Source organism: Pseudochaenichthys georgianus, chromosome 17 (genome assembly GCF_902827115.2).
Source record: "Pseudochaenichthys georgianus chromosome 17, fPseGeo1.2, whole genome shotgun sequence".
NCBI lineage: Eukaryota > Metazoa > Chordata > Actinopteri > Perciformes > Channichthyidae > Pseudochaenichthys > Pseudochaenichthys georgianus.
This window is the reverse complement of record NC_047519.1, coordinates 20935182-21046093: the sequence shown is the minus strand read 5'-3', so window position 1 is coordinate 21046093 and position 110912 is coordinate 20935182. Positions and strand designations below refer to the sequence as shown.

Below are 110912 nucleotides of genomic sequence, written 5' to 3'. Positions count from 1 at the left end.
AGTGGAATAGAAGTAAAATATTAACCTCTCAATTGTATTGGGTAGAAGTGCCAAGTGTAAAAAATAAAGTAAAGCACAAGTCTATCAAAATGGTAATTAAGTACAATACTTGAGTAAATGTACTTGTTTACTTTACACCGTGTGCAAAATATTACGTATAGGTTTTAAAAAACGCGCATATATTAAGGATTAGCCATGTTAGCAACACATTAACTACAGATAATAAAAGTGTAACACGTTTGTAACTGTTACAAATCGATGTGTTACATGTTCAGTTGTATCCACTGTCTGATGTTTTCCGAGTAAAATGGATTGAAGTCATCACGCACATGCGCAGTAGCAAACCGGAAGTTCTTTAGGGCTCTTAAAGCGGCACGGAGGACACATTTCAGCAGAAATGATCGCTAAAGTGATCGGTACAAAATATGTGTCCATTGCCAAAACATGGTAAGATGATTTGTTTTACATCGTTACAATAGTAGTGCTAAAACCCGGAAAGAAGTCAGACTTACGTCAACATAATCTTGATCGTGTCCTCAGCAAACATTAGCTGTTAGCTTAGCCGAGGTCATCCTGTGGGGACGTGCTGCTGAATACTTCTCATTTAAACTAAGAATAAAGATGACAAAAATAACAATTATGAAGTTACAAACAAAGTGAGCTTCTTTGTCCTCATTGAATGTTTTCGCATAGCAATCTCCCGATTTCTATACCTTTTGTTTAGCTTGTTTATATAAGTTAACCATAACACTAGTCAGCTGATCTCACGTGAAGATTAGCTTTAATATTGATTAATAATTCATTACATTTATTTAGCGTTTTTCCGAATTCTCAAAGCGCTTTACATAACATATAATTATTACATATATTCGACATGTAACTATGAATACTTTGGACGATACCCACAGGAGCAAATTATTCAGATTTGACAAAAATGATTAGTGATACAAATAATTTGTCCATTAATTAATCAAATAAATGTCTTTACATTTTAAATGTGGTCTGATTTGGTGTCTAATTGCTACAACCACATAGATTTGTACATACGTTTTGTACCTGGTAACTACTGTGTCTGTAAGGTATGAGTCATCTGAGAGACACCTATTTTTAAAAAAAAAAAAAAAAAAGATTTATTATCAATTTAATCATATTCTAATAATACATCCGTATTTATAAATGGGTAAAAAGGCAAGTCACTCATAACATTTCAATCAGTGAAGCTTTAACCGGAAAATCTGTTTATCTTTTGCCTTTCGGGAATAATGTTGTTTATTTGTGACATGACTTACGCCAACACTTCTTTATTAACTTATCATTCGGTGCCTAATATTTTTTCCTTTGGTGTATGTGTTCAGAATTCATATTTCTAGTCACAAAATAAAACAAACCTTTACAATTTTCATCATTTGTATATCCACTCTGAATGGGAGAAACGTGTAAGTCTTGACAATGTTCTGTTCTCCACAGGATCCCCACTCTGGCCGTATGGGGTTCAGTGGGAGGCGTAGCTCTGGTCCACTTCACAGACTGGAGAATGATTCTGGATTATGTTCCCTACATTAGCGGCAAATTCAATAATGACAAGTAGTGGATATCAGGTTTGTTCAGTAAATGGCAAAGAGGTGACTGCAAACATAAGAGAGAAGGTGTAACAGCATGTGTTGCAAACGGAGAGCAGTAGATGCACTATCATTATTTCTGTTCCTACTGTATCTTTTAAAGCCATAAACAAGGAACTTCTATTCTGTGGTGCTTAGTTTACACCTTTACATCTAAATTGGCCTTAAAATGATCCCTTATACTGTTCACACTCACATTTCTTATTCTGTGTCATTGTCTTGATTAAAACTGGTCTCTAGCTATTTCTATTTATTTAGACATTAAAAATTGGTTTAAAATGTGGCAAACACTGGAAAGGTGCATACTGTTAAAGACCCTAATTATTCTAATAAAGTTGTGAGTGTAGGCTATGCACCTTTTGCTGTTGTCCACATTGACATTGTTAAGAAAGTTACAATTTCCCAAGTAAACTAATTATCCAAAACCATTTGGTCAAACAGCACATAATATCATAAAATAAACAAAATATAAAGTTGTTTTTTCTTTATAGTGTGATTCACATTTCTAAACATCTTAATCCAAGTATTCGAAACTGCACTAGTAGTAACTCTGTAATACTCTCTGCGACCAAATACCTCAACTGGCATGGTCAACTTGCCAAGACCACTACTTTCTTCTCCACAGCAGGCAGCTGTCATGACTAAGGAAATGATAAACGGAGTGTAATTCTGAAACAATATGCCAGGTAGTTTAGGGTGTCAGGAGACCAGTATCCAGGACAGTGGCCTGTTTTAAAACCATATGTACTAGCCTCTAATAAGACTAGAACACCTCTGAAACATCAGATAGGATCTGCAGCTTAGTTATTTTGCTAGGAATTCTCCAAAATGAATAGTTTAATAAATACAAAATGTCTGTGAAGAGTGTTGACTGTTAAGTGAGATTTGCATTGTGCTTTTAATGAATAAACAACAACAACAAAGTGTGTAATCTGTAAACAAAACAAACATATTTTGAAGTGTCACTTGTTACAACTTTTTCTACTGAACTTGCTGTCTTTCCTTCAAGCTTGATTTCTCTGTCACAGCAAAACCACGTTTCTACTTCTCAGACAAAAAAAATTTCTTTTCCTTTTTTCGACAGGTTGGTGTCGGTGTTACACAGAGACTTGAATGCTTCAGCTTGGCGTCGTGTGTCCTGCAGGCCACTGGAGGGTGTCATCTTCACCCTGCAGCTCATTGAACTGTTCACCATCAACATCCATGGAAATGCACTGGACTTGTCATTTCAATGGTCGTCAACCAACAAAAAACATGTATAGAAGAAATATGAGAACACCGATGACAAATGGACTTTTTTTTTCCCACTTCATTTGGGGGTCAGGTATTCATTTTATTCATCAGTCTTCTGTGCGTCAAACCTGATTCTTAATTGAAAAACTCTGTTATTGTTTTGAAGTAAAGTATATGAGATGTATCCTATATTGTGGTTGTGTATTATTATGATGAACAGGTCCCTGTACATCCATGCACGTTGAGCCACTGGTGGGAACTGCCGTGATTATTGCAGAGTGGTCGAACTTGTGTAAATATATTTCTTTCACGGGGTGACGGGTGTGCTAAACAACACACTTAACAAATGTACTCTATATCATGTCTAAAGCACACAGTCATTTTCATGTAATTTAGTTAATGTTAGTCGCATAAGGCTGACTTAATCTTTCCAAGTATCGCTTTGACTCAAGGTTATGTGGTCAATTGGACGTATGTACATTGGAGTTTCATGGGGGATTTAGCAAAATAGCTAGCATTCCACAGAAATGTGTTCAATGAAAAAATACAATATAAATTATTTTGCATCCTAAAGGTCTTCGGATTATTCAGGAAGCTAAAAGTATTAGGTATTTTGCTTACCAGTAAAAAAAGATTCAGAGAAAAATAGATGTAATGATGGTGCCTGGTTAAAAACAAAGAAATAAACAAAGGAAATTAGATAAAATTCATAACAAATCCAATTTCAATTTGAGGCTCTAGTTTTCAGTTTTTCTTGGCAATTAGTATTACAACTAATTTCTTGAATATGTTTGCTTCATCCAATTGTTTTAAAATTTAGTAACATAAGGTCTATCTGTCAATACATTTCATTAAAGATTCAAGAACAATTTCATCGATGCAAAATATTTAGTCAAATGTACCTTATTTAGAGTCCACCTTTTGAGTTTGTATTTGTGTGAGGTTGCACGAAGGGTTCCCAAAGTTCCCCCATTTGTTCATGTTTTATTTTATAAGGGGTCTTTTCTCTGCACCATTATTTAAAAAAAATATATCATCGATGCATTCTGTAATATAACTGAGGAGAAAAAAAGCCTTAAACGTATTAGCCCTCTGTGTGTCCCTCTGAAATGCCTCCACGTTTTTATTTACACTTCGTGGTTTAAAGAAACGTTTGAGAAAGTGTCGTGCTTTATTAATAAAATACACAGTAACCTCCATAGACTCTTATCTGCTCTAGCACACTGCATCGGTAACTTGGCGCATCACTTTCGCACTATATCACCGCGGATGTGGCGGGTGTCTTCCGCTCATTGTGTTAGAAGGCTGGCGGAGTGATCTGCAGTTGCGAAGGTCCTGACGGGAGACAGACAGCAAAGGGAATCGACAACAAACCGTGCCGTGAAAAATTATGACTGCAACAACAAACAGATAGCTGGCTTCTTATCTTTCCTGAGCCAGAATCACAGACAAGCAAACCAAGAAAGCCAAGACCATGGAAAGGAAAGGGTAAGACTTTTTAATATTCTGCCCTATGAGTTGGTAAAATAAAAGTTTCTCTGCAGGAAATGCACGCATGCATACATGCGTTTTGCAGTTCAGAACAACTCTTACAAAATGGTCATGTCTGTGTTGTATACGCGTTGTTTAATACTCTTACCGCACGCTTTAGATCGTTTTGAGTTTGATAGGTTTGTAAACGTCCACTTGTGAACAATGGAATTTTAATTGATGCGGTAGTTGCTCGTACGTTAACATTAGTAGCGCAGCTAGCTTGATTAGCTAGCTGAGTTTCATTGTTTACACACGCTTGACTTGCGGCGCGTTGGGCCCCTGCTCAGCGTCTCCAGGATGCCTTCTCAAAGTCTTCACTTTCCCTTTTTAAACTAGGAGATAAGGGATATGCTGTTTCGTAGATAATGTAGCTCTTACATTGGCTTACAAGTCCTTTAAATTAGTTGCTATATTATTCTCAACAAAGTGGTTTTGCTTGAAAAGCCAGCCAGTCTAATGTATTACAAATACAGAGTTGATGGTTTACTGATAAAACCTGAAGCTCCACTTAAAACGATCTTCCAAACTGTAGCTTATTACTCCACCTGTGGGCGTGTTCAGATGGGCTGCATTGATAACCATGTAGGAACCCCTGTTATTTTGCGACAAATTACAGCTTGTGATCATTTAAAGGTAGTGCCATCAATGCCTGTAAAGAGATCATTCATTCATTTAGAATAAACCGTATGATGGTGTCCAGCTGTGGTGGAAAGCAGTCATCCTTTACTTTAGTAACGGTACTATTACCACACAAAAAACTCTGCTATGTTAAAGCTTACTTAAGTTATAGAGTATGTAAGTGTTATCATTATAATAAACCTAAAATATCATAAGTAATATCGTCCCTGTCAATGTATCACAATTTTGCTGTAGATGTTTAGTGTTGTGCTCATTTTAACTACCACTGCTTAGAAAGAACGTTTTATCTTTTAGTTCAATGGAAACATTCAAATAAAAAATAACCTGAACACAAAGGGTATAAAGAATCGATTTTGAGAAGTAAATAAAGCTGTCCGATAAATGATGTAAATAAAAATTCTAGTATTTGAGATAAGTAATAACTGCTTTAATGCCTTAGTTATTGAGAAGGGACATTAGGTGATGTTGACTTTTCTTCTTTTCTTCTAGTATACCTGTTAAGCGCATTCTCAACAAACCCCAGATAGTCCGTAGTCTGGGCAACCACCTTCACACGGATGTGAACGCCGGCCACTCCCGAGCTGGATGGTCGCTCCTGACCAAAGTGCACCGCAGCAGGCACAAGCATCTGTACGACAACAATCATCACATCAGGGTGAGTCTGCATTCCCCCCCCCCCACTAATGAGACCTACATCCCAGTGCCAGTTGAAAGGACATTTCCCCTGAAACTTCATGGTGATCTCTGGACACTTAAATTAGTATACAGGGCCTGTAAAACATATTCACCTCCCTTGTAGGTTATCGTTTTACATCATTGAACCAAATGGGTTTTAATTATATTTTCTGACCATGACCAGCAGAGCAAGAGTCTTCATTGTGAAGCAATCAGTGGAGGCACATTAGGTAGTGATTACAGCCTTGAGTGTATAGCAAAAAGGTTTGTGTCAGCTCTGTATGTCTTGACACTGCAGTTTTCCTTTAGTTATTCAGCCACACATTTTGGATTGACTTAGAACCTCAAGGACTCATCCAAAGTGTTTTATAACCCTCATCACAGAGTTACTTCTGTTTTAACAGTGGCTAACCGGGCTACATTTGAAAATGTTCCCTTTTAAACAATTTGTTCATCATAATAATCACGGGAGTTCATTGTCATGTTTACATTGTTCGCCTTGTTCTGTAATGATACAACAATAACGCATTCATACAACTGCGTAGATGCAGTTACCTCTCAGAAAGGTCATACTAAGAACGGTTGTATTTTACTATCATCAAAGCTGGTTATAAGTCATGTTGTTGTCTCTCTTAAAGTCCAAGCCTGATTTAAACACAACACTACCAGTTCGACAGACGGCATCCATCTTCAAACAACCGGTGACCAAGGTAACAAATCATCCCAACAACAAGGTGAAGGCGGACCCGCAGAAGTCTGTGGACCAACCGAAACAAGTAAGTCCAATGACAAAACAAACACAATATAGCATAAAACGTTCTTTAGAGTCTCACCATTAAAACAATAACAAGTTAAATCAAGTGAAAACATACATTTTCAAATGTCCCAACAATTAAAGTGGTGTACTTATTTGTCTTCATTTGGATTCTATTGCTAATGTGTGCTTTTCTTCTCTATATTTAATAAGTTAACTCACACTGTATTATTGCCTGCTATGCCACTTTTGCTGTTACGCTGTACATTTCCCAACTGAGGGACCAATAAAGCGATTCTGATTCTGATCTCTCTTGCTGCAAGTAGTTGTAATGTTTTGCATAGCTGACAAATACTAGCGTATATAACACTTGGTGTTCTTTAATGTCGCTTTCTGGCTTTGTGCACATAAAACTTCTGCTTTGCTTCAATCTCCAGCTATTCTGGGAGAGGAAGTTGAGCGGGTTGAATGCATTCGATATCGCAGAGGAGCTGGTGAAAACGATGGATCTTCCCAAAGGCTTACAGGGTGAGATAACTAAGGCAAATATGACCTTGTGTGGTTACAAACTGGGGTTCTTCTAGAAGCTTGACTTGTGCTTCCCTTTTGTCTTCTACCTAGCGGTTGGTCCTGTGAGCTCAGATAAAACTCTGCTGTCTTCCATCGCCAGTGCTCTGCACACCAGCCCTTCCCCTGTCACCGGACAGCTCACCGCCGCTGTGGAGAAAAACCCTGGAGTCTGGCTCAACACATCACAACCTCTCTGCAAAGCCTTCGTAGTGACCGACGATGACATCAGGTGAGATGGTCGCACAACAACACAGCTGTAGGGGTTACTTCATTTCACATATACGTTGGAATGAAACAATCTGTGTCTCAAGTATGCTGTAGAGGTGCTTGTAGAGGTATTGTGGGTCATGGCACAGTAAGGTAGGGCGACTTGTAGGGGCTGTAGTTAGTTTTGGGTAATTATCGGTAAGTAAGTTACTGATATAGTAAATAGTTATTGGTGTTATGTAAATATGTGTCCTCTGCTTGACGAAAAGCACCAAGCTTAAAATGTGTTTGTGAGGAGGAAGTTACTGCAACTCAATCCAACTCAAGGCTTCTATAGTGTTTTTAAAACTATTAATAGTCTCAGTTTTTTTGATTGTTCACCTACATAGCATGTGTGACAAATTACACAAAAAATAAATATACACTATACATTGCTCTTAGTAGTTGAGTTAAAGGTGGGGTAGGTAATTTTGTAGAAACCGGCTCGAGTGCGCTAGAATTTGAAAATACACAACCGGAAAAAATCTGCCACTTCCTTACAGAGCCCCTCCTCCAACACACACGAACGCGCACATGACCAATGAGGGCACGAGATAAGTTTGTGCCCAGATGGAAGGCTGACAGGCAGGTAGGCCATCCAATCCGTTTAGCCGGCCTGGCTAAAAGGATTGGTCGTGCTTTTTACAGTACTACGGCTTCCACAGATGACATTTTTTTATGTATTTATTGTCAAAGCATTTAATATATTCATTGCTATCGGGATGTTAAGAGCATTCCATGGAATATAACAAAAAGTGTTTCTGAAATAAATTACATACCCCACCTTTAAGACTAATTGTTATTGGTCTAAATTTGCACTGTGCAGTACTTTGGTGATACATATCATACAGCAATGACAAACATATTAAATTGCTATATATTTTCCCTCACTTAATAATAATAATAATAATAACTTAAATGTATATAGCGCCTTTCAGGGAACCCAAGGTCGCTTTACAGAAAAACAGTTTGTGGAACTAATTCATCATCATCATCTTCGCCATGAAATGGCTGTTTTCATAGTTTCCTTGTCTTGGTCTATGTCTCTCAGGAAGCAGGAGGACCTGGTGCAGAGTGTGAGGCGGCGGCTGGAGGAAGCCCTCACAGCTGACATGTTGGCTCATATAGAGGACATCACTGCAGAAGCAGCAGCAGCTAACAAAGCAGAAGAGAAGGTGGAGAAGGTGAACAAGGAGGAATTATAGCCAAGGTACACAGAACTGCAGGACCTGATCTATTGGTGCCTATAACTTTAATGTTGCTCCATCCATTAGCCTCTGTTTTTGATTGTCTTCAGTTGGTATGAACTGCAGTACATGTAACAAGTCTCTTTCTCATCTCTCCCATAGGCTTGTTTGACATGAAGTTGCTGGTAAACTCCTTTTTTATTTTCAAATATTTGGCTCCATGAAGATTTTTTTAACTCAATTTCAAGTGAAATATACCCTAAATGCAGACATTCTGCAGATTTTGTTTACCTAAACAAAGATTGTTATTTTTGTTTTTATTTTTGTTGTGTTACGGTGTACTTCTGAAAGGGTCCTTTGGGTTTTTTGTTCATTTTTACCTCTAATAATGTTTGGGAACTGTCTATAGACTCTATACTGTTTATTGTTTTCAGGAAACAGTGACATCACCATTTCACCATTGATACTACATTGAGTCAAAGGATGTTACTGTTCCCATAAGAGTACTTCTAAGGCAGTTTCACAGCAGTTGTGGATGCTGCTCTACACAATGCAGTGTTACATTTAGTTAACAGCTGTTCAAGCTCCAAGTTAAAAACACAAACCTGATGTATGTGACTGTGTTTGCGTGTGTGTTGAATGTATAAGCTCATGTTGACAACTTAAGTTTTTTTTTTTTTTTTTTAAATATGTTGCTCTTTTATATTTTAATCTGGCACTGTAGGTAGTGTGTTTTATGTTCAGAAGCATAGTAAGGTTGCAGTATGTTTACATGCGCACAGCACTCTTGTGGCTGTGGGTTATTAAAATGTAGTTTGTTTGATTCAAGGTTTTACAGTTCAAAAGCAGTGTTATTTCTTACAATAATGAGAGTTGACATGGTTTTAAGTTCAAGCCATGGTATTGTGTTGACAAAAGAATAATCAGTACTGTTTCATCAGCTACATTTGAGCTTTAACAGGAAAAAGATGTACCCTTAGATAATACAAAAACAAGTACAACACTGACGTACCTCAACACAATATGTACTGTACCTCAATACAAGATTCATTATTTGTCTCTGTCTAATAAATGCAGCTCTTTAAAAACTGGTGTTGATTGTCTTTTATTGGTCATTATCCTCCTTAGATATAGGAGGTTATGGTAGTTGGACAGGTTTTTAAGATAGTATTCTTATTCCTCTTCAAATAAAGGGTTCACATTGTTCATGTCCATCATAAAACAATACTAACATACATATATGTATATGGATGTTATAAGTGGGATGAAACCTTGTTTCCAAATCCACAGTCTGTGTTGTGCCAAAGCTAATGAGTTGGTCAAAACAGTGTCCCTAAAAACAATAAGGGGCAAAACAATTGATTCAGGAGGGGATTTCTACCCAGCCATTATGGACAATTTCATTTATCAATTCAATTCAATAGCTTTATTAGCATGACCATATTGACATACAGTATTGCCAAAGCTCTGTATAGTTGCAACATATACACACAAATAAACAGTTATAAACAAACTGCTAAGAACATTTTTTTTTTACAAGGAATACAGATTCAAATAATAATAATATGATATAAGATATATAAGATGTGAGACCTGGTGTATCTTCTCATTCCGTTTCCCTCAAACTGTGGCAGGCAGAGACAAACTGTCCTGCAACAATGCAGCTCTTTATATTCCCCGAGAAGTATTTTTAAATATTTGAGGAAGCTTATGATTGAGTTTTGGGAAGAATTGTTTCCGTATAGGTACAAAAGTTGGGCATTGTGTGAGGAAGTGCTGCTCTGTCTCCACTGCAGTTCCTCCACATTGTTGGCATGATCGCTCCTCTTTTGGCAGCCATGTTTTCTTGTACCTGCCTGTTTCTATGCCTGCCAGGCTGTGAGCACTCAGTCTACTTTGTCAACATCTTCCTGTGTTTAACATCAGTCACTGTGGTCAGGTAGGCTGCCACAGTGTACTGTCTTTTTAGGGCCAGATAGCATTGCATTTTACTTTGTGTTTGGGATTTAGTGTTCCAATAAGTGAGGTAGTTTTTTGTGTGTTTTGTTATAATTTGGTTGACTCTAATAGTTGTGGGCTCAGACTGGTCCTGAGGCAGAACACCGTTTGAGCCCGTTTGTGAACAGAGTGTCAGGACCAGCTGAGAGAGGGGACTCTTTTCCTTGTGCATCTCTTGATGCTGCAGGGCTTTGTGGTGGTAGGAGTGGGGGTCAGTTTCTTTTAGATGTAGCCAATATTTAATTGATCGTTTCTGGATTTGTATTAATAATGGAAATGTGCCTAATTCCGCTCTGCAGGTGTTGTTAGTTGTTCTCCTGTGTTTTCAAAACTCATTGTGAGAATTTTCTATTGGATGATTTTCCCATTTGTCAAATGTTTGGTTTGTTTGTGGGCCCCACACTTCGCTGTCAGTTTCCATGTGAGCTTTGTTTTAAGATTTACTTGGAAAAAAACATTCCTTTGTCTTCAGTCCGATGTTCCCATCTTTTGTATGATTTATTAGATTTCTCCTGACTTAATATTTGAATGTATTACTATTGGTTCTTTGTGTTACATGTTATGTAGTTATGCCTCTATTTCTTAAATTATGTATACCTGAATTGAGAAATTCTAACCCATCCCCCTTTGGCTGGAAGCAATGTGGGTCAACTCCTGTTGTTTTTATGTGCTATAGAAATACACTAACTAAACTGTTGTATATTTATTTCAATTCATAGTAAAAAAAAGGGTGTGCGTTGAAAATGTAACTACTAGAAAGAACATATAAATGCAGACACGCACACACTGCATGAGCATCTTGAAAGGCTGTTGTTGGAAAACCCAAAACACCTCATTGGTTAGATGATGAACACACCCAACCACGGCTACATTAGAAAAAAAACAGCAATGCGTTCACAGTGGGTGATGCAAAAACGTGTAATAAAATTGGTAAATCAAATATCTCCCTGCAGACTGTCTCAGACACTGACAGCAGCGGTGGCTTGCTGTTGATGCTGCATGTGGCCTTTGAACCCATTGTTGTGTCTCGGGTGACGTCAGTGCCGTGTGCGGGAGACGGAGCGGCGTGCGCCTGGCGAGACAAAGGCGGCGGACCGGGGTCAGGCAGCAGCAGAGAGCCGAGAACCACTGTTTTTATTCTCACCAAAAAGACAACAACTATCCTTGGATTTCAGCTGCGTTCCCCTGCTGAAAAGCAGAATGAAGACACAGTGACACTCCCAGGAATACGCTCTGACTCCAGAAAGAGAACAAAAACAACAACAGTGCCCTCTTTTCGATTTTAAACGTTTTTCTCCTACGCCCCCCATTTAGCGTGCTAGCTAAGCTAACCCTGTTAGCTCCCTAGCGCTGCACAGAGCTGGTCTCCTCCTCCTCCTGGCTGCTTCTCATCTTTTCCCTCAAAACCTGGACGACAAGCGAAGACAGGATCTCATCGACCAAGGCAAGATAAAGTAAGTTCGTGTGTTTTTCGCACTTGTCTAATTTTTGTAATCAATCTTTGAGAATGGGCACAAGTTGGACTGTCAGAGCAGAGCTAGCAGCTAGCCGAGCTGCTCCCAAACAAAGGGGTCGACAACGTGACTGAGTGCCGACTGTGTGGAGCTAGCCAGTTAGCCTGGCTCTTGGGGCTAACAACAGATAATATTAATCTTTTATCTTTCATTTTGTATTCAATCAGTACATTTAAGAGTGTGTGTCGTTGGTGCCACACATGTTGTTTGTGCAAGGGAATACTTTGTTCACTTGTGTTCAGGCGGACATGCTTTATCCCGACAAAACAACCTGGATGGTTTCAGTTGTCAGACAAGAAGCAACAACAGACAAAGCAAGGCGCCCAAATCAACACTGCTCCTGCATGCTACTCTTTATATGATCGGCAGCTCCACGGTGCTCCACTCCTGTCTGGATTTGGTGTGTTTAATGATAAACAGACACTTGACTTGTGTTGCTTTTTATTATTTTTTTTCTACAGAAGAGAGTGAGTTCACTCCCAACAAACAGGCATCGGTGATCTGATGTGAGATCCACGGAGACAATATGCCTAGCCCTTTATTCCACCCCGAGATTATGGACCACGACGTGGTGATCAGCAGCCAGCACAACGGGGTCGGTCTTCCCCGGGAGACAGACCAGGAGTCCCGGGACGAGGACCACCAAGAGGCATTCCGCTTCGCCCTGGACCAGCTGTCACTCATGGCCATGGAGAAGGTGGACTGTGTGGGCGGCGGACTGGTCGACCCTCTGGATGGGACCCAGGGTCCGGGCTCTGACGGCTGTAACGGTGTGGGTTACGTGGATCTCCAGATGATGGAGCATCCCAACGGGTCCCGGGATTCGCCGTCGTCCTGCTCTCCATCCCCGGAGTACTACGGCACGGGCGGGTACCACATGGCCGGCTCCCACTCAATGCTCCACGGGGAACAAAGCTCCGTCCTCTGCAGCAGGAAAAGAAGTGTCAACATGACTGAATGTGTGCCTGTCCCCAGCTCCGAGCATGTGGCCGAAATAGTGGGAAGACAAGGTAAGAGCATGAGTGGTTTTGGTGTTTTTTTTTGAGGGGTTATTTGGGGTTTGTTTGTGTACAGCTCGGCCAGGCCAGCCTGGTGGCTCTTTGTTTGGGTGGCAGTCTGGAGAGAGGAGGGTCTCTGAACTTTTACTGCCTCAGCTTGATGCTCTGGTCGGTCCGCACTCACTATGTTGGTCTTTAATGTCAACATAATGCGGCTACTCCCTTAAAGAAGCCATACATCATGTATTGATATTCAATTTCTAACAGTAATAAGACAATGCCTTGACATAGAGTGAGTGAGGGAGATGAGTAGGAGGGAGGGGGAGGGGTGGAGAGGGTCAGACAAAGCGGCAGATTGTCGGGAGTCTGGACATGTCTAGCAGCATGCACCAAACAAAGGAAATATGCCGAAATGTGCAGATTTTATACATCACATGTTAAATGGGCATGTTTAAACACTGGGCTCACCTTTTAACTCATGTAGGTGTTTATAGTAAATTATTAGTGTCTCTGCTGCTGATCTTAAGCTGAAACGCGGCAGCAGCAGGCTCACAAACACGGGACTGGGCGGTGTTACGCCCTGCACCCAGCTCTGTCTGCCGAGGCTGCTGTTCGCTCCTGAGCCGTTTCCCTTTACACATATCATTTTTATTTTTTATTTTTTATCAATATATATCATTAATTTTAAATTGGCAATTGTTGTAGGTTTGGTTCGCCCGTTGCAGACGCGGCAGCGTTGAGGCATTGTTCTCTTTGTTTGAAAAAGCCATGCTTTCTGCTTCCCACAATGACATCACACTCCGGGCATACTATTGGTCGCCGAGAATGAAGCGTCCATATTTAAAGAAACAGAGCATGAGTTGACACCAGCAGTGCACCAGCTATTGACTTGGTGTTTGGGCAGACAGGCTCTTCATTCATATATTGCTTATGTATAATGCGTTTGCTACCACGTATACGTTTTTATGCATTTGAAAATGGCGCATTCATTAAAACCCTTAAACCGGAGTGCTATGATTAATGAATGTAATTGAGGAATAAGTACACACATGCTGATGCAACTGAGCATACTCCCCTTATTCAAATATGTATTTGAGACGTTTTCAATGTTGTTTGTGTGTAACAAAGCTGATGCTTAATTATGCACACTTACCATAGTTTTAACATATGCAATAGACCTGCAAAAAAAACCTACCTTTTTATTAGAGATAATGATCGGTTTTGTAGAAAGGTTTGTGAGGGACATGGATTTGACTATATGAGAGATTTGGAGGCTGCCGTTTGTGGTTCAATTGTACTCAAATGACTTTCATGAGGCCTGGTAAATACTCAAACACCACAAACTATCCCTATATAGTCAAATCACCACCATATTTCAACCTTCACTTTAGTCACACATAATTTATAAATACGTGTTTGAATGTGTTTAATAATGGTGTTAATGTACTTCTGCATCTTTCAGGTTGCAAGATTAAGGCCTTGCGTGCCAAGACAAATACCTACATAAAGACTCCAGTCAGGGGCGAGGAGCCAGTATTCATCGTGACGGGACGAAGGGAGGATGTGGAAATGGCTAAACGTGAAATTGTCTCTGCGGCTGAGCATTTCTCTATGATCCGGGCATCCCGCTGCAAAGCCGGAGGGCCCGGGGCAGGAGGAGGAGGAGGAACCAGCACTGGCACTGGAACTGGCACGGGCACTGGCACCAGCTCTCTTCCTGGACCTCCACACTTACCTGGACAGACCACCATACAGGTAGAGAACCCCCCATGGCTTAGCTCTTATTGTGTTTATGTGTGACTCTAGATGTATGATAACTAATGTGTGTTAAAATAAACTACAAATCACCTACATAGTAACATTGAAATATTTCCCTTCCAGGTGAGGGTGCCCTACAGAGTAGTTGGTTTAGTTGTTGGACCAAAGGGAGCGACTATCAAGCGCATCCAGCAGCAGACTCACACCTATATCGTGACCCCCAGTCGAGAGAAAGACCCCGTGTTCGAGGTCACCGGCATGCCGGAGAACGTGGACCGGGCGAGAGAGGAGATCGAGACCCACATCACCCTGAGAACTGGAACCTTTGTAGACCTGCAGGGGGACAACGACTTCCACTCCAACGGCACTGATGTCAGTCTTGAAGGCCTGGGCGCCCTGAGCGCGGGGCTGGCCTCTACTCTGTGGTCCAGGGCTTCTGGCCACCACTCTGCAGCCCCTCCACCTCCAGGCTCCCCACCTCCTCCTATTCCCATGTCCATGCACCAGTCCTCCGGCCGGAAGGTGTCCTCCTCGGCAGCCTATCACACGCACAACGGCGGGATGAACTCAGAGAACTTCAGCAACACTCGCAAGGCCAATGAGTCAGGCAGCCCCACCAGCCCCTTTAGCACAGGCTCCAGCAGTGCGGGAGGAGGATTCACTTTCGGGGGAGACTCCACCCCAGGGTTGCCCTCCTCCGATGAACTGGGCTTCGAGTTCAGCGCCGCCAACATCTGGGCTCCTTTCGTTAACGGTGGAGCAGGCAATAAGACGCCCGGCTCCGCCCAGCAGCAGCCTCTACGTCGCAACAGCAGCGGCCTCAGCGGTGGCGCCATCACCCCACGATTGTCTCCAACTCTCCCTCAGGACACGGGCGTGGGCCCCATGGATCACCCCCTAGCCCGCCGTGCACAGAGCGACCCCCTCAGCACTCTCTCCTGGCTGCAGTCTGGCAACGCAGGCAGCGGCTCCTTCTCCGGAGCGTCCAGCTCCAGCTCCGCCGGCTCGTCCACCGGTTATTCCTCCTGCTCGGCCTCCTCCCTGCCCGGCGGCTCCCCCACTGACTCCGAGGGAGGCAGCGGCGGGGGTCTCAGCTCTGGCATGCTGTGTCGTCTGAAAGGCCCCGGGGTCGCAGGTCTGGTCGGCGTCGGCCCCGGGATCAACAGGGACTGCTTTGTGTGTTTTGAGAGCGAGGTGACAGCAGCCCTGGTGCCGTGTGGCCACAACCTGTTCTGCATGGAGTGCGCCGGGCAGATCTGCCAGTCAGCCGAGCCGGAGTGCCCCGTCTGCCACACCCCCACCACACAGTGCATCCGCATCTTCTCCTAATGCTCCGGCAGAGTGGCGGGGCGGAGGGTGAAATACGAGGGAGGCGGGAAAAAGACTGGAGTGGGGCACCAGCTGTGGCAGACGGAAGGATTCACACTAATAACTTTCACACACACATGATGGACCATAATAAACGCATAATAGAGATGATGATACTATACGGATGTTGATTTATTGCTGATAACTGTCAAAAATAATAATAATAACAATAATAATAATAATAATAACTGAAGTTGATTGAAACTGGTCTGCAGACAGTTGTTGCCTCAGACGGTCTCAGTGATGAACTTATGGAAGGAAACTAGTGTCTTATCTCTCTTCAGGCCTTCATTTTGACCCGGCGCTGCCGGTCTGTCTCGACATTTCTTCATTCTGGCTTCTTCAGATCTCTGCCTGCTTTTCTCTCACAGCCTTTCCTTTTGACACTTTTGTACTTAACAGATATTTTTCGATGAAGCTGTCAATAAGGCCTGCACTTTTCTACTCCTTATTTTAATGTTTCTTGACAGGAGGCAAACCGTTCCAAACCGACGACCCCCCCCCCCCCCCCGCCCTTTCACCTTCTCCTCTTGCTCTCACTCATGCTGTTGCCTGTAGCTGTTGCCTGTAACATTGAGAGGCGGGGTTGCTATTTTTTGTAAGTTTGGAACTTTTTTAAAGATCCGCGATGTGATCAGGCCCCTATCGGCACACCCTAGGGCCATTTTAGGAAGACCTCCTGTTTCTCGTTGCCACTCAAATTTAGCCATCTTTAATGCCAAATGAATGCTATTAAATAGAACTCTTAATTTCTGATCAAATTTAATAACCTGTTGGATGAATTTGCATTTCAAATGTGGCTGCTGATTTGATTCACATGTATAGAGTGGTGCAGTGACGAGTCCTAAAGTGAGTTAGCATTTTACCACTACCGGTTCCCTCGTCTCAGTCAATGGGATTCTGGAGAATAGCTTGGAATTGAGCTTACTTCCGGGTGAAGTCATCCCTGCACCACTCGATTACCCATTCATAAGTGAGAAACGTACCATTTGTGATACAGTAGGAATGTGTCTGAGGTCAGTTTTTTTGTACGTTTGGGCTGCCTGACAATCCCTTTACATCTCTCTATTGTGTATGTGTGAATATCGCTCACTCATGCTGTTCTCACATCTGCATCATCATGTGTCGCCATGTGAAGGTCTGGTGTCTGTCCTGCTGCCCCTCCTTCACTCCCACAGTCTTAAAGGAAGGATTCACTCTGATCCATCCATCCCATCATGTCTGTTACACTCAGATCAGTCGCTTAGCCTTTTCTATTCTATTCTATTTTTTGACTCTTGACTGTCAAGTGTGTGGCTCGCAGACATATTTTGGACTCTAGGATGAGATAGGGCTTCTCTGATGTCACACGTAAATGTTTTGTGCTGTAAGGATATGGAGAAGGCTGCTCCTCCCACACTAAATAATAACAAGTGGCTCAATTGAACCTTTTTTCATGCACTGTAACTCCCAGTCCCTCTTAGTAGGAAAGAAAAACAGCTCTTACTGTTTTAGTTTTGGTCTTCCACCCCACTCTCACAGCAAAGCTGTATGGCACTCTCAGATGACGCACTGTCATTCCCATATAGCGCTGTACTTCTGGCCAAATGTGGTGCACTAAGTGGTTAGTCGTTTAAGGTTGGTCCCGTGTTTTCATAGCATTACTGATAAGGCAGTTGCGTCCTGTTTTGTGTTAGTGGTTTTTAAAGAATTCAGTCTGAGTTTGCAGTAACTGCCTCCTATAGTGTTAATACTGTATGTATGATTTTGGACGATGTAGTTGGTACGCGGTTGCCGTTATTGGCCCTTTTTGAACATACACGGAATCAGCTCATAGAATGAGACAAGCCATGCCGACAGAATTAAATCGACACACCTAATTCTCAAGGGCTTCCTCTGACCGCACAGACACATGATCACGCTTTCAGGCTCACATGCAGAAGGTAGAACTTATCCTTTATGGCAGCTAGTAGCTAGGTCATCCAGGGCTTCCAGACACTTTGTGTTCAAATCCCAGCAGCTGCAGAATGTTTTTGCTGTTGTATTTTAAACTATATTTTCTAACTGTCCCTACACAGCCATCCCATTCAGATCCGGTCAGTAGGGCATTGCAGCCACAGTGTGTCGTCCTCTCTGGACGTAGTCACAGATCAGGACGGGTCGTAGGGTTTTAATGTCAGGAAAAAGGGTAACTCTACTGAGTACAAAAAAAATGTAGAAAATGGGCAGTTTCTGCTGTGCTTTGGTGCTCCAGCCAGTATGTTAACTTATTTGCTGCCTGACTGTTCGTTTGCTACTTAGGTGACGAGGGCAGCAGCTGCACAGAGGAATCTAATAAGCCGCTGTCCTGGTTGAGCGCAGCAGTGCACTCACTCATGTGTCCATACGTGTACGTGAAATCTGCCCAGGAGCTGCACCAGGAGTCTTTGTGAAGACTCTCCCATGGTGCTTTGGGGCAACTCCCTATTGATACGCAGCTTTGAACAAACCCAGTTGGCAGCGGGAGGCCTCTTAGTGTTCAGACTTCTGCGGCGCTGCACTGTAAACCTGACTACCCTGTTCTCGCTCCTGTGAGAACGCTTCCCTGTCAGGCTCTGATGTCAAATGTCACATTTTGTTTCTTAATCGTGTGCACTCAGAACAGATGCCGGGCCCTGAACGCATCTGAAAGAACTGATCAGCTGTGTGAGTCTGATGAGGCCGATCTTAGAGCCCTTCTTTAAACTGTCCACGTTGGCGTGTTAAAGGAAATAAACGTGTTGTATTTACCAGATGGTTCTGATGCACATCCTGGTGTTGCAATGGGGGTGTTTCTGGCCAATGAGAAATTGTTAGGGTTTAGTGTACAGTAGTTTTAATTGTTAAAAAGGTACAAAGTTTTTCAGATTGACTGCTGATTTTTTTTTTGCCAAACTTATCCCCTCCCCCATTTCCTTCCTAAAGGTTTGAAAACAGGGTTTCCTGAGGTATGCTAGCCAGTGACCTCTGACCTTTTTTTGTGATGAGAGGGGGGGATGCAAAGAGAGCCAGGCCAGTAAGGGGTGACAGACACCCCTCAAGCCGCCGCTCTCCTATTTTTTGCTTTAATTCTCTTTTGTATGCAGAACCAAAATGTAAAACGTTGGCAAACTAGGTTTCAGGCCTGACCTGTGTGTATATTCCCTGAATACAATCATTGGGCTCTTGTTTTCAAAAGCAAAATGAATTAATTGAAGATAAATGTAGTTTCTAAAGAACATGTATCATTATTTGTAAGTTAACCATCTGCATGTCTTCAAGCCACCTGGCATTAGCTAATCATTTTTAAGATAAAAAAAAAACTTTTTACACATTTTTATTTTTTACAATTTATTTGCTTACCTAAAGATCCCAGACAATAATGTGACCCTTTTTATTACTTCAAATTTATTTTTATTTTCCATTTTTTTATTTTCCTTATTTCCTGTGTACTACATAATAGGCAATTTATAACAAAATGAGAAAATTATTGAAGAAATTTTAAAATTGAAATATATTTTATTTGAAAGTTTATGGACCTTTTAACCGTGAGCCGGAAAAATTGTATAATCGTATAATTTGAGCTGACTTGACGGTTATGAGAAATGTATCAAGAGTTTTATTTTTTATGCTTCTTTAATAAAGTCTTGTTTTGGTTTCATTTTTTTTACTGTAAAATAAGAACTTGTGTCTGGTGTCTTTTTTTTTTTTTTCAAGTGGAAATGTGCATCACACTGGAGCGTCTTGGCCACAAGGGGGCAGTAAAAACACACCCCCATAAATAATGGTCTGAGAGAAATCTGCAGTTCAGGCTGTCTGTAAATCTGAGTCTCGACCTTCAGATCAAGATATAATATCAGGGTGAGCCTGAATCTTACACTAACATCGGGTGGAAATCTTCCAACAATAAATTCAACAGCAATATGGTGGGATTTGGACCATTTTTGGACAATATGAAGGAAATAGACAATTATTTCTGTCATGTTTTAGCCCAATTATTTAATCAACCACCCAGATTACCCACTCAAACCTTCCCTCAGCAGATACTCCATTCACCGGGGATGGGTTTAAATCCCAGCCAGTAAACTCATTAACATACTGTGTACAAAACATAAGTGAAATCTGTTTTGTACACTAATGACACCATGTTACGAAAAACTGTCCCTACCTATATTTAGTATTGATGATACTCAACTTTCCTTTTAAGAAAGCAGAGAAGGAGCTCTTCTCAGTTTCACAGACTGTTGGCAGTCTACGGCTGGTTAACTCTCACATTCAGACACACCTGTTTTTATTGGATTTACTATTTTAAATAAACATTTTAAGAAAATCATGCTATTTTTCCTCTCTCTTCCTGCTCTAAAACTTAGATTGTATTAAGAGCTTCCTCATCATGTGACAGTAAATTCAAAACAATGCCTAATGGTTTACTTGATAGGTAGGACATGCCTTTATTAGATTTTTAGTGCTTTTGTATTTATTTGCCTAAAAAATGTATGATTCAGCTCTTTCATCTAAAAAAAGACATGTGCTGGTTATGATGTCATCAAATGCTCTAAACTTTTTAATTTAAATGTGGCTGGTTTTCCCATTGTCCTGTTCACTGGCAAGCTCCTTGCTGAAGGTAATAAAAAGCAGATGTATAGATTGTGACACAAATGTCCTTTTATTAGGAAGCAGATCACAATCAGGTTGCATTCCAGTTCCTCCTCGTCCTCATTAAAGAACAATCAGTAATGATAAGAAACAAATTAGAAACATCCTTTAGTAGAAAATTCTCTCATGCGAGTTCTGTGTTCACACATATTGGTTACGGATGACGTATTCACAAGCCTTTTGGAAAAACAAAAAAACATTGATGAATTATCATTACATAGCTTTGAAAAAAGGGAAAATAATTCACATCAGAGACGCGTGCTGGCACGATAAAGTTTCCCATCATGCAATGGATTCTATATTCACAGGGTGGGCGTCATTGGTCTCCACAGAGTTGTGTCGGCGTGCATGCATGCATGTGTGTCATCTTACATGTGCCCTTTTGTGCTTGAGCAGAGATTGGTGTTTAGATGTGTGTGTAGTCAGTGCACGAGTGTGTGTGCAGTGTTCATACATACATGGAGCAGGCAACCAACGAGCCCCAAACTGGATAATGGCTCATGTTATTTTTCATACTTTTCTAACGTGAAATGTAGAGTTTAGTCTTGAGCCTTGGGATTACTTAATCAACTCATTAAAAACAATGTAACTGCACTGCGTGTTAAATGGGACGGAAAGCTTATTTCAAAAGCCGATTCTCCTAAAAATACCAATTTATTTAAGTGGAATTTGAACGCCTAATTTGAAGGCATGAGTTGCTGTCCCAGTGCTATTCGTGGTTTTGGATTGAAATGTCCCTCAGATCATAGAAAGAAGGCTTAGCTGAGGATAAGTGACATTCAGAAGCTTTGTTTTTGGTAGAAATAAACAGTATTCAGTAAAGACAACATGTGACAGGCCAGCACTGACCTCATTAAGTAGGTCATCAGAACCTCTGAGTGTTGCTCACCTTTATGCAGTTAAAGGGAACAGATTTATTGATGCACATGACAAGACTGAAACCAACACAACATAGATGCTTGGCGGTGACTCCGATGGCTTCGTTCTTTGAAAAAATACATGAGCTCTGGTTCGTGCAAATTTGGTCCTAAAGGCAAATAGGAATTCAAGGACAAAACACGTTCCCTTATTTAAAAAGTGACAAATATCTTACACACTTCCACCGGGAATGGGAATTTTATGATTCCCTGAATAAAGGTAGATAGAATAAAGAAGAATCATACGTTTTCCATTCCTTGGATCTGGATATTGCAGTTGGTGCTCCTGTATTTATACTGACAGCGCATACATTAAGGGTGTCTATACAATATATTGCTCACAATCTCAGAGCCCATTTACCCCCCCCCCCACACACACACACACACAAACGATAACAAAAGAAACAGGGGGTTTGCTCTTCGTAAAAAGAACATAGGAACAAACCACTATTGCCTTAAAGAGATGAGTTTGGTGTGCAGGTGATCGGGAGCCGTGTCCTTCAGCATCGCGTCCTCTGGGCTTCTCCTCAGTGTCCTTCATGAAAGACAATCGCAGAGAGTGGTATTGTTTATGTAGACGGGTGGGCACGTGGGGAAGCCTCCTGCTCTTTTTATCAACTGAATCTTTGAAAGGATGCGTAAAGTGACCCCCCGTCCGCTGATCATCCTGTAGCCCTTTTTGGAGTAAATGTGCACTCTAGGGGTGTGGATGTGTTCGACCCTGGGGTATTGCTCCGTTTATCATGATGTGAAGAAAGATTTTTTTGTATATATAAACTTTGTGGCCACAACCTTCATCTCTACACATCATCATAAGTTTCTCCATGATCATGACGGTTAGTTGGGTTATAAAACCTTATGACTAGGGATATATATGTATGCACCATGCTCACACAGGTAAGATATTGTAGGCACCCATCTTTTATGTTGGGGGGGGATACAGCAACGTGAATCACAGTGTTCCTGGGTTCAACATGCAGGACATTACAGGACAGACTAGAAGTGACGTTGCCCCCCTGGATGCTGATCTAAGGTCAGTGTTTTCTCTCTAGTTTTCATTTTGGAGCAAAAGGGTGCCGATCTTAGATCTGTGCCTGACCTCCGACCTACACAACACATCACACCGTGGGAAAATTACGGGGGGGGGGGGGGGGGAGACTGACAGACTTGAAGAACGACACACAGTCAGGCAGGCAAGCGGACGGACAAACAGAGCTAGACAAGAACCGCTCTCTGAAGACAAAGAGAAGCAAAAGTGCAAAGTGGTCGTCCTCGATCTATCAACAAGGTTCAGTCGTGGCTCTGCGTTGCATTATATCACATCTAAATGTACAGCGTATAAAAGGTGTGATGCGTTCTGGGAGAGATTGAGTGACAAGTGCTTTCTAATGTGAGCCTAAACTGAAGTGGAAAAATGTATTATGAATAATTATAAACATATTCCTCCATGTTTTGCATTGATAACATTGCAATGTAAATGTTGCATAATGTATGCAGATATATGTACAATAGAGCATGTGTGCGCTTGTGAATTGCACATGGTTGTCTATCTATGCAGGTGTGACTTCTATATGTGTGCATAATGCTATGTCTCTGGGTTGTTGTGCACACGCATGTCTTTGCTCCCCCCCCCTCAGCTGCGACCCTCCTCCGCTGAGCGCTGGTCCGACTTGAGCTTGACGAACTCCTTGGCCACCTCGTCGTTGTTGCGCTGAGAGAGGATGCGCAGCACGGTGAGGCCCGTCTCGTCCATGTGGACGCGGCGGCCCAGCGGCATCCAGAGCGTCACGCTGCCCTTGCTGGCGATGTCCTTCAGCTGCACCACGGACATGCCCACCGTGCGGTCCTCTCGGGCGAAGCAGTAGTCCTTCACACACACCTGCAGCTCGTAGCTCTCCGGACCCACCTCCGTGCCCAACGCGCTGAAACAACACACAGTCATATCCTTGTTTTACTACACGACCGTCTGCATTTTACTAACACTCAAGAATTAACAAACTCTTCCGGGTCATACGAGTCAACCAAAATAGCACACACCCTGTAGTTTTAATAACCTGCTACATTTGGAACCCAACTGATGTCCTTATCATACACTTTGACCCAACCCTGCACTAAGGCAAAACAAACGTACCCTAATCTATAAATGGAAGAATGGTAGACCCAGGAGAGAGAATCTAAAGGTCAAACATGACTCTGAGGGTGTGATGTTTAGTGGTGTGTCTAAATATGTGTACACGTAAGCACATAGGAGAATCTAAGTAGATACATGTGTATACGCAGGTGTGTGTGTGTGTCTGCTATTATACAAAAAAACTAAGAAAAAACTAAAAACAAAATTAAAAAAAGTTATGGAGTACATTGCCTGAGACTATTAACTCATAAATGATACACATGTTGTTTTTATCTCGTCTTCACTGTATTCTTTATTTTGTCTATTTATAGTAAGAGGGTTAAGTTAATATGCTCTGTTGCATTTTTACTAAGTTATTTAGAGGAACCTGATGGATGTTAAATGGACACAGAAGTTGCTTTTTTCCCACTACTTACTGCAGTGCCGTATAGTATATAGTATACAGTATATATAATTCATAGAGCAGACGGGATGATACTCACTACTGAAAGCTCTCAATGAACTTGGGGGACCAGGCGTTGTTTTTGGACTTGGTGGCAAACTTCCTCTTCTTGTCGCTGAGGTGAGGGCCGATGATGTAGACCTCCACGAAGGGCCTGAAGCCCTGAGCCTTCCACTTCAGGTCGTTGGCAGCCACCACTGGAGGGACAGACAGGGGTTAAGGTAAAGAAGCAATGTAGGAGAATACAAGGACATTTGCACAGCGATGCAGTCTTTGTTTCTACCTTTGATGCCGATCTTGTGCTCTCCATTCGGCTGGGGTAAAATGTCCACGCACATGATGACCTCACCCACAGCATCCACTCCAGATGCTGTAAAGACATGCTCAGTGATTACTCTTATTTATATAATGACTTCGTGTGCCATATATTCCACAATAACCAGTGTGTCTGCAGTCTAACATGTAGCACAGCTGATACTGTAGTTATGACTCGAGGAATTGGGATGCGTCAGCAGAATGTGAACTAAATATAACACACAACACACACACACATCACACACACACACACACACCACACACACACACACACACACACACACACACATCACACACCACACCAACACACACACACATCACCACACACACACACACACACACACACACACACACACACACACAACACACACACCATACACACACACACACACACACACACACACACACACACACACACACACACACACACACACACACACACACACACACACTATCATTACTTTGTCTTTTAAAGGCAGCTCTTGTGCCAGTTCGACCGCTAAGCAAATGGCAAACTGTAACGCAGTAATGGTAATTTGTCTTATTCACAGGGAAAGAAAAAGATAAATAAGCACCACCAAAAGCTAAAGTCCTTTTCATCAGCTGACAGTCTCTGCCCAACACGGTCTTCTGTTCACTGCGTCTTAACTTCAAACCATCACCAGCTCACCTGATTTGGTCAATATCGTGCTGTGTGCATTCTTCATATATAACATGCTCCATCTCCCACAGACAGTTCTTAATGCCTTTTCTCAATCAGCTGATAAATAGGAGTTCAACCTGGAAAGTAAAACCCAGACATAGCGTGCCGAGGGGCTAACGCTGCTCCGGTTATCTTTGCCCTCTGACAGTTTGCCCCCTCAGATGTCTGAGCTGCTGCAGGTTACCGTGGGGACAAACAGCTGTGACGTCACACTGCTGGTCAACACTTACGTTTCTCTGGTGGTGTGTCTTCATTTGCCGTGCACCTGAGCCCTTTCCCTCCGTGGACTGAGAGGAGGCAGAGGGAATAAAGCATTAGAGGATGAAAATGCTCATAAGTACAACATGTGGGAAAGCATTCTTTATATACAATACAATACAATACAACTTTATTTATAAAGCACTTTAAACCTCCAGACCAAAGTGCTGTACAGGCAAATAAAACCAGCTCAGCTCACACACCATAAAACAAGTACAAGTAAAAACAAAAAACAATTAAAAAACAATTTAAATGCAAAAAAGCAACACTCTAAAAGAATGTTGAAACGCCAAATGTTAAAACGCTAGGAGAAGAGGTGGGTTTTAAGAAGCGATTTAAAAGCAGGCAGTGTGGAGGCCCTGTCTGATTCCAGGGCAGAGCGTTCCACAGTTTGGGAGCCGCGACAGAGAAGCAGCGGTCCCCTCTGAGCTTTGACCTGGTTTTAGGCACCTTCAGGAGCAGTTTGGTCCGCTGACCTGAGAGGGCGGCTCGGCGTGTAATGCTGTAGCAGTCTCAGCAAGTTTTATGGTGGGGTCATGCCATTTAGGGATTTAAAAGTGAAATAAAAGATTTTAAAATGGAATCCTAAAATATAAATTGGCAGCCAGTGGAGAGAAGCTAAAACAGGGGAAATGTGGTCAACTTCCGTGTGCCAGTTAGGAGCCTTGCTGCAGCATTTGCACCCGCTGCAGTCGTGCGAGCGAGGACCCACTGACCCCCATGTAGAGAGAGTTACAGTAGTCCAGCCGGGTGGTGACAAAGGCATGGACTACTGTCTCAAACTGCTGTCTGGGAGAGAAAAGGTTTTACTTTGGCTAGCTGCCTCAGGTGATAAAAGCTCGTTTTTACCACCGACTTAATCTGACTCTCAAGTTGAGTTCACGGTCCATTTAATACCAAGGTTCGTAACGGTGGGCTTGGTGTACTGATGCAAGGAACCCAGGTCTACAGAAGTGGTGTCAGTGGTGCTACCAAAAACCATTACTTCTGTTTTTCCTTCATTTAGTTTAAGGAAATTGCACGCCATCCAGGCCTTTATGTCCTCTAGGCACTTTAGCAGTGGGCTAATTAGGTAACCCTCCTTCTTTGTTAGAGGGACGTAAATCTGGCTATCGTCAGCATAGCAGTGGAATGCGATGCCGTGCTTTCTAAAAATGGACCCAAGAGGGAGCAAATAGAGGGAGAATAGCAGGGGGCCTAATACTGAGCCCTGTGGGACCCCATACAGGAGTGGAGCAGAGGATGACTCAGAGTCACCAAGGCTGACAGAGAAGGTTCTGTCCTTCAAATATGACCTGAACCATTCCAGGGCTTTTCCCTCAATGCCCACCCACTTCTCCAAGCGGGAGATCAGGATGTCATGGTCGACTGTATCGAAAGCAGCAGTCAGGTCAATAAGCAGGAGCACAACGCAGTCCCCAGAGTCAGTAGATACGAGGATGTCATTAAAGACTCTTAAAAGCGCTGTTTCAGTGCTGTGCATAGTTTTAAAACCGGATTGGAAAACCTCCAGTATGTTGTTCTCTTCCAGAAAAAAGATCCAGGATCCAGGATCTTTGACATAAAAGGCATTTTGGAAATGGGCCTAAAATTAGCCAGAACTGTGGGATCCAGACTGGGTTTTTTAATACGAGGTTGCACTACTGCATGCTTCAGGTTTTCGGGGACCTTCCCTGAGAGCAGGCTGCTGTTTAAAACTGCCAGCACAGATGGTCCAACAGTGGGGAAGACCTCTTTAAAAAGTCAAGGCGCGACAGGGTCATTTGGAGAACCAGAGGGCTTTAACTTGGAGACAATCTCCTGTACAAAAGACAGAGCTACATGCTCAAACTGATTAAAGACAGCAGAACACGGTGCAGGAACTGATAAAATATATATATACTGCAAATGAAAGTGTTGTGCTGAGCAAGACATTTAAAGTATTTATTATTCCTGTTTTCTGATAATCATGATTTCAATAGTGTGTAGTGTGCGTTGGTGTTGCTACTGTAATTCACTAAAGCAATGAGCAAAACATTTTCTTCCAACACTGTAGGCAAGTTATTCTATTAAACTCACAGTCCAGTTTTGATTCCATAAGCCGTAGTAAGTAAGGAAAAGAAGTGGAGATCTTTGAGTCACCAAAGAATTTGTGTAAAACGCTTCTTTGTGACAGTGTGTGTGTGTGTGTGTGTGTGTGTGTGTGTGTGTGTGTGTGTGTGTGTGTGTGGTGTGTGTGTGTGTGTGTGTGTGTGTGTGTGTGTGTGTGTTGTTTCTACTTGAGGTCGTACCCTGAGCGCTCTGCGAGAGGACAAACTTCCTGATGAGCTTGTCTGTTGCCTGGGTGTACAGAGACAAGGCGTAGCGCAGAGACTGCAGGTCTGGACTCTTCTCCAAGAACGTCTTCTTCAGGCCCACACCACCAGCGTGGAAGTATTGCTGTAACAGATGAGACAACACACGCGTGTTGTAGAGAGCCAGAAAGACACACAGAGGCTAAAACTCAGAGTTTCAGACCTGGAGCTACGGAGACAAGGTGGTGTAAAGCAGGTTTGGCAACTCAAACACCTCTTAGCTAAATGATGTTGAAAATAACATTGTCTTATTTCTTATTTTATTTATTTATATTAATATACGGCACATGTCCCATTAGGTCAGATAAACGTGTTAAAGAATGACTAAAGTAAAAAAAAGGACCAGTACGTAGGATTAAGAAGATTTGTTTTAGCAGAAATTAAATTACATTGTTTGTATTAGTGTATGATCACCTTAAACTCAGAATCATTTGTTTCGATAAGCTGAGACTGAGCTCTTTATCTCTACAAAGGGTTCTCTTCTTTACGCCCACCATTTTTCTACAGTAGCCAATAACAAATAAACCCTCCACGGGCTCTCGAGAGGGCCTGTTATGACTTTATACGAGGGGATAAGTCAAGTGAGGACGTGCCATTTCCCCCAAGCAACCAGTGGAGTCCGCCCCCTGCGGGATACAATAAGAATGCAGGTTTAAGGGACCCAAGCACTGGCTTGTGAGGGTCGAGGCTGAGCATTCATTTGGTGACCTTACCGCGAGATGCCACTAATTCCAACACACTGGACATTTAAAGCTTTCAGTTGAACCCCATTGTTTGGTTTAAGAGCATCCCTTTTTTCATTCTCTTGAACACAGGTCAACTGCAGGTCTCCCTTGAAAAAGAGATCATTGATCTCAATGGGATTTTACCTGGATAAATAAAGGTTTAGAATTTAATTGAACACAGAATATGACATACTCTGTTATTTTAGTATTTCTTCATGTTAAGCAAACACAAAATGTTGTTTAAAATAAGAATCCAGCACCAACTCCTTGGCTGCTGTGTTTGTGGGACACAGCGTACTCTACCTTAATAGTGTCCAGAGCCAGCTCGATCACTGCACACTGTTTAGGACTGAGAGCTTTGGCCTCCTCTCGTCCCATGTGCTCCTGCAGGACAGATCAAACAGGGCTCAGTCTTTTGCTTGACTAAAATGTAGTAGATATTCTTAGTACATTTGCTTTGTTTGCAGCGTTCTGTTTTCATCACCTTGAGTTTGGAAAGCTGACCCAGCTCCTTAGCAGCGTTGAAGATCATCTGAGTGCCCTGTGGTTGAGAGACGGACAGACAGGTGAGTGAAGAAACCTAAAAGGTGGTGTTTTAGAGATGTGCAGTTGAGTGAGCGGTGAGTTCAAGAGGTTTAGTGAGGACAGACAGCTGCAGAAACAAGAGTTTGAAGAGTGAGGTGGAATAGGGTCAAACTACAAAGTTAACTAATCTATCTATATTTTCAATAAACATTCAGAATAAAAAAAAAACGTCATCTTGAAAGACAATGTAGGTTTTAGTGCCATGGTGTGGAATCAGACAATATCGTAGAGACTCATGGGGTCGTTATGCCTCTGGTGATGTGTGCTGCCATTTCAATTCAGGTTTGATGCACTGCTATCCGCAGAGAAGGAGCACTTAAGACTGCGGAGGGTGGTGTTAAGACTCCTGCTAAAACACAGTGTTTCTTCATGCTAACAGAGGGCAACATACACATACTTACAACGACCTAAGAAAGGAAGGAAGGGAGAAAGAATGGTGTTAATGGCAGGAGCGATGGGTACATTAAAATGGAACAAAGCAATGAAAAGCATGGAAATCCAGAAGAAGAAAAAGGTGAAAAAAGAAGAGTGGATGTCTTACACACCGTCGTGTCAGTGAGAGTTGGAAGCACAATTGTTTTTTCCATTGTGTTCATCACCAGCTTCCAAAGCTCCTTCAGCACTCTCTTCAGGACGGTCTTCTCGCAGATCTTAGCGAACAGCGACAGGCTGAAACACAGAAACACAATCTCTCAGCTGCCAGACATGAGGGCAGAGCTGACACACACATTTCCATTCGTTTTTGGAGTGTGTGTGTGTATGTTGAGGCCATGGAAACATTCACATAGTTACAGACAATAGCTCACTTGCGAGACTTGTTTAAAAAGAAAATAGTTTCAGTATCTAAAACACTTTTTTTCAGTTGCTGAGTTGGAGAAAATCATTTTATCTTCTTCAAATCCTTTGATCATTTATCAAAAGATTGAATGCTGTCTTTGTAACAAAATGGCATTCAATACATTCTTGTAACCATTCAAGAACTGGGTTTTAAAAGGTTTAAGTCATTATCTCCATGGAAATGTGATATTATTTGAAGAATCCTTTATTAACTGAGACACATTCAGCTCAATTCTTCAGCCGTATTGATTTTTAATGTCCAGCCGCACTTACTTGATGTCCAGGAAGTCCATGATGGGCTGCAGGACGTTGTCGGCATCCTGAACCACGCTGCCATTGGCCGGGACCGTCTGACCTTTGACCTGGGCGAGGATATCTCCCATCTGCCTGACGTTGTCCTCGATCTGGGGCTGGAAACTGCATCACCAAACAACAACAACAACAACAACAACAACAACAACAACATGTAAACAGACTGTGAAATCAGCAGGAGAAAGTGGCCCAGCATCTCTCAGTTGGGATCACACACACACCTGACAGCAAAGATGCGGCTGAGGTCGTCCATGACGCTGTTCAGTTTGTTCTGCAGCTCCTTGAGGAAGTCACTAGCTTCTAAATTGAGCTGGAAAAAGACAAATGGGAGGATTACAAGAGCCATATCATAGAAACACAATCCCAACAATAAGAGCGTGTATGGAAACTCACATCTTTGCCCCCCATGGCCTCAAACATCTTCTCCAACTGAACTCTGAGCTGCTGGATGTTATTGATGATGATACACGGCTGAGGGGAGAAAGAGAACAGTCATTACGATCACATTTCACTCTCCCTTCCTCTGTCTGCTCCCCGCGTTTTATTGTAATCAATCAGGGTTAGTCCTCCTAACTTTTTTTATCGCCTTGGTGATGCAGAGCAGGAGATATCAGTAAGTACTCCTCCTGGGGGATCCTCGTCCCTCTGGGAGAGCTGCCCACTTTCCCCGAGGTTACACCACATTCAGCGAGTTACTCAACTCTAATTCACTTGGAAACACTGCAACCTGGGAATGGCTCTAACACTGAAGAGCAGTTTACGGTGCTAAAACCATCCTGACCACATACACCAATGCGCTCTATTGATGGAGCTTAAATCAGTCACAGGCAGCTATTTATTCCACTCTCACAAATATCCATCTGTTACTGTGTTGTGCCAAACTTTCTACACACCGTCATCGAATTAAAGAAAATATAAAGATTTTAGTTAGGAGATCCATTTAAAAAACGTACATATGCTATTAAAATGTGCAAATCTGCATACATTTCTGACGTATAAATCTGATTATAGGAGCATTTAGGATTATATATATTTTGTATCCCTCTATAAATCAGAAAATAGTGTTAAAGCCACATGAAATTCATTGTTGCCATGTTCCTAGGAATCAAACCATATGAATCTGGCTACGATTGCCTGCAGAATATAGACAGGAATCAAATGTGCTAAATAAGGATAAGTATGAGAAAAACAAGCCTTTTAAAGCCCTTTAAAATTCAAACCAATTTAACATACACTTCATATTTTTGACTAATAGATATCACCATGAAACTTCCCCAGTTCATTTATAACAATAAGAGTATTGCATTACACGTCTTCTGAAATGTTATGTTTAATTGAGCACATGAGACATGATCTAATTCCAACTTCTTTTAGGTTGACAAAAAGCCCCACATGTCAACATTTAACATTGCATGAACTGTGTTTCTTGCCTGTACACCTTGCCTTACAACATCTCTAACACCTACCACTTTCTCCTTTTTGACATGATTGTGAAAGTCCTTTTCGATGATGTCAGCATAAGACAGCAGGACATTGCCAATGGTCTAAGAAAAGGACACAACATAATGGCATGAGGGCAAACTTACAGTGAAGAAAATACTCAGACATTCTGTGAGAGTGTGAACAGGTGAAAGTCACCTTGGCGAATCTCTTCATGTAGTTGCCAACAATCTGAGGGTCGGGACACTCCAGCTTGCGAATGATTTCAAAACTCTGATTGAGCTGAGAGAACACGTCCACCACCGAGCAGGAGAACAAAGCGTGCTCCGATGTGACCTGGAACTGCAGAGGGGGGGGGGGGGGGGGGTTAGGAGCTGTTATGTGGTGCTGATGCTGCAAGTGATCTGAGCACGTCTAACACTGGAGGTAAGGGGGTTGAATTCCCCTGAGGGACACCCGCGGGAGAGGATCAGACAATGAAGCTGACCCCCGTGATCAAAAGATTTGTGAGGTGATTTTCTCTGAAAGCAATGGAGGTGATCACAGGGTTATGATGAGGAGCAGGGCCCTCATTAACAGGCGGCCATTAGTGAATAGTGTTATGGTATGTGAAGTGGCTGGGGGACCGCTGTTTTTCCGCTGACACAGGAATGCAGAAGCTGCCTCTGGCGACAGTAATTGGACCCAAAGGAGTGCTGACATATGAGCTGAGAGAATCTTCAGCTGCTCGCATCGACCTTCTTGCTGTGTGGATATGTAGAGGCAATGAGACCCAGTGTGGAGCATCTGCATTTCTCCGCAGTAAAGTTTTTTTTTTCCATTTGCCTTTGGTATCGAGTCATTATTGATTGCCTTGAGGCCTTCAAGCCGCTCTTCTCAGCCTTGAATGTGCTGAGTCGGGAGAGATGGTGCAGTCTGCCTGAATTTTCGTGAGAAATGCATGAATACATTTTTTGGGGGGATGCTGCAGGTAGGAGGGTCAAGTTTAGGCTCCAATACCGTATTTTCTTACCGTCTCAGCAGAATTTCATTGTTGAATTTAAGTCAAACATTAGTTTCGCATGACGAGGTGTTTCTTTCCTCTAAAAAAAATCTCTTTTCACTTCATTTTTTGGGTGGGCGGCAGTAGCTTGGCTAAGGAAGTGAATCACTCTAACATCCCTCAATCTGCATGTCAATTGGTCGTGTGTGTGTGTGTGTGTGTATGTGTGTGTGTGTGTGTGTGTGTGATTGAGAGTGTGAGTAAAAAATAACATGTAGATTCCTCTTTCTCTGCACACTTTGATGTAAATAGCCAATATTGTTAGTTAAAGGAAAAGTTAAGACATAGGAAAGATGATCACTATGTAAGTAAGATTGATATCGCTTTCCTTCTGGTTAGTCAGATGCTGAAGCAAGCTTCATACTGTACAGATGCGTGAGTGGTATCAATCTTAGCTCTTTGAGATGAATAAAAGTGTTTCCAAAAATGTAACAGTAGCCTTTAACTAGGGATTAGGTTAGAAAACCTTAAACAGGGCATTCAAACTAACTAAAGATTTAACAATAAGGCGTTGTTGGGTGTGGTCTTGTATCTAGAGGTTGTGTTTTAAAGCACTCGCAAAATTACTAGAAACCAACTATTTATTTCTTTTGTGACAACCCCTGTTAATTGCTTATTCTAGTATGTTAGCATTTTAAATATGAAGGATGCGGATGAAAGCATTTACCCCGTCTTTTTTGTCCCTCTCCAGAGCTCCATGCAGGAAATCTCTTGACACTTCTTCGTTCTCGTCCAACCACATGACGACAAACGGTTCAAACCAGCTGCAGAGGAAGGAACGAGCAGAGGCAGCATGAGTGTCTGTGCCACGGTGTGAAAGGCAGGGTGTGGATGCTGTTTATAAGACACTTACGCTGGATACTCAGGTACGTGCTTCTGGAAAGTGTGCAGCTCTTTGCAGTACTCATTGTAGAGCCATTTCACCTTGAAGTGCAAGTTCATATAATCTGCGCTTTTACACAGGCGGTTCTTCTCATGCTCTGAGTATCAAAGAGAAAGAAAGAATTAGTCCCACGTCACCACTGTTTCTCCATATAAAGTTTATGTACTACAAACACAAACAAATGACCGTTGACCCCCCACGACAACACACACAAACACCTACCCTCCATGGCGTATTTCATATCTTGTGCAAACATATTCCACATGACCTCGGCGCTGATCTTGCCCACGTTCAGTTCCTGGGGAAACCTGTGAGGGGCAGTACTCATGCTTAAATCACCCCTCTGTATCCAGCAATGCTACTCTATTATTTAACAAGAGAACCCAGTTTTATTATGTAACTCCATTAGTGTTTCATCTGTATTTTTTATTTTAGACACTTTTATCCTCACTGACCCTCAAACCAGCCTTGAGTTTATTTAAATTCATAGAAGTATTAGATCCAAATCCAAACTAGCCCCACCCAATAAAGTGTTTGTTCTACAGGAATGACTACTCTGATGACACAGCCTTTGCCGTAAGTGCGAATTGTAAGTGCAAATATGCCTATGATTAAGTCATTGTTGATACAGTTAGAGGCTCGGTTTTTAAACATTTTGACATTCTAAGCCAGGGGTGTCCAAACTACGGCCCGGGGGCCAAATGCAGCCCGCGGACCAACTTGAATCGGCCCTCAGCAAATCAAAAAGCATAATGACTTAAGTATAATAAACGTCTGCTTGTCTTATATTGTGCTTCTTAAATATATGTTCAAATACATTACACAGTATTCATGTGTTAATAAGCCCAATTTTCTAATGAATTCAGTCCATTAAAGTTAAAAACATTTTCTAACAAATCTAAGTTGATCAGAGAAAAGCCCAACAACTTATTTTCATAACAACCTTGAAATAAACCCTTCATATTTCCTCTTTTTACAACCAATCTGAGGCTTCTGCTTTAAGGGATGAGCTGCTAACACAATGAATGAAACCCTATGGAGAGCTGTCATGGAGGCAGTTTTTTTCTAACAGCATTTTCAAGTACCAAGAATAATTTACCTACATTGGATTGATTTTTCCAACTTATAACTGAACTTATGAGGCAGTATACCTCACCTCTAGTGAGGGGCCCAGCCCTTCGTATATTTTTCTGTATGTGGCCCTCGGTGAAAAAAGTTTGGACACCCCTGTTCTAAGCTATAGTAAGTACAAGGCAGCTTTTTTGACTGATTGGCTTGTTTTCTCTTCCCTCCTCTTATTCTATTACTAAATGAATCCCCTACAGCTGCTCAAAAAGTCTTGATCTTTTTCTAAACGTGCTGTTAAAAGCATGCAAAATGTGACTAATAAGGCCGATGATATGAGACTCACTGATTAAGGCAATGAGTGTAGGAGTTTTTGTCCTCCTCTATGATGGAGACGATGAGGGTGATGAGTTTGGACCAGAAGTCCAGATTTTTGGTGCTGGGACCCTGCTCATCTGGAGGGACTGCCTTCGACTGGAGACAGAGAAGAGATTATGGATTCATAGCGTAACAAAGGCATCCATCAAGAATTTCTTGCAGTGAGAAAACACTTGGTGGTATCACTCGCCAGCACACATACACAGTATCTCTGCTTCATACACACAGACTTACAGGGTCCGTCTGATATTCCCTGTTGTAAAGGTCGTGGCAGTTGTTGAAGATGTACTCATAGGTGGAGTTGAGACAGGCTTTCACGCAGTCCTTCACCACCTGGCTCGCTCTGGGTGGACTCTGCAATTCCTGGACCTGAACACAAATGTTACACATATGGTTGAATACACACACTGATCTGAAAAAGTCAAACTAAAATGATTTAACAGCCTGACAAAGCCAAGCTGACACACCCCGTCACATGATAATAGCTTCACTTTGGAAATGTTAAGATGAGTCTCAGTTGAAGGCTCAGGGCACTTTTCAGAAAGTACTGGAAAAGTGTTCCATGTTTGTTTTTTTGAGTTTAGTGCTAATGTGAAAGGAAATAAATAATCCATCTTTCAGTCATCCTTACCTTCATCCTGAAGAATGTGATGCTGGTCAACAGATCCACTGTAGACTTGAGGTCTTGTAGTCTTTCAGGACTGCTGGCAGGGAAGTTATTCTAAAAGCACATTCAACATTATAATTATAAACATGTTCACTTAAGGATTCCCTTTCTTCAGGTAGTAAAATGAAGGGAATACATATTAGATTAGGAGTGGCCACACAAGAGCATAGACAATCTCATAGATGTGCACACAGAAACAGCATAAACAGGCAGGGATCGTAGCATCAAGAAATGAAGATACAATGTGTTTTGTATTTGTCATGAGAGAAAGAAGCAGTCAGTACCCGGTACATGGAGAGGTCGATCCTCAGGGAGTTGTGCAGCTGATCCAGCAGTTTGACAAACCTCTCCTTCTAAACAGGACAGACAAAAAAACAGAACAGACTCAGAATCCACGCCACTGCTGAAACTTGATCACTTGTTACCATTTAACTAAACAAACCCGAGGCCAAAACTGACGAGGCTCAGCTGATTGGACGTTCGGATAAGTAGGCAGCGTCACGTTAAACAGACTTTCATCTACAGCCCAGGGGGACCAAGAGGTACTCATTTGTTTTTTTAGGGACAGCAGTTCTACATTACATGACTTTGTAGTCGTTTTATTTTCTCTGCCATACAATTGTTTTTTTAAATGTAAGAATTTACTTTGTACATTTTGAGTGGTAAAGTGTGCATTCATGAGCAATAAGACATATTTCAGGGGGAGAATACAGAGTTAAAAGAATACAAATGATTGAAGATATTCATTCATAAAATAAATAAAATAAATAAAATAAATAAAATAAATAAAATAAAACTAAATAAATAAAATAAAACTAAATAAATAAAATAAAACTAAATAAATAAAACTAAATGTACAAAGTAATACCTTCACAAAACATGGCCATGAGTTCCTTTCATTTCACTTTCAAAACTCATGACTCAAAATCAACATTTCCTTTAAATCATTTGGGAAAATGGATAGGGCAGTTTGCCTTTTTGAAACTCTGCCATGAAAAGTCTTATCACTCATCATTTCCAAAATGTGCCCCAGGGATCGGCTTCCCCGAAACCTACACTGTTTCCAACATTTGGCATCTCCGCCAGCAAAGTGTATTTTCTTATTTGATGTAATAAAGAAACAAATACAAATACTTTCATCCAAACTCTTTCCACACATGAGTTTGTGCCTCTTTGACACATTCAGAAAATCCTCATTTAATTTCTAAAGTTGACCTTCTCTGTCTGAGCTCCTCCTTAAAGGTAATTGTTTCTTTAGTTATAGCTAGTATAGTGACATTTATGAAGAAGGGACTCACGCCAAAGTTTGATGCAGCAAATCTGTCCGAGGCGGAAACATTGTTGGAGGACTGGGTGGTGTGGGCGTAGTAAGCGTTGATGTTGGCAAGCAGAGTGCTCATCACTGCTGGCACTCCGGGACACATGTACTTGGAGGACAAGCAGGCGAAGTGGCTGTGGGGGGGGGGGGGGAAGTGGCAAAAAGGAAACGCTCTTTATAATCATGTATTGGAAACAAGTATAACCTATATGTATGCATTATGAAACTATATACAAATAAGTGAATAAACCAATTCTTCAGAATAAGGATTTGATCTTATGTAATTTGTAGGTTCAGATTCAGAGTAATGTTTGAGGCACGTACGTCATGGCCTGGTAGATGGACTCTACTCCGTATCTCATGGCAAACTCGTCCACGATCTCCTGCGCCGTCTCCTCAAAATACACCTTCCACGCATCGTCCCCTTTGGCGTCAGGGATCTTTACCACGCCGCCATTCTGCTCCTCCGTGGTGTACTGGAACAGATGCTGAACAAAGACAAGGGACAGGACATTTAAAAAACAAATGCACATTGTAAAAAAACAATACATCTGAAAGACAGAGAGAGAGACAGTTTTGGTATGTGTCTAAACGTTTTGTAAACTTGAACTGTCTGTCTTTACTTGTGTGGGGAGTGTTGATGATTTGCTCCCTAGTGGGAATTTAATATTGTTATTGTGTTATGTTTTTTTGGTGTTTCTTTTGCGTCTGGTACAATAAATACAAAATAACATCTAATCAGTCTGAAAAAAAGGTGAGGCTAATGCCGTTTTCCAGTTCTTCATTAAAGTCAGGGTTGTAACTCATCTCATTCTATCCTATAGTGGTGTAGATTGATCAATAATTCCTGACAATTACTAATGAAGTCAACTGTAAGGATAAACCTCATGTTGACAATATTTTATTCATATAAAAAAATCCCAATTCCCCTGGGTATTACAGCAGAAACATACATTCACAAAGTGATTAGTTGTGTTAATCTGGAAGGCAGAATTATTTGACTGTAACTCATTAACTCTAAAGGTTGCTGCTGCATAATTAATGCAAATAACCAGAACTCCTTTAGGAGACTGACCTCGTGAAGACAGGTGTACTGGACGTGGTAAGGGGACACCGTCTCCTCTCCTTTGATCTCCACACTTATGTGCATCCGGATGGCTCCTGACACGGCAGACTTATCCGTTCTCTTGTCTGTCAAATCAAAGTAAGACATACATGCTTCCTTAGTTGGCTGAACTCTGTTCCATCTACAAGAGACAAGCACTTCAATTATCTGCTCCTTGTTCTGTTATCTACGCTCCACTTGCTGCTCCTCTCATCTGTCTCTAATTCCCGGCAGTCTTTTCTCTTATCTTTCTCGAAAACTCACCTAGGTTGTACCAAACGTCCATCTCCCCGCTCAGAGTCCGCACTTCAATGATGGTTTGGCCCAGGAAGTCATCGCTCTCACGTTTGAACCTCTGTTTTACACGAGACTTGATGTCGTCATCCTCGTCCCACACACGAACCTTGATGCGGTCCGACGAGTTGTGGCATTCACTGGATGAGGCAGAATTTGTAGGGGCAAAAAGGAGGAAGTCAACAATGGCAATAAAAACATGGACAAAAAAAGTCTCTTACACAATACATTTGCTAAGATAAAACCTTGAATAAGAGCATGGCGCATTTTATGCTATTATCATAATACCTCAAATGAAATGTCAGCATTTGACTGTACTCACAAGTGGAAGTTTTCTTCCCAGACGGGGTTGAGGTTTCCGTAGATGGTCTTGGTTCTAATCTTGGTCTTCCCCACTTGAACAGTGACATAAGGATCACTGGAGCCGGTTTTGTCTTTAGCCTGCAGGCCCTGAGCACATGCCACTGGGGAAAAGACATCAAAACCATTCAACAAAAACCTATACAGTTGTCCGACTCAACATTTTTTATATATCATTGTTTTCAAAAGAAAACAACAACAACGTCACATGAAATCAATACCACAAGCAGCATGTTTTATCGCTATATCCCAAAATCGCACATTTTCCTGAATGCCCTGTATGTGTGTATGTAATGTAGCATACAGTATGACACCCTTAACTCACCCGTGATGCTGATCTTCGCTGACCATTTGGACGTCCCATCAAGCACGCTCTGCTTGATTTGTTTCATCTGTGCGCCGTGTGTTGTTTTGTCGAGGGCGAACACTTCCAGGATGAGCTCGAAGATCTCTGGTTTGTTCCTCTCTCTGATCTTCATGCGGTCCTTCAGGACCATGATGATGTTCTGGGTTCGGTCCTCCGCCCCGTGTTTGGAGCTCTTTTCTGCAGCTCCTGATGGGACAGAGGAATAAAGAGAAGGATGTAAGAACGTGTAAAATATTTTCAAGGCAATAAGGCCCATAGGCTACCAGCTTAACTCCTGTTATGCTCTAACTCAGTGCTTCTCAAAGTGTGGTCTGCGGACCACTGGTGGTCCGTGAGCGCCCCCTAGTGGTCTGTGAGTATATTGGTAAAATTTCACATTTTATATAAATTAATTAATTAAAGTTTTCCGCACTCTCGCGGGAATATCTCCGCAATGGAACGAGCTTAAGTTTCACTTTCGATTGCATGATATAGCCCAGATAAACACCTTCATCACACATGTTGCCACTTGTTTGTACCATTTTCAGGCGATTTGTAAAAAACGATGTGTTTTTGGATATTTGTGGAGTTAGGTGGTCCGCGAGTGTTTTTGTATTGGTTAAGTGGTCCTTGGTATGAAAAAGTTTGAGAAACACTGCTCTAACTAACCGATCTACTTAAAGCTGAGTGGCAAGTTAAGGCACTCGATTTTGAGATTCTTTGACATTTCTTGGCCAGGGATCAAACCCAAACCTTCCAATACTATGGTGGAAACCTTATCCACTCAACCACTGATCTGGTCAGGAAATAGTAGAAAGTCAGCGAGTGGAGGACCAACAGATGTTGTTGGCTCCAAGATCTTAAGAGACTCTTTGGAGACAGCAGAGTGATAAATTATGCATTGCATAGATTGACTCCAAAATCAGTATGGGAATTGGATAAGTCACGCCGTGTGGAGCCTGAATTACAAAAAGCAGTATGGATGCAAAGGCTATGGGTAGAAGGGAGAGAGAGGCAGGGGTATGACAGCACATTACTCAGGAGACAAATTAGAAAGGAAGAGGAAGTAAAAATGTGAGAGCGGATAGAGGACGAGAATAATGCGATGTCAATCAGGCAGAAGGATACAGAGGAGGAGCTAAAATTTGTTTGGGATTTGTGTGGATGGCTGAGTATACTGAAGTAAAACATTTGCATATGTTAAAAAGTGTGTGGTGGTGCATGTGTGCAAAGATGCTTCAGTCCTTACTCTGCAGACAGTCAGCGTTGAGCAGATCCTGGCACTTATCGTGGCATTTGACGCCGCACTCGGAGCAGCGCATGCCTTGTCGCGCTATGCCCCAGAGCAGCCCCTCGCATTCGTAGCAGTAGGTGGGGGTGGTGGCGGTCCACACCTCGAAGTTATGTGGCGTAGTGGAGGAGATGGGGTAGATCAGAGCCTGCAGAGTCTTTTTATAAACATGACTTTTCTGCAAAGGGCACAGAGGAGAGAAATGTGATAACCAGCAGCAATTAAAGTAAAAAAAACAAAACATGATGAACAGAATCGTTATGAAGATGGAGGAGGAAACCCACCAGCTCTTCATTGCCGAGGGTGGTGGAGGCCATGGCGGAGGTGATTCCTGCCTTACGAGAGTTCTGCACGAGAGACTGGAAACAAGAGGGCAAACAGAACAGTTTAAATGAACTGTAAACCTAAGATTTATAATGTATTAAGTGATTTATATATGTATTTTAAACAATCACTCACCATTGCCTGATGAATCTGGTCAGTGATGAAAAAGTGTAAAAGAAACAGAATATTTTAGAAACGTAATAAGACAAACGCTACAAGCAAATATGATGCATTGTGTGTGTTTGTGTGGTCCACCCTAACATAGATAGCAGAACAGTGTAACTACATGTACACATTGCTGTAGTTACAATAACCACCACATATATGCAAAGAAGTGAAATCCTTTTTGACGTAAGACGGGAAAAGGTACTATAGCTATAAACCTACTATAAAACAAAAGAGATAGAAATAGAGGTGTTGGTTTTAGAGGAACTGAGATTCAACTGAGGACCAATAATGTCTCCAAAAGTGATTCCAAGTCAACCTGCAATACCGGTGTGTATTATTGCTTGTTAGTGTGTGTGTCTATGACTGTGTCTCACCAGATCTCTGACAAGAGGAACGGCTTTCCTCTTGCGAAGGTCAGGCATGCTGTCAATACTGTAGAGTGCGCCTCCCATTCTGTATAAGAAATAGATGAACAATTATACATTTATATAAATATGTTCAGTAATATTTACAGTAGATAAAACAACTAAATTAAATCACGTTTTGTTACTATGAGGCAGATGTAATTATCCCTATGATTGTTTCTATTGCTCCTCCATTCAACGACTTGACTGGAGAGTTTAATTACGCAGACTGCTTCGTATCAAATAGTGGGAATGACACTCACTCACACACACACACGGTTTTAATCGCTGGGTTTCCATTTGGCTAACTTAGCACTTCTTTATTATGCAGCCTCAGTTCCACTCTGAGGTCTGCCTCATCTACAAATGACCTGCCAGCTAAGTCAGGGCAGCCCACTGCCGCTCAATACTCACTGGCCAAATGCCATGAGCGGAAGGAGGGTGTGGATCAGAATGAAATAGAAGGGAGGATTCCCGGACCAAAGGACGACATTTTAATCTAATGGGGCGGTTGGTGGCAGGTTTCCACAATGATCAGAGCATAACTTTAATTGAGTTTAATTCATTCATTCGTTTAGCCAGGCTGGAGAGGATGTGGGGAACAATTGGCAACGTACACACACACATTCTTTACATGTCTATAACATTATTCAAACCCTTTTGGAAAGAGGATGAGGAAAGTACTTTTTTGATCATAACTAGGCTACACATTTTAAAATATATTTTTGGTATTAGTTTACTTGGAAAGATAATATTATTAATAATTTGCAGGTGATGGCCATGAAGCGGAAGACAATGTTGTGGAAACCATCAAATACATTGACCCTGAAGGACACATACATAAGCTAAATAAGAATTACCCCAAAGATAGACTTTACATTAAATCAATAAAGCCAAAGATTGGCGATAAGACATTCAAACCCCAATACTGCTTCTCCTACACACTATACCTCTCCCTTTCTTTCTTTTTTGTTGGATTGTTTGTTTGTTCTAGCTGGTTTGGGTTGTGTGTCTTCTATTTCAATATTTTATTAATTTAACTTGTATAACAGTAAAACAATATGCATTAAACCCTGAAGTAATCAAATATCTGGAAGATCATGGAAATAACTTTGCAATAAAGTATTTTCTAAAAAGCGAGACACAGATGGACTGATTGACTTATATGTGATTTGTAATCTGTTTCATGTTAGAGAAAAAAGAAGTGGCAGCAGACACTCACCCGCCTTTACCAAACCACAGCGAGCTGGGGGTCTCTCCTCTGGCCTGAGGGAGTCAAAGCAGGAATGTCAGATGAAGAAAAAAGCAACCATAAAGTGACCCCTGCAGCAGTTTCTAGCATTCATATACTGTATGAATGTAGCTGCATCAATAGATTTCTGATTATGGAATTTTATATCAGACTATTCAAAATACCATCTTGTCTGTGTCTTTGCATCAGAGGTCGAAAGTGTCAGTAAAAACTAGTACAAAGAATCTGTGAGAGGCCTTCAACAATGTGTACCCTTAGGAAAAGATGCTGAAAAAAGACATGTGAGCCAAGGAGAGCATAGATGCAAACTAAAAAGAGTTATTAAATAAATGTCACCATATTGACATCATGAGATAATAAACAAGTTTTGTAACTATTCAAAAAGCTTTGCCTGAATAGAAATATCAAATTGTTGTGAAAATGAATGAGCATAGTGAAAGTGCATGTTCACAGTGAGGAGTTCAACAAGACATCTGTTCCACGCATTTCCTTCTTTCTCTCAAGCATCCAACCAGGTTGTACCTACCCGTCAGCATGCTCCAATGATGGCCGAGCAAAGTGCATGCGAGTGTCACTATGGCAATGACATGAAACTGGAAAGAAAACAAAGCGGGTTCGGCACAAACAAACTGAATAAAAGGCAAACAAAAGAAAGCCAAATGTACAAAAACGTGACGTGACACACATCAACATAAACATCAAAGCAAGTGATTAATTATCTGCACAACTGAATTCAAAGGTAATGAATAGCAACAGAATAAGTGAATAAAATATGCAAGTGAAAACTGATCAAGCAAAACTTAATGGGTAGCCTACAATTAAATCAAGCAGGTTTGTCAAGGAGTGATTTGGTGTCGTACCCAAACAAAAAAGGTTTGTGGTCTGTGAAGCTGTCGGTATTTTAATTTGAAGAAAACCAAAGGAAGCAAATCATAGAATATGAAAGACGATAAGTCTGCTTTGACAAAACACTGTCAAAATAGAACTGAGGGACTTACAGACCCTGTCTTTGCACATAAATAATGCACTGCACATTTATATTTCAAAGACCTGGTAGACACTTTTAAGCCCCGCCACACGAGGACGATAACGATAACGGACCGCAATCGTTATCAAAAAGGTCTTCCATCCACACGCAACAGGCACCAGAAACGTGTCCGTTCACACGAGACCGCTCGAAAGCGCTGGAGACGCTGTAGTACATATGCCAGGCCTGTAAGTGGCGCTGTACTCCTACCACAAAAGCAGCGAAGAAGACTTCCCGCGCATGGTTTCCATGGTTGCCCTTCTGTTTATTCTCCGCTGTGGACGCTCTCGCTCTTTTTCTCCCTCCCCGAGGCAAGCGTTTGCTCCTGCTGTAAATCTCTCCGGTTTGCCACCAGCAGATGACAAACACCCATCTCTCCGCCTCTTCCAAGGGACGAGGGGACCGTGCAGCAGAGTTTCAGTTCGATTTTTTTTCCGCCGGTCAACATGTCCGTTAAAGTTTAAATCTATATATATATATAATAAATATAAGAATACAAAACGGAGCCTCTCTCCCCCTCTTCTGAGAGCCCAGCAGCTGATCTCTGAGCAGGAGAGGTGGGCAGAGGCGGGGCTATTGCGCGTTATCAGGACATGATCGTATAGGCGTAAACACGGAGCCGTTTGCCCCCCCCAGAGCGTTTCATTTGCAGATCTACCCTCCTAGGGACCCATTATCGTTATCGTTTTCTGCGTTCCCATGTCGGCCTCGTGTGGCCGAACCGTCTATCTGATAGAGAACTGTAGCAGATACAACCGTTATCGTCCTCGTGTGGCCCGGGCTTTAGAGTCTTTTGAACTTGGGAATATCTTTTAGATTACAGGGTGGAGCTCTATCAGGCCTGCAGCTCTGGGACGGCTTGTTGTGAAGGACTGGTATTTTGAAGTGAGGGGGGGGGGGGGGGGGGGTGACCTTACCTCCCGGACCTGCTCTAAGACTTTGTTATAAATCCTTAGCCAGTTCTGTTTGGCTCTGACGGCTGGATCCACCAGCTCTTTGGGCTCCTCTATCACTGGAGGACTGAAACATAAAAACAGTTTTTATTTTTAGCAAATGTCCTCAGCCGATACATTTAGACAGATTCATAATAAATGTGTTGTTTTTCTGTTTTGATGCGTAGTTCATTGATCCCTCTCCAACTTCCCTCCTACCTCTCCGGGAGTATCTCTTCTTCCTCTTCTGACGTTGGTGGCCTGCTCTCTTCAAACTCCTCCTCTATCTCCTCTTTAGGGAGGGTCTCCTCTGGCTTAGCAGGGGGCGTCCTGGCCTCTTTGTCAAACATCATCTCCTCCTCTGGCCATGGCTCTTCCTCAAGCTGGAGGTCCTGGTCCTCAGGGGCGGCTGACTGTGTGGCGGCAGGACCGTTGAGATGAGATTGAGGCTGCCCAGAGAACGGGGTCTGTTGGGAGGAAGGGCCCGTGGTAGACGTGGGGGGCTGTGAGTTAGTCCCGGTGGCCGGGTGGGATGGAGGCACGACGCTGGCCGCCTGGTGTTGTTGAGACACTGCTGGGGCTGGAGGGTGGGTCTGGGCAGGCTGAGCGGTGGGAACAGAAGAAAGGAAAGTGGAGGCCAGGCCTGTGACTGCAGCTGTGAGAGGATTGGCCATGGAGAAGAAGGAAGTGGCAGAGGGGGCCGGCTGCGGCTGTGTTGGGGGCTGTCTAGGCGGTTGTGTTGGTTGGCCAGAGGGGGGCTGTTTAGGCGGTTGTGTTGGTTGGCCAGAGGGGGGCTGTTTAGGCGGTTGTGTTGGTTGGACAGAGGGGGGCTGTGCTGACGGGGCCATACCAGGAGGATGAGACTGGTTGGATGTCTGGTTGGGGAGTTGAGTAGTGGGCTGCTGTTGGTGTAAGGACGGCTGTTTCTCCAGAGGAGGCCTGGAGCCGGGTACATCCAGAGTTTGGGGCGCTGTTGAAGTTGGGGTGGGGGTAAAGGGAGCCTCCATGTCCTCACTGAGGATCCCATCCAAGATGTACATATCCTCATCATCGTAGATCACCTCCTCATCCTCGTAGAGCCCCTCCTCTTCTCCCTCATACAGTCCTCCGTCGTCCTCCTCGTACAGAGCCGCCTCCTCTCCTCCGTCTTTGCTGTAGCCGCCTTCATCGCTGTACGCTCCCTGCGTCTCGTCGGGGTCCCAGTCTGGAGAGCCTTTACTGTAGCTGACCGAGGAGTGGCAGGAGTGGTAAGAGTCGTTCTCGTCATAAGGGTCCCTCTCTCTGTACTCAACGCCATAGTCCTCCTCGCTCAGCTGACTGCTGCACCGACTCAGCTCTGCAGACGATGCATAGCTCCCTGAGGGACTGCAGAGGAGAAGACAAAACAGGAACAGTTAAGACGCAACATTGCAACATGCCCTGGGGAGACTGATTATTAAAAACAGGGATAAAACCTAAACATAGAGACTTATTGCAGAGGAGGAAGAAGTACTTAGATCTTGCTCTTAAGTAAAAGTAAAACTACCAGAGTGTAGGAATACTCCGTTACAAGTTAAAAACCAGCTTTCAAAATGTGACTCAAGTAAAAGTGCAAGTATTAGCATCAAAATTACCAAAAGAAAAAGTACTCATTGTGCAGATTTCAGAACAATATACAGTGGGGCAAAAAAGTATGGCTGATTTTTGTTTTTATTCCAATTCTATTTCAATGTAAATACTGCTATACAGTGGGGCAAAAAAGTATTTAGTCAGCCACCAATTGTGCAAGTTCTCCCACTTAAAAAGATGAGAGAGGCCTGTAATTTTCATCCTAGGTATACCTCAACTATGAGAGACAGAATGAGAAAAAAAAAATCCAGAAAATCACATTGTCTAGATTTTTAAATAATTTATTTGCAAATTATGGTGGAAAATAAGTATTTGGTCAATAACAAAAGTTAATCTCAATACTTTGTTATATACCCTTTGTTGGCAATGACAGAGGTCAAACGTTTTCTGTAAGTCTTCACAAGGTTTTCACACACTGTTGCTGGTATTTTGGCCCATTCCTCCATGCAGATCTACTCTAGAGCAGTGATGTTTTGGGGCTGTCGCTGGGCAACACGGACTTTCAACTCCCTCCAAAGATTTTCTATGGGGTTGAGATCTGGAGACTGGCTAGGCCACTCCAGGACCTTGAAATGCTTCTTACGAAGCCACTCCTTCGTTGCCCGGGCAGTGTGTTTGGGATCATTGTCATGCTGAAAGACCCAGCCACGTTTCATCTTCAATGCCCTTACTGATGGAAGGAGGTTGTCACTCAAAATCTCACGATACATGGCCCCATTCATTCTTTCCTTTACACAGATCAGTCGTCCTGGTTCCTTTGCAGAAAAACAGCACCAAAGCATGATGTTTCCACCCCCATGTTTCACAGTAGGTATGATTTTCTTTGGATATAACTCAGCATTCTTTCTCCTCCAAACACGTCTAGTTGAGTTTTTACCAAAAAGTTCTATTTTGGTTTCATCTGACCGTATGACATTCTCCCAATCCTCTTCTGGATCATCTAAATGCTCTCTAGTAAACTTCAGACGGGCCTGGACATGTAGGGGGACACGTCTGGCACTGCAGGATTTGAGTCCCTGGCGTTACTGATGGTAGCCTTTGACTGATAGTGTGTTTAACAAACTTAAACTAGCTTTATTAAATGTCAGGTCTTTGGCAGGAAAAACATTTTTAATCAATGATTTTATCACTGAGCACAATCTCGATTTTATGTTTTTAACAGAAACTTGGATTGAACAAAATAACAGTGCAGCTGTTCTTATCGAATCAACCCCTCCCAACTTTAGTTTTATGAGTCAGGAAAGAATGCATAAGAAAGGGGGTGGAGTTGCTATTCTGTTCAATGATTCCCTTCAATGCAGGAAGACATCGTATGGAAACTTTGATTCTTTTGAATATGTGGCCCTTCAGCTGAAATGCTCCTCTCGAGCTCTGTTCCTAAATATCTATAGACCACCCAAATACTGTGCAGGCTTTTTTGATGACTTTACTGAACTGCTGTCTATAGTGTGTATTGACTTTGACCGTCTAGTCATTGTTGGTGATTTTAACATCCATGTTGACAACCCCCAGGACAGAGGGGCGAAATAACTGTTTTGTGTTCTTGATAGCTATGGACTGACTCAGCATGTGACGGAGCCCACGCACAATAAGGGGCACACTCTGGACTTAATTATCTCAAAGGGTCTGAATATCTCTAAGGTTGTGGTGACTGATGTTGCACTCTCTGATCATTCCTGTGTTTTCTTTGAGAGCTCTATTTCTGTTCACAAAAATGTTCAAAAAGAGGTAACCACAAAGCGATATTTAACTGAAAATACTAGGAAAATGTTTATTCAGAATCTTTCTTCCACACTTGCCCCAGCTAACATCTCAGTAAATGAGCTAGTAGATCATTTTAATTCAAAAATTAAAAATGTTATAGATGCCATTGCTCCAACTAAGGTAAAGGAAGTGACTGGGAAGAAAATATCTCCCTGGAGAAAGGCCATGACCGTGAAAACAGAAAAAAGAGAATGTCGAAAAGCTGAACGCAGGTGGCGAAAAACAAATCTTCAGGTTCACTTTGAAATCTATAAAGAGAGACTTGGCCTTTATAATTTGGAATTGAAAAACGCACGACAATCGTTCTTCTCTGACATCATTACCAAAAACAAAAACAACGCCCGTGCCTTGTTTGCTACCGTCGACAGACTAACTAACCCCCCAGTGTCAGTAGCCTCTGAATTTCTATCCACCAGGGCGTGCAATGATTTTGCCTCCTTTTTCACTGACAAATTTCAGAAAATCAGACAAGCAGTCAGTGCCTCTGCATCAGGAACAGCAAATGTGTTGTCTCTGTGTCCACTTAACATCAATTCAAACACCATGACACAATTCCATCAGATTAATGATAAAAACCTAGAGGACATTATACAACTTCTGAAATCCTCCTCCTGCTGCCTTGATATTAGGATTTTTCAAAGATGTTTTGCCTTGCATGGCCTCAGATCTACTTCATATAGTAAACAAATCTCTTCACTCAGGTATTTTTCCACAGGCCCTGAAAACTGCAGTCATTAAACCGCTCTTAAAAAAGAATAATCTAGATGCTTCAGTAATAAACAATTACAGGCCTATATCAAACCTGCCATTTCTAGGTAAAATCATTGAAAAAGTTGTTTTTCAACAGTTGAGTAATTTTTTGCATTTAAATAACTGTTTCGATGTGTTCCAGTCAGGCTTTCGTCCAAATCACAGCACTGAGACTGCTCTTGTAAAGGTCTTTAATGACATCCACTTAAACACAGACAGTGGCAGAACTTCAGTGTTAGTATTATTAGATCTCAGTGCTGCGTTTGACACTGTTGACCACAGCATATTACTAGACCGACTGGAAAACTGGATGGGACTTTCGGAAACAGTTCTAAATTGGTTTGAATCCTACCTAAAGGACAGAAACAACTTTGTTTCTATAGGTAAATACTAGGGCTGTGAAGTTAACGCGTTAATAACGCGTTAACGCAAAAATGAACGCCACTAATTATTTTAACGCGATTAACGCATGTGTATTTTTTGTCCTCGACCGCCCCGTAGTTTCAGAGCGCATCAAGTTTAAAATACCATCTACAAGCTGATGCTGACAGCCCCGCTCCTGCCGTCCGCTTGTGGCCGACCACACTTCCACGCTCACCGGCAGGCACCGGCAGGCCATCGGGTGGACCGGGAGGGTGTGTGTATGTGTGGCGCGAGAGAGACCTTACGTGTATTGTTGTTGTTGTTAGCATCTGGTGCTAGCTAGCTGCGCTAACGGATATAAGGAGCTGTTTAAATGAAAACAGAGGAGCAACATTTCGCCGAGCACTTCATTTTATGCAGGTAGCCAGACAGTGCGACATTCATTGTACGAAAAGTCAGCACACTCAGCACGGATAGTGCGCGCAACATGATTGCAGCGTCCAGGCAGCTCCCGTTCGAGCATACCTTGAGTTGCACATAGCTCCAATGATCACACACACACACACACACACACACACACACACACACACACACACACACACACACACACACACACACACACACACACACACACACACACACACACACACACACACACACACACACACACACACACACACACACACACACACACACACACACACACACACACACACACACACACACACACACACACACACACACACACACACACACACACACACACACACACACACACACACACACACACACACACACACACACACACACACACACACACACACACAGAGGTTGTTGTGTTTAATATTCATGAGAATTGTTGTCATTGTTCAAATGATAATAAACATTTGCATAAAGCATATTTGTCCACTCATATGTTGATAAGAGTATTAAAAACTTGAAAAATATTCCTCTAAGGTACATTTAGAACAGATAAATAATGTGCGATTAATTTGCGATTAATCGCGATTAACTATGGACAATCATGCGATTAATCGCGATTAAATATTTTAATCGACTGACAGCCCTAGTAAATACACATCTGAGTTGACAAATATGACATGTGGGGTTCCTCAAGGCTCCATCTTGGGGCCTCTTCTCTTTAACGTCTACATGCTACCACTGGCTCAGATAATGAAAAACAACAAAATAAGTTACCATAGCTATGCAGATGACACACAAATGTACGTAACAATTTCACCAGGAGACTATGCTCCAATTCAAACAGTAAGTAAGTGCATTGAACAAATTAATGACTGGATGTGTCAGAACTTTCTCCAATTAAACAACGATAAAACTGAGGTAATGGTTATTGGAGCCAAGTCAGAACGTATAACAGTTAGCGCTGAGCTTCAGTCTGCAATGTTCAAAACAACAGATAAAGCCAGAAATCTAGGTGTAGTCATGGACTCTGACCTGAGTTTCAACAGTCACATTAAAACAGTTACTAAATCAGGCTACTATCACCTAAAGAATATATCTAGGATTAAAAGACTAATGTCACAGCAGGATTTGGAAAAACTTGTCCATGCTTTTATCTTCAGTAGACTCGACTACTGCAATGGTGTCTTCACAGGTCTCACTAAAAAATCTATTAGGAAGCTGCAGCTGATTCAGAACGCCGCTGCTCGAGTCCTCACTAACACTAAGAAAGTGGATCACATCACTCCTGTTCTGAAGTCTTTACACTGGCTTCCTGTGTGTCAAAGAATAGATTTCAAAATACTGCTGCTGGTTTAGAAAGCACTGAATGGTTTAGGCCCAAAATACATTTCTGACCTCCTGCTAAATTATGAACCATCCAGATCTCTCAGGCCTTCAGGGACTGGTCAGCTTTCTGTCCCCAGAGTCAGAACTAAACATGGTAAAGCAGCGTTCAGTTATTATGCTCCAAATATCTGGAACAAACTCCCAGAAACCTGCAGGTCCGCTGCAACTCTGACTACTTTTAAATCCAGGCTGAAGACTTTTCTTTTTGTTGCTGCTTTTAATTGAACTATTCATATCTTAGACTGCACTGTAACTTTTATCCTTGTACTTTTTCTTTTAATGTTTAATTGAACTATTCATATCTTAGACTGCACTGTAACTAGCCAATTTCTTAATGTCTTTCATTTTTTGTAAAGCACTTTGAATTGCCTTGTGTTGAAAAGTGCTGCCTTGCCTTGCCTTGCCTTGCCTTGCCTTGCCTTGCCTTGCCTTGCCTTGCCTTGCCTTGCCTTGCCTTGCCTTGCCTTGCCTTGCCTTGCCTTGCCTTGCCTTGCCTTGCCTTGCCTTGCCTTGCCTTGCCTTGCCTTGCCTTGCCTTGCCTTGCCTTGCCTTGCCTTGCCTTGCCTTGCCTTGCCTTGCCTTGCCTTGCCTTGCCTTGCCTTGCCTTGCCTTGCCTTGCCTTGCCTTGCCTTGCCTTGCCTTGCCTTGCCTTGCCTTGCCTTGCCTTGCCTTGCCTTGCCTTGCCTTGCCTTGCCTTGCCTTGCCTTGCCTTGCCTTGCCTTGCCTTGCCTTGCCTTGCCTTGCCTTGGTTACTTTGGTCCCAGCTCTCTGCAGGTCATTGACTAGGTCCCCCCGTGTGGTTCTGGGATTTTTGCTCACTGTTCTTGTGATCATTTTGACCCCACGGGGTGAGATCTTGCGTGGAGCCCCAGATCGAGGGAGATTATCAGTGGTCTGGTATGTCTTCCATTTTCTAATAATTGCTCCCACAGTTGATTTCTTCACACCAAGCTGCTTACCTATTGCAGATTCAGTCTTCCCAGCCTGGTGCAGGTCTACAATTTTGTTTCTGGTGTCCTTTGACAGCTCTTTGGTCTTGGCCATAGTGGAGTTTGGAGTGACTGTTTGTGACTGTTTGAGGTTGTGGACGTGTCTTTTATACTGATAACAAGTTCAACCAGGTGCCATTAATACAGTTAACAAGTGGAGGACAGAGGAGGCTCTTAAAGAAGAAGTTACAGGTCTGTGAGAGCCAGAAATCTTGTTTGTTTGTAGGTGACCAAATACTTATTTTACCGAGGAATTTACCAATTAATTCATTAAAAATCCTACAATGTGATTTCCTGGATTCTTTCCCCCCATTCTGTCTCTCATAGTTGAAGTGTACCTAGGATGAAAATTACAGGCCTCTCTCGTCTTTTTAAGTGGGAGAACTTGCACAATTGGTGGCTGACTAAATACTTTTTTGCCCCACTGTATCATATGTTTTGATTATAATTATGTATGCATCAAAGTGTTTATCAAAAGGTGCAGCTAGTTTGAATTTGTCTGCATGCTGCAGGGTAGCTTGTGATTTACTCTAGGTGTAACTAAAGTATTATTTAAGTGTTGTTTATATTTCACATCTTTAATCTAAATCTGCCAAGTAACTAAAGGTTAGTTGGGTAAAAGTAAACTATTTACAACTGAATTGTAAAAGTACAAAGTAGCAAAAAAAGTAAATATTTAAGTACAAGTACCTAAAAATGTAACTTAAAGGTGGGGTAGGTAAGTTTGAGAAAGCGGCTCGAGATACACTTTTTGTTATATTCCATGGAATGCTCTTAACATCCTGATAGCAATGAATATCTGAAGTGCTTTGACAAAAAATCCATAAAAAAATGTCATCTGTGGAAGCCGTAGTACTGTAAAAAGCATGAACAATCATTTTAGCCGGCCCGGCTAAAGTAACTGGATGGCCTACCTGCCTGTCAGCCTTCCATCTGTGCACAAACTTATCTCGTGCCCTCATTGGTCATGTGCGCGTTCGTGTGTGTTGGAGGAGGGGCTCTGTAAGGAAGTAGCAGATTTCTTTCGGCTGTGTATTTTCAAATTCTAGCGCACTCGAGCTGGTTTCTCCAAAATTACCTACCCCACCTTTAAGTACTGTACTTGAGCAAATGTACTTAGTTACATAACATCACTGTATACATAAACACATAAAAGCACACTCACTGGCCTGTACACTTTGTACTCTACTGGACAGCCTTACTAAAAAACCTTTTCTACATGTCTTGTTATGGCCATGAATAATGCCAATGGTTAATCAATGAAAAGTACTGGCGATACAAGAGTAACAGACAAGCAGCGAGAATTAGAGCAGAACTCAAAGAGAGGCCTCCAGAAAGCTGACAAAGGAAAAAGAACAGGCATCCAGAAATACAACAAACTGGGGGAAAGTATTTATACTCCTTGATAAATAGGGCTATTAAAACAGCATAGAGGCCAGATAGGAAGTAGGATGAATGGGGAGGGGGGGGGAGATAGTGAAGACAGGAAGGGAGTGGTGAGCATCGAGAGGAATAGAGGGAGAGAGCGCAGGGAGTGAGTGTAGAGAGCCGAGAGGAAAGAGATGAATGGGCGGGGGTGTGTGGAGGCTGCCCTGTCCAATACACTCACACAAGCGTCTAATCTTATATGCAGTATTGACCATTAGATTGCCAGTTGAATAATTCATGAAGCAAGAGGTGAAGGGGCACATACTTTCATGCCAAGTCTTTGAGAAGCATGTCAATATGAGCTGAGAAATGACACAGTATTGCAGACAACTCTGAAGTAGCGCTTTGTCTGTATAACCCAATGAAGGACTGACACACACACAGCGCACGGCAGAATGTCATTGACTATGATCATTCACTCCAAGGCCTTTCTCGTGGAGGGTATTTTGACTCGTCACATTGGGAAAAGCACAGGTGTAAATAATAAAATAAATGATGGTTGATTTAGTTTCAGGGTCCTGATACTGTGACATGGTTTACTGGGAGACTTCAATACAACGGAGCCATTGTTTATCATAAGTAACACGGTTTTACGTCCAATACTACCTCATAAGTGTGCTGTGAAAAAGGCGTATTACTTCACCACAAAGTATTTTTTAAAGTAATAACTGTATTGTTAAGTTAATTCAACGAGCAGAAAATGAATACACATTTATAAATGAATGAACGACAACAAGGTCCATCTTGGAAATAAGTCCTTCTACCCTCTTGTTTTCTTTTAAATGTTCATTTAGATTGGTGTTACAACGTTTTAAGTTTCCTCTTAAGATTATCAAATAAAATGAAAAGGAAGTAAATACGGCAAATTGGTAAATGCTAAAAGAAGCACAAGAAGAAAAGGGTCATAAAGGGCAGCAAATTAAATCGATAATGTTCATTATACAATAAAATCTGTCTAAAATAAGATTGAATTAGCCTCTATAAGCTACTCATTGTACAATACCAAGTGAGTTTAAAATTCTTACAGGTTATATTATATTTAGTTTATTAAAGTAAATTCTGTTATTACTTTTTTTCTATAAGTTACACAGTCTCCCTTTAAGCTATTTCATAAGCAAAAATGCTTCTCACCACATTTGTTTTAAATCATTTAAAACTGAATAAGAAATGGATGGATGAATCAAACAAGCAATCTGAAGTCACCTTGCCTCTTAATAGTTTACAACAAATTATTTATCAATTAATGAATCAACATGAATTGACAGTGCAGCACACACCTGACAGTCCTCTGGTGCGGGTACTCGAGGTCCTGGCCGTTGCCAGAGCGCGGGTACGAGAGGCTTCTGGTGCTGCTGTGCTGTTGGCTGATGGGATACTGGTGGACGGAGGCGTTGGGCTGCGATGTGCTGTAGTAGGGGGGGGGGATGCTGTTACTGGTCTCACTGCGATAGTCGCTGTCCCTGTCATCCACAGCGCTGTCTGGGTCTTCATCTGCACAGACGCACATCAAAAGAAAAAGCTGCATCAGTCCTTTTGATGGTGTCATCATAGATTTCAGAAATAGGAGAAGATAAAAGCAAGAGCATGAGAAAAAAACAACTTAAAAAGGGATGATCCCGATTGAAACAATTCTCTGTACTATGGTTATTACAGATAATATAGAGATGAGATGTGAGCATACTGAACCCCTTTTAGACCCATATAGGTCATTCAGAGTGCATCCATACATAAAGCACATGATGAATATCATTATGGGCTTTCTTCTCATTCTCCTCATCATAACTGCACATAAATCCACTCCTGCTCACCATCAGGACATGCTGTATTTCTGTGATGTCCACAGATCAGAGATGAACATCCCAGAGGGAAGTGATGAGAGACTTTAGCAGAGCTGAATCAGTCAAGAACGAAGCCAGCATCTATTAATCATTCATCATTATCCATCGCCGTCTCACGCTCTGATGAAGGTGGCTCCTGCGACGCTTACACCTTCATGGTCATCTGTTTGACACTAATTAAAGTCATCGAACTTTGTTTCTCACTTCAACCGTGTCCCCATGTTTCTCTCTCTTTCCCTCTCACTCACTTCATCAGCTCACCAGCTATCATTAAGCTCTTTCCCTTTTCCTCTGTGTGGAAAGAGAGGAGATGAGTCTCTGCACTTGTGTGGGTGAGATTGACAGACGCTTATATAAAAGCATCCGCTAATCACAGCATTACAGAAAAAGGACAGAAAGGAAGAGAGGTGGGGAGAGTTGTTTCTTCCAAGTACTCTATGTTTCCTATAAGCATTATGCACGGTTCAATGTTCATTATTGTGGCTCTGCACGGCAGCACATTAAATAGAAATATTAAACAAGATAAATTACCCTGAGTAATCCACAGACCGTTCATCAGAAATACTTTATAAAAAATATATAGATATGAAAGATGGATGTTAATAGGAAATATGTCATTTTCTAGAGCAACAAGACATCGTTCTTGAGAAGAGATTTTGCTATTTCATTTTCGAAGTGGCATTTTTTTTAAGAGCACCACAAACGAAATGTAACTTAGTTGTATTGTTTGAGGGGATGGTGGCAGATATCACAGAGCAGGATAAACAAAAACTATCTGCATGACCAGATACCACAAAAAGGTAAGAGAGAAAAACAATGTTTTGTTTTTGGGCATTTGCATAAACTCGCTCTTCTTCTGACATTCTTCACCCAAAAAAACAAATTGAAGCTTTAAGTGTTACACTCCCTGTTTCAAAGCTTTTGTGATGGTAAGAGAACCAAATGTATACAACATGTGATTCTCCAGATACATATGGACTCCAGTGTATGCACAGTATTTGTATATTGTATGTACACTTACTTTGTTGCTCTCCCCACAGGCTCCAGTTACCTGCAATAAAACAGGAGTGTTTTTAGTATTGATTATGAACTGCACTGGTGCCCAAACATAAACATGCATTCACGTAATTAAGGTTCCCAGATGGTGCTGGTGGATGGAAAGAGAGCGCGGAGGAAGTGCTGCAGCTCTGCAGACTTAACCAGAGGAAGCTCAGCAGCCTCCTGGAGAAGCACCTCCGGACATCTGAAACCCCTATCGATTCTTTACAGTGCAGCCATCCTATCACCCTCCGACACACACAACAACTCATGTGGGGGTTACACACATTATACACATACTGAGCTTAAGCAATCTAATTACATCTCAACAGCTTATCACATCATTCTCTTGCTCAGCATAAACAGATGGTTAATATATAGGGTGAACTGTCACTTACAGCACTGGGTTCCTGGTGCACGAAGAGGCCGCTCCTGCTCCTCCTGGTAAGAAAACTGGAGTCAGACAGATTGAAAACTTGACATAGATTAGCTGGTAAACTAATAGGGAGATGCTGTATTCAGGAAGTGGAGAAATGTATGTGTAATATGGTTGTTTTGCCAATAAATCATCTGGGCATGTTGGTGAGTTGTGAGGATATTCTAGGGTGCTAAATCAAATGGGGCGACTGCTTACATCTTGGTCCCTCATGGCATTGATCTGCTCCAGTTTTTTTGTCCAGTATCGTGCCTCATCCTCAGGGATATCTGGAAACAACACAGCAGGCAAACTCAGTTGACAAACACAGCTTTAATTGAGCTCTACCTACATCAGCCGTTAACATAGATATTCATTTCCCCTGGAAAAACTTCTGTCGTCGTTATAAACTCTGGAGATAAAGGGAGCTAAAACAACCCCAATATTATGTGACCCAGATATTTGGCCTGTTAAGATCAGTGACTTTGAAAATGGGCCTGTTCACTCCCAGCTTCAAAGCCAATCCGCTATAAATAGATCAGCTCCACAAATGGAGGAGTCAGGTGAACAATATCGACTGGAGGAAGAGGAAACAGTGAGAAAATGACACCTAATCAATGTAAAGAGGAGCACAGCTTGATCACTGAGAAGTAAAGGACACAAACGCTCTCCTCGACTCACAGACAGTCTTGAATACATATCACTGGAAGCAGGTCAGTTGAATTAATCATTCAGGGATTATTGGTGTTCATAAATTACAGTTTGCTGTGAAAATACACCGACAGACATCATTTATTCAAGTCGGCTTCTCATTCTCTCAAGGACTGCTGATTTCCTATATTTCTATATTTCCATCTTCTCCCCATATTGACAGTTTCTCACTTGTATGTGAATATTGATTTCTCACCGAGAGGCAGCTCAAAGCGTGTGTCGAGCAGCACCAGGTGGAGAGTGGGCTCTTTGGTGCCGGAGATCTCATTATCAGTCATGATGACCTGAGAGTCCAGCGTGAGCCACTCCCCCAGGCCCTCCTGCGTACAGAAAGACATTTTGAGGCCGACACACAAACAACATGCTGTATAAATGGATGATCGTGATTAAAAACATGTCGGAGCAGTCCCCCGAGTACAGAGAGTTCAAATACAGTATTTCTCAAGTGGTGCTGGTGGCAAACCTCATTGGACTGCCGGATGCTCCGGAGGGGGATCCACACAGTGCCCACCATGGTGTCCCAGATCAGCCCTTTGTTCCACACCTCTACCGTCAGACCCAGGTCCAAGCGGTTTATTTCGCTGGATAGGAAGAGGAAGACAAACAGGGGGGGTTCGTCAAAAGTCCGAAGAAAAATGTACGACAATTCATTTGAAGACTTCTGTGGAAAGTTGGTACATTTACTCAACTGCTAGTAAATGTTTGATTTATTTCTACTTCACTTTCCTTTTTCCATTTGATGCTACTTAAAAGTTAAAAGTCACCACTACATTTCTGAAGGATTATTACAATTTTAACTCCACTTACAAAATATTATTAGTTCAAATGTTCAGGACACGCATGGATCAGCAGTTTAATAATTCAATGCACATTTCTGGACGGTAAATGTACATAGGCAAATATCTCTAAACATAGAGAGATACAACGTTTAATAATTAAGAGTTATATTGACAATACATATGAATTAATAAAGACTTGCAATATAAAAATAATATATATAATAAAACATTGATTGTATTAATATTAGTTTCTTTTTGACAAGTTGTTATTAGTATTAACTAGAAAAATGCAAAAGAGACAAAGAAACTCTTCTTAATAAAAATAATAAAACAAACAAAAGACCATATTTACATTTTACATAGAGTACCTTATGAAAAGCATCTACAAATAAACTGTAAAGAAATTGTTAAAAACTACACCATTCGTCTTTTGAGGTAAAATTATCCAATATTTACACAAAGAGCAAATACATAATAATATAAAATGAAACATGTTATAAATCTAAATATTCACATGGTGATTTTGCATTACCAGTTTTCACTTCGATACTTGAACCATATTTAGCTGACTACACATTATAACCTATTTGCTAAACACACAGGTAGTCATACACACTGAAGATGCACATGAATTACTTGTGGGCTTTACTGTGACACATATAAGACAGCTCTGTGCGGGAGCAAGCCTGAGCAAGCCTGAGCGAATCCAACATAAAACATTTACAAGACAGCAGGAAGCAGCAAAAGAAGAGAGAAAGAGAGCGGGGGATGAATTAAGAGAGGAGAGGAGAAGAGTGTGATGAAGGCAGTGGAGGAGGTGATTGTATCGCATGCCTGCAGGGAGCGAGTGGGAACTTTAATTAAGAAATAGGGGTACTGGATTTCCCGTCTGGGTGGTGACTCCTTTTGGGAACGTGCCTGTTTGATGCAGGGACTGAGGGGGCGCAGTCACTTAAAGGCCGTTTGAAGAAGGCGACGAGGCTTTCTCTGCAGCCCAAACATTACATAACACAGCTTCACTGATGCAACCCCGGAACAACGATCAACGCCTCCAAACATCATACAAAACGCACAGGACTCCGCAGTCAGCCTGCCTGCTGCATCCCACATGCTAAAGGATCCTCACCATTTACCACCCTGAGAGCACTGTAAAGACATCATCTCTGCATGCAATATGTACTGAAACAAAGCTCATGCAAACTAGTGGGACAAACTAGTGGGAAGAGCTGCTATTGAGCAATAATAGGAGGAGATTGGAAGAGTTAAAAGTAAGGTTGAGATGTAAAGAGGAAGAGGAAGAGAAGGAGGAGGGGCTGAGTAGATGAAGATCAAGGAATGATGTTTAAAGAATTGACAGAGGAGAGGAAGGTGGGGCTGGGAGGAAGCCAAGGTTTGGAATAAGGATGAGAAGGGCAAGTGTCGAGGGATAGCGGATGAAAAAAAAAAAGAGGATGAGGCAGTTGTTTGAGGTGCGGATGTGGAGAGGAAGACCTACGTCGAGCAATGTAGAGATGAAGGGCACTTGGAGGAAGGAGGAGAGAAAGAAGAGGAGGGCGTACAGGTTGATAGAAGGCAAGATAAAAAAGAAAAGCTCTCAAGCAGGAGAAGTGACGGAGACGATGAAGGGAGAAGGGAGAGGACGGAGAAACAGAATCTGAAGAAGACGAGGGACTCACAACATGAAGTCTTGCTCCCAGCTGGGCAGGTTGCCCCTGACAGCAATGGTTGTGCTCTTCACATTTTGTACTTTTAGAGTCACATAAGTGTTGAACTTCTCTGTAAAAGGAGAGAGGGGGGAGATTAGAAGATAATAATGTAGATATTAGAGAGTATATTAATCTACATAGGAACTGACTGCATCCTTTGCATTGATGGCTGCAGCATGTAATGCGTCCTCAGTCTGCTTAAAGATTTATGTGACATAACAGCCTCCCTTTTTCTATTTCCAGCATCCCTGGTCTTACCTTGGGGTCCGTCCAGCTTGGCTTTCTTCACTGTGGACACACAGAGAGGGACAGTGTCACACACAGGAACGCCATCTGCTTTCACTTCTGAACGCTCATGCATGATCTCTACTGGCTTTCACCCAGAGAACCGTGTGGAGGCCCGAGATCCAATAAAAAACACAGTTCTACTACATTGAACTTACTGTAAAAAAATGAATGCTGTAATATTAGTATGTTGAAGAACTTTTATACATTTGGTACACAATTTACAATCTGTAATAATAGTAGTCTGGGCTCATTTGCACCCTTTATGTTTATTTATGTATTTGTATACTATTTTGTATGTTCTTTCCCACTATGATCATGTATGTCATTAAGTATGGTATTCCTGTCATGCTATGTTTTGTCTTTATTATTTCTTGTTGGCTGTTCTGTTTGTCTTCTCTGTTGAAACAGAGAAGCAGGATTTCCACCCCAAAGAAGTCGTACTATTGCTTACACTTACACGGAAATAATGAAGCTAAAACATGTTTTAAGGTCAAATATAGGATTCATATTTTAAAGTTATACATACTTTCAATTAGGAAGAGCTGTTAAGATACAAGTGAGTCACTAAGTTGTATGCAATGTACATATTTACTTGGCAGTCACATTAGTGTTTATACCCAGTGCTCTGCATTCTTTGTTGTTGCCATAAGGTCTGACATGTTGGCACTGAGTGTGGGGGAAATACATAGAAACACAGCGCGTGGGGGACTTTCCCACAGAACTTCATCAGTGTGGGAAAGAGAAACATAGCATACAGCACAGATTACAAAGGATTACCAAAACATGTATATCTACATCACTAATATGATCTGATTAGAAGAGATTTAAATAGAATACGATTGTTTGAGACTGAACACACATGCCTGTTCAAATGGGAATGTCTCATAAGCATTCAAATCCAGCTTTATCCAACCCGGTGTGTCAGAGGGTTTTCACAGTACATTTAAAGCCCAGGCTTTCTCTCTGCAGCACTTTTTTACCAGCTTTGACGTAACTCACACATACATTATTAATACTCTACCCACCGCACTCCACCGCGCACACACACATGCTCCAGATCCCCATACCTCACTGCAGGTGTGTACGAAGGTTCACATTAAGACAAAATGCAAACGCAAGCTCAATGCTTCCTGTAAACAAACCAACACTTTTTATCGGCCCTTAAAAAAGCAGTGTGATCACCACTTGATGTCTTAGTTCACAATATTCTCCACAGACCGTTCACACTAGAACAGGTTGTCATAGTAACCACCAGGAAATGAAAAGTTGATGGAAAATTGCCCTGAGTCAGCAAGGCACTTTTCTAGTTTCCATTCCTCAATACTTTCACTTTGTGTATTTTTTAACACACACACACACACACACACACACACACACACACACACACACACACACACACACACACACACACACACACACACACACACACACACACACACACACACACACACACACACACACACACACACACACACACACACACACACACACACACACACACACACACACACACACACACACACACACACACACACACACACACACACACACACACACACACACACACACACACACACACACACACACACACACACACACACACACACACACACACACACCAAAAAAAAGCTTTTCATCTTTGCTTCCATTAATACCTCACCAAGCTTAATGCAAACTTAACCTGGAACACACACATCTGTGTATTTGCTAAATGTATGCCCTGACACTGGCACAACTTCCATTTGAAAACCCAGAGTAGTTGCAAATAAATGCTGTGAAGGTAAGTAAGGAACCGAGCAATGCTTTACGATGTTTAGGCAGACCACATCGGAGCCTGCTTCATCCTGTGTTTAAGTGTCAACACTAAAAGAGCCCTGGAAATGTATCAGTACATGAGGAGGATCAATAAAAAAAGGAATTGGATTTTCGACAACGGAAAGCTGAAGTTTAATAATACCACACAATCATACATCTCCCTGACAGACTGAGTTATGATGAGAAATGTCCACAAGCTAACAAACAATAGTTTGTCACAACTGGATGTATCTAAGCAACACAAACCCACACATACAAATACGGTACATGTAAGTGCCTATAGCTCATAAACAATACAGCTTATGATCGGCTGTATCATTAATAAATCGATTGAAATGTAGGCTTTCGCTACGGAGCCTAGAAAACCAGGTCAAAGCTATAACTATCTATCACCATCTGATTAAATGTCTTGAAGGATATAACAAATCAAAGCCTGTTTGTTGTTGTATTCTTTAATCAGAGGAAGCACAGCACAATCTGTAAGACTGAACAGTACATTTTCTGCAAACCCCATTACTTCATTCAGGAAGTACCTCTGACACAGCAGACTCTGACTTATGGGAATAAGCGGATTGCCAAGAAAACAGAGACTCGACAGGGAATCAAGCAAACCCTTCAACATGAACTGTCAGTGAATGTAAAGTAGGGAGTGGGTGAGCCGAGTTCAGCCATCCGCTGACAAAATGAGAGGGCTGACATGATTCAGAGAGCGCCTATACATATACATATATGTATGCACAGATATCCCCACACACACGGATCTGCAGTAGACTTTGCGACTGCTGACAGAACATCACACCTAAAAAAACTCAAACAAATCAAGACGGCGAGAAACTGGACATGAAGGAAAGCAGAATATCTGCAGGAAAAAATGCCAAGTTTTTCAGAGTTAATCTGTATCTGTGTCTGAATTCTGCTGGGTCTGCAGATGCTCTGAAGAAATGCTGCCTATTCAAGAGGCACAAAGTACAGAGGAGGCCAGAAATAGCTCCAGTCAGGTAAGCATGAATGATGTAACAGGAACAGAAGAGGGCTCTCTGCCAAGTCTCGTAGTCTACGACACTGACAGCCGCAGCCACTGTTTATGAATGAATAGCTGTCCGGGTCTTAATGACACCTGCACTGACTCAGAGCAGGGCCCGGCAGTGGGTGGACTGGCAGCAGGATGAGGGGGGGTAGCATCCATTATGGGCCCGGCATAGAAGGTGACTTTGAAACCTCCTTAACTATCATTTTATCCCCACAATATTATCTATGACAAACGTCCAACGCCTAAACATACCTCCAAACATATATTTACATGTAGGACGAATTGGGATCAAACATTTATCAAATATTTGAGAGAAGATGAATATGAATAATTAACAGTTTTGGGTTAAGAAGTAAACATACTTCTATAAGTCCTTCACTGCTTAATATCAAGTCAAGTGAGGACAAAATGCAAAACCTTTCAAATTGTCAGCACTATTTGTTCCAATGCAAGATGACAACATCCAAATAATAAGGAGAAAGTTGTTTTTACAATTATGCTGATTCAACCCCTATCTGTCCAACAGTGTTATTTTAGAGGTGTCTCCTCTCTCTCAGCGTGGATCATACACTCCCCTGATGACTGCAACCTGTGTGTGAGGCTGAAGGGTGTTTATGAGCAACCACAGCAGATGCTTATTCATGGCATGGCGAGGCAACAGTGTCAGCATCAGGAGCTTTCAGGGAGTCTGGTAGGAGGAGGTGACGCATCGCTTCAGGGAAAACGCTGAGAAAGAAGGGACGAGCATCTCCAGCCCAATACGAGTATTCCCTCACGACTACAGCGGCGCGGCAGAGCGGCAGGAGTGGTGCGGCAGCGGCAGGGGCTTTTCCTCTTCCTCCACCTCCTCTGACTGCCCACTCATGAATGAAGAGATGACACACGCTCACACCGCAACCCACCACCAGGATAGGAAAAAGCAGTTATCCTCCTCCATGTACACATTTATAGAAACTCAAAGAGCCCAATGAATGGTAGGCTATTAACAGTCACGACTGGGCTACCCTATAACAATTCTGCCTACCTGTTTCTGCGGTCAGATAATTCATACAAGGCATCTTTAATTGAGTTAATTAAGCAAGCATGTCATTCAGCAACAGTGCCGTTAAAAGTATCCCAGTGGCATCCCCCACTGTAAACGTGCTGTGTTTCCGTAAATATTAGCTGCTGCTGTGTGATTTAATGACTGATCAGCACAAATCCTGCTCGGGCTACACAGACTTTTCTCCGGAGCTGATGATAGCCCGCAGCCTCTGTCAGACAGCAGCTAAACCCCAGCAGGTGATACTTAAAGACATCAAACATAGCCCTTAAATGTCCTCTCTTACCTCCCACACATAGCAGGGACATCTCTGATATCGGCGGGAGCGTCCCCGGCTGTCCTCTGCTGAGAGCTCCGTGATTTGTTTGGTCAAGTCCGGTTGTCTCTTGGTTACAAAAACTCAAACCGCCAAACCGTTACCGTAAAAGGTACCGGAAACCAGTCGCCATCATGTCAGAAGCGCTCGTCTCTTTCTCTGCGGAGATGTTGCTCTTCTGGCAGGACAAGACACACAGGAGTGGATTCCTCGCCCCCCTTTTCTCCCTCCTCTGCATTGCTTCAGGTCTGCTCCGCTGCTGCTCCTGCGCGCACAGCCATCTTGTTTCAGTAGCAGCACCCTCCGCGCGAGGACAGCTCCCCCGTGCCGCGCCGCCCTGACGTCACGGACGGTTGATGAGTAGCAGGCAGGAAGAGAGGGAGGGGGTGGGGGAATAATAAACATAATCATGCAGTCAATGATGTAGGCGAGGAATTTCATTCATTATTTTCACAAAGTTTCACTCTTTAGCTTATTGTATTTGATTTGACATGCATATATTTCACTTTTCATTGGTCCTGCAACTGAATCTTGCACTATTTCATTTCTACAAACAGTTTCTTCTTGCACTATATTATTTGGTTTATTATCATGTCCTATATATTTATGGTGCATTGTTAGGCTGGGACTTAAGATTGTCATTGCCATAACGACACTAGCTAGTGTGCATATGACAAAAAAAACCTTTGAGTCAAACTTACAAAGCATTTTAGAAACATTTTCTTATTATAGTATTTCATAATCTAACCAAGCTTTGTAAAATGCAGTTTAAATGTATTTTTTTTTTTAAATAAAATGTATAAGCTAGCCTACAATACTCCAGTGTCAGATTGTATGTGATTGGCATATGCATAAAAAGGGCTTGTTTTGGGGCATCACATTCTCTGCACTGAAGGGCACCCTGGAGCACAGCTGATTTATTTGGACATTATGCAATTCTGATCATTCACAATATTGCAAGGGATGCTCATGTTTGCATCAATCTCTTTTTTAATAAAGAAAATTGTAATATTAAGATGATCATAAGTAGATTTTTTTTTAAATCAAATATGAAACAAATGCAATTTTGATTATTGCACTAGTCTTTAGTGTGATTTTCATACAATTCAAAGTATATGTTTAGCCCTACCGGTTATGTAGAAGGGTTGGTGAATTTGATGTAATTCGAGTGTATATATAGCCTAAAAATATAATGTAAAATAAAAGTGACCCAACTAGTTTTCAAATATAGATATCAGACTCCCCCCACCTCGCTCTAACTCCTACATTCTCAGGAAAAATTAAGAAAACATGATATTATTAGTCATAGTGCCAGCAACAACCCTGATAAAAAAATAAAAATATATATATTGTTGCTTCAAAAAGGGACAATGCACATGCCTGGTATTTTATTTCTTTACAATGTATGTTTTGGTTTGATGAATGCACTAGATTTTAGTTAAGAGAAAACATAAACAGGTGTGTTCGCTAAGGATGAAATACTGGTGTGTGTGAGGCAGATGGACCTCATGTACAGGTGGAGAGCATCGAGCACCGTGTAGTACCAACAACAAACGCCAGGCGGCAGCTAAGAGAAACAAAGACTGACGAGCCTACTAGAAATACAAAAACCGACGAAGTGCGTTGTTTACGCCTACACTCCGTTCAAGATGGCTGCTGGAGACAACAGCGGCAGGCCTCCTTGCCTTACTTTCTCCGGTCCTGGCCCTTTGGGAAACAGCCAGCCAAGCAACAGCGTGTTCTCCATGCCGGCGTCTAACGGCGGAGCTGTCGGTGCGGCCGGGGGAGTGCAGGGCGCGACGAGGCGACCCAACCCGCAGATGGGGCCTGGCGGCGGGGACAGCAACGGAGTGTCGAGCGGAGCTCAACCGACTGCGCAGAACTCCCTGCAGCAGTCCGCTGCGGCAGGTGCTGCAGGAGCCATGTCCACCCCGGCCACCAACATGGCAACCGCGGCGTCAAATGCAGCCGCGTCGGCAGCAGCGGCTGCCACCCCGGCTGCTGCGTCTGTGCTGGTGTACCGAGAGCCGGTGTACAACTGGCAGGCGACCAAGAGCACCGTCAAGGAGCGATTCGCTTTCCTCTTCAACAACGAAGTGCTCAGTGACGTTCATTTTTTAGTGGGCAAAGGGATGGGGGTTCAGAGGATACCTGCGCACAGGTAAGATCAGCTGCATGAGTATTCAAAACGTTAGCTAGCTAACTATGACGATGCAAAGCGAAAAACGTAACCTCTGTTTTGTTGATATGGTCAGGTTTGTTTTGGCTGTGGGGAGCGCAGTGTTTGATGCCATGTTCAACGGAGGCATGGCGACAACTTCGACGGAAATAGAGCTTCCTGATGTGGAGCCAGCTGCCTTCCTGGCGCTGCTAAAGTAAGAGTGTGAGAGGGCTGCCATTTAAACTGTCCTGAAAGTGGGCGTGTATAATTGTGTCATTATGCAATTAGTTAGCGGGTATAATAATGTTTAGACAATGCAACATGAAATACCTCACTAATGCATTCATTATATGATTATAACCTCAGAATGTCTTGTGCAGGTTTCTCTACTCTGATGAAGTCCAGATCGGGCCTGAGACAGTGATGACCACACTATATACAGCTAAGAAATATGCAGTGCCCGCCCTGGAGGCTCACTGTGTGGAGTTCCTCAAGAAGAACTTGAGAGCAGACAATGCGTTCATGCTGCTCACACAGGTCTGCCTCCCGAGAGCTTCAATTATTTTTATTTTTGTAAAAGTGATATATCTTATGTCTTTTAGTGATCAGATCTTATTTCATCTCCTAGTTTAGCTGCCCTAGATGTTGTGTACTGAAACTGTCAGTATCATGTGCAACAGAGCTGAAATGTAAACCCTTACATTCAAAAGGATATTTTCTTTGATACTGGTGCTGAGTTATGGTATCCATACCACAACAATACTCTACTTTGAGAAATCTTAACATTATAATGTTTTTTTTAAAGACAAACCAACGTTCTTAAATATAACTTGTTGTTGAAATCCATGCAGCTTTAAAAACACTAAATGAGTCTCAAAATAACAATACAGAGAAAATGTAAATCAAAGAATAAGTGGAAAATATTCTGTTATTTTTCTATTTGATGCCAGTTTTTGACATTTGTCTATTTTTAGGACTCAAAAATCATGAGTTCCTACTATTAGATCTTAATCCAGATCTGCAAATGTTCAATTCTGAGCTTTTGACTGAGCCTTGTAGTGAAACAAAGTGATCCATTCTTTATTCTTTGTTTCAGGCACGCTTGTTTGACGAGCCTCAGCTCGCCAGCCTCTGTCTGGAGAACATCGATAAGAACACTGGAGATGCTCTCGCCGCTGAAGGCTTCACAGACATAGATCTGGGTAATGTGGCCTTGTGATTGTCATTAGTCTCTGTATTTAACAGTATCAGCCTCACTGACCGTCACGTCTTCATCTCTCCCTGCCTCAGATACGTTGGTGGCCGTCTTGGAGAGGGATACTCTCGGGGTGCGGGAGGTGCGTTTGTTCGGTGCTTCTGTGCGCTGGGCAGATGCCGAGGCTCACAGGCAGCAGATGCAGCCCACACCCGAGAACAAACGCAAAGTGCTGGGCAAGGCTCTCACACTCATCCGCTTCCCTCTCATGACTATTGAGGAATTTGCTGCAGGTAAACAGAATCACAAGGAATCCAACAGTGAAACATTTTTTGTAGATTATTCTCTTTGCCTGAACACACACTGTGCTTTCTATCGTCCCTTCAGGTCCAGCCCAGTCCAGTATTCTGAGTGACAGAGAGGTGGTGAGTCTTTTCCTCCACTTTACAGTTAACCCAAAGCCCCGCGTTGAATTCATCGACCGGCCTCGCTGCTGCCTACGCGGGAAGGAGTGTAGCATCACACGTTTTGGACAGGTGGAAAGCCGCTGGGGTTACAGCGGGACAAGTGACCGCATACGGTGAGTGGGGTCTGTTTTGTGACCACAAAGCACAATTACAGTGTGCGAAAAAGTACACGTCCCACCGTCCGGGACATGTTATTTACAATATCGGACAAGTAGATCTTTCAATTGACTTGTCCGGCGGACAAGTGACGTTTTTCGCCCTGATTTATTGACAAATGATGATTACATTCAGTTTACAAAGCAGAATCTCCATTGTCGCAAATTGTTCCGTCGTCCACCATTGTTATTTAGAAAATGTTAGTTTCGGGTTCTGCTTGTCGATTCCGTACCAATTGTCTTGGACGGGCATTAGATTTCATAAGAGTGTGATGGACAGGTAAGGCGAGGCCGAGCCAGCGGGAATATGCAGATTCTATCTCGCCTCTCGCCCGCATCAGCCTGATTCGCTGCACGGTGCAGATCAGCCTCTCTCTCTTCTCATAATATCTTCGTTATAGGATATATATATCCTACCTCTCCATGCTATATCTATACTATTTCTCTATATCTCTTCTCCTCTCTGTCTCTCTCTCTCTCTCTCTCTTCCTCTCTCTCTCTCTCTCTCTCTCTCTCTCTCTCTCCTCTCTCTCTCTCTTCTCTCTCTATCTCTCTCTCTCTCTCTTCTCTCTCTCTGCTCTCTCTCTCTCTCTCTCTCTCTCTCTCTCTCTACCTAACAAAGCAGATCCGCTGACGTTAACAGCTCTCATCTTTGTCAACTTTCTTATGTTTCTTCTCTAACACAGTAATGAAGTTTATTAAGCGTTTAACTCTATGTGACCACCATTTCCTTTATGAAGTAAAGCAGCCTGTCTGTCTGTCCTCGCGCTGTCCTCACATCCCCGGACCCCCAGACTCGGAGGAGCACAGGGATGTCAGTATTGTTTATGAAGCAGGGTATAGAAAGTAGCTACATTATTGAAATGAAAATACTATTTATTTACTTTTACAAAGTAAATAAATGCGTGCAAGCGTCTTTGAGTTGTAGAAAAGCGCTAGGCCTGTAGGCTATAAATATAATGTATTATTATTATTATTAGGTTATGTCCTATGTGTTGGACATGTGTGGTTGGACTCTGTCTCACAGGCAGGTTGCAGTGTAACATCAGAGGAGACTGGGCCAATTGTACATTCTCAAACTGCACCACTTAGAACTAACTAAACAATGGAGAGATTATTTTTATATAATTGTATTCAATAACCGTAAGAAATTCAACAGTATGAAGTGATTTGTAAATAGGAATACAGATTTGACTTAATGTTTTCATAAATATATTTTTCTCCCAGTTTGTCATGGGACTTATTTTTACCCTCTCAAAGAACCGGAATCGAGAACGGAAAATAACAAATAACCGGAATCGAAAAGCAGAACCGGAATCGTTAAAATCCAAACGATACCCAACCCTTTGTGTGATGCAGTAAAATCTTACCGCTCACTTACGTTAGCGGTGTCATAAAAAACGTGGGAAAATGTAAAATACGATGGCGAAGAAGAATGTATTCGGACAAGTAAATTGCCAAACTCACTTGTCCATGGACAAGTACTCTCTAAAAACTTTTTTTCACACTGAATTAGCAGTAGAAAGAATTCCCTCAGTGGAGTAAAAGTCTTTGCTAGGTGCTTCTTCCGCTCCTCACACACAAAGAAGATTTTAATATTACTCAATTTGCTTAGATACCGATATGCCTGGCGGAAATCATAACACCACATATTGCAAATTCTTCTCCACACAGTTATCATACCCTCCAGACTCTTAATACATATGTTGTGTTTGTTTTTCTCAGGTTTTCGGTAAACAGAAGGATATTTGTGGTCGGGTTTGGTCTCTATGGCTCTATACACGGACCCACAGACTACCAAGTTAACATACAGGTGTGAACCCGAACCTTTCAGAAAGTTTGAGTCCAGTTTGTGTAGAGCATAACATATTCTGAATGTTAGTGTGTCTTATTGCAGATCATACACACAGACAGCAACACGGTGCTGGGTCAGAACGATACAGGCTTCAGCTGTGACGGGTCGGCCAACACCTTCAGAGTCATGTTCAAAGAACCGGTGGAGATCCTACCCAACGTCAACTACACTGCCTGTGCCACACTCAAGGTATGTGATGATTGCAGATACACATACAGCACTGTGCTCCCAATACAAGGATAATGTGTCTTTTTGATCAAAGGATTCTTTTCCTTCATTGTGTAGTCTAAAACATGTCAAACAATAATGAGCCATTGCACATCCATTGATTTTTTTGCAGTGTAGAAAACAAAATGTACTCGGTTTACTCTCCAAGAAGACAAGAAAACCTACAAATCTGACAAAAGTTAAGAAACTTGACAAGAATAATAAAGCAGTAGTTTAGGTTACAAACTGACAAGTTATATTCATGAAAGAAAGTTGATTTAATCAGATGATTCACTTATTTCAAACCTTGTGCGTTTTTAAAGTGACGATATCACAAAAAATTACAACAGACTTTTGAAGCTTAATTTGAAAACCAATTGCAAATAAGACATTCAGTACAGACCTTGTTGATCTAATAATGAATTAATCAACTTAGCATGTTAGCTGTGGTTCCTTCTCACTCTTTGTGGAAATGTCTGTATATGTTATATATCACTGTGCAGCGTTGGCACCATCAGTGTATTCAACCTCTCTGTGTGTTTTTCAGGGCCCAGACTCTCACTACGGGACAAAGGGGATGAGAAAGGTAACGCACGAGTCGTCCTCCACTGGCACAAAGACGTGTTTCACCTTCTGTTACGCGGCGGGCAACAACAACGGCACTTCAGTAGAGGACGGACAGATTCCCGAGGTCATCTTCTACACATAGTCACCTCTGACACAAGCAGCGATCCTCCATCAAATGTGACAACCTGACACCAGCGCGGGGCCACACCTCAGCAGCCGTTCCTGGGACTCAGACATCATACTGTTCCCCCCATATAGTGCACTGCTGTTGGCCACATGGGAAGACAAATATCCGTGAAGCAATGTAGGTCACTACATGGGGCGTAGCTTGTCATTTGAGACGCTGCCTCTCTCTTTCTCCGCGGCTTCCTTTTATCCCTTTGTGTTGTAGTGATGCCAGCCTCTGAAACAGACATGACTGTAACCAACTCCACAAGGGAGAGAGAGAGAGAGAGAGGGAGGGAGGAGCCTCTCAGATTATTCACAGTATCGATGTCACTGCTGTGGATTGACGGCATAAGGTTTGACACTGAATTCCCCTTCCTGTACTCCCGAGCATTAGTGCGGGGAGTCGAAACTGTATTAATGTACAGTTCATCAGATATGCCAAGACAAGATCTTCATCACCCTTTAGTACAGACCAGCATTTCACTCAATTCAGCTGTAATTTCCATAGGCATCATAGGCTTACGAACTCTTTGAACCAAACTTCTTATTAATCTTAACAACATGATATGGTAAGCAATTTTTGGGTTTCTACATACAGTACAATCTGTGATATCTTGTGTCCTTGCTTGGTAGTTGCCTATACCCAAGATACCTTGCACTTCTCGGCCTTGCATATGTTTATGTGGTTGTTCTGTAAATGCACACTAACTCTTCAGACATGTTTCTTTTTAGCTTTGTTTTAAAAAGTGTGGGCGGAGAGCTTTCCTTTTTGGTGCGGAAGTAAAAGGGTTGTATATTAAAGTGGCATTTATTAACATTATATATGTAACTTGAAAAAAATATTGATTAAAGAGTGAAGAAAATATGTTGTGGTGCTTGTATTTTTAGAAAATACCCCATCTAAGTAACACTTGAACAATAGCAACAACTCAACATTTTAGGGAACATGCTTGTTGGCTTTCTTGGAGAAATATTTGTCTTCCAAATATGAGGCTATGCTTAACCCATTAGCCAGTTACTTTAGCTTAGCATAAAAACTAAGCTGAGTAACTGGCCAAAGGGTAAATCATCCCTATTGTAGGGTTGGTTGTCCCCTTGCTTTTTTGGGGGGGCGGGGGGTAATAAAACATGATTTTTGTATCCTTATGGCAGTCGCTCTCAGTGAAAAGTATCCAAAACTTTTAAGCTAACATGCAGTACTAACATCTTTTTAACAGCTCATTCTAGGGAGACAAATCTAGTGTCTAGAGTTCACAGTACAGAGGGCATAGAAGGAAAAATATAGCAATAAGTAATATTATAATAATCAACCTTCAATAAAATATTATTAAATAAAGATTGAAGTTTAGTGGAAGATTGAATGATAATAAAAGACCGATGATATATCGACACCCAAACGGTACATATTGTTCAGGACTATTTGATTTCTTAACTACGGCTCTCAGCCATAACCCGTATAGCAGCTAGTTGTGGTTTTGACACTTTAGCATTTGTACACAAACTAATTGTATTGTGTACATAGGGTCTCGAGATAAGCCGGGCGATGGATGTTGACATTGATGCACTGCTGTTTCACCAATAGATGAAATAAGAAGAAATGGTTTCTCTATGTTCAGTCTTTGTGCTAAGCTAATTAACTGGCTTCTGGTTGTATACTAGATACACATTTAGTATGGATTCGGTTAACTAAATGCCTGCCTCAAATTGAAAAAGTGTATTTCACAAAATGGCAAATTATTAACTAAAGCCCCTTGGAGAAATAACAGGTGTCACATTTCCATCATGAGTTGGATGTTTTTATTAATCACATCTACACAGAGGTCCAATCCAGGAAGTTAGACTTCTGTAACATTATGGTTTTATCTGGCCATGATCCTTTTAAATATGCATTATTGCAGCAGTATCACGGTGCACTATACAGGGGGGGGAAGAGGACCCATGTGGCGAAATAAAAGAACAAGTAATACAACTGCTTTGATCCAATTGTTCCACAAAACCCACGCCCTAGGCACTTGGTGTACTGTAGCTGTGAAATGAAAAAGCATCACTGCTTCCACTTGCCTACAACAAAAGCTTAAAGCTTCCGATCTAAACTCAAAGTCAATACAATTGTGCAATTTATCTTTTAAGCCTGTGCAAAGATTTTAAAGTGCCCATGGGGTAGGGTTAAGAGATTGATTTGGTATTGTATTATCTTGGCGTAGTTTTACAGTTTGTCCAGGTAGTTGTCGACGGAAGGTATGTTCTCTTTCAGACCTTTGCGTTTCCTAATTTCAGCAACAACCTGGAAGGGTCTGGTGGCCGGGTCGCTGGGGTCTCCTGGGAGAATCTGCCAGTGGTCAAACACACACTGAGGGAAGGCCTGGCCTCCAGTGTTGCTGCGCAGGTCAGCTGTGAATCCTGGAGGAAATGAATACAGATGCATACTTTAATTATGTAATTGTAATTAAATGGACAGCTTGTTAATTTCTGCTACTACAGGCCTCTCAATAAAAACAACAAGTAAGGGGACATTTTAAGGTAGACTGGAGAATTGTCATTGCCTTCACCCTTTCCTAGTAAGGATTTCTTCCTTGTTAATTTTCTTCTTTTATAAACAGGGCTTAAAACCTAAAACTGCATTTGAAGACAGCCTTATGAAGACAACAACAACACTGACACTCAGACAAAGGGTTACATCACCTTATCAGACAGCCATTGAAATCGACCGATAGATTGGAAACATTTTGGAAATGTTCGGTATAATGTAACTGCACAATTCAACAACATACATGACATCAGGTCTAGTTGTCTTTTGTCATTTAAGCAGGGGAATGTTACACACCAAACCTTTATATTGTGAAAAATTCTTCTCTGCCAAGAATAAGGAAATGACATGCTAAAACCAAATTATTAAATAAAGTGAATTGTTCTAAATTACACACTCACCAAAGGACTCGTTGACAGGCAGGAAGGCTTTCACAATAAACATGGGAGTGCCTATGACTTGGGATTCCTCAAACACGTGACCTCGTTTCCTGTTCAACACGCCGTAGATACCCCCGACCACCTGCTCCGGGCACTGCACGGACAAAAAGATCAGCAGTCAGACATATAATTTAAACTGGCATCCGATCGTTTTCAAGAAGAATCCTGATCATATAGCAATTCCAAAATAGTAAAGTCGTCATCAAAAATACACTCATGTGAAATTTCCTTGGAGTTGTAGACTTTGTGAGGTGCCTTTTCAGTCATGTCTTCCTGTTTGCATATCAAATGTTATGCATAGATATTGTTGGAGCCATAAAGCCACAAGTTGAATGTATCATGCAGTTCCAACATTGAACACAGGATGAAGCATTCACTGTGTGTATATACACTGAACAAAAATATAAATGCAACACTTTTGTTTTTGCTCCCATTTTTCATGAGATGAACTCAAAGATCTAAAACATTTTCTATATACACAAAATAACCATTTATCTCAAATATTGTTCACAAATCTGAAAAAATCTGTGATAGTGAGCACTTCTCCTTTGCCGAGATAATCCATCCCACCTCACAGGTGTGGCATATCAAGATGCTGATTAGACAGCATGATTATTGTACAGGTGTGCCTTAGGCTGGCCACAATAGAAGGCCAATGTGCAGTTTTATCACACAGCACAATGCCACAGATGTCGCAAGTTTTGAGGAAGCGTGTAATTGGCAATGCTGACAGCAGGAATGTCCACCAGAGCTGTTGCCCGTGAATTGAATGTTCATTTCTCTACCATAAGCCGTCTCCAAAGGCGTTTCAGAGAATTTGGCAGTACATCCAACCAGCCTCATAACCGCAGACCACGTGTAACCACACCAGCCCAGGACCTCCACATCCAGCATGTTCACCTCCAAGATCGTCTGAGACCAGCCACTCGGACAGCTGCTGCAACAATCGGTTTGCATAACCAAAGAATTTCTGCACAAACTGTCAGAAACCGTCTCAGGGAAGCTCATCTGCATGCTCGTCGTCCTCATCGGGGTCTCGACCTGACTCCGGTTCGTCGTCATAACCGACTTGAGTGGGAAAATGCTCACATTCGATGGCGTCTGGCACGTTGGAGAGGTGTTCTCTTCACGGATGAATCCCGGTTTTCACTTTTCAGCGCAGATGGCAGACAGCGTGTGTGGCGTCAATCAATCAATCAATGTTTATTTATATAGCCCAATATCACAAATGTTACATTTGTCTCAGTGGTCTTCACAGTGTGTACAGAATATCAGTATGACAATACGACACCCTCTGTCCTTAGACCCTCACATCGTACAAGGAAAAACTTCCGGAGAAAACCCACAGTTTAAAGGGAAAAATGGGAGAAACCTCAGGGAGAGCAACAGAGGAGGGATCCCTCTCCCAGGACGGACAGACGTGCAATAGATGCCGTGTGTAAATTGAAAAGATAATGCGTCGTGTGGGTGTGCGGTTTTCTGATGTCAATGTTGTGAATCGAGTGGCCCATGGTGGTGGTGGGGTTATGGTATGGGCAGGGGTATGTTATGGACGACGAACACAGGTGCATTTTATTGATGGCATTGTGAATGCACAGAGATACCGTGACGAGATCCTGAGGCCCATTGTTGTGCCATTCCTCCACGACCATCACCTCATGTTGCAGCATGATAATGCACGGCCCCATGTTGCAAGGATCTGTACACAATTCCTGGAGGCTGAAAACATCCCAGTTCTTGCATGGCCAGCATACTCACCGGACATGTCACCCATTGAGCATGTTTGGGATGCTCTGGATCGGCGTATACGACAGCGTGTTCGAGTTCCTGCCAATATCCAGCAACTTCGCACAGCCATTGAAGAGGAGTGGACCCACATTCCACAGGCCACAATCAACAACCTGATCAACTCAATGCGAAGGAGATGTGTTGCACTGCGTGAGGCAAATGGTGGTCACACCAGATACTGACTGGTTTTCGGACCCCCCCAGACCCCCCCCAATAAAGCAAAACTGAACATTTCAGAGTGGCCTTTTATTGTGGCCAGCCTAAGGCACACCTGTGCAATAATCATGCTGTCTAATCAGCATCTTGATATGCCACACCTGTGAGGTGGGATGGATTATCACGGCAAAGGAGAAGTGCTCACTATGACAGATTTTTTCAGATTTGTGAACACTATTTGAGAGAAATGGTTATTTTGTGTATATAGAATTTTTTTTAGATCTTTGAGTTCATCTCATGAAAAATGGGAGCAAAAACAAAAGTGTTGCATTTATATTTTTGTTCAGTGTATGTAACCACCAGGTGATCTGATTCAGGTGTGTGGGACAGAAGCAAACCGTTTTTGACGTCGAGAGGAGCTGTGTCAAACCTGTTTGTATTCAGCGTGACTGGCATGCATATTGAACACAAATAAATGGATCGATAGATTGAAAGATATACGACTCGTATGGACATTGTTTTATCGTCTGGAACACGCGTCTGAACAAAGTTCTCCCATCCCATAAAAAGTCACTACAGATATCAATTGTTATTTGTCACAGAAAATTGAATGTTAAAATCATTGTATAGATTTACAAAACTGATTTTTGGTCATTTACCTTTGGATGACTTTTTTTTTCTAGTTTGAAAGAATACATGTCATGGAAGCAAGTTAACCAAAATCAAAAAGTGGACCAGTGAATAAAAAAACGTTTTTTCAGATTTTCCTGTCAGGCAAGGAAAGTTTATTTATATAGCACCTTTCAACACAAGGTCATTCAAAGTGCTTCTGATTGATTTACGACGCTGTACTGACCTGTATCTCCACTTGGTATACAGGCTCCATGAGTCTTGGCTGAGCAGTGAGCTGGCAGGCGTACAGCACCCTACGAGCTGTGGGAATGATCTGTCCTCCACCGCGGTGGATGGCGTCTGCGTGCAGCGTCACGTCGTGAATGTCAAAGCGAACGGCGCGCATATTCTCCTCACATAGAGCACCCTGCATGATGAAGACAGAGACTGCTAACTTATTCTCAGGATTATAAAAGTACAGAACATTATCACCATTGCATCAGAACAGTGTACTATCTGATTACACATAACTGTTGAATTATTTTAAGTATTCAAAGTAAACAGCTGCCTACCTCTTTAGATGCCCACTGGAAACCAGCCACGACGCTGTCCTTGATCTCGTTGAGGTACTGAACGCCCTTCGTCACATCTACCAGCAGGTTGGCCCCGCTGCCATCTGGACCGAAGCACCAGATCTTCCTGGCCTCGCTCACCTCCCATTCGTACTTGTCTGTGAGGTAACGTGCACGGGCCTTGAGCTCCTGCCGGTGGGTGACCTCTCCCTTCTCGATGTCGTCAGCCAGGCCGTCGGGGAAAGGACGGGCCTTCATGAAGAGGCGATTGTGCTTGTTGGGGGACTTGGACAAACACATCTGCTCTGACTCTTCTGACACCGTCTCTCTGTAAGACACCACTGGGTCTGATTTCTGGAAGATGAAAGAAAAGGCAGCAATTGAGAGTTTGAGTGGTAGTGCAACACATAAGGAGTATTTCTGCAATAATGATTACTGTTGTTATTCTTAATTTGGGTCATATGTCCCGAGCATTGCTTTTACTTTTGTTAACTGTCTTCCAATATAGCTTACTACTGTATACACATTCACAAAGCTTTGTACAGCTTCAGTAGCTGTTACATACACTGAACTCTACACAGGGGTTTATTCATATGTAATTCATAACCTGATTTCTTCCTAAAAAGATGGCAAAAATAGATTTTATTATAGCTGTTTACAATATTTAGTGATTTTTGGGGTAATACAGAGAGACACTAATATTCCCTACTTAAAAATGTATGTCAAGAAAATGAACATGTAATTTCGAACATGGCACTATCCAATATTTAGGTATCGGTCCTAAAACAATAAGCTAATTAGTACATATAAGACACTGTCTTATATGTATATTTAAAAATACATTTCCAGAAAGCTTGTAATACAAAAACTTTTTTTTTTTTTAATATAAGCAATCAACTTGGGAACTTTCATGGTTATATCTATTAGTTGAACCTTTTTCCTCTATTCATCTGTAGCGTCTCTATTAGAAAAACGACTCTTCGTATCTCACCTTCAGAGGTATGCCAGCATGATCTTCCTCCAGGTCCTTCAGGCAGATCTCCAGGTGCAGCTCCCCCGCCCCGGCGATGATGTGCTCCCCGGACTCCTCGATGATGCACTGCACCATGGGGTCAGACTTGGCCAGACGCTTCAGTCCCTCCACCAGCTTGGGCAGGTCAGCGGGGTTCTTGGCCTCTACAGCTACTCTGACCACAGGACTCACACTGAACTTCATCACCCTCATGTTGTGGGCCTGCAGACACAACCATAAAAAGGTGTTGTTGTTATAGGAAGAATAAGGCAGACAGCAAGCAATAACAGTACATTAAGGGGGGGGAAATAAATACAGTACTTGTTCATAGGTGGTAATAGTCCCTGTTTTAATCAGGTACTGGTCTACTCCAACCAGACCCACGATGTTGCCACATGGCACATCTTCAATGGGCTCCACATAACGGCCCATCATCAGAATGGTCCTGGAGGGAAAGAAAGACAAGGTTTAAAAAGGTTTCAGATACATTTATGAAAACAGAAAATAAACATGAAATTATTTGTATTCATCCCATGTCTCTATGTATTGGTTTGCACATCAACATGCTCACCTCTGGATGGGTTTGATGAAAAGGTCTTCCTTCTTGCCAGGACTGAAGTTTGGCCCCATGATACGCACTTTCAGCCCAGTGGACACAGTGCCAGAGAACACACGGCCGAAGGCGTAGAAACGGCCCTTGTCAGTGGTTGGTACCATCTTGGAAATGTACATCATCAGAGGAGCCTTAGAGTCGCAGTTTTTAATACCTGAGAGGACAGCAGAAATATTAAGCCATAAATAAAGTATAGCCAAAATAAAGATTACAAATGAGGTTATAATTTTACAAAACCTAATCATCTGAAAACACATTATTCCACAGACCCATGGCAGCTTCGTCGTCCCCGGGCCCCTCGTAGAGCAGCTCACAGCGGTACCTCTGTGCAGTGACGGGCGAGGGCAGGTGGATGGTGATCATCTGCAGCAGGGCTTCTCCGGCCGGCAGCCAGCGACGCATCACAGCCTTTAGCAGGGGCTTCCCCTCTTTCTCCTTGTCATCAGAGTCCAGTTTGACGTCCAGCTTCTCAATTAGTTTGGCTGTCTCGTCCTTCTTGAAATTCATGATGGCATCAAAGACCTACGAGGGCAAAAAGAAGGCATTAAACTGGAGCCAAAAGTTAGCCCCTTCAATGTATCGCCTCTAAGTCATCACCCTTAAGTAGGGATGGTTTTAACGGTACTACTACTTTTATCGATACCGCTTATCGATCCGGTCCTTTAACGGTACTCTTGTTGGTTCTTTTGAGAGAAAAAAGGTAAATTAACTAAACAAATTGCAAATAAAGTGAACTTACAGAACTGTAAAAAACAAATAAAAATTATTTACTGCAAAAATACAGTGGTATAGGGCAACACAGGTGGGGCATACAGGTATGCTGCAAAAGGCCTAATGGTTCTTCTGGAGGAAGATTGAGGTTGTGGTGGAACATTACGGGACATAATGTGTTGTTGTTTAGACAAATTGCTCGTGTTACCGCCCTTACATGCTAAATTCTTATTGCACTTTTGGCAACGAGCATTGTCCACATCGAGACGGGTAAAGTTGAACCACACCTTGGAGCGCTTAGTTCTCTCCGCCATCTCTGCCGTGTTTGTGTGTGTGTTGCATGCATGTAGCAGCATAAACTGCCCCGCCCCCTCACACACAGACGGGGGAGAGAGATCTCTCGTCTGGATTGGAAAGATCGAAAATACATCAGACGCATTTTTTTGTCTTATTGCGGATTAGAAACGGAGTTGGCGAAACTAAAACTGCAATATAATGTTTGTGTAGCAATAATACATATGACATATATTTTTTAAATGTCTCCAGTACCGACAGATAATGTCGGAGCTTAATGGTACCACTGTCTTTAATATGCGCTGCGTTCAGCCTAATCATATAGTGTTCTCCAGATTGTATGCAATTGCCGTCTACCACAACATATTTTTGATGGAACCACTACAAGGTGCCAAGGATCTAAATGTTTAATTCCTACACGTAGAAGCTTGAAATTCATTTTGAACAATACAGAGATATATGAAGGTCTTAAGAACAATTAAGGCCTGACTTGGTAAACATTAACATAATTATTTTTGGTTTGTATCACTTATTTTCTCTCCATTCACCTTAAAGATGGGGTCCAAAATGAGCTGGCAGAAGGTGCGAGGAAGTTTCTGGCCATCAGGACCGGTTGAAGACTTACTGAACTTGCCGGCATTTGGGTCAAAATATCTGTGCACAAATTATCGCACAACATCATGACAATCACATGATTGACATCTAGCTCATAATCCTGTTTTTATTGTGTATATGTAGGGGGGAGTGAAGCAGGTAGGTTATTATTGTGAAATGAACCACAACAAGGTGAAGCAGAATCATCCTGAAGGTTATTTAATGCACATTATCCTGCTTATTACACGGCTACTGATGAAATCAATCCCAAAATTAATATTTGGATTTAAATTTGGATTATTGATTCCGCTAAGAGTCCGCTTGCTGTGTTTGGAGATAAAGCCGCATCCATAGCAACGACGGCTGCCATAATTTACTTATCAGATTTGAATATTTAACAAAGCCGTGTAAAAAATGCCAGTCATCGTGAGGATTTCTTGGTGTTGACCACCAGTGGAAAATGTAGGTTTGACTGCTGACTTTTGGTGGTTTTAAAGGTCACCTATTATGCAAAATCCACTTTTTCATGTCTTTTCTACATCAACATGTGTCCCCTCTGCGTAAAGAGACGCTGAAAGTTTCAGTAAGAAAGATTCCCTCTCTTTTTTTCCTTATCCATTTATATAAAAACCTGTCTGAAAATGAGCTGATCAGATTTTGGCCACTTTATGATGTCATAATGATTTTTTGGCTTGTGTAACCATTAGCCAATAACCAACCAAGGTAACACCCGTCCCACCTTATCACCTGAGGCCATGTCCACACGGAGACGAAAACGAACCGAGATCGATATAAAAAAAGTCTTACGTCAACACTGAATCGGCACAAGAAACGTGTCCGTCCACACGAGACCGCTCGACCCGCTGGAGACGCTGTAGTACATATGCCGGGCCTGTAAGTGGCGCTGTACTTCCGCCAGAAAATACACCAAAAGCAGAAAATAAGACCCCCGAGCATGGTTGCCACGGTTGCCCTTCTGGTTATTCTCCACGGTGGATTTAGTGGAGAACTACATGTCCACTTGTTGCTGATGGTTGTGGTAGAGGAGCTGTAGATTTTGCACTAACATCTGTAGCATGTTCAGTAGCGTCTGGAGCATGAACGCAACCCTGTGATCCGCCATTGTTGTTGTTGGCGAAACGCATCAGCAATGATGCGGGTGACGCAGGGGTGAGCAGGAGAGGTGGGGAGAGGCGGGGCTATGATCGTTTAGGACGTACACACGGTGCCGCAAGCGTTACGTTACCAGACCTTCCCACTTTGGGATGCGTTATCGTTTGAGGGCTCCGTTTCCGCGGTTCCGTTACGGCCTCGTGTGGACGAACCGTCCATACGATAAAGAACTATAGCGGATAACACCCGTTTTACTCCGTGTGGACGGGCCTGAATCTCCTCCTAGAGCACCATTGTGTTCTTTTTAACGAAATATCTTGCAGAGGAGTTGGTGAGTGGCTCCTTATTTTCATCTAAAGCAAAAGACAGAGAATCAGCACTTTTGAAAAAGGGCTGAAACAGAGGGGTTTATGGGATGCTACAATGCATGATCTGTTTGGCATTTCGAGCCAAACACTTCAGAGACATGTTTTGTATATATCTTAGAACTATAATATATTGATGAAAAACAGTATAATAGGGGACCTTTAAATATCTTGATGTAGATGTGTACTTCAGGGTGTGGGGGTGTATACAGTGACAGCACTGTCGGGTGTGGTGCAACACCTCTGTTTTTCAAAATGGTGTCAGATTACTATGTGGAACATATTTCTGTCTGGATATGTTTATCATCATATGTACCTGTCTCCCCACAGTTTCTTCATCATGTCTTCCACTTTCTTACACCTCTCTGCTGGTCCCAGCTCTGCGGATCCTTTTGCTGTGAACTTAGCCACATACATCTCAGCAAACTGCTTCAAGGTGAAAGCCCAGCCATGGAGGCCAGAGCCAAACCCGACTGTGCCAACAATGGGGTCAATCTGAGGGGGAAAAAGTCCATTATTCTGGGAAATTACAGCTTTAGGAATTGAAATGCAACCTCTCCCAGCTATTGTAGCATATATTTGTGTCTGAGTGGTGTTGGAGCATCACCATGATGTTCCCCATGGGCCCGCTCTCATCCTCTCCATAGGTGGAGATAATGACGTTGACGTTCTCCACGATGCGCTGAAAGGTCTGGAAGAGCGCATCTGGCTCCAGCTGCAGCTCAAGTAGGGCCCGGTCCATCTTGTTCATCATCAGAACCGGTTTGATGCGCTCAGCGATGGCCTGCCGCAGTACAGTTTCTGTCTGAACACACACACCTGTCAGAGGAAATTAACAGGTCAGACTGGTTGAAAACATGGGAGGGTGTGTTTAGGCCTGTGACAGTTATTATGTGATTAAGTTGTACTGCAGTTATAGTACAAAAGATTGATGTTATCAGCGTCTTGACAGATAACGCCATTCGGAAAGACATGTAAGGACAACTTTATAATCTTTCTGCACGTGGGATTCTATTGCAACAAAATCATGGTAGGATTCGGAATCAATAAATGTGACACATTACATTTGCAACAAGTCCTATGTGTGTTTGTGTGTAGGATGTGAAGGCGAGGGTGTGAGTCATCATTACCTGAGACACAGTCCACCACTACCAGGGCTCCATCGGTGACCCTGAGGGCAGCCGTGACCTCAGAGGAGAAGTCTACGTGACCAGGAGAGTCGATCAGGTTGATGAGGAAGCCGTTCCCGTCCACGTTCTGCTTGATAAACGCCAGGTCGCTATCGGCAAGCTCGTAGTACATAGAGATGGCCCTGAAAAACAGATGGAGGAAAAGGTTGGGAACATGTTCACCTTTTGCTATTACTGAGCCTAACCCTAACCCTAGAAGTCAATTAAACTAAGTTCAAACTGAATGTCATCACAATACTGCACAGGCAGATATGCTGAGTGGAGACGTTCCAGTTACTCCAAGTACTTCAAACTGGCTTTACTGGAAGGATTTCAGTAAATATGATTTAATATATGAATCAATGCCAGTGCAGGTGCATTTACTGCAATCAAACCGAAACCGGGATTTTATAAGATTTAGACTTGGGAGTTCACTTACTGTAGTAAAGACATTCACACAGTTCTCACCACCAGTGAAAGGTAACACAAGAATACAAAGGTGTTTCCTAACTTCTCTAAATCACATACGTTGATTTGATGGTGATGCAGCGCTCCTGCTCGTCTTTGCGTGTGTCTGTGAAGCGGGTCTCTCCGGCTCGGGATGAAGAAATGATCCCAGCCTTGGACACCAAGGAGTCGGTCAGAGTGGACTTCCCATGATCCACATGGGCAATCACAGACATGTTCCTGATGTTGGACTTCTTGTCCATGATGGAACGAATCTGATCTGTGGTGAAGTTCACCTGGTGGAGGTTGAGAGTGAAGGATTACATTCATCCATTTAGCAGAGGTTCATTTTATTTGTCATTTAATATGTATGTATGTGCACTACTAGATCTCTGCAGCTGTTCCAAGTAGAGTTATAAAAAGAAAGACATGTTTGAAACTAAATCCAAAACCCTGAACAGGAGAAAAGGTGTGGGCCAGGCCCTGCCTAAAGACTTAACCTTCTGGTTCTTAAAGGGCACCTATTATGCAAAATCCACTTTTTCATGTCTTTTCTACATCAACATGTGTCCCCTCTGTGTAAAGAGATTCTGAAAGTTTCAGGAAAAAAGATTCGCTCACTTTTTGTTCTGATCCATTTATATAAAAACCTGTCAGAGGGGCGTGGGGAGTGGCTCCTTATTTTTAATCTAAACTAGTAACAGACACAGAATCAGCACTTCTGAAACAGGGCTGAAACAGAGGGGTTTATGGGATGCTACAATGGATGATCTGTTTGGTATTTTGAGCCAAACACTTCAGAGACATGTTTTGTATATATCTGAGACCTATAATATATTGATGAAACACAGTATAATAGGGGATATTTAATTATCAGCAACGACTGAGTCAACTATTTCACAATCACGATAAAACATGATGTCTTTACTTCAAATCTTAAGTTTCCCTCAAATTATTCATGCTAAGGTGAAAAGTACATGCGGAATGTTGTCTTTAACTGACCAATTAAAGATAGGGTAGGTAAGAATGGAGAAACCAGCTAGAGTGCGCTCAAATTTGAAAGTACACAACTGAAAAAAATCTGTCCCTTCCTTCAGATTTCCTTACAGAGCCCCTCCTCCAACACACAAGAACGTGCACATGACCAATGAGGGCACGAGATAAGTTTGTGCACGAGATGGAAGGCTGACAGGCAGGTAGGCCATCCAATTATCTGAGCCGGGCGGCTCAGATAATTGGTCATGCTTTTTACAGCGCCACGGCTTCCACAGATGAAATATTTGTATATATTTATTGTCAAAGCATTTAATGTATTCATTGCTATCGGGATGTTAAGAGAATTCCATGGAATATAACAAAAAGTGTTTCTTAAGTGAATTAACTACCCTACCTTAAAACAATAAATGTTGCTGATGCATTATCTGAGATCACAAAAAGTCAGGCATACAATTCCGTAATAAAATGGATGAAGGCCTATGTAAAAGTTAAGTTTACGGCAATGTTTTAAGATGATAAAGACTTTTTTAAGATATGTTGATAACACAGTGTGTCAGGGAACGATAAACATTGCCACTATAGGCCTATGTAGCCCTCAGTATGAATAATTTAAAGCATAAGGGCAATTTTACTTAATGTCTTTAAATGTTAAAGGCATTTAGCCACATAAAATATAAGCTCTGGGATGCCCGGACATTCAAAGGCTGTTATAACATTTAGTAATTGAATACGCTATAACAAATCCCCCATCCTCCAATAGAATACATTCTCTGCAGCTCTATTTGTGACGTACTTTATAATTGGTTTTGTCGTCAGTTGGAGAGTTATTAGGCAATAGCTTGTAATCGCATCTAAGAACAACTTTATTCAACACATTCGTATACGACATGTGTCCTCATGTGTCTTGTTTCTCACAGTTTGTAAACACATGATATTTGTGTTGTCATGCTACTGCAGCAGCTTGATATTTAAAGAATTTGCTAGATCGTCACAGCGGGCCGTGCGTCCAGGCCACAGACCGCGCTGCTGTCAGCTGCGTAGGTGATAACAGAGCCTTCACCTGACCACATATCACCGCTAAAGCTTCGACATCAATACCACAGACACCTGACAGCCTCTATTGCAGCTCGTTGCACCGAAACTATAAGGCTTTAACTTTTTATAAAGAATGTACGCAACGCTTTTCACATGCGAAAAATAGATACAAAATCATCGGCGCATGTAAGCCCAGTATCAACTCACCATTTTGCCTGCAGAGTGCAGACAGTTGGTCTTTGAGTTTACAGATGTATTCCTGTCTCGGAGGACAGGCAGTCCCGGTGGTGACAGAAGAGACGCTGCTACTTCTGCGGATGTCGAGTTGTGGTGCAGATGCTGCAACAGCAGGGGGCGCTGCGGCTCAACAACAGCCGGGACACCTTTCCATGGATGCTTGTCAGCTGCTGCGAGAAGGGTCCAGCTGCAGCCGCAGCCAGACGGTACAAAATACGGCCCCTACAAAATACGACCACTTGTACGCGACACTAACCCTAACCTAAATAGTATATACATATCTAAAACGACAAGACGTTAACTACCTGTGTTTTGGGCGCGCTCTCTTCTGATCATATTTTGATGTTCAACTTCCTGCAGGTTCCTTTTCCACGGGCTTGCTGCAGCTGGGTATTATTGGCTGCTGCACTGAGGATACTGGATAGGGTTATGTTTATCCATTTCTGTGTGAGAAAGAATGCATTTTATGTTTTTGTTATTTTGTGTCCAAGTATTTTAATCATGGGGCCCTATAAAACCAAGAAGTTTCCTTTCATTAGTCAAAAGGCAGTTTTTAGTCACCAGTACTGTCAAGAAACATCATTTTAGATGTTAGACTACTAGCGTATTTACTTTCTAAATGTTAATGTATACATTTTTTATGGTAAAAACGTGTTTTTTGTTATATATATTTTGAAGTAATTTGTTATCATTGAGGCATCGAATGTATGTAGGCTATACATGCATTGCACATACAATACATATTGCCCAAAATCACAAACGTGCCTATTGTAATGGTGTGTTTATGTTCATTATTTGATTGGGTAAGTCTCAGTTATCAGTTTTAACCAATTACTTGATCTTCAGAAATGTGAGTTTGAATAAAAAAAAATCTAAACAGTGCATTAAGAGCATATTGTTATAGTTGGAGGGGATGTTCACGTACAATGATTTATCCAGGCAAATTCCTAATTGCTAAAATGCTGATAGATTTATTGTTATTTGGTTGTATTTCCTACTTTTTCATGCTTAATATTGCTGCAGGTCAGATGGTGAATATAATCCTAGTTCAACCATCACCTTGGTTCATGTGACAGGAGTAAATGGGGGACTAGTTGTAGTAACACTATTGCTATTGGGTTTGTCATTGGCTTTAATAAAAAGGGTAAGCAGTTTTTATTTCCCTTTGGAAAATGTGGTTCCTCGTGGACACAGCAGTGTTTGTACTGATTCAGGATGTTGTAGTTTCTACCAGCTGAGGGCAGAACAGGACAACACATCTCAGGCTGGTTGAGAGAGTCTAAAATGGGACTTCAACTGGGAAAAAATATGTTCTATGTATAAGAACAGGCACATGTCTGTTTGCAGAGGGTAATGGAATGCTTCCTGTTAACCCCCAGTGGACAGAAAATGCTCGGAGGATAAATGCACAACAAGCAAGTTTTTTTTACAACCATAGACAAATCTTTATAAAACCTGTAGAAAAAGAAAACACCAAAAGTACTTCACAAGTATGTGATGTACCTTGTAATGGGTGTGTCACCCTTCCTTTTAAAAAAAAAAAAAGGGAGAGGAGAGCGTGACTGTTTTTTGGTGAGTCACATACAGAAATGTCATAAATCTATCCTTTCCTTTTCTCAATGGATATCATCCTTCCATGACCTACTAATTTCAGAGCTGTCAATCGCTTCTGCTAATAAGGCTAACGGGGAAACATTAGAGGCTATTCAAAGAGCTGCTGATCGGGTAATATCATTCATGTAAATGATGATTGTACATATACGCACACCTTGGTGCAATTGTGGTTTATTAGGAGTTAATCGGAATTCAGCTTAAACAGATGAAATGTTATGTGAAAAAAAAAAGAAAGAAAAAAAGGAATGAATGTATTTTATGTGGATAAATTGTTATGCTATAATATATATATATATATATATATAGATGAACTCAGACGATTGCTAAAAAACATCAGGTAGGATTTTCTGTGAAATGGCAAGATGGGTGGGAAGAGGGGGGGACGGGGTGGCATGGGATTCCATATATATATATATATATTTTTTTCTTTCTGTATTGTCTATATCATTTGTATCTGGATAAGTCCCTTTTGTGAGGGCAAAAAAAAAAAAAAAAAAAAAAGTTGGTCACAAAAAAAAAAATCTATCCTTTCCCTAAATATTAAATACATTTAAGTTATGAGTGAATGTAACTTGACCATCAGTCAGTCACGTGCATCCGAATACACCACATTCATAATGATACAGTATGATATTGTGAAGCTGACCGTTGAGCGGCCCAGACCAAGCAAGGAGGCAGAGGCAGAACGTCCAAAAATATAACCCGACGTGGGCATTTATTAAAAACATGGGCACAAAGTTCACAGCTTCAATCCTGCTGTTCTCCCTGCACACATCCTGCCGCCACAAGGATCTCACACACACACCCAGCCCCCTCAACAGACAGGGAAACAGAGCCTAAATACACACACTCCAATCAGCACAACAAGACACAGGTGAGGGGGGAGGAGACAACACAGGACACCAGGTGCACACAATCATCAGCCACAGACAACATATACTGTGCAATCACGCCAACAAAGCGCCACATTACCCGGCCCGAAGCCGTCAGTCCATAGTGACGAAGCCACCTTCTTCACATTTCCTTCCCCTTCTCCCCAGGAAGCACAGCGTCCGTACAGTCCCGGCTTTGGGACAACCAGTCAGCCACCCGGTTTCAACGCCGCCTCCTCCGCCTGCAAACGCTGCTCCTCCTGCTTGTCTCCCGTCTCCTCCTGCTTGTCTCTCGCTGCCACAACAGCTGTGGCCCCCTGGTCCGTTCCAGGCACAGCCACCCCCAGCCGCGGTTCCTCTCCTTGGTCCCTCTTCTTCCTTCTCGCAATTTTCACCTCCCCACTTGGTCAAACCCACTTCTGACACCAAATGTGAAGCTGACCGTTGAGCGGCCCAGACCAAGCAAGGAGGCAGAGGCAGAACGTCCAAAAATATAACCCGACGTGGGCATTTATTAAAAACATGGGCACAAAGTTCACAGCTTCAATCCTGCTGTTCTCTTTGTCCACATCCTGCAGCCACAAGGATTTCACACACACACACCCAGCCCCCTCAACAGACAGGGAAACAGAGCCTAAATACACACACTCCAATCAGCACAACAAGACACAGGTGAGGGGGGAGGAGACAACACAGGACACCAGGTGCACACAATCATCAGCCACAGACAACATATACTGTGCAATCACGCCAACAAAGCGCCACATTACCCGGCCCGAAGCCGTCAGTCCATCTGAAGTCACCTTCGTCACAGATATCATCAGCAATCTGCAATAACACAGCAATTATCTGTACCTATGCTGTAACCTATTACTGATATCCAGAGATGTGCTTCTTAGATAATATCTGCATGTACTTTGAAACTCTATAATCTAAGATAGAACAACAATAAAGATAGCAGAGCTCCGCTGCCATGCAATTATGCTTATTACAATATACTGACTATCTGCCATAGATAAGTGGATATAATGCAACAAATGCACATAAGGTAAGGGCTAGAAACACTGAGGAAGATCACAAAGGGTTTGTAATGGGGACGCAGTGTATGCATTATTTCTGTTTCTGATCCTTCTGGCTTGTACCCTCATGAAACCATAATGCACAGGCTCCAAGCAAATTCACTTTGCTGACTTTGAACCTTTTCCTTATATATTAAAAACATATATATGATTTCTTTTAACAGTTTAGAGATTCTCAAATTGTATTTTTGTTCACCAAAAACCCTGAGCTGTCACCACAAAGTGTTGAAATCCCTTCAGAGCAGCTTCAGATAGTTAGATTTATCCACAGAATACACTAAAACATCAACATCAGAAAATATAAGAAATAAATATGTTTTTTTCATCTTTACAGTTTATGCAGAGAATGACTGGGGTTTTCGCAGTATAAAACCAGGCTTGAATCTGACCTGTTTGTTTTTGTGTGGTACGTCCTATTTTGGCTTCCTAAAAATGATGTGAAAAGTTTAAATGAAATAGTGGTGGACAAGAATCCAAAGAAAATCAAAAGAAAATATATAATGACTGTTTCCTTCAGATGATTTATTTTAACATAAATTAGGAGGGAGAAAATAAAATGAATTTTCTTATTTATTTATTTGATGGTTTGAGCAACAAGATTTTCCTGTAGAAGTGTTACAACACAACACAGTGGTAAGAGGGATGGAAGGACTGTGTTGATGAAAGTCATTCTCAAAACAAGACGACAAACCATTGATTATAGTTATTCTGTGCTGAAGGAGGTATAACAGCTCCGCCATTCAACACTTCTTCCCCAGTGTGAAAATGGTTATTTATTTGTGCGTGCATGTTCATCTTGTGTTACTGCTTGGTGAACATATTACGTAAGGTCTGCCCTTTATAGTGAGTATTCTTCAAAATAGTACAAAATAGATGTCCCTAATTATGGCAATAAAGATAAGAAACTGTGAGGCACGGTGAGGTCATTCTGCAACATCGTTCATCAACATTGGTAATAGATGGAACGGCACAGTGTTCTTTTACAAATACATTAAAAAAAACTGTGAAGATTGTCTAGAAGGACCACTTCGACCATTATGGAGGAAATTGAAATTGAATTCAGTAAAAGTTTGGCAGACTCAGTTAGAAGTGTGGGAGGATAGTTTCCCAAAATGTTATTGATTTTGTCCCTTTACAACAAGGTTCATTGGTTCATTGGCAAACTAAATTAATGACAATGGAACCCTACAAACATTGAAATCAAACCACTTTTTTCAACCTCAGACTGCAGCTATATCACAGGGTACACCAACATCAAATCCAATAGACCTGGTCTTTCTGCTGATAGTGACAGATGAGAGTTAAAGTGTGACTCCCTCCATCCTTTGAAGCCAATAAAAGAGATTATCTCAAAAGAAAATACCCTGCCCAACATCAAATTAATGTGAAACCACACAGGGAATCAAACCCTTATCTTGATGACATCAAAGGTCACTCTCTGCTACCTGTGAGCAACTGTGAGTAATGCATCTGTCAGCCAGTCTTCCTTTTGTGGCAATTGGCTCTCTCAGTTGACTGCTAAGCAGCTGATTGGACAGTGATCGGCTGGGTCTGGGGAATACAGTTGTGTGATAAGACCTTTCGACTTTGTCCCTTGCAAAAGTCTCAGACATTCTTACTAGATGTCAAAGACCCATTGAGGAACGTGGTGATCTGGTTGTGTGTTTTCATTCCTGCTGGATAGTTTCACGTTCATTTCATCAGCTGCTGCTTTTATATTGGAATTATGATGCTGAATACAGGCAAGGTGAGAGACTTTAACTTGACAATTGGGTGCAGCTATTGGTTTGTTTGAAAGATAATATTTCAGTCTGATTGGTTTTAAAAAATTGTTTTAAAAGGACAGTTCTCCCAAAAATGAAAAAATGGAAATGTTTCCTCTTATCTATAGTGCTATTTATCAATTAGTAGCCTATGGTTTAGGTGTGATTTGCTGAGGTATTCGCCGTATAGATGTTTGTTTTCTTTTTACTCATGGAAGTAGATGGCTCTCTGCGTATGGTGCTCAAAGAAGAAGAACAAATATTAATTTCAAAACTCTTCAGCAAATTGTCTTTTCCGAAATCATGTCCGGGGTACTCAAGATAAAACACAGGCCTTGTTCGGAGCAGTTTCATGTAGGAACTATTTTTCTTTCAAACGCAATACACATGAACTTGAGTGAACTGTGTTTTGCATTGAGTAACTGAGTACAGATTTATGGAATTTTTGGCCAAAGTATTTTTTGGCACTTTGAATACCACAAGCCTAGTGTCATCTTCTTCCATTATATTTAAGAGAAGGCAGACCTTTTTTAGGCCAATATCTCCAACACTTGGCAACCAAAACACCAGACATCTAGACTGATAAATAGCACTACAGGAACGAGTCTATTGTGTATTTATAATTCAGAGGTTGAATAATCTCTTAAATAGATGTTTAATTCATATTAAGGTAAGAAGTCTTGAATTGTCCACAACTGAAGATATTAGTTATTTGAAAGTAAGCAGTAAGAGCACACATGCTATAAATACAGCTTTTCCTCAGAGAAACAATGAACACCTCCACTTCCAACACATTACTCAGAGCCTTTATTTGATTCAGGTGCACGGCGGCATTGACCTCATTGGCCTGCTGCTCAGGAACACGGATGAAACCACCGGTTGTCACAGCAACCAACCATGGACTATCGAAAATAATGAAGTGAGTATGGAATCATCCTGTTGGCTACTGGGCAAACCACTCTGGAGAAAGCGTGATCCCAGCCACAAATATCGTTATGAAAATATGAACATGGTCTGTATTCTCGATAAGGGCCAAGTGTTATTGAGCTCTGTTATCTGGGGAGCTCATTCAGTTTCATTATGTCTCCCTTTATGGTTGAAACTGAGACTGGTATGAACAAAAAGGGCTGGTATTTTTACGTCGTGTCTGTGCTCATTTGTGTCAATTTGATTATCTGAATAAATAAGCTATGAAAAAGTGGTGTTGCCATGGGATGAAGCTTACATACCCTCCTCCTCCTCCTCCTCCTCCTCCTCCTCCTCCTCCTTAGACCCAGAGCCCCAGGGGAAGTTCTGCTGATGACTTCCTGGACGCCCTGCTGGGGGGGAGCGACTCCTCCTCGGCTCCAGCGTCCCCCCTGTGGTCACCCTGCACCATCGACAGCGGCATCAACGAGGACGCCTCGACAGAGCACAGAGAGGGCCTTCCCCCCCACTTATGCACAGCTTTCCCAGCCTTTGACCTGTCGTCTTTCCCACATCCTGCACTTCCAGAGAACCAGCCATCACCAAATGAAAGAAACTCGGACGTTTCCATTGATCTAGGTAAGAAAAGATCAAATGAATGAATACTGGTAATTAATATCAAAAGAAAGTCTGTTGAACTTGAAAATACAGTGAGCCGTGAAATAATGAGATTGTCTCAAAAGCGAGTTTAAATATCACGTGATGATAAAAACCAGGGTGAACCAGGGCATTGGACAGACAAGAATAAATTAATTTGTGTTACTATTAAAGAATAATGAGAGCTAATTAAAGATAATAGTCTTTTCAGAGAGCAATCATTTGGTTTTCCCATTTTTTTTACTTCTTCACGTAAGGAGTTTGTCTTTTGAGAACAGCTAATTGAGAACAGCTTTTGAGAACAGCTTTTGAATGATAGTCCCCTTTCACAATACTGAATATTGAAGCTTCAGTGCTAAAATACTTTGAAATCGACTGAATAAACCAATTCAGCCCCAACATAAATATATCAAACACAGAAAAAACTGTGACACATTTTTGCAAAGAACAGCAGGCTGCAGCAATCAAAGAGTTATGATTCAAGACAAAGACAAAACCTACAAATGGTGTGCTTTGTTTGATACACATGGGGCAATTTTGTGAACCACCTGCTGTTTTACTGCTTCAATCTGCAGGCTGGGAGTCCGATGACCTTCAAGAGCAGTTTGGCATTGCACACTACCTCACTACGAGCCAAACCTCCACTCAGACTCTCACAGTGAAGGACCTGCTGCTCTCTAGCCCAGGACAGACAGTAAGCAATGTGCCCACCAGGGGAAATCTTGGTGTGTTGCATTCTCATAATATTCTGTGTGGTGTTTTAAAGGGGCCCTATTGTGCTACATTTCAGGTTCATATTTGTATTTTATGCCTCTACTGTGACATGTTTACCTACTTTAATGTTCAACAAGCTCTTTATTTTTCTCATACTGCCTGTGCTGCAGCACCTCTTTTCACCCTCTGTCTGAAACCAGAGTCCAGTCTGCTCTGATTGGTTAGCTGACCGGCTCTGTTGTGATTGGTGAACAGCTTATAGATGTCCCGCCCCTCAGCCACGTACAATGTGTTGAAGCACTAGCCAATTGAAGCGCAAGTGTAATGTAGTGATGTCACTATGTTATTGAAGTAAACAAAGGAGTTTGTGGGAGGGAAACTCCCTCTGGAGGGAACTTTGGGATTTTTTGCATGCCAAAAAACCCTATATAACACACTACATGAAACTTGAGTAGTCTCATTCCCAGTATATTTTTATAACCAATGTAACCCTTCAAAAGTATATTGTCTTTTTGGAGAAAAATACAATTAGCCTATTTTAAAAACAACACATTTCAATACACAATTAATTGTAATTAAGAAGTATTGTACATGCAATTTCCCTACTGTCATAACGACATTGTTTTCAGCAAGCCTATAATATACTGCAAAAATAATTCATTAAATTCAGTTGGCTTTTGGTTTTGATGTGCTAGCTCAAGATTTAGAAAGTCTCAGTGTTAATAACAAATAAATAATAACTAACTGAACAGTTCACTGCTATTCTTTGTAATTTGACTAGAGCAGGGGTCTCCAACCTTTCTTCATCTGAGAGCTACTTTGAAAAAATGAAGAACACTGAGAATTCACATAAATGTCCTTAATCACCACCTGACAAGCTATGGCACTTATGGTAAAATAAGTGCCTTCACTCTTTTTTAAAGTTAGTGAGATGAATGGCGCTGCATTGGAGTCCACCAGGTGTATGCTGAAGTGGACCCACTTAGGTTCACTCTAATAGTCATTTAATTGTTCATTAGTCAGCCTTGTTCTGTATTTAGATTTCATGACATTCATGTCAGAAAAAGCTGCTTCAAAAAGGTCTGTAGAACAGAACCAAATAAAGCAGACATGTTCAGTACTGCTTGGTGAATGTTCTTATAGTTTTCTGGGTCTACAAGGCTCCAGAAATGTTCTGATTTTTACTGAGACTTAAGCTGAACATGATTTTGGAGATGTATAACCTCCATCTCCATCTCCACAGGATTGACACTGAACAGTTCAGCCATCTTTTTCTTCTTCTTCTTCGTCTTGACATTAAATTATAAACCATAATAAATCAATTGTATAGGTCTAACCTCCCTATATCTGTGTGTGGAATTGCTCCATCCTCAAAAACAAAAAACTAATACTTCTGCAGTCTAGCTTCTAGCAACGGTTTTCTGTTAAAAAGGGAGTATTTACAGCATTATAAAAACAAAAATAGTGCATGTGGGTGCACACTTATTCTCTGTTTTACTGTTACATAAATCCAATGAATGTATGAGATTAAGTTAGCTTCATCAATCATATCGCAAACAGTGATTAAGTAAATAATAAAGTTTCTATCGGGTCACTATCAGCCTGTCACTCATTATTTTCATGGAGGGGGCGGGGTTTAGTGGAACAGAGAGGAGACAGTGATCGCGGAAGCTTTTATCCTGCCTTCACAAACTTTACACAAGTATTTATCAACTGAAAATAGCAAGAGGACATTCATACTCTGCAATCCAAGACTTGATTAAATCCACCAAAAACCTGACAAGATGATAACGAGTGTTTTTCAAAAAACACAAATCCCTCCCTGTGTGTCTCTGAGCCGCAGCGACAGGGCCTGATTCAGAGCGGGTCATTCTGCTGCTGGTTCTGGACTGGTGTTGGTGGAGAAAGCAGACTGTGGTGTCGTTGTGGTGTCGCTGTGCCGCTGTCACGTCTGTTAATGACCTGACCTGTTGATCTCTGCGTCACCGGCCAATTTGATATTCGTGTACAGGGCCGCCCATGGCCAACTTGGGGCCCCAAGCGACATTGTGAGATGAGGCCCCCCCCCCCCCCCCCAACCGACAGGAGTGCATTTTTTTTTTTTGGAAACAAAGTAGGCTACTTTGCAAATATAATTCCTGTTTATTATTATTATCAACACAGTTACTTTTGTATACAGTGAGGTAAATGGTAATTGTGCATGTATATCGTTCAGTATGCGTTTACAGGTGACTACGTCTGCATTTCCTGCCAAATACTAGCCTCAAAAAGATTAAAATAGAATTAATGCAAATAAATTACTTCTACTAATAATAATAATCATAATCAATTCAATAATATAAATACTATATTATTTATTATAATATAGTTGTAATATAGTCAAGATAAAACATGCTTATGACATGCTCAAAACTGATATTTCTTAAATCTGTATTCAAATGTAGTTCCCTCTGTCAGCAATGTATCAACAACTACACACACATTTCTATCAGTATTTCTCTGTGTTGTGGTTGACATGATGATGACTGTTAGGAGTTAAGGGGAGAGGCTGAGCATCACCATGAAATGTGCAAATTGACATAAAAATGAATAAAAGGGGAAACAATGCTCCATGTTTTTTAGGCTGTAAACTTTAATTGTTATGTAAGCCAACTAGACAGACAGTGTATCACTCTTCCTCCTGTGCATTAGCAGATAAAAGGCATAACATATTTGAATGAATGGTAAATAAAGAATGCTGGAAATAACTCCATCTCCATTAGCCTATATGCTATACAGAGACTGCCTTCTTCATGTCGTGAATTGCAGCTGATGTTTTAATATGGCAATTGGCAATTTGACTTATACAACATTCGCAAGTTGTACATTTGACTCATACAATAACCCACCTTCGAGTGATGCTCTAGTTTCTTGTTTCATGTTTTGTTTTTTTCCCCTCTTGCTTGCGCCGGACTGAAACTGTCTTTTCATCGACATCTCTTCACCTGCACCAGTGGCCGTATCAAAGCCGTGATTGGTCAGATGTGGATTCATTGCAACGGTGTCGGGTTACAGACGTGCTCCCCTTGTCACCTCTCACTCTCGCGGGGGGTGCACGGAGAACTGAGCGGAGAACTGCGCACAGCAGCTGAGGCCCTCTGGGCGGGGCCCCCTGCGCAAGGCGGGGCCCCATGCAGCCTGCGTGATTGGCCTGTAGGGAGGGGCGGCCCTGTTCGTGTAATTCTAAAATCAAAAAACGTTATTGTCCAGCCGCGGCTGAAAAATCAAGAAGCAACCTTACAACGCTATAATCGATAATCGAGCGGCGAGCTACCGGTAGCTCGCGATCGACGTGTTGGAGAGCCCTGGACTAGAGACATGAGTAAAGAGCATCCTTTGCACCAAATATATATGTTATGAACTGGTCCAGTGTCTTGTCTAGGTAAACTGTCCAGAGAGTCACCTTAAGTGGTATATTCTGTCATCTGGTTCACAGGCGCAGCGATTTCCCCAGCATTGCCTGCAGGAGCTTATACTAAATGAGGATGAGAAGAAGCTTCTGGCTAGAGAAGGGGTGAATTTACCCGGAAAACTGCCCCTGTCCAAGGTACATGAGCAAGAAACATACAGTACTGTATGTAGGGCAGGAATCTTTCCACATTCACTGCCTCCTCTGTTTCTGGCACACACATGCATGACTCAAAATCTAAATCTGTACAACGTTTGAAAACCTCTGCCAGTTTCTCCCTGCTAACCCAGTTTCCCCTCACTTACTCGTTCGTCTTTAATCTCTCTCATCCCTATCCATCCATATGTTTCATCACCCTGACAAGTTTGAAGAGAAGATTTTGAAGAAAATCCGTCGGAAGATCCGCAACAAGCGCTCAGCTCAAGAGAGTCGGAAGAAGAAGAGGGAATATGTTGATAGTCTGGAGGGAAGGTAGGAGCCAGCTGCACTAAAGCAACATCACTTGTTTTCTCAGAATAATTGGCCTAGAAATTGAAATTTGATCTGTAATAGTTTGTTGTGCTCTGTAGCACTCTATAATGAGCCTGGTTTTTCACAACATTACCAAACTGCTGCATGGATTGGATTGGAACATTTCCATGAAAAGCTTCTCAGACTCGCGGAGAAACTCAAAGCAACATAATTTGCTGGTTGGGAATTTTAAAAAGCTGAATGGCAGTAGCTGTGATGACTGAACTAACCTGAGAGACTCAGATACTTACACAAGGTTTTTCAAAAGAAAAATAATAAAGCTGTACCCAAAGTAAATGGATAACTGGGGAATTCAGCACAGAAATATCAAACTTATGTTGCCAAAAGCAAAACACAAGAGATATGGAACAATATTTTTTCTAAAGTATCCACATATATTTTTAACAGACACTATAAATGTAAATTATTCAAAGCACACTCTGGTACAACTGAAAAGCTGTGTACTGTCCCTGCCAAAAAAAAAAATGATAGCTCTCTAGAGCCACAAAAAGGCAGATGTTTCCAAAACAAATCACACGTGTATTATATAAAGTGCTGAATAAAACAAGTGAGAGAATATAATGAGTACAGAGGCCTGTTTGTACTAGCACATTGTTAAACGCAACTTATTTTAGTATTTATTTAAGGGAAATAGAACATGTTGTGGATTGATATATCTATAATACAAACTAACAGAAAAAGATTGTTCAGTCTTGTGAGGCCAACATATTCACACTACTGAATATTTAAAAAACCGTAGCTCAGGGCTGACATATGAGTATTGAACAATCTCAGAATGTGTGGGTTTTCCAGCACATCAGAACAATGTACATACACAGTGCAGCTGTGAGCTTTCTTTGTCTGATGTGGGGACACTTGGACAGAAAACAACATGTAGTATGATAGCCAGCAGCACAAAAGAGGAGCTGTGCTCTGTGTTAGATTAATTGGAAGTTGAGGATGCTGCTTGGTTGCAACAGACCCCCAACAGAGGTGCAGGAGGTTTTGCCAAGAGCTCAGTAAAGACCTCCTCCTCCTCTACCTCTTGGCAGTGAAAATCAAGTCTCGTCACAGCCAGCCTCACTAAATGTGTTAAAATGTCTTTACATTTGTTAATCCTGCCTTCCTCCCCCACATTGGCTATTTCTTCCCATCACACCTACAGAAAAACAAGGTTTCCCATGACAGTGATTCATGTCAGAAAAGTAGCGTTACCCTGAATCAATCAACATTTAGTTATAATTACATTGAAAGTCTTAGAACAGCATGTGTGTTTCTACCTTTGGTCAGACACAAATGCATATTTGCGCTGACAGCAGGGCCTCAAAGTGGCCAAACATACCTTGTGCATGTCACATTTTAAAATCGTGTTTATTTTATAGGAGCTTTAAATATCTGATAGAGTGCCAACAACACTAATTTAAGCATGAGCTTTGTTGTCGCTGGACGTCATGAGGAGATGTTCACCCAATGAGCAGGGTCAGCATATGTTGGAAATGATGCATGCAGAGCATAACACATGGCATCATTATCAGTCGTGGTTCAGCTCAGATAACACCATAATAGAGTGTGACACACTGTGATAAACAAAGCAAGAGCAAACAGCAGAAGAAGAAAAAGGAGGGTGTTCGCTAGATGACAGAATGAGGTGCGAGAAAACCCTCAGCACACGGTTATTGGCATTGGATAAACATAGAGGGGACGATCCAACATCATAACAAAAATATTCTATGTTTTTTTTATATTTATATCTCCCCTCTTCTCTGCTGTCTCTTTCTGTAGGATGTCCGCATGTAGTGCTCACAACCTCAAGCTGCAGAGAAAGATCCAGCAGTTGGAGGAGACCAACAGGTGAGTCCTCAAATCTTCTCATAAATTGTTTTGTCTGACCAACAGTCGAAATACATTTAATCTATGGTGAATTAGAAGCAAACTAAATCAGCACATTTCAGAGGCTCAAACCGTTAGCTGCTTGTCCATGTTTTATCTTTGTTTTTGCCCTTATTTATTGAAAGCCATTGGATTTGTTTTTATGTAGCTTAATTAAATGTCTCTTTTCTGCCTTTGATGCATTTTGGAGTATATCTTTCAGAGTTTCATTTATAATTTTGTGCCCGGCCCCTCACTCTCCAGAAGCTGCCAACCTGCTTATGAAAACGTTCAACTTCTTTTCAAACAAGATTGACTAGGCTAAGTGCACATTTTCCAGAATACAAAGCCCATCCAATTATGCAGTGAAACCTCACAGTGTTCTCTGACTTTTCTTTCTCTCCATCCTGCCAACTCATTATGCTGCTTTCTTTCTGAAGCTGGCTGCATGAGTTGAAACAAAACGTGATAAGAGGTCATTTTCCTGCACTTTTCTGCCACACGCTGTTCTACCTTCAGTTTCTTTTAAGTTGCCATTGTTCCCGGACACTGAAAATAATATGCCTAACAAACTCCCAGAAACATGCAGGTCCGCTACAACTCTTACTACTTTTAAATCCAGGCCGAAGGCGTTTTTTTTTTTTTTAAATGGATATATTCAGGCTTAGTATTTTTAGGGTTAAAGTCCCCTACGTATATTGGAGTTAAAGTCCCCTACGTGTGCCGTTTTGGTTTCAAGACCCTGTTTCGCGGAGGACACCCACAAAGTCCTAGAAAAGACAACTTCCACTTAACTAGGCCTATGTGCATTTAAAAAAGAGGAATAGTTTCGGTGAAAACTAAAAGGTACCATGGGGTCAGATTATAATTTTCCAAAGGGGGGTTTGTTTATGAAACATTGGAAATAACTATAATATAAATATAAAATAACTCTTCTTCCTGTGTGTATTTGCATTGCAGTGATCTGCTGGAGCAGCTCAGCCGCCTGCAGGCTCTCGTTCCTAACGGCTCCGGCAAAACACACAGAGGGACCTGCATCCTGGTGAGATATATTACTCAACATTACATTAGTTTACACCACTGACTATTTGCTCTGACGGCATAATCTGCAAAAACTAAATAGTAAGATACAAGTGAAGATATATACCGTATTATCTTTTAGCCAACAGTTATGTAGGTTATGCCTAATACGTTGTACATCTATTTAAACTATCAATTTTTATTTTTCCATTGCATCCTGTAATTTCCCTCTGTCTTCTGTTTTGGCCTGCTCTCTTGCTTTATGTCCAGGTGTTGCTCCTGTCCTTCTCCCTCCTCATTCCTTCAAATCTTCAACCAGACCCCTACAGTCAACCGAGCCAAGGAGAGTACACACGAACCAAAGGTGTGTATACACTACTCTCACTTTCTCTAAAACACACACATACAAACACCAACTCCTCTCTGCCACATCTCTGCCCTCAGTTCCGTCCCGCAACCTGCAGTCAATGGATGAAGGGCGGGGAGTCCCTCCTGTTTCTCTCTGCTCCGTCTCCAGGGGCGTTGAGGCCCTGTGCCGGATGATGGAGAAACTTTGACGCTGAACACATCCCCCCATGATCATAAGCATGGGGAAAATCACTGATTTACACGGGACCCCCAGGGGGAAAGACGAGCAATAGAAAAGCAGACTTGCTTGCATGTGCAGCATCCAGATGAGCAGTCTGAATAATTTTCAGCGTCCATTTCCCACTGCAGAGACTGAATGAAGTGTTATGGTGCACTTGCCATCTGCTCCAAAACACAAGTAGCTAGTTAAAAGATTTAACTGAAATTCACCCTCTCACTCAGATTGAGGTCGGCCAGGAGGTCATCTAAACATTTCTAATTCTTCATTATGCCTGGAAAATGGAGCCTTGTGGAGCATGTATTATATACATGATACTGGAAAATGTATGACATTTTAAACAACACAATTGTGTACTACTACTACTGTATTTGAATACTTACTTTGAATGTACATGTTGAAACTGCTTATCCAAAATAATTTGCATTTTGTAACGCTTCAGTGCAATGCTGACAAAGCACAAGAGAATTAAAAGTTTACTGAAATACATTTTTTGAGCCCCAAAAGGGGAGTGTGCCATATGTCTAATTTGGAAGAGATTTGAATCCCAAAAATAATGAGGGAATATGTGAAAAAAATTACATGTCACCAACAAATTAATTAGATGATGAGCAAAAGCTGCTCGATGAGTTCAATACACACATTAGGGGAATCAAGCCTCAGGAGGGGAAAGATGACTGTTTCATATGTTGTTCATTAAAGGTTCCACAAACATGCATGCAAAGAAGCCAGAAACGTATTAAATACTGCAGTCAAGATCTGGAAAAAGTACACAGGGTGCAGGCTAATTGATGATAAACATTCAGAGGATTTTAATTTTTTAAAACGATAAAGCAATTTTGAGAAAAATCTAGCAAAAATATGTTTCTTTTTAAACTGTAACACTATTTTTTTTACTTTCGGTGTATATAATATAGATACTTTATATATGTACTGCAGCTATGTAATACTTTCAGCATAGCAGGGGGACTTACTTAGAGAGTTAGCTCAATAAATTTTTCTGTATTGCTCCAAAGAATAATAAAAAAGGTGAACACAAAATGTCCTTTGTCAGTCGAGAACCTACAAGAGAAACTGAAAGTAAGGCTACGGGAGCTCTAAGTGATATTAAATGTGGTTTCTAATAAAAAATGATTAGAAAAAAGCACAAAACCTTTTAGTATTCTTTCTTCTGCTGTGGTTAAAACGAATAATTTAGCACTTTAGATTGAATAAGGTCTTACATAGTCCATGCAGGCTAGTTACATCAAAAATAGAGGCCTACTAAAGCTTTCCATGCTTTACATTTACCTTGACTAGAGAAAAATGTAGATGTAAAACAAAAGTGTCTGGTAAAGCTTCAGCAAAATGCAAATGAGAAGCTTCACAGTGAGTCAGACTCAAACTATATCTGCATTTCCATTCATCTCAATAGGCCATAAAGAAACTGTCAACAAACTAGTTAAACTAGTTTAAAAGTTGCTCCTAATCGCTTGTGGAGCCACAAATAAATGTGGATGAGAACAAAAAGCTTCCAACTGTCTTGGATGGATTTCAAATTAATCAACAGTAGCCTACATCTTAAAATGCAAGGGAAAGATTTATGCTGCTTGAAAAATGTAATCTTTCTTACAAACGGCTGACAAAAGCGGGGCGTTGTGTGAATACCTAAAGTGACTTTTAAAAAATAGTACATATCAGAAACACACATAACTATCTCCCTTTTGCTGGCACTCTCCCAAAGACGGAACAATGATTACAATAATTTCTTTTATACCTTTCTAAAAATACCATCCTGTGTAATTTACCTTAACATGCAGGAATATTGAAGGGAATATTTGGACAAAACATCAAAGAGGAGGATTAGCTTGTTCCATTCAAAATGTCAAAACAATAAACCATATGGCAAGCATAGCAAACACCTACACAAAGAAAGCACTGCTTGAATTAGGCCGACTGGTTGTTGATTTTATCGTGAGCAACAACATATCCAACAATCCATTCACCTTAGAGCAGGGGTCTCCAACCTTTCTTCATCTGAGAGCTACTTTGAAAAAATGAAAGTGGCCAAGAGCTACTTGCATCACATCGCTTACATTTATTCACATAGCACTCATCAGTTGAATTAAGCTATACTTTTGTACACGTGTGAAATTGCAATACCTAAAGCTTATCACAAATCTTAACTTCACATCAAGTTCCAAGAAAACGACAATTTATCACATATTATTATGGCCCACATAATAAGTACATCACTGAGAATTCACATAAATGTCCTTAATTTCATGACATTCATGTCAGAAAAAGCTGCTTCAAAAAGGTCTGTAGAACAGAACCAAATAAAGCAGACATGTTCAGTACTGCTTGGTGAATGTTCTTATAGTTTTCTGGGTCTACAAGGCTCCAGAAATGTTCTGAGTTTTACTGAGACTTAAGCTGAAAATGATTTTGGAGATGTATAACCTCCATCTCCATCTCCACAGGATTGACACTGAACAGTTCAGACATCTTTTTCTTCTTCTTCTTCTTCGTCTTGACATTAAATTATAAACCATAATAAATCAATTGTATAGGTCTAACCTCCCTATATCTGTGTGTGAAATTGCTCCATCCTCAAAAACAAAAAACTAATACTGCAGTCTAGCTTCTAGCAACGGTTTTCTGTTAAAAAAGGGAGTATTTAAAGCATTATAAAAACAAAAATAGTGCATCATGGGTGCACACTTATTCTCTGTCTTACTGTTACATAAATCCAATGAATGTATGAGATTAAGTTAGCTTCATCAATCATATCGCAAACCGTAATTAAGTTAATAATAAAGTTTCTATCGGGTCACTATCAGCCTGTCACTCATTATTTTCATGGAGGGGGCGGGGTTTGGTGGAACGGAGAGGAGACAGTGATCGCGGAAGCTTTTATCCTGCCTTCACAAACTTTACACAAGTATTTATCAACTGAAAATAGCAAGAGGACATTCATACTCTGCAATCCAAGACTTGATTAAATCCACCAAAAACCTGAAAAGATGATAACGAGTGTTTTTCAAAAAACACAAATCCCTCCCTGTGTGTCTCTGAGCCGCAGCGACAGGGCCTGATTCAGAGCGGGTCATTCTGCTGCTGGTTCTGGACTGGTGTTGGTGGAGAAAGCAGACTGTGGTGTCGTTGTGGTGTCGCTGTGCCGCTGTCACGTCTGTTAATGACCTGACCTGTTGATCTCTGCATCACCGGCCAATTTGAGATTCGTGTAATTCGAAAATCAAAAAACGTTATTGTCCAGCAACGGCCGAAAAATCAAGAAGCAACCTTACAACGCCATAATCGATAATCGAGCGGCGAGCTACCGGTAGCTCGCGATCGACGTGTTGGAGAGCCCTGCCTTAGAGCAAACAGAATTCAGAAAACAGACTTTTTTGGTAATGAATCAGACTGCTAAAGGGTCTTCTTCAACATCTTTTCCCTTTGAAAAAAAACAAGCCTGAATGTACGTTTTAATAAAAACAGATCAGAGAACTGGCTTTAAAACCAGTTTTATAGTTAGTGGAGTTTCATTTGTACCCGGTATCGACTGTAATGAACATACGACTAACCACTTGTTGTAATATTGCGCGCTCATGCAGTGCAGTCGCGCGCCTCAGAGACTATAAAAGCGTCAGGATGCTGACAGCATCACGGACAGAAGATGTGGCTGCATAACGGAACACTTCAGCTTGTATGTCATATGTCAACGTTTTTTAAAGTAAAATGCTAGTAAGTTAATAAATCATGCAACTCTGAGGCTTGACTAACTACAGGACAAGGGGGATTTATGCATCCACACCTGCGCACCAACACTGTGGAAGTAAGTGAAAGAGGAGGATAACACCGCCGCCAATACAGAGAAGCGGTCTCATGCGCAGCAGCATGCAGAGCAACAGCAGCGCCTCCGGACCGCTGGCCGCTCTGTGCGGGGCAGAGGACGAGAGCGAGATCTCCAAACTTGTGAGCACTTCGGGAGCAGCCTCTAATCTCGCAGATTTTAACCTCTCACTGAACTGCTGGCTCCACATCCTCTCCAAGGAGTCCTCGCTGGACCTGCACGCAGACAGCGCAAACCTGGCAGTAGGTGAAGCTAAGGATTTCTTATAACTATGAATTAATAAAATACATCTATAATTTTATTTCGCACGAATCACCTCAGAAGACCATGCACAGGGTAAAAAAGTCAAGGTAACACTGAACTAATTAAAGAAATACAATGAAGTAGCATTACTACTAATTGGTGAAATAGCTTTTTTACTCCTAAAGATATAGGAGCCAAATTAGTATTTAGCCGTTGTTTATTATTTATATTATTATCATTTAGCTGGATGTGGTTAATGGAATTACCTGTGGTGTATTGTTGACAAAGAGCATGACTGCTCAGATATTATCTATATGCATTAGTTATTGTTTTAAAAAAAAAACATCTTAAAACTTTGACTTTAGGACCTACTCTTCTCTGGAAGGCCTCACAGCAATGGGCCAAGTTTAGCCTCTTAGCAACACCATTTATTAGAAACTTGGTTGCTAAAGAATCTATAGCAACCAAGTTTCTATAGTATAGATACACTATAGTTATTATATGTGTCAACTTACTTGACTGTACTATTTTTACAACTTCTTAAAGAAATACTGCATTTTAATTATATTTAAAGTGAACTTAAAAGGCATATACAATCTTATTCATTATAATGTATGTATTAACTACATATTTTTGACTGCATTATGAATATATTTCACATGTTTTAATAGTTATCGGAAACATTTATTGAAATATACTTGTTCTTAAAAAGGTACTGCATTTCTTAGTTAAATGCGTACTTATATATTCAGTCAACTTAAACATATTTCATCATATCTTTAGTAGCACTAATAGTAGGCCTACATTTAAAAATAGCATACTTTTAGTTTAATCGCGTGCACGGAAACAGCTACGAATATTATCCTTGCTATTGATAGAAAGTGCTGAGAGGATGCATGTTGTTTTTGATTTAATTTCCTTGTGTGCACTTTGTGTGAACCATAATAAAAATGATTATATGTGTTTGTCAGGTACGAGTTGTCATCGCCTTGGTGTACCTGGTGGTGTGTGTCCTGGGGCTTGTGGGTAACCTCCTGGCTCTGTTCCTGCTCCACTCTCGCCGCTGTGGCCAACACCATTCGTCTATCGACTGCTTCGTGATGAGCCTGGCGCTGACAGACCTCCAGTTCATCCTCACCTTGCCCTTCTGGGCCGTGGACACCTTGCTGGACTTCCGCTGGCCCTTTGGCCGGGTCATGTGCAAGATCGTGAGCTCGGTCACCACCATGAACATGTACGCCAGCGTCTTCTTCCTCACCACCATGAGCGTGACCCGCTACCACTCTCTGCTCACCTCGATGAAGATGAGCAGCCCCAAGGTCGCTAATGCTCGTGCCAGGTGGGCCAGTTTAATTATTTGGGTGGTGTCACTGGTGGCTACGCTGCCTCATGCTTTCTACTCCACCACAGTCCAGGTTTGTTGCATTTACACTTAGACCGATTTAAATTGCAGCAATACAAACTTTTTGTTCAAAAGCTTTCATTCAATGTAATGGGCGTTATCAATGGTTATCAGCCACATACAGGTGGTTCAAAAGGGCCTCCTCAACCAACTATTGGTTTTATCATCTATTCACACAGTGTAAAGAATCACCATTAAAAGAAGGTGACCCTGACCACTAGTGACCATATTAACAATCATTCTGTTGCCTAAACTTAACGAAGTTGTTTTTTATGTTGGAAATGTGACTGTTAATTCAAATTGAGCGTTAATGACTGAAATCACAAATGTAACTGGCTGTGTAACGTTCAAAATATGTGTTCTGTTGGAGGGAGTTAGCAAACCTGTTATGTTGTTTTGTGTTACAGGTGTCTACAGATGAAGAGCTGTGCTTAATGCGCTTCTCTGACTCCGACTCAGGTCACTGGGATCCTCAAGTCCTGCTTGGACTTTATCAAACACAAAAGGTTCTCCTTGGATTTGTAATTCCCTTGACCGTGATCTCTGTGTGCTACCTCCTTCTACTGAGGTTCATCCTGAGCCGACGCATCGTAGGCAGCATGGAGAGCGGGACCCTCACAGAGAGGTCAGAGTGTGAGAGAGGACGCCACCGCCGCCACCGCTCCAAAGTCACCCGCTCCGTCACAATCGTAGTTCTATCATTCTTCAGCTGCTGGCTGCCTAACCAGGCTCTCACTCTGTGGGGGGTGCTGATCAAATTTGACTTGGTGCCCTTCAGTAAAGCCTTCTACAACGTCCAGGCCTACGCCTTCCCCCTGACTGTGTGTTTAGCTCATGCAAACAGCTGTCTCAACCCCGTGCTCTACTGCCTGATCCGAAAAGAGTATAGAGCAGGACTGAAGGAGCTCCTGCTGAGCGTGTCCCGCTCCGTCCGAAATGTTCTCAATAGGACTCTGAGAGGGAGGAGAGTGGAAGACATCGTCATGTGATTTACTCTACATGTGGTTAATACACTTCGCTTGCTTGCTGAGCGTTGAGAAAACTGATAGCAACCTCATGTTTGTAAGCTTAATATGATGCTACAGCCAGCTCTGGAAACGGAGGGAGAGCTAGCTTCCAAAGGCTCACTAACTAACACATTTGGTCTCATTTGGTCACTTTACCCTTGCAAAAACGAAGCCAAAAATTGACAATCTGTCCAATTACTGTTACTGTGTATTTTTGGCTCTCTCTCTGTGAGCTAATATAAGGCCACAGCTAAAATGTATGCGCGTGATTTCCAAATGAAAGCAGCAAGCCAATTAGTGAAGGGTTCACATAACTGTGCACAAGCAGATATGCAGTGGAAAGGCCGGTTTCCCAGTTTAAAGCTAAACTAATGAGGTGACCAGTGAGGTTTAGAGGTGCTGGACAGCTGACTTCATTACTTTTCTACAGAACCAGGCAAGCCATTACCTCCTTTTTCTATTCTTTGTTCTTAGAACACTCCAGTGCAAAGGCACATCTCCCAAGATGTCAAACTGTTGTGTGCCAAATTGACTTTGGTGCCATTTTTTAAATCATGTTCCCGTGTGACACTATTGTGTCATTATTTTCCATTTGCACAGAAACCTGAACAGCAGGGTTAGGGTTAGAGTTAGGGTTAGTTCATTATTTCCGTTTTCCCACTTTGGAACTGATCTCCTTGATGACAACTACAATCTTGGAAACGATCAAACCCCTGATTGAGCCCACTCTTAGTGACAATGGCAGCAAACAAAATACCATGTGTTGTTTGAAAAATGTTAACCTGTAAAGTTATTGTTTTACTTTGCATCTCAGACGCCTACATATGCCATCATTAGGACGGTTTGTTCATTTTCACTATTGATGTGTTTATGTGTGTAATTGTTGCTAAGTCAATAAGGAGACTACAGTTAAAGCATGAACCTGTCGTCTTTCGTGTCTCTCTGCCTTGCCGTGCCACCGTGAGTCGTTTTGTAACTGCCCAGATGTAATGTGAAATTAAATAAAATGAGAGGACAAAAGAGTCTAGTGACGTCTCTGGAAAATACATTACATTACATTTAGCTGACGCTTTTATCCAAAGCGACTTACAATAAGTACATTCGACCAGGAAGACACAACCTTGAAGAAAACAGAATCATATAAGTACATCAGGTTTCATAGAGCCAAGTATTTCAAGTGCTACTCAACTGGCTATAGATAAGCCAGTCCTTTATTAGTATATAAGTGCTCTGTTAGCAGTTCTTTGTTAGTAATTCTATCGCTCGAAGTGGAGTCGAAAGAGATGAGTTTTCAGTCTGCAATCTTGTCTGAAGTCAAAACAGCCTCAAAATGTGAAAACAAGGAAAATTAGTCACACACACAAAAGCAACCCTGCATCTTTTCCCTTTTGCAACCTTTAAAGTCTGAACAAGGATAACCATATTCAGCTGACAAATAAAACACACACACACACACGTCTCTCCCTGGACTGCTCTGCTGGTGCTAACAAAGTCAACATATCAACTGGGAACCAGCTGTCATTCACAACAAGCATTCGTCTGAAAGTCATCCCAGTTTTCTTGTTTAAATTTCTGCACTACATTGTGGTTTGCCGTGTTGTGAAAAGAAAGACTTCTGTGGCAGACCGCTCACATTGTTGTCACAGAACTATGCACACAATTTTGAGAACTTGAAGCGCATGCATCAACAAAAGACTCCAGATTGCTATTACATGGTTTTTGCTCAGTACAAATTATAAAATCAACCAATACTAAACGTGTAAGGATTGAGCAGGATATTACAGTAAGTGCTGTTGATTATCACTAACTGTACACAATCTGAATTGGAGGATGTTTTTGCAGTGGAAAGGCCAATTCCATATCAAGGTCTTAAACAATCCTCACTGAGAGGATGCTGGTAAAAGCTCAACCACTTTGCACAGGCTCATCATGCAGACTGTGACAGAGACGGTGACTCAGCTGCTACTCTCACTTAGTATGAAAGCTTTCAGCTAGAACTTGCAGCCGTAATGTAAAATATGGCAGTTTCGTTTATTTAGTCAACTGTTCAATTAATTATGTCCTTTTCCCTACTATCACACTGACATTCCAAAATCTCAGGACATGACTACATACAAATGCTCACAGATATTCTATGGAGGAACGGGAACTAAAAGTCCTTTTTTAAATCCGATGTTGTAAAAGGGGGGCAAGCTTAGCTTTAAATGTTTTAACGCAAACAAGGCCATTTCTCTATATGAGTTGCGTTATAACACCAATGATTTAATATAAAGCCTTCTTTCTTCTTACTTTTATTGTCAATGCAATAAGTCCTTTGCAGGAAGGACAAGCTGGAAGAACAAAACATGCTTCTGTGATGCATCTTTGAGAAGTTGTTAGCGCCGTTTCATAGTTTGTGACTCTTGAGGTGGTCATGTTCCACTTTCAAGAAGGCCAAAATGTCCATAAGACAATTTTCCAAAATGAGTCCTTGACGAACAAATGGTCAATCCGACTTTAACTGACTTTAACATTTTCAAAATGTCTTCAATCAAGACAAAGAGCAAGATTGTGGTGAACTTTGCTCCACTCAGCGGTAACAGCTCAATGTAAAGTCTCTCTGGACATTTCTTCCCATTTAAGAGGACGGAATGTTTTTTTTTGTCTTTGCTCCCAAGCCAACTAGAATTCAGGTTTTTGAGCATAAGGGCTCGAGCTCCCTCATAATGTCCCTTCTGCCTCATACCTTCTTTATAATGTGTTTTCCTATACTCTCTCCAATTCAACATCAGTCTTCAAGTTATGAACAAAATCTTTCTTATATCAGCTGAATTTGATGCCTTTCACCAGAAAGGATATGATGACAATTATTTACCCCCCAAGGGAAATTAAGGACCAATTAAGTGAATGTGGTTCTCAATCAATCAATCAATGTTTATTTATATAGCCCAGTATCACAAATGTTACATTTGTCTCAGTGGACTTCACAGTGTGTACAGAATATCAGTATGACAATACGACACCCTCTGTCCTTAGACCCTCACATCGTACAAGGAAAAACTTCTGGAGAAAACCCACAGTTTAAAGGGAAAAATGGGAGAAACCTCAGGGAGAGCAACAGAGGAGGGATCCCTCTCCCAGGACGGACAGACTTGCAATAGATGCCGTGTGTAAATTGAAAAGATAATACATTTGCAACAAAGGTAGTCCAAATGTTTGGAAATGCATGTGTGTATAATAGGAAGATGAATCCACGAGGATATCCATCCAGGACCTATGATCCAGGACCACAGCCACGACTCAAGATCCAGGGCTCGCGATCCAGGACACAGGACCGCAGGATCATCCATGACTCCGGATCCCGGTGTATATAGACACCAAAAAGAAAGACATTTGGTGAAGCTGGGTTAATCGGAACAGGAGAGTACACAGGTATAGACAGAGAGAAGGAAGAAGTAAGATGTCCCCCGACAAACTAAGCCTATATCAGCAAAACTAGGGGCTGAATCTAATCAGCCCTAACTATGCTTTATCAAAAAGGAAGGTCTTAAGCGCACTCTTAAAAACGGATAGGGTGTCTGCCGCCCGAACACAAACTGGAAGCTGATTCCACAAATGTGGAGCTTGATAAGAAAAGGCTCTGGCTCCCATTGTACTTTTAGAGACTCTAGGAACAACCAAC

At 41.8% G+C, this 110912-nt stretch overlaps 8 protein-coding genes across 12 annotated transcripts; 6 read left to right on the top strand and 2 right to left on the bottom strand.

Moving 5' to 3' along the window:
- The first annotated feature begins 334 nt into the window (after positions 1–334).
- uqcr11 (ubiquinol-cytochrome c reductase, complex III subunit XI) lies at positions 335–3041 on the top strand. Its single transcript, XM_034105216.2, has 3 exons — positions 335–447; positions 1468–1598; positions 2704–3041. Exons 1-2 carry the CDS (start codon positions 398–400, stop codon positions 1586–1588), a joined length of 171 nt encoding a protein of 56 aa, XP_033961107.1. The 5' UTR covers positions 335–397; the 3' UTR covers positions 1589–1598; positions 2704–3041.
- A 1129-nt stretch (positions 3042–4170) lies between these two features.
- On the top strand, positions 4171–9544 carry mbd3a (methyl-CpG binding domain protein 3a). 2 transcript variants are annotated; one of them, XM_034104029.1, is made up of 8 exons: positions 4171–4340; positions 5514–5679; positions 6338–6475; positions 6891–6981; positions 7075–7252; positions 8321–8479; positions 8619–8641; positions 8891–9544. In XM_034104029.1, exons 1-6 carry the CDS (start codon positions 4327–4329, stop codon positions 8472–8474), a joined length of 741 nt encoding a protein of 246 aa, XP_033959920.1. In that variant the 5' UTR covers positions 4171–4326; the 3' UTR covers positions 8475–8479; positions 8619–8641; positions 8891–9544. The 2 variants fall into 2 exon arrangements, with proteins under 2 accessions (XP_033959920.1, XP_033959919.1); XM_034104028.1 differs by having other exon boundaries at positions 8619–9544.
- A 1876-nt stretch (positions 9545–11420) lies between these two features.
- LOC117462004 (RNA-binding protein MEX3B) lies at positions 11421–16587 on the top strand. Its single transcript, XM_034104027.2, has 4 exons — positions 11421–11908; positions 12430–12978; positions 14429–14721; positions 14848–16587. The coding sequence occupies exons 2-4, from the start codon at positions 12495–12497 to the stop codon at positions 16051–16053; spliced, it is 1983 nt and encodes a 660-aa protein (XP_033959918.1). The 5' UTR covers positions 11421–11908; positions 12430–12494; the 3' UTR covers positions 16054–16587.
- Positions 16588–20709: 4122 nt separating this feature from the next.
- Positions 20710–64578, bottom strand: LOC117462534 (protein unc-13 homolog A-like). 3 transcript variants are annotated; one of them, XM_034104804.1, is made up of 42 exons: positions 64238–64578; positions 60035–60064; positions 59747–59846; positions 57755–57872; positions 57488–57611; positions 56800–56870; positions 56564–56606; positions 56149–56178; positions 54567–54780; positions 44798–45943; positions 44564–44666; positions 42590–42633; positions 41338–41416; positions 40931–40945; positions 40756–40830; positions 40430–40649; positions 39160–39387; positions 38797–38938; positions 38445–38614; positions 38151–38266; positions 37400–37563; positions 37056–37209; positions 36042–36110; positions 35722–35811; positions 35325–35459; positions 35059–35186; positions 33870–33955; positions 33618–33744; positions 33432–33528; positions 31921–32064; positions 31749–31826; positions 30676–30753; positions 30504–30592; positions 30244–30387; positions 29679–29802; positions 29033–29089; positions 28852–28932; positions 27761–27908; positions 25463–25519; positions 24498–24584; positions 24255–24411; positions 20710–23563 (listed from the first exon to the last, which is right to left on the bottom strand). In XM_034104804.1, exons 1-42 carry the CDS (start codon positions 64257–64259, stop codon positions 23275–23277), a joined length of 5673 nt encoding a protein of 1890 aa, XP_033960695.1. In that variant the 5' UTR covers positions 64260–64578; the 3' UTR covers positions 20710–23274. The 3 variants fall into 3 exon arrangements, with proteins under 3 accessions (XP_033960695.1, XP_071062379.1, XP_071062380.1); XM_071206278.1 differs by having other exon boundaries at positions 36042–36107; XM_071206279.1 differs by lacking the exons at positions 44564–44666; positions 44798–45943; positions 54567–54780; ... (6 more) ...; positions 60035–60064; positions 64238–64578 and adding an exon at positions 43146–43188.
- A 1311-nt stretch (positions 64579–65889) lies between these two features.
- LOC117462518 (BTB/POZ domain-containing protein 2) lies at positions 65890–71905 on the top strand. Of its 2 annotated transcripts, none has more exons than XM_034104777.1 (9): positions 65890–66428; positions 66523–66642; positions 66809–66965; positions 67525–67630; positions 67719–67916; positions 68011–68203; positions 69971–70058; positions 70143–70289; positions 70855–71905. In XM_034104777.1, exons 1-9 carry the CDS (start codon positions 65917–65919, stop codon positions 71014–71016), a joined length of 1683 nt encoding a protein of 560 aa, XP_033960668.1. In that variant the 5' UTR covers positions 65890–65916; the 3' UTR covers positions 71017–71905. The 2 variants fall into 2 exon arrangements, with proteins under 2 accessions (XP_033960668.1, XP_071062410.1); XM_071206309.1 differs by having other exon boundaries at positions 65898–66428; positions 70128–70289.
- A 919-nt stretch (positions 71906–72824) lies between these two features.
- LOC117462337 (elongation factor 2b) lies at positions 72825–85866 on the bottom strand. The gene is made up of 14 exons (XM_034104523.2): positions 85694–85866; positions 83537–83751; positions 82970–83151; positions 82447–82658; positions 82156–82334; positions 80316–80421; positions 79032–79284; positions 78721–78916; positions 78471–78594; positions 78129–78371; positions 77138–77491; positions 76810–76992; positions 73971–74103; positions 72825–73442 (listed from the first exon to the last, which is right to left on the bottom strand). Exons 1-14 carry the CDS (start codon positions 85694–85696, stop codon positions 73249–73251), a joined length of 2577 nt encoding a protein of 858 aa, XP_033960414.1. The 5' UTR covers positions 85697–85866; the 3' UTR covers positions 72825–73248.
- Positions 85867–91014: 5148 nt separating this feature from the next.
- Positions 91015–101848, top strand: LOC117462578 (cyclic AMP-responsive element-binding protein 3-like protein 3-B). Its single transcript, XM_034104852.1, has 10 exons — positions 91015–91035; positions 91854–91970; positions 92323–92596; positions 93190–93317; positions 96822–96914; positions 97141–97247; positions 99069–99137; positions 100116–100197; positions 100446–100539; positions 100620–101848. The coding sequence occupies exons 1-10, from the start codon at positions 91015–91017 to the stop codon at positions 100730–100732; spliced, it is 1098 nt and encodes a 365-aa protein (XP_033960743.1). The 3' UTR covers positions 100733–101848.
- A 2581-nt stretch (positions 101849–104429) lies between these two features.
- On the top strand, positions 104430–108227 carry LOC117462689 (relaxin-3 receptor 1-like). Its single transcript, XM_034104960.2, has 3 exons — positions 104430–104841; positions 105814–106257; positions 106652–108227. Exons 1-3 carry the CDS (start codon positions 104632–104634, stop codon positions 107231–107233), a joined length of 1236 nt encoding a protein of 411 aa, XP_033960851.1. The 5' UTR covers positions 104430–104631; the 3' UTR covers positions 107234–108227.
- The last annotated feature ends 2685 nt before the right edge of the window (positions 108228–110912 follow it).

What these genes read in the sequence shown, in the direction of transcription:
- LOC117462518 (XM_071206309.1), top strand. Translation starts at nt 65,917, where the DNA reads ATGGCTGCTGGAGACAACAGCGGCAGGCCTCCTTGCCTTACTTTCTCC. An exon ending in ACTACCAAGTTAACATACAG is followed by an intron (nt 70,059 to 70,127) that starts GTGTGAACCCGA and finishes TCTGAATGTTAG; the next exon opens with TGTGTCTTATTGCAGATCAT. An exon ending in CTGCCTGTGCCACACTCAAG is followed by an intron (nt 70,290 to 70,854) that starts GTATGTGATGAT and finishes TGTGTTTTTCAG; the next exon opens with GGCCCAGACTCTCACTACGG.
- LOC117462534 (XM_034104804.1), bottom strand. Translation starts at nt 64,259, where the DNA reads ATGTCCCTGCTATGTGTGGGAG. An exon ending in TGGGAAGAAAACTTCCACTT is followed by an intron (nt 38,615 to 38,796) that starts GTGAGTACAGTC and finishes TGCCTCATCCAG; the next exon opens with TGAATGCCACAACTCGTCGG. An exon ending in ATGTCAAAAAGGAGAAAGTG is followed by an intron (nt 30,754 to 31,748) that starts GTAGGTGTTAGA and finishes TTCTCCCCTCAG; the next exon opens with CCGTGTATCATCATCAATAA.
- LOC117462578 (XM_034104852.1), top strand. Translation starts at nt 91,015, where the DNA reads ATGATGCTGAATACAGGCAAG. An exon ending in TGATGCTGAATACAGGCAAG is followed by an intron (nt 91,036 to 91,853) that starts GTGAGAGACTTT and finishes CACATTACTCAG; the next exon opens with AGCCTTTATTTGATTCAGGT. An exon ending in GAAAACTGCCCCTGTCCAAG is followed by an intron (nt 96,915 to 97,140) that starts GTACATGAGCAA and finishes CACCCTGACAAG; the next exon opens with TTTGAAGAGAAGATTTTGAA.
- mbd3a (XM_034104029.1), top strand. An exon ending in TCTTCCCAAAGGCTTACAGG is followed by an intron (nt 6,982 to 7,074) that starts GTGAGATAACTA and finishes TCTTCTACCTAG; the next exon opens with CGGTTGGTCCTGTGAGCTCA. An exon ending in GTGACCGACGATGACATCAG is followed by an intron (nt 7,253 to 8,320) that starts GTGAGATGGTCG and finishes TATGTCTCTCAG; the next exon opens with GAAGCAGGAGGACCTGGTGC.
- LOC117462337 (XM_034104523.2), bottom strand. An exon ending in AGTGGTGGACTGTGTCTCAG is followed by an intron (nt 82,659 to 82,969) that starts GTAATGATGACT and finishes TTCCTCTGACAG; the next exon opens with GTGTGTGTGTTCAGACAGAA. An exon ending in TTTTGGACCCCATCTTTAAG is followed by an intron (nt 79,285 to 80,315) that starts GTGAATGGAGAG and finishes TTGCCCTCGTAG; the next exon opens with GTCTTTGATGCCATCATGAA.
- LOC117462689 (XM_034104960.2), top strand. Translation starts at nt 104,632, where the DNA reads ATGCGCAGCAGCATGCAGAGCAACAGCAGCGCCTCCGGACCGCTGGCC. An exon ending in CAGACAGCGCAAACCTGGCA is followed by an intron (nt 104,842 to 105,813) that starts GTAGGTGAAGCT and finishes TGTGTTTGTCAG; the next exon opens with GTACGAGTTGTCATCGCCTT. An exon ending in TCTACTCCACCACAGTCCAG is followed by an intron (nt 106,258 to 106,651) that starts GTTTGTTGCATT and finishes TTTGTGTTACAG; the next exon opens with GTGTCTACAGATGAAGAGCT.
- LOC117462004 (XM_034104027.2), top strand. Translation starts at nt 12,495, where the DNA reads ATGCCTAGCCCTTTATTCCACCCCGAGATTATGGACCACGACGTGGTG. An exon ending in CGAAATAGTGGGAAGACAAG is followed by an intron (nt 12,979 to 14,428) that starts GTAAGAGCATGA and finishes TGCATCTTTCAG; the next exon opens with GTTGCAAGATTAAGGCCTTG. An exon ending in CTGGACAGACCACCATACAG is followed by an intron (nt 14,722 to 14,847) that starts GTAGAGAACCCC and finishes TTTCCCTTCCAG; the next exon opens with GTGAGGGTGCCCTACAGAGT.
- uqcr11 (XM_034105216.2), top strand. Translation starts at nt 398, where the DNA reads ATGATCGCTAAAGTGATCGGTACAAAATATGTGTCCATTGCCAAAACA. An exon ending in GTGTCCATTGCCAAAACATG is followed by an intron (nt 448 to 1,467) that starts GTAAGATGATTT and finishes TGTTCTCCACAG; the next exon opens with GATCCCCACTCTGGCCGTAT.